General features: G+C 39.6%; 1 protein-coding gene across 1 annotated transcript; it reads left to right on the forward strand.

Moving 5' to 3' along the window:
• Positions 1–34006: 34006 nt before the first annotated feature.
• SLC39A8 (solute carrier family 39 member 8) lies at positions 34007–106016 on the forward strand. The gene is made up of 9 exons (XM_059664442.1): positions 34007–34145; positions 34396–34865; positions 60724–60886; positions 66968–67137; positions 70241–70363; positions 70849–71016; positions 101694–101901; positions 102086–102270; positions 104510–106016. The coding sequence occupies exons 2-9, from the start codon at positions 34647–34649 to the stop codon at positions 104657–104659; spliced, it is 1386 nt and encodes a 461-aa protein (XP_059520425.1). The 5' UTR covers positions 34007–34145; positions 34396–34646; the 3' UTR covers positions 104660–106016.
• The last annotated feature ends 9662 nt before the right edge of the window (positions 106017–115678 follow it).

A 115678-nucleotide genomic window follows, 5' to 3' on the forward strand; every position in this document is an offset into this window, starting at 1 on the left:
GGAGGTTCTCTCTGCTGGCACTGCTAAACCAGTAGGAGGTAAACATGGCACTGCAGGGGCCAAATGCCCCCGGAGATGGCCTTTCTTACAGTTTAGGAAAAGGCCGCCTATTCATGTAGTCAAGAGATGAAGAGAGCTTCCTGATGACATCCTTAGGCCCCAGGTCAATTTTTGCTTGAAATCATGTTTCATCCCTGATCTTCATCATTGTTTGATCCATTACATTCTTTTGTTCGCTTAAGACAATTTGAATTGGGCTTTTGCTCCTCGAAACCAAACGAGTAGTTTGGTCCCAGTTAAAATCTCTATCTCTAAAACTGTCAGTAAAAGCTGAGTTGACGTTGAGAAGCATTTGTTGAAAGCCTGATCTATCAAGAAGAAAAGCAAGCCTTTTTTTTTTTTTTTTTAAATTAAATAACCCTGATTTCACTTATGTGAAGTTTCTAAGTGGTGAAGATCATTATTTAACAAGCTAGATCTTCCATGGTTAACCACATCATTTTTTTAAAAAAAATTATATTTATTGGGGGGAAACATTGGTTTCTTCTTTGAATTGCCTGTTCATAACTTAAGCCTTGTCTTCTTTTTGTTTTTGAAAGAACCCTTGTTCATTCCAGATGTTAAAGCCTTGTAAATTTTACATTTTTCTCTCAGGCTGCCTCTCATTTGCTTACTCTATCAACACTGTCATTCGCTGGAAAGACATCTTTATTTTTGATTTAATAAAATTTTATTTTATGGTTTGTACTATTAGAATTTTACTTAAGAATTCCTTTTGTTTGTTAGTGAAGAAACACTCTTCTACAAGCCTTTCTAAAGCGCATCATTTTATTATTCACTTTTGGGCCTTTAATTCATCTATAATTTCATGTGCATGTGGTGTTAGACCTTCTTTCCACAGTGACTCACTTTCCCACAGGTACCACTGCAATAATTCTTCTTGTCCCCTTAATTTGTGGTGTTTTATTTATATACTAAATTCCCAGGTAAGTAATGATATGTTACTGAGTTTTCTGTTCTGATACATTGTTCTACTTTCTATTCTTGCACAATAGTGTATTTTCTTCTATGACAATACATGTTAATAACTGGCAAGAAGATCCTCCCCTTAGCTCTTTCTTTTCAAAGTTGTTTTAATTATTTTGGGGCATTTATTCTTTCCATATAAATTTTAGAGTTACTTCACACAGTCTCTAATAAAATCTGGTTGGCATTGTTATTGGCATAATTTTGACACCATAGATTAATTTGATGAAAATTGACAACTTTACAAAATTAGGTTGTCTCATCCAACAGCATAAAATATTGCTTCATTTATTCAGATCTTTTAAAATGTTTTCTCATAGAGTCTGAAAATTATTTTTCTAGGGAAATAATTTCTCAACTGCAATTCTTATTTTCTCTCTTTCTGGGATTGTATTTTCAAAATGTTGGTATTTCTACTTCTGTTCCTGTGTTTCTTAGATTTGTTTTTATTCCCTTAAACCTTTTTGATACTTTCTAGAAGAGGTTCCTTCAAGTTATCTTCCAGTTTATTGATTTAGTCTTCAGTAGTATCCAACCTATTTATCCAATTTATTGTATCTTAATTCAATTATATTCAATTCAAAGATTTCTTTCCCCCATTCATATTATTAATATCCTCTGTATGTCATTGAAGAAATGTATTATGATTACTTTAAAATTCTCTTCATGTGGTAGATTATTTTCATTTTGATTTTTTTCTTTTATGCTGGTTGTATTTTTTATGTGATTAGTTGTGTAGGCAATTAGCTAGTATTTCTCTGGGTGTATCAGCTATTTGTCTGGAAAGAACATTAGATCTTAGGCAGTTCCCAATGAATAAATAATTTTAGTGAAGGCAAATGGTATGCAAAAAATAAACCAGGCTGATGCGGTAGTGTGAATACAGGAATGTTTGGTATGTTAGCATCAACTGGTTCAGTGGAGGGGAGAGTAAACTAAGAAAGGGCAGCAATGAGCAGATCTGGAAGATGAGGACATATGTGCTTGGTATATACTTGAAGAATAGGCAGAAGGCCAAGGTCGTTGGAGCCGGATGACGGAGTGCTGGAGTGATATTGGGTGAGAACAGAGAGATAGGTAGAGCCCAGATTATACAGGGTCTTATAAACTATGCATTAGGAGTTTGTCTTTTATTCTGAATGAGCTGGTAATCTTCCTTAGGTTTCTAAATAAGGAATGCAATGATCTCATTTGCTCCCCCCGACCAATATTTTATTATGATAATTTTAAACATACAACAAAGTTGGAAGAATTTTACAGTAAACACCTCTATGGCCACAAATCAATTCTACTCTTATCATTTTATCAAACTTGTTTTATCATATCCCCTATTCACCTATCCATCCATTAATCTATCAGATTTTTATGTGTTTCATGATTTAGAGACCCCAGTACATTTACCTCTAATTAATCCAGTTATATATATTGTTACCTAGTATTTTGGGTGGTTCTTTTTATTTTGATGAAAAATTTACATAACAATGTATAAACTGATGACATTATATAAATATTTCCACCTGTGGGAAACAAACCCTATTGAAATATAGACCGTTACCATCACACTAGAAACTTTGTGCTTTTTCCCAGTTAATAATAATCACTGCCCTAGAAGCAACTACTATACTCATTTATCCCCACCATAGATTAATGAAGCCTGTTGTAAAACTTCCTATAAATATACTGTTCATATAGTGTGTGCTCTTTTATGTAAAGTGTCTTTCACTCAAGACATTCCTTGTGAAATTCACCCATGTGTTGAATAAGTCATCCATAATTTATTCCTTTTTGTTGTGGAGTAGTATTCCATTATATAAATGTATCACAGTTTACCATTTTACCATGAACATCTTGGCTGTTTGCAGTGTGTGGCAATTACAATTAAAGCTGCAATTAGAATTGTTGCCCAAATCTTTTAGTAACGTATACTTTTTGTTTCTCTTAGGCAAATCCCTGGAGTAGAATTAATGCGTCATAAAGTAGGTGAGTTTTGTTTTACAGGAAGCTAGCTGACTTTTCCTAAAGTACCTGTACTATCTTTACTTAGTGTTTGAAAACAATCATTCTGGTTGTTATCTGAAGATTGTTAAGGGGACAGGAATAATAAGGAAGCCAGGAAGCCAGTATATTGTCATAGCCTATAGCCAGAATCTATGTGTTTGTTATATCTCCGTAAACATACAACAAAGTTGTATGATTTACTGTGATCATACCAAGTTAAAATCATATGATTTTTAATTGCTGGTAAAGCTGATGTCTGACTCAGAATGCGATAACCACAGGTTGGCTGCAGCTGTGTACTTTGGAGATACGGGAGAGGTTAAAACCCAAGTTCTGCTTACAGGAAAGAGGTTTTCATTTTAGAGAAGGTAATCCCTGTAAATCATGCAGGAAAAATGCTCCCGTGAGCCTCGGTGGCATATTCCATGTGAATGATGAGGTATCAAGCAAAGCTGTATTAAGTTTCCTTTTTTTTTTTTTTTAAATCATGAGGCTTGTAGATTTTTTCTTTTTTATTAAAAAATAAAACACAGATTTAGAAAAGCCACATGAAAGAGTTGTATAACTTCTAATTATTATGAGATGAATGCTCTCTTTGCTATCACCCGGGCCAAAGTATAAAGTTTTGCCAGCCATTGGAGAAGCCCCTCCAGGCGACCTGTCCCAACCAGAGCATTCCCTCCCTCCAAAGGTAAACACTGCCCTGACTTTATTTGTAACCACTTCCTTCTTATTATTTTATCGCTTGAGTATATACTTTATTAGATACTATAGTGGATTTTATCTATTTAAAAATTTGATATGGCATCCTCCATGCCATTCTTTTTAAAAAATGTTTAATTCATTAATTACAGTTTATATTCAATATTATTATGTATTAATTTTAGGTGTATAGCATAATGGTTAGAGAATCATCTACTTTACAAAGTGGTTCCTACCAAATTTTTAGTACCCACCTGGAACCATACATAATCCTATATAATAAAAGCCTAATATGCTAAGTGTCATCCGTTCAACCAATCAAAGCATAATATGCTAATGATGTGCTGAGGCAGCGGTTCTCAACCTGTGGGTCGCGACCCCTTTGGGGGTTGAACGAACCTTTCACAGGGGTTGCCTAAGACCATCGGAAAACACATATATAATTACATATTGTTTTTGTGATTAATCACTATGCTTTAATTATGTTCAATTTGTAACAATGAAAATACATCCTGCATATCAGATATTTACATTATGATTCATAACAGTAGCAAAATTACAGTTATGAAGCAGCAACGAAAATAATTTTATGGATGGGGGTCACCACAACATGAGGAACTGTATTAAAGGGTTTCGGCATTAGGAAGGTTGAGAACCACGTGCTAAGGCCACTCAACCAGTACCTATGATGTGCACTGACTCCCAGGGGTAGACAGTCGACTGGTTGACCAGTCGCTATGACATGCACTGACCACCAGGAGGCAGACGCTCTGACCGGTAGGTTAACTTACTGCTGGGATACGGCCTATTGGGACTGAGTGAAACGGGCTGGACATGCCCTGGAGCCCTCCTGTGGTTCCTCCCCAACTGGCCAACCTCCCGCATCCCTTCCTGGCCCCAATCATGCACTGGTGGGGTTCCTCATCCTGGCCTGCACCCTCTTGCAATCTGGGACCCCTTGGGGGATGTTGGAGAGCCAGTTTCGGCCCGATTCTGCAGGCCAGGCCAAGGGACCCCACTGGTGCATGAATTTGTGCACTGGGCCACTAGTATATGTATAACAGAATTGAAAAGTGTAAGAAACAATATTTACTTTTATTCTGATTGTTCTATTTCCTTCATTTCTATTTTATTTCAAAATAACCCAGTGTAACCCACTAAGTGAGTTATCCCCTATTTGAATGCTATGTCCTAAGGAATATGATTTAAGACAGATCACAAAGGTATCACTTCCCAATTCCCTTTACTGATGTTGCATTTCTAGCATTGGAAATCAAGATTTTGGTTCTCTGTTAAAGCAAATGTCTTTGGAAAGGGGCTCAGCTTTGCTAATATTATGCCTTAAAGTAAATGATTTGTTAATTTTTCTGGAAAGCCAGTGTGTTGAAGGGGAGAATAGAGAAATGCAGGAGCTTGAAATGTGTGCCTGAAATGGAACAATGGTGAGAAAGGTGCTGAGAGAGAAGTGTTATCTTTACCATTTTACCTGAAGGTTATTATAGCTGGCCCAAAAGAAAATGAATATTTACTGCTAGAAAAGACTTTAGCATCTGGCCAGCATGACTCAGTAGTTGAATGTGGACCTATGAACCAGGAGGTCATCGTTTAATTCCCGGTCAGGGCACATGCCCAGGTTTTGGGCTTGACCCTGAGGAGGGGGTGTGCAGGAGGCAGCAGATCAATAATTCTCTCTCATCGTTAATGTTTCTATCTCTCTCTCTCTCTCTTCCTCTCTGAAATTAATAAAATAAATATATATGTATATATACATATATACAGATAGCTAGCTAGCTAGCTAGCTAGATAGATAGATAGATAAAGAAGAAAAAGAAAAGAACTTAGCAGTTCATTCTCTGAATGAGAAGGAAAGAATCCAGAAGAAGGTTAAACCAGGATTGGGAAACAGGGCAATCATGCATCATTTGTTAACTCTGCAGATAAGGTATTAACCAGTGCAGCTGGAAGATGGAAGACAGGGAAGGGAGTGGTCTGGAATTACCCAGAAAGGAGGGGAGTGTGGTGTGATTATCTCTTTTAAGCAAGAGATGTCAATGGACCATAATAAACTGGTTCTCAGGTTTAGGCAAATTGCCTAGTCTGACTCCTTACCTTTTGTTGCCAAAACTCAATCCCACTAGAGTAGTCTGTCCAAACAAATCAATACACAAATTAAGAAACTGCTTCAAAGGTCACCAATGGTATTATCAGGAAGTCAGTTTTCTCCTACTGGGTCTATAGATCGAAAAAAAAAAAAGCATATGGGAAAAAGAGCACATGCCAAAATGTGTGTGTGTGTGTGTGTATGTGTGTGTGTGTGTGTGTGTAAGGTCTTTCTCCTTTTTTGAGAGCATCCCACGTGGCCAACTTGAATTTCATCACCATGTTGGTATATTCTGGGCCTCCATGATTTTGTCTGGGTGGAGGTGTCGCTTACCAACACTGCAGGGTTATTTGTACCAGGTCTGTATGCAGACTATGACAATTTCACCCTCAAACTTGAGGTATGAATGTAACACAAACAGCACTCAGTGTATGAAGTAAAGAAAATTTAAATGCACCACAATGTATATATTACATTGACCTCTCATCAGTTGCATAAAACTGCTTTTCTCTGGAAGGACCAATACCCTTAGAAGAAAGATCAGTTTTCTCTTATTTAATCTGTAGAGGCATTACACATTATTTGCAATTTGATCCTCAAAAATTGTACTTAAAACTTTTCCTTTGTTTGGAATTCTGTGGGGCCGGAATAACCAGAGGAGTTCACCCATTTTCTCTTTGTCAATTTGCAGAGAAGGAGTCAGATGAAAATATGACCACACTGCTTTCTTCCAAAAACAATAATCACTCAAGTGCTTGAGGAGAAGCCCAGCACAAAGTTCAAAGTATTTCTAATATCAGAGAGAGAGAGAGAGAGAGAGAGAGAGAGAGAGAGAGAGAGAGAGAAAGAAAGAGAATGTGGATCTGTTCTTACCTGCCTGAGACTGAAGAAGAGACGTGTGTGTGTGACTCCCTCCCACCTCCAGTGACTTTGCCATTAGAGCCCTGCATTAGTGCAGGAGTCCCCACGTGTCTTACACTCAAAGAGAATTTAGTTGGGCTGTAGGATCAGGAATGCCCCTGAATATTATGCCCTAAGGAAAACTTAGCCATGTCCAATCATCATGTAAAATAAGGCATGACTAATAGATGGCTAATAGTGACCCCTGCCCCTCAACACAGAGGCTCCTCACTCCAATCCGCTCAGAGCAGAGGTAAATGCTATGTAAGCCACACCTGGCAAGGCTGCGGGCCTGGAGCAGAGACCAGGGCCTGCAGAGGAAGCAATGGACCGCAGTGCTGGATCTGGAAGTTCTGAGCTGCTTCCAGGTGAGGGGCATGAGATACCCATTTGAAATCCTTGGTGAGTAACAACACCCACCCTCTTTCAGTACTCGATCATCACCGGATTGATTCTGCAGTGAACCATGCTCTAAGGTTTTACCAGGGGATCTGCTCTGTGAACATACACTTCCAATTCTGTTCCACTGGAACAGGTGTGAGAGCTACAGGATACAAGAAAACAAAATGACCACCTTAAGTGCTACACAATGGTAGCATTTTCATATAATTTCACAATAACCTATCTATCTATCTATCTATCTATCTATCTATCATCTATCTATCTATCTATCTATAAAAAGAGGTAATATGCAAATTAGCCAGGATGCTGTAACAGTCGCAACCGGCTCAGGAGGAGGCTGTGCGCGCAGATGGGTAGGAGGGGACTATGTGAGTAATGAGGCAAGCCACGGATGGCACAGGCCCGGAGCAGACACACACTCACGCAGGCCTGGAGCAGACACACACACAGAGGGGCCTGCCCCAGTCGCCGTGGTGTGGCTGGAGCAGGCCCGGAGTGGACACCCTGTGGTGCGCCAGCAGTTCCACCTCTGTGTGTGAGCTGCAGAGGAAACACCTTTTCCGACTGCTCATTGGCTAAGCTCCCTGTACGCCACTTGCGGTGTTCTTGGTAACTTGGGTAATAAGAATCCAAAAAGGTGATCTAGGGTTTTTCCACATCACTCCTGGAGGAAAAAACGAAAGTCTGCTGCTGGAGAGCCTAAGAAATGTCATATCCTGCCCTAGCCAGTTTTGCTCAGGGGATAGAGCCTTGTCCTATGGACCGCAGAGTCTGGGTTTGATTCTGATCAAGGGCATGTACCTAGCTTGCAGGATCCTCCCTGGCCGGGGCCCAGGTCAGGACTCATGCAGGAGGCAACCAATCGAAGTGTTCCTCTCACATTGATGTTTCTCTCTGTCTTACCCTCTCTCTTCCACGCTCTCTAAAAATCAATGGAAAAATATCCTCAGGTGAGGATTAAAAAAAAAAAAAGAAAAGAAAGAAATGTCATAGCCTATGAAAGAGACATCTAAAGAAAGTTGTCATTTTTTCGTGGTGAAGGAACTGGAATCCCTGTTGATAAAAACTCCTTAGCAGCTGCAGCAGATGGCAGTGGCAGCAGCAGTGGGGTGAAGGGTGTGGTGCCTTCCCCTGATCAGCCTAGTCGCCTCCCATAGAGGGAGGCCAGACTGAGGCTTAGGCCATCAGCAGGACATCCCCTGAGGGCTCCTGGACTGTGAGAGGGGGCAGGCTGGGCTGAGGGAACCCGCTCCCCACCCCAGTGCACAAATTTCATGCACCAGGCCTCTAGTGATAAGTAATAAAGAAGAGTGTGGAACATGCAACCAGCCAACTGCTCAAGAATGGCTGACCTCTGGAGTTTGCCTCTCTAACCTGTGTGAGGTCAGGCTGAAGAGTCCTGGCTTTTGGAACACATCCTTCTCATTCCTGGGCTGCAGCTGGCTAAAATACTGGGCCACGTGCCTGTGACTCACCCCACAAGTCCAGGTGTTCACAGGGCACAGTGAAACGAGTAAAGTCACAAATTGGGGTAGGTTTTTCGTAAGGCCAAGTGTATTGCCTTTAAAGGAATTTTTCTTATTCTAAGATTATGCTTTTACATTTTAGGTGATACAATGCCCTTCCTTTTTAAAACAATGCCGTGGAGAGAGTAAGTGGGTATATGTGTGTGTTTGTGTGTGTACACATGTGTGTATTTAATGTACTTACTCTACAAAGGAAAAGGAAAAGACACTGTATTTTTCTGACTCTGTGGAAAATTTACTGGTCCCTGAAGTTTCAAGATCAGGGAGCCACTATTTTGTATAGTGGTTTGGATCCTATACCACCAGAGGGTCAAAAAAATAGAGTTCATCTTAGCCTATTTATTATAAAAATAAACTTATTTTAGAACAGCTTTAGGTTTACAGGAAAACCATTGGAAAGTACAGAAAATTTCCATGAACTCCCTCTTATTTCCCATTTTCACTATTATTAATGTCTTGCCTTCGTGTGTGCTATAATGTTACAATTGATGGGCCAACATTGATATGTTATTATGAACTAACGCCCATAGTTTACATTAGGGTTCACTCTTTGTGTTGGGCATTCTATGGGTTTTGACAATATATAATAACATGTACCCACCATCAGAGTATCACCCGGTATGATTTATTGCTCTAAAAATCCTCCCTGTTCTGCCTATTCCTCCTTTCCTCTGCCCAAAACTCTGACAACCACTGTTTCCATAGTTTTATCCTTTCCAGAATATCATATAGTTGAAGTCATATAATATGTAGCCTTTTCACATTGGCTTTTTTCACTTATTAATATGTACTTAAGTTTCTTCCATGTCTTTTGTGGCTTGATAGTTCCTTTCTTTTAAATCACTGAATAGTATTTCATTGTCAGTTTGTTTACCTATCATAGGACCTCTTGGATGCCTCCAACTTTTGGCAGTTATGAATAAAGTTTCATCTTACCCTTCTTTTTACAGTTAAAAATACACAACGTAGTATTCTTCTGCTACTCTTGAAAGGTTACTTATTATAAAATTTTAGAAAGTACAAGAAACATAAAAAAGAAAAGAAATATTATTAGCAATCTCACTTCAAAAATAACACTAGTAATTGTGAATGTGTATCTATAATTTCTTTCCCCTCCCTAAACTTATATCTAGTTATATCAGTCTGGAAGCTATATCTATGTGTACATATGCTTCAATTTATTTTTATAAATTTGTAAATCATACATATATAGTTATATTATACTTATATATCCTGTATATGTAAAATATAGTATTTTATATCCTAGTTTTCCCACACTTAACATTGTGTACATATTTTCAAATATTTAAATTTAATTATTTTGGAAAGGTGACATTTAAAAATTATACAGTGATTCATTGTATAATGTTTTAAAAAATGCACTGTACGTGTTTTTTCATTCTACTACTACTGAAATACAATCTCTAAGAAGGCATGGATATTAGTCTGTTTTGATCACTGATGATCCTTTAGGACATAGAAGAGTGCCTGGCAGGCACATAACAAGCTCTCCAAAAACATTTATTGAATAAATGACAAAGTTGTATTTTTGAAATATATATGATTTCCTTAGCTACTCCTTAGAATCAACACAGAACTTATGTGTGGTGAAAGTTATTGCCTGCTAACTTGAGGATCAATGTGCAGTCTTCAAATGCAGTGCTTTTTTTTTTTTTTTAATCTTCATTCAAGGATATTTTTCCATTGATTTTTAGAGGAAGTGGAAGAGGGCAGGAAAGACAGAGAGAAACATCGATGTGAGAGAAAACATATCAATTGGTTGCCTCCTACACATGCCTGACCAGGGCTGGGGTCGGGGAGGAGCATGCAACTGAGATATGTCCCCTTGACTGGAATCCAACTCAGGCCTAAGGTCTATCCACTGAGCCAAACCGGCTGCAATGGTCGGCAAACTGCGGCTCGCGAGCCACATGTGGCTCTTTGGCCCCTTGAATGTGGCTCTTCCACAAAATACCACATGCGGGTGCGCACATACAGTACAATTGAAACTTCGTGGCCCATGTGCAGAAGTCGGTATTTTGCCGACCACTGGGCTAGGGCAAATGCAGTGCTTTTAAGGAACAGGTTACTGCAGCGGCTTTCTCACAGCGCCAGTGATGAGAACAGCTCTACCACTCAAGGGTTTTGTAGTGACATGCTGCCTCTCCGGCTCCTCTTGAGAATGATGGCTAAGAGGCTGGTGAGGATTACTAGTAAAGCTTTGTCTTGGGCAGAGCAACACTATCTGGATTACACTGGAAACAAGTTTAGCTGTGGCAGTGACATCCTGATGATAGGGTCCCTGCTAGGAAGAACTTCTTCAGGATTCCTGGATGGGAACCACTTAGCCAGAGCAACTGGTGTGATTCTTCAAGGCTGTGCCTCCACACAGTCTCTGTAGGTGGCACAGCAATCCACCTCTTTCTCAACCTTAGCTGACACGAAGTTTCCAATTGTGCACTCAAGTGCTGGCATTTGTTTGTGTCCAACCAAGTGGTACATGAGGAGTGGCAGTGACTACATGCTGCTTCTATGGCTGGTAGCTGGGAAGGTCAATTCCCCATGGCAGTGGGCTGACATAGGAAGCCTTGGACTTTAGAGCAAGCACCTGGGGTGGAGGCAGGGAGAGGGGAAAGAGCACTTTCGGAATGAGAAATTATGGAGTTAAAGGCCTGGAACAGATTTTACTTATAGCTCAGTCTTACTCAAGGGTTAATCCTGGTCAGCATCTTATTCCATTGAATGAGGTAAAAATTTGAGTCATTTCATTAAAATGTTACTTAAGAAATTTGCTAACTTATGGTATTGACTTGATTTTCCACTTAAAAATGCCTTCTTTGGGAACACTTGTGCACTGCTGGTGGGAATGCAGACTGGTGTAGCCACTATGGAAGACAGTATGGAGTTTCCTTAAAAAACTGAAAATGGAACTCCCATTTGACCCTGTGATCCCACTTCTAGGAATATATCCCAAGAAACCAGAAACACCAATCAGAAAGGATATATGCACTCCTATGTTCATAGCAGCACAATTCACCATAGCTAAGATCTGGAAACAGCCTAAGTGCCCATCAGTAGATGAATGGATTAGAAAACTGTGGTACATCTACACGATGGAATACTATGCTGCTGTAAAAAGGAAGGAACTCTTACCATTTGCAACGTCATGGATGGAACTGGAGAGCATTATGCTAAGTGAAATAAGCCAGTCAATAAAGGAAAAATACCACATGATCTCACTCATTCGTGGACAATAGAGACCATTATAAACTTTTGAACAATAATAGATACAGAGGCAGAGCTGCCTCAAACAGATTGTCAAACTGCAGCGGGAAGGCCGGGGAGGGTTGGGGGGCAGGAGGTAGGGGGGTAAGAGATCAACTAAAGGACTTGTATGCATGCATATAAGCATAACCAATGGACATAAGACACTGGGTGATAGGGGAGGCTAGGGGACTGTCTAGGGCGGGGGGATAAAATGGATACATATGTAATACCCTTTGTAATACTTTAAGCAATAAAAAAAAAATGCCTTCTTTGTATTACAAACTTTAAAAAAATTGCTTTTTTATTTAAAAAAATATATTTCATTGATTTTTTACAGAGAGGAAGGGAGAGGGATAGAGAGTTAGAGACATCGATGAGAGAGAAACATCGATCAACTGCCTCCTGCACTCTCCCTACTGTGGATGTGCCCGCAACCCAGGTACATGCCCTTGACCGGAATCAAACCCTGGGACCCTTCAGTCCGCAGGCCAATGCTCTATCCAGTGAGCCAAACCAATTAGGGAAAAAATTGCTTTCTAAATAATGGATTTTTAAAATATTTGAGTAGGTATGCAGCCATGGTTACCACATAATGGTATCAAAGATTTCTGAAGATAGAATTTTTGTCCTCGATTTTTGTAGAGTTTCCATTTATTAATCTTTCTTCTGTTTTGCTTCAACACTTTCTATAGGATTTGAAAACTTGTTTGGCACTTTTTTGTTGTTAAAAATTTTTAGTAACATTATTAGCAATTTTTATGTTATTTATTAATTTGGACAAAGACCCTAAGGTAAGAGATTGTGTGGCTGAAAGTAGCTTAGTATGACTAGTCTATCAAGTAAGAAGAAAGAGATAACAATTGGGAGGAAAACTATGTCTGAAAGACCTTGCAAATCATGTGAAGGAAATTGTACCTAAAACAATGAGGAATATTTGAAGGTTTTTATGAGTGAATAAGTAAGATCAGACAGTTCATTTATAAAGCACACACTGACTTCCCCGTGGAGAATAATTTGGTGAGGGGCAATTTACAAGGCAAGCAGATCAGTTAGATTCTAACAGTAGCATTGTCCAAGTCAGAGTTGATGGTGGCCTAAATCTGGGATAGAAACAGTGAGCTTGGAGAGAGTAGATTAATTTGAAAGCCATGGTGGAATAATAAATGGCCAGGTAAAATGGATAAAGGATAGAGAGAATGACATTCACTATCTGAGTCTGGGTTCCTCCTAAGGGCAAGGCTGAGACAAGGACTGTGGTTCAGGAGCTTTGTTTTAGAGGTGACCCCAGGAAGTAAGAATGAGGAAATGAAGGGAGTCAAGAAAGGAGGAAAGCCAGTTTAAGGAAGAAGAAAATCCAATCAGTGTGCATTGCTGAGCTGTTTATTGCTGTACAAAACTTGGGCACAATCTTGTGAGAGATCAGCTGAGGAAGCATGTTGCAAGGCCCCCAGAAGTGACCCTTGGAAGACTAGAGACTAGGCTTTCATGCCCAGATTAGTCTCTCTTTGGCTTGTGGTTGCCTCTGGAACGTAAACTACTCTGCTCTTGAGAGCTGCTGAGCAAGTTCTTAGACCTTTGGAGAAAACCCTGAAGTGGAAAATCTGAGAGAACTACTTGAGGTGAAACTGGAGTTAGAGGTGGGCTGAAGGGGTTTGACATGGGCACAAGTAGGCTCTACTGCAGTGACCATGTTTCTGGCTCAGGCAACTGGACCTGTGGCAAATGCTGAATTCTTGAAATATTTTTGAAGCACCCATGTGCTGAGAGCTGGTAGATAAAGCTGAGTTTAGGGGTCACAGCCTAATTAAAGGTTGTGCATTAGTTTGTGAGGCTGCCATAGCAAAGTTCCACATATTGATGGCTGCAACAATAAAATTTTATTTCTCATAGTTCCGAAGGCCAGAGACCCAAGACCAAGGTGTCAACAGGAATGATTTATTGTGAGGTCCCTCTCCTTGTCCATCATCTCCCTGTGTCTCCACATGGACTATCCTCTGTGTCTGTCTGTGCCACAATGTCGTCTTCTTATGAGGACATTAGTTGCATTGGATTAGGCCCACCCATAGCACCTCACTTTAACTTAATTACCTCTTTAAAGATTTTATCTCCAAAGACAGCCACATTCTGAGGTACTTCAACTTATGAATTTTGAACACAGTCATAGAGTTATGGACACAGTCAGCCCATCACAAGTAGTAATTGACACAAAAGGCATAAGCTTGTTCAAGAAATACCTGTAGAATTTGGACAAGAGAGCCTAGAACAGGGTTTGGAGAGACACAAACATTTAACAGGACTAACATCTAAACTAACAAAAAAGACTGAAAAGGAGCATAGAAAAATATAAAGAAAGCCAGGAGAGGGTGGCTTCATGGAAGACAAAGGCAGGGCTGTTTCAACAAGGAGAGAGTGGTCAGCCGACACTAAATGCTGCTGAGCCACCTAGCAGAGAGGGCAGACATGAGATTAATAAGCCTGGAGATTGATCATAGTAAACAGGGCACAGACTTTGGCTGTGGAGAACCTTTCAACTCCCTCCCCTTGACTTTTTTGTTCTGCTTAATGTCTCCCTCCTTATAAAAACCTGTCTGCACTGAGATGTTGAGATGGACTTTGCGACAAGAGTCCCCATCTTTCAGGCATCTGGCACTTGGAGAAACCACTTTTCCTTTTCACCAGCATCTGTCTCATGAGTTTGGTTTTTGGGGTGACAGGCAGGCAAACTTGGGTTCCAGTTACAAACTGAGTCACACTTCCCAGGGCAGATCAAAGGAACTTTGAAGAGAAAATGTTTTCTGCTCATGGGAATAATGTAGTACAAAGTGAAATAATTTACTAGTTTCCTAGGGCTGACATAACAAAGTGCCACACTTGGTGGCTTAGAACAACAGAAATATGCTGTCTCACACACAATTCTGGAGGCTAGAAGTCTGAAATCAAGTTGTTGGTGGGGTCATACTTCCTCTGGAACCTACAGGGGAGTCCTGCCTTGCATCTTCCTAGTTTCTGGTGGTTTGCCAGCAATCTTTGGTATTCCTTGGCTTAAGCTGCATAGCTCCAATTTCTGTTGCATGATGTTCTTCCTGTGTGTCTCTGTCTCCACAAGTCCTTTTTTTCTGTAAGAACACTCGTCACCTTGGATCAGAAGCCCATCCTATGATCTCATCCTAACTAATTCAATCTGTAACAACTTTATTTCCAAACCAGGTCACATTCTGAGTTACTGAGGGCTAAAACTCCAACATATAGTCTTTTTAGGGACACAATTCATTCCATAACATATACAATGATAGCTTGAGAGATGTGTAGAGTGATAGGAACTTGTAAGTCTAACAGATAATGTTTTCTGCTCGTGGGAATGATCTAGGGCAAAGGGGAAAACTGATGATATAGTGAGAGAGAAAAGGTATAATCTTGGGAACAAAAACCTTGGATGAACAAAAGAAATGCATTATACCAGTGGTCTTAGAAAAAAAGCTTGAAAAGTTTATTTGCAATAACAGGAGAGAAGGCAGGGTTTAAGAGTTTAGATAAGGGTGGGCTGTAGATTTGATGGTGGAAAAAATAATTTCTCTTCTGAGTGTTTATATTTTCTCAGTGAAAAAAGAAACAAATGTTTCTGATTTGAAATTCAGATCAATGCTATTATCACAATTAATGTTGTTTTAGGGAATTGTGGTACATATTGGAAAAAGAAGGAATATATGAAAGTATATTTGAAACACACATAAACCTTTATACAAGACATTTTGAGTATATTACTTACTTTAATCTTTATAACATTTGACACAGGTATTTTTGGGTGAAAGGACCTATTTCTCTGCATACCATAACGGTTGGATTAAGTATTAAATATGTTCACATAGTAGTCCAGAGGTTTAGCTAATAGCACATTGCCTTGTCAGTGGATCCTTTTGTTGAAGGCAGTTAGACAGACCTGAGCAGACCAAGGAGGATGGGCCAGGCACAGACAGTCACCAGTGCAGAGAGCCCCAGGTGACTAACAATGGGAAAAACAGAAAACAAGGACCTTGCCCCCAGGGTAACCTTTCCTCCCCTAGCATATTGCTGGTCCTGGGGTTCAGACTTCCTGACTTTTCATATCACTGGTCATGTGGCTTGGACCCTCCCCTGACCTTTCCCCCCTGGCATGTTGTTAGTCATGCAGTGGATCCCCTTGGAGGAGGAACAAGGGGCTGTAGAGTGGCTTCATGTGACTACCATGGGGCCCTTGCATGACCACTCCCTTAAACGTTAAACCCTAGAGATAACATGAGGCCTCAGTTGTGTTTCAGCTCCAGGCCCAGAAAAGCAGCAAAACCAGACAAGCGATGCCTTGGCTGACCTCAGGACCAGCTACATTGAGTAATGACTCCCCGCCCTGGCTACAACCATCAGTGGAGCCCAGGACCCTGCAAGAGCACACGTAGAAAAGTGATGACTATTCTGCTGAAACCCTTCCCTGAGACCTTCATGTAAACAACCTGAAGCCAGAGCACCCTGGGCAGTTCCCCCTCTCAGGAGCACACCGGAGCCTTCTCCTTTCTCCTCTTTTTCCTCCCAGGTGTGTGACCTTTACCGTTCTCTCTCCTAAGCTCCAAGGGCCCTTCTTTTGCCTCGGTAACTTGTTTCTGAGCCTATTTCTCCTACAGTTTACTACCTCTCCCTCTTACCTTCTAAATAAACTTCCTCTTGTAGTGTGAGTCTTGTATTGGGGTATATTTTCACTATTTTGTGCTTTGAACTGACAAACTTTTTGTTTACCCTGCCTTTTATGAAATTGTTATTTTTAAAATCATTTTTCTTTTTCTTCCTATTGGTTTCAAAGTTATACATTTGTCTATCACTCTTTAGTGGTTATCTTAAAAGTCTTTAAACATACATATTAATACATATTTCAGTTTATACTGAAAGATAAAAGAAAAAAAGAGTCTTGCCCAGCCAGCGTGGCTCAGTGCTTGAGCATCGACCTATGAACCAGGAGGTCACAGTTCAAATCCCCATCAAGGCACATGCCCAGTGTAGGGTGTGAAGGAGACAGCCATTCAATGACTCAATCTCATTATTGATGTTTCTCTCTCCCTCTGCCTCTCCATTTCTCTCTGAAATCAATAAAATATATTAAAAAAAAATAAGAAGAGTCTTGATTCTGAATTCTTTCTTAACCATGACTCAAGTACTGAGGTTGCTGAACCAAGGTCAGGTCTGACTTCACTGGCCTAACACCTGGTCCCATTCTCACCGCCAACACTTTGAACTTTGTAATTAGTCAGTACAAAGCGGAGAAGAATAGAGTTTAAAAATATATTTTTAAAGAAATATTTAAGGTATAGATTAAAAATCAATTAGTAACTATTTACCAAGAAACAAATCATCTTATTAATATCACTGCTTATCAATATGAGTCATGTGCTGTAAAAGAAAGAAACCAAGAAGCTAAAACAACAAAACAAAAAATCTCTTGTCATTTAAACCTTTTGGGACCTCCATATTATTTTTTTTATCATGTATTTTGGATAATAATTACTTGTTAGAAGAATTGAGGCCAAGCAAAGAAATGCTACCCCTTCTCCCCCCCAAAAAAACCCACCCCCAAACAAAACCCATTTAGAAAGCTGTAAAAGGGCTGCAAGGAGAAATGCACCGTGACTAGCACTTTTGGGTTTGCAGTGACAGACTTTACCAGCTGATCAAACACCAATGGCCCTTTGTACTTACCCAGGCTTCTTTGCTCACAGCCCCCTCAGAAAGCATTGTCTCTTTGTTTTTACTTCTCAAGTGCAGCTCAGTTTGTGAGCGGAGGTCTTTTCCATGCTTATCCATCTTTCTATCAACAGAAGTTTAGGAATTTGAAATGTATACTGCTCTTTATTGTTGGTCTTCGTTCTAAATGAGTCAACATTTAAAACCAATTTACTTTTCTGTATTTTGGCTACCTTTGACTTAACTTCACTCCTAACATTTAAGAATATAAATTATATGTGAAGCGTTCTTGTCTGGTTAAGGCAATGAGTTAATTTTCCAAATATTCATACACTAGAATTTAAATGTCAGTTAATAATTCAAGCAAAGGTTGTATGACAAAAATAACACCGGTAAGGAGATGATGACATTTAGCCAAGTACATGTGAATCTGGATGATACAGTGAAAACACTGTTATCTTCATCGTAGGCTTCGATCAGACCCGCCCCATAGACCAAATTGTCCCAGATTATGTCTTCATACTAACTATAGATTAGAGAGCATAGATATATTATTTTTGTTGATGGAATTAGAGCTATAGTCATAAACATTGAATTCTATAATATTAGCAGGAGCATAGATGAATAAAAAATGACAGGAATCTAAATATTCTCTAATTATATTAAAAGTCAGGCATCTCTGGCCCTGGCCGGTGTGGCTCAGTAGGTTGAGGGTCATCCCACGCCCAGAGAGGTCACAGGTTCAATTCCTGGTCAGGGTATATGCCTGGGTTTCAGTTTGATTCCCAGTAGGGGGTGTGCAGGAGGTAGCTGATGGATGTTTTTCTCTCTCCCTCTCCCTTTCTCTTTCTCTCTAAAAATTGTTGTGCCCAGATTTCAAGATCCCCAAGAAAACCACACCAGGGAGCCAGCCAGTCCGATGCAAAAGCAGAGGGTCCTTTATTGAGCTAGCTCGAATCCCCCTCCTGGCCGATGTAGTGACCGGAAGCAGAGTGAGTCCACAGTGGGAAAAACAGGGTTTTAATAGGGGGTGGAGTGAGGGGAGGGGAGCTGACTGTGGGCCCTGCCGATTGGCCAGGTGCAAGTCGGGTCTTCTTACACAGGATGTGGTCATCTCTATGGCGCGCACGTCTCTTGATTGTCATTGGTTAGTTTAAAGAAATCCCGGGCATGGCCAGCAGGGGCCTGGGCTTCCGGGAAGAAGGTACTCTCCTGAGCACATGGCAGCTGCCCCAACATGGAGGGTACGGGGCAAGTGGAGGGCATAGCCCTCGCCTTTTCAAAAATCAATAGAAAACATATTTTAAAATAAATAAATAAAAGTCAGGTATCTCTATACCCACTCTACAAAAGGTTTTGATATGACTTGGTCTCTGAGGGCACCCAGTCTTTGGTGCTATATCTACAGCAGAGCCCATGCACAGTGCATGCAGACACTAATGCTATGCATACCTCTTCCTCGTCTGATCCCAGTCATTTTGCTAATCTTACTCTCCATCCAGCCTTGGCCAAGATGGAGCATTAAGAGCCTTTTTCAAGATAAAGAGCATAAAGGACAGTAAAGCTTATGAGCTTTAATTTTCTTTCTACATTATCTGGATGACCCATTTATTTTGGCTCCCAGTTTATTCCAAGATTTTTCTGAGTTCTTTAAAAATTCAAAGCCTAGAATTAAAAAAATGATGAAGAATAAAATAGGCAGTGATCTAATAGAGATGACTTTGCATCATAAAGATGGAAAACTTGAATATAATATTGGTAAAAATTTGCTTTGAGTTGACTTTTAATAGATTAAGTAGGAAGAAACAACTTAGAGAAGTTACACTTATTTTGAATAAAATATTTTAGATTATTCTATTTTAGATTAAAGTTTTAGTTTTACTTAGGTGTTTTAATGTTTAGATATTATATTTTACATGAAAACCCTCTGAAGTAATTATTATTCCTATCCAATATTTTAGATCAAAGCTTACAAAGTGGTAGCTACCTGGAATTTATTGGCCCCTCTATTGTATTTTAATCATTTGGATTTTAAGGTTTCAGTCTGTCTTTTCCTTTACATGTAGGAGGGTACAGTTGCAGTTGGAAAGCCTTATGAGGCATAAAATTCTGGCCTCGGGGTAGTTTTCCTTGCTAAATGTTATTTGAAGACTCAGTCCTTGTTCTTAATGTGAATCTGTAATTAACCCCGTAGACAGGAGAAAGCAGGGTTCTTTCCTCAAATTAAAGAAAATCGCACAGGCATGAAATCCAGAACGGGAAAGTTTCTCCATTCTCTTAACTGGCTTTTCAACAAAAAGGTGTTTATTCTACTTAACTCTCTAACATTTTTATTTCATTGTTGTTGCTATTTTGAAATTAATACTAAAAACTTAATTGTGAAATCATTTTTTCAGAAGTCTTAGAAAATATAAAAAAAAATCAGAGAAAATGTTTACATTTCCACCATTCAGATTTGATCAGCGTTGATGATTTTGTGCAGTCAATTCTTTTTCTCTAAGCACATTTCATACAAAAATGAATTCAAGCACATTTAAAGAATTGAGATTATGTCAGCAACACTTTCCTATGACATTTAAAATAATGAAAACTGTATTGAAAGAAGAACTGTAGTAGTAGGGTGAGAGCTCAAATAGATGATAAACCCTAACATTAGTTTGAAAGTAAAACAATGTGAAAATTACAGTTTGGAGATTCAATTCCATTTTAAAGAATAAAACTGATTGAGAAATATGAAATGAAATAAACACTTAACATATGAAACTCCCTGAAATAGGAATTTTTAGGGGTGAAATAGGCAGTTATAGGGAATTTTTAGAATTGGAGGTTCATGGGAAAACAACAACAGGGCTACAGAGTTTCAAAAGGGTACATTTCCATAAGACAAGGGAGGCCGAAGTTACATTTCCATAAGATAAAGGAACTTGGAGTAGCCAAAGGTCTATATTTACAAAATAAAGGAGGGCCTCACATGTTCTATGTGAGGTTTGACCTTTGAGCTCAGGAGTTGCTATAGTGACCAAATCAAAGGGGAATAGTGGCCAATCAGAGGGGATATCAAGGCACAAAAACTGCAGCCTTTATAAACTGTGGAAAAAGGAACTCGGTGGGACTCTTTCCCCCTCTCCACGTGGGAGTCTGTACTTGTTCTTCAATAAATTTCCACCTTTGCTATACCATCTTCCATCCGTGGCTTCATTCTTCAACTCCAAGGGACAAAGAATCCGGGGAAGCCATCCTGCCCAGGGGAACACTGTGTGTTCCAGTCCAAAAATCCCGTCTCATCACGTTATCAAAACCATGCCATTATACACCATTTACTTCTCCCGTCCTTCGTCCTTTCTCTTCCCCTCAAGGTCACAAATGATAGATAATAAAAGATTGAAAACGAATCCATCTGTATTCAGTATTTTTCCGAATTAATTTTATTATAGCAATTTTTTTCTCCTTTTAGAAATCTAGGTGATAGTTATGGGACTTTGGAATAAAGCATTTACTTTTTTTTGCTTGTATTAACCTTGAAAAAACCCATGGTGCTTTTGTTTGCATAAATATTTGGGCTTCTTTTAACATGAAATTTTTTTCATATAGAATTTAGTTCCCAAGCTGCAATGAAAAATATATTTTCACTTGCAAAACAGAACAAACATGTTTTAGGTAATTTGAATTGAGAACTACGTTGTGGGGTTCCCAGATGACACCTAAAGCTCATCCATTGTCCACAAACTTGGAGAAATACACATCTACCAGATGAGGCATTTCTAGAAATTGTGCTTGGAACATGAAATATCCTGGACATTTGTAAATCTGTTATTTTCTCAGTGTCACCAGACTTTATGTCTAAGGAATCTTTCCTCTATCACAAATACACATTGAACTCTTTCCTACAGTCCTTAGGGTATTAGGATATGTTATTTGGTGAAGTAAGTTTCCTGTGTATTCAAATCATTGTCTTTCCCTGTAATATTGTAAAATAGGGGCAGAAATAGAATATTGAGGACTAGCTATAATTATGGAAAATATTAATCATGCTCTTTTAACAGTGACTTTTTTTCCTTATTAAAAAAAAGCACATTCTGCCGAAGCCGGTTTGGCTCAGTGGATGGAGCGTTGGCCTGCGGACTGAAGGGTCCCAGATTCGATTCCGGTCAAGGGCATGTACCTGGGTTGTGGGCACATCCCCAGTGGGAGATGTGCAGGAGGCAGCTAATCGATGTTTCTCTCTCATCGATGTTTCTAACTCTCTATCTCTCTCCCTTCCTCTCTGTAAAAAATCAATAAAATATATTTAAAAAAAAAAAAAAAGCACATTTTAACCTCGCTAGGAGTTGTACAAGGGACCTGGGAGCTCACCTGGAAATGCAGCCCATCCTCCTCATCAGGGAGTTGCCTATTAACATGGAAAAATTAACAACCTTGTTTCTGAAACCAGAGGCACCAGCCCTTTGCAAACCCCAAGTCCCCATTGCCTGTAAGTTGTAAGCAGGATACCCATTTTTATTTCTTTTTGCCTGCTTCCCCATGCTTGCATACCCATTTTTATTTTGCATACCCATTCTTATTCCTTCTGCCTACTTCTCCATGTAATCTTTGTCCTTATACCCCATATAAGCAGCTGGTTTATGGGAAACGGTAGAGCAGATTTTAGTGGGTGACCTGCTGCTCTCCCATACTGCTAGCATTATTGGAATAAATACTCATATATGATTCAACCCTGTCTCTGCTTAATTGGGTCAAGTAGTGACAGGCAGCACAGACCCCTTGGTTGTCTGGTTTCAATATCTATCCTGCTTTTGTATTATTTTTATGTATGTCATATTTTACTCTGTAGAGAGCACCTGGGAAAGGCCCCTGAGCTGATTGCCATCTGAATCCAGTGGTGTCCAGCAGAGCCATGCCCTGGAAACACACCTTGACAGAGGCAGGTGTGTTGTCAGCCTGACCTTCAGCTCAGGTGCTAGGAGGTGGGTTTCATTATCTAAATCCAGCTAAGCACCAGGAACAAACATGATTATCTGGGCCCACCCAGAAGTGACCATTACAAAAAAGCCACAAGAATGCACATAATCTTAGTCTTGGGCTTTAGTAAAACTTCCTGGTACTTTGCTGTATAAGATAGATGCACTGTATTGGCTCTGGGTCACTGTCTCTCCATCAGAGGACAGCTGTCCCACCCGGCCCCAGCTTTTACCTTCTATCTCTGTGTCTGTCTCTTTCTTTCATTTTCTCAATCCCCAGCCGCCCCTACCCAGGAACTGGACTGCTCTCTAGTCTCACTGGTCTTGGAAAAGAGAGAAATATTTATATTACTCCAAGTACATTTATCTACATTAAGACCTTCCCATTAGAACAGATCATATTTATGTGTAAAGGCACAGGTACTGAAGTTTGGTTTTTCATGTGTGTGTGCCAAGAGTAATTTTCCTTCTTCTGAGACATACCCAACAAAGGCATCCAAACAGGAAACATAACCAGAAAGTGTCACAGTTTCCATAAAATTACAAATCCCATCCAAATTTAAAAAAGAAGAAGAAGAAAGAAAGAAAGCAGCATTTTCTAAAGTGGGCTCTCTGGACTAGGTTCAGCCCAACAGAGAAGTCAGTTTCTGGTCCAGAAATGGCTACCTCACCTGTTTGATGTTCTGTGTGCCTGACAGACAAGTAGTGTTACAATGCGTAAACCATGCTCAAAACGACATCTCGATCTGGTTTGACTAGTTTGAAGTTTTAGTTTTCCTTGGCTTTGCAGTTTATGAAATACTTTAATTTGTGTTGTCTCATTGACCTCTCAGAACAACCCCATGAGATACATGGAAAAGCTAAGGGATTGAAATTATAAAGATGATGAAACTGTTTACATGGCTTCAGTTAGAAGGAGAACTCGGGTCTTCTGATGCCTATTCCATTGTTCTTTCCTCAGTACTGTGCTGCCAGGAGGCTTGGGTTGGAGTTGTCAGTCTAGGGTGAGTTCCTTAGAGATCTGGCAGCTCTTTAAAACAGGGCTTCCTGACTTCCCAGGAGTCACGGGTGAGCCCCTCTCATCACAGGGGGAGTACTTCTGCCTCAAGCATATGGTGTGAATGAAAAGAACTAGAAGTGAAGCTGGTCAAGAAAATTCATACGGAGATTTAAACTCCTAATCCTGCAGGCACTGAAGAGAAAACACTTGCTCTGTTTGCTTTTTAACTGTCAGTAATGAAAAAAGTAAAAACTGGAAGGGAAGGCAAGGGAAGCGATGTGGGTCCCAAGTACTGAGGAGGTGAGAACCCTGAAAAGAACTTCTTGTCATATTTTCATTCCACTCATTTGTCTAAGGCTAGGCTTTGTGCTAAGCTCTTACCCTGAAAACAAAATTCTTAATTGTTCTCACATTTTATATGTCCCAGCTGGTAAATTTCACTCAAGCACTGGGACCAGGGGTTCTCAACCTTGCACATTAGAATCACCTGGGAATCTTGTTATGGGGTGAGGCCACAACATTAGTAACAAAGAAACAGAATTTCCAGAGGATGAGGCTCAGAAATCAGGAGTTTAAAAAGATTCCCAGGTGATTCTAATGTGCAGCCAAGGTTGAGAACCACTGGTCTATGGGGACCACTTGGCTCTTACAAAGCTTTCCGATACAGAATCATGGCAGACACACCAGATTCTCATCACTGGGCACATAAAGACACACTGAGCGGTTCTAACTCCCCATTTTACTAGTAGAGCTGCCCAGACCTCTACATTTTGATAAGTTTTTATTCCTTTAATTATAAAAGTAGGACACTCCTTTTGTAAAATTCAAATGCCAAATAAATGTGTAAAGAAAAATATACATTTCCTTAGGAGGAAAACAGTGTAAATAGCTTGGTGCATATTCCCCCATTAAAATTTGTTAATGTTAAGTGCGTGCATATGGGTGCACACACGCTGTTTATGTAGTCTTACAACATATTCTGCTGTTTCTTTTTTCATTAGTTTATTTAACATCTTCCCATATTAGACATATAAATTTTACAAAAGCTCTAAGAATATGTTAAAAAATGTATGGAATTATGAAGCACAGAAACCATGGTAAGGTCGTGCTGGGTGTGCTGAGCTGAATGGGAGCAAAAGACCTGGTATATGGGTGCATTAGAAAAGTGTGAACGAGAAAGGAGGAAAAAGCCCTCAGAAGAACATGGCTAATGTAGTTTCCAGTTTGATTTACTCAATCCAATGAAAGCCACACACTATTATTCTCAAAACATTGACCGGGTATTATTTTTGGTGGTACAATGGAAAGAGGCAGGTCCACGCCTATGTTCCAGTCTAAATGTGTTCTTTACCATGTACTTCACTGTGTACCACATGTGTACTTCACTAAACTCCCTGAGCTTTCCTTTCCTTACTAAAAATGACTAGATTAGACTCGACAGTATCTTCAGTTCTTTCCATGTCTGCTTTAATTTCTTGGAAAACAACCTCAAGAATGTTGTTAGGCATAAAGTAGTCTTTGTCCCAGCGTATTCTTGGTTGTTCTTGTCATTGCTCAATGACAGTTCACTACGCTGATTACACAGGTCACATTACCCTACCATTTTAGCTTATAATACTGCCCTTCTGTTTTCCAGGTTATAAAGAGTTTTCACACACCTTATCACAACTGATTTTCAGTTTTTCAGTGATGTAGATTGAGCAGATATTACTTTAATCCCCATTTTATAGATTAGGGATTAAGTTCAGTGTGGACTTGCACAAATGTGATTCCTACCTACATCATCTGTAGCATTGATGGCTGAATAGACATATATGATTTGGATAGAGTCACCACTTTGCTCTGATTTGAGAGTTTTATGTGTGGCATGTTTGTAATAATAAGGAATGAATATTAGTTGGTATTTGTAATACAGGAAAAAGGTGGTTTAAATTCACCAAGGAGATTTTTAGCACAGATGAACATAAAGAATCTTCTGGAACATCACTAGATAAAAATATTTTTGATCCAGTGGAACTGTTAGGGGCAGAAATAGAATATTGGGGACCAGCTACAATTATAAGAAATATTAATCATGCTCTGTTAACCATGATGGTTCTGTTCTGATTAGAGAAAGCACATTCTAACCTGGCTGGGAGTTGTACGCCCTGGGACATGGGAGCTAACATCGGAATGCAGTCTGTCCTCCTTTCCCAAGAACTGCCTATCATTGTGGAAACATTTACAACCTCATGGCTGAAAAAATCTAGTCCCAGAGGCACCTGCCCTTTGCAACCTCCAGCTTCTATTGCCTGTAGCCATTATCCCCTGCCTACTTCCCCATGCTGGTAATTCCTACTTTCCCACATAATCTTTGCCCTCTACTCAGTATAAGCAACTGGCTTATGGGGAGGGGCAGAGCAGATTTTCCTGGGTGACTTGCTGCTCTCCCATACTGCCGGTATTATTGGAATGAGCACTCATATATGATTCAACCCTGTCTCTGCTTAATTGGCTCAAGTAGTGACATGCAGCACAGACCTCTTGGTTGTCCAGTTAGAGACCTTTGAGATTTTTTGTTTTTAAATACATATTTTTATTGATTTTTTACAGAGAGGAAGGGTGAGGGATAGAGAGTTAGAAACATCATTGAGAGAGAAACATCAATCAGCTGCCTCCTGCACACCCCCATTGGGGATGTGCCTGCAACCAAGGTATATGCCCTTGACTTGAATCGAACCTGGGATTCTTCAATCAGCAGGCCGACGCTCTATCCACTGAGCCAAACTGGCTGGATGCTGCCTATCTGTTCCAGACCCTCCAGTCCCAAAGACCCCGTTGTAGTTCTCACTCTTTCAGGTCTCCCAGGATTTTTTTTATTTTTGCATTTCTTCATCCTGGAATGTGCTTCCACTGCCCTGTCTTTCTGTCAAACTCCTAGTTATCCTTCAAGCTCAAGGGTTAGCTCCTCTGTCAATTAATTTCTAAGCATCTTCTGCAGACATAGGTGCTCCTAATCTCTCACTGCAACCTTTAAGATCTTCATTATAGCAAGCATCCCACTTCTGTATAACCTCAACTACAAGCTTCTTAAGGGTAAAATGAAATCCATCTTCTCACATGAGTATTCCCTGACAGCATGGACTGTGATCCAAAAGTTAAAAATAGTTTGAAATCTTAGCAAAATTTTATTTTTTAATTTCTATGTAATTTGTTGCCAGAACTTTCTCTTTTATTAAAACTCAATGTTTGTTTTGTTTTTTTTTAAATTCGAAGCAATTACAAACTTACAGAAGTGATGCACAGAACAAAGACCTTTCCTTTGAACCATTTGAGGATAAGTTGCTGCTCTGATGCCCCATTATCTTGGAATATTTTAATATGTATTCCCTTCATTCTTTGATCACCTTCTTGCTTTCAGGCGTAAGAGTTTCTGGGTTCATGCTATTCTTTGTTCAGTCCTGGGATCAACCCTTTCTCTAAGGAGCCCTGGTTCTTAGTGGAGAATAGTTTTTGGAAGCCAAACTCAGGGCCTTTCGTGTGCTCATTGCTGTTAGGGTCTCGCTGTTCCCTGGAGCTCCCAGTGGACAGTGCTGGGATTATTTATAGCTATATCTATTTTTATCAGTTTATATGCAGAAAACCATGAACTTACACTGACATCACCAATTCCCACCTAACACCATGAGTTCATTCTAGTTTTCTAGTTCGTTTCTAGTTTTCTCCCTCTCCATGTTTGCAACAACCTTCCCAGACTGTGAGAAAACTGACTACTATTATCTAGAATATATTTATGTATTTAATGAACCCGCTGTGTATATAACACATCTTCTAGTTTTGATGGCATTTCCTTCTGCCTCAGTTCCTTCTTTCTCCTTCTTGGCTGCTGATACTCAATTTTTTCTGCACCCAGATTTCAATATGCAGGGCGGTTTCCACATGCATAAGGCAAGTCTCATACGCCAGCTGGGGGTCCTGCAGTTGAATGCGGTTCTGACACTGCCCGTCTGGAGGCAGCATCAGATGCCAGTTTAAGGGTTCAGGCCACAAGAAAGGCTGCCTTTCCCTTCAAACGCCAGTCACAAGGTCCAGGTTGTCACTTATGCTTCGGACTGGTTGATTATAGATGGGAGACTGCAACGATGCACAGAGCCAAGAGAAACACTTTACTTACTAGTACATTAGACCTCTGGTTTATTGTACAAGGATGTGACTGAGGAATAGCCAGATGGAGGAGGTGCCCAGGACAAGGTATGGGGAAAGGGCACGGAGCTTCCATGGTTTCTCTGACTGCTCTCCGTGAACCTCCGCAGGTCTCCATTGGGTGTTCATGGAGGCTTTGTTACGCGGGTGGGCGTGGCTGGTTGGAACATTTGCCATTAGCGAGTATGTTAACCTCCAGCCCCTCTTTCACTCCAGAGGCCAGGGTGGGAGAATGGGACTGACATTTCCAACCCTCTAATTACGTGGTTGGTTTTCCTGCTCCCATCCTCTGATCAGTCCAAAAGTCACCTCACTAACATGACAAGAGAAAACCTTTTACCTCCTTTTTCACTTAGGAAATTCCAAGGGTGTTAGCTGTGTGCCAGCAACTGAATGATGACCAAATGTCCATTTCCTATTTAAATCTCGCTATCACACCCTCCCCTGTACAGATGCCCTCCTCCCTGTGCAGACTCTGGTACCTCAGCAGGGTCTTCCTCCTCACCCTTGTCTATTTTGTGCAGAGTCACCAGCTCGCAGGGATGCCTGACTTTCACACCAGACTGTCTCTCTTCACTCTGGACTCATGGACGCCCTCTAGTCTTTGCTCCACATCAAGGCTTTGCTTTGCAAGGACTCCTTCTTCCTCCAGCTCGAGCTCCAATGAACCAGGTGGGGAAGTGTGCTCCCCTGGTCACATGTGGGTGCTGACATTCTGTGCTGGAGTGTATGCACAACGTCTTACCTCATTAGGAATGTAGGGGTGATTTTCCACGTTCCCTCCCACAATCTGGACACCTTTGTCACCCTGCTTGGTCTATAACTGCCCAGACTAAGTTTCCCCTCTTACTTAGATACCCTTCTTCCCTGGTTCAGAATCCAACACCCTGCATTGGGCCACTCTGATGCCCTCTGCACAGATATATTTGTTGTGCTATGCCCCACCTAAGGGCTTTAGGACTGGAAGGGAGAAAAAGGAAAGGAAGGAGAAGAAGGTAAGGGACATGCCATCTCTTAGATTTACTTATTAGTCCTTCCACAGGAATTGAATGCATGGGAAAGTTTAAGAGGCCAATTTGCTTCGTATTTGCTATAGTAGCAAAAGATTTAGACTGGGAAACATTGGAAGCTATTAGAAAAAGTAACATTTGAGATTAAATGCCCTTTCCATTTGAGGAGATAGAAAAAGAGGGCCAGGCAGTCAATGACAAGGACCAGTCAGTCCAGGACAGGGACCAAGGGGAGTGGGGCAGAGGAGAAGGGAAGTAGACGTGGAGACAAATAGAGGACCTAGAACCAGTCCCAGTTAGGCAGGAACCTGGGAACTTGAGCTTTGAAATAATTGGATATTGCCAGAATTCTTTGAAGGGACCAATCAGAAGCTAGCAGGGTATATGAATATCCCTAAACAAAGAGCTTAAGTGGTAACCTCGTTGGGCCCCCTTCCTGCTGGCCTCTTGTGGCAAGAAGTCTGTATTTCCCTCAAAAACTATGTGTCTGCCAACCATTCGTAGGTTTTGTGAGACAAAGATCTTGAACCCAACTGCTGCATTTTGGTTTCACATTGGTGAATTGAATTTTCATTTCTTTTCTGGGTGCTTCGTGTTTTGTTCTGATTGATTACTGCCAATGTCTATTTCTGTTCTGATTGATTACGGCCAATGTCTATTTCATGTTTTGTTCTGATTGATTACTGCCAATGTTTATTAGTACCCTATACTAATAAAAGGGTAATAAAAGGGTAATATGCTAATTACACCAGGTTGACCGGCCATCTTCTGGATGTCCAACTTACTTCTGGACAAAGCCATGGTGGTAGGGGCTTAGGCAGAGGCAGTTAGGAGCGATCAGGGGAGGGCAGTTGGGGGCAAGATCAGGCCAGCAGAGGTTTAGGGGCAATCAGGTCAGCAGGGAAGGGCAGTTGGGAGCGAGATCAGGCTGGCAGGGGAGGGCAGTTGGGGGCAACATCAGGCCGGCAGGGAAGGGCAGTTAGGGGTGATCAGGCAGGCAGGCAGAGGGGTTAGGGGCAATCAGGCAGGCAGGCAGGTGAGCGGTTAGGAGCCAGTGGTCCCAGATTGCAAGAGGGATTTTCAACTTCTGGTTGCCGGACATCCCCCAAGGGGTCCCCGATTAGATAGGGTTCAGGCTGGGCTGAGGTAGCCCCTCCCCCCCCATCCCTGTGCATGAATTTCATGCACTGGGCCACTAGTTTAGAAATAAAAAGCCTGGGGTATTTGTTCTTCTCACCCAGTTTTCTTCTTTCATAGTTAAGAGAATGGCATTCTGGTTAGGTCAAATGACTTTCCCAGGTTTCCCAGGTGACATAGCAGAAAAAGATGGCTATCTTTCAACATCCTGGCCAGTGAACTTTTCATTATTATCGTTTAAAACCATTTGATCTTTAAGATGAATTTCTGAGAAAACGTGTAGCATATACAGTTACACCTTATACTTTAAATTGGAAGTCTTTTTCTTCAGTAATGACATTGCTGATAGAATGCCATATTTTGGGCCCTACATTATCTGACTAGTACTTTGGTGTTCATATTTCATTAGAGTAGATTACCTAGAAATTAGCCTTACCAATTTGGTAGTTAGTAACAACAGTAATTTAGTAATTAGTGTGGATGAAAAAAGAGTTCCATGGAAGACCTTAAATTCCTAACTAGACAGGTTGGTGTGTAGTCACGTACTCAGGCCTATAACTTCCTATATAATAAAAGGCTAATATGCAAATCGACCAAATGGCAGAATGTCCAGTTGTTATAATGTGCACTGACCACCAGGGGGCAGACTTCCAATGCAGGTGCTGTCCCCTGGTAGTCAGTATGCTCCCACAGAAGGAGTGTTGCTCAGCCAGAAGCTGGGCTCATGGCTGGTGAACACAGCGGCAGTGCTAAGGAAGTCTGACTGCTGGCTTAGGCCTGCTTCCTGTAGTCGGACATCCCCTGATGGCTCCCGGACTGCAAGAAGGCGCAGGCTGAGCTGAGGGATGCCCTCCACCCCCCCAGTGCATGAATTTCGTGCACTGGGCCTCTAGTCTTTAATAAAAAGCTTATTTGCCTTAAGCAAGCCCTGTTCATTGTTTCTGTGTATCTAGATTAACACACTTTTGAGCTGCCTCTTTTTTTAGATGCCTCCTTCTAAAGCAGTGGTTCTCAACCTTCCTAATGCCATGACCCTTTAATACAGTTCCTCATGTTGTGGTGACCCCCAATTTCATTGTTACAAATTGAACATAATTAAAGCATAACGATGAATCACAAAAACAATATGTAATTATATATGTGTTTTCCGGTGGTCTTAGGCGACCCCTGTGAAAGGGTCGTTCGACCCCCCAAAAGGGTCGTGACCCACAGGTTGAGAACCGCTGTTCTAAAGCATGACCACCCTCAAGGGAGGGCATAATTCTAACTATTCTGGAATCCCATTCCCACCTTGCTTTCTCCCACCTCCATGTAATCTTCCTTAACATTCCTCCTTAATTTCAAATGCATAAAATAAATTGCCAACTGTTATTTCCTAACAATTGAGATCTTGCTTCCTGAGAATTGTTGTCAGTTTTGGCTCAAAAACGCTCCCCAAAATCCTATTATAAACATTATTGATTTGGAGATTTCTTACATCACATTAGTAGTTAAGGTTTTGAATACTCCCTCTTAATTGCATCTTACATTATGTTAACTATTTGATAAGGTATTCAAGTAAGTTGATTCTTATCTATTTTCCTATTTATTGTCTTATGGAGGGTTGGCAAAAGTGAATACACAGACAGTACATAGATGCAAATGACTGATAAATAAAATTTTATTTTAAAAACTCCATGATTGCCCTAACCGGTTTGGCTCAGTGGATAGAGCGTCGGCCTGCGGACTCAAGGGTCCCAGGTTCGATTCTGGTCAAGGGCATGTGCCTTGGTTGCGGGCACATCCCCAGTGGGGGGTGTGCAGGAGGCAGCTGATCGATGTTTCTCTCTCATCGATGTTTCTAACTCTCTGTCCCTCTCCCTTCCTCTCTGTAAAAAAATCAATAAAATATATCTTTAAAAAAAAATAAAAACTCCATGATGTAAAATTTGTATAATTTAAAGTCCATTTATATTTGTGGAAAATCCAACACATTATCAATGTTGCTGTTCATGCTTGGAGGTAACAACTTGTTGGGTGTAGATTTACCATTTAGAGTTTTCATTAATTTCCAAGAAACACCTTGAGTCACTGAAAGCAAAAGAAAAAATAGACAACAAACTATATTTAAGAATCCAGCAAAAATTTTTTTTTGAAAATCAATAAGCAGTTTACTATTCAGTTATATAAACTCATATTTTAAAATGAACTATAAATACATAAATAAATGTCAAAACCTCCTCACTGAGAAACAGATAAGAATACTGTATATTCAGTCATAATCTAATTTCATTTCTTTTGTTCATGTTTCACAAATCCTCTTTTGGATGCTTCTGATTCCATACAACAGGCACTGAATGGTGCATTTTCTCATGTCAAAGCCCTCACTACCCTTGTTATTGTTTTGAATTTGTGATTTCTCTTTGTTCATGGTGATACTGAACATTCTCTTAGCGCTCTGCCTCCAGCATCATGTTGCCAAAGAAGTTCTGCCCTCACCAGTTTGCTCAGCAAACATCTGATCTTCTGGCTTGATTCCTGAAAACAAAAATTTGAAATCCTGAATTAAAGAAAGAAAAGGAGATTTTATTGTTGAAGGAGGTCTCAGAGTTCTTAATATGCTACTTGTGCTTTGAGCATAGCTAAGTGAGCAATGCAATGCACCTCTTTCCATTTTTCTTTTTACAAATTATTTGAAAAATCATCTTTATTATTATTTTTCAGTTACAGTTTACATTCAATATTATTTTGTATAAGTTTGAGGTGTATAGCATAGTGGTTAGACAATTATATACTTTACAAAGTGGTCCCCGCATTATTTAAAGTACACACCTGGCACCATACATATTTATTACAATATTTCCAATAAAAATCGTGTAGAGTCCCATTAGCTGTGTAATTTAAGAGCTTAATGGTGACATGAACTTACTTCTGGCCCTTGAGTGAAATAATTGCCCTTTTTGCACCAATGTAATCCTGTAAATTAACAAATATACAGATTTTATCACTGGAAGGGACACATCATCAAGATCATTTTGCTGTTCTCCCTCCGGGGCAGGAATCCTTCTACCACATACCCCTGGATTTGAATCCCCTTCAGTCTTGGGAAATCACTACTTCCCAAAGCAGTTGTGCTTTACACTGCAGAAACTTTCCTCTTGCTACTTTACCCTGTTACTGCTGCCTTCTGCAATTAGAATGCAATTAAACCCTCTCCATATGACAGCCCTTCAGTTATGTCCACCTAGATCCTCATCCTTCTCGAATCTTCTCTCCATGTCTCTTTCTTCCAGAGTTATACCTAAGTTCTCCTGGGAGATGAGGTTCTTTCTCCTGCCCCATCTCCTTGCCCTTGTTTGGATTTAGTATCTTTTTTGGAAATGTGCTGCTTTAGAAAGCGGTGAATTTAACCCATGAAAGGCGAGAACACTTTGAATTCTTATTGTTCTTGCATCATGGTTTCACTTTATTTCTAGACAATTATATCCACGAGACACAACCTTTGTCCCCAAACACCGCATTCACTTGGCACAAACTTGTTGACCTCATACGTAAGTCAGCTTTTCTTGAACCCTCATCTGAACAAACATTTATTTTAATCTGCGGATATCCCGTGCGGCGTCAGGAAGGGCCGGCTTGCGCAGTGCTGGCTCAGAGAGTTTGCCACCACGCTCCAGATTTCGCTTCCTTTTTCTGCTCTGGGTTTAAGAAGTAAGACAAAAAAGTAATTCCTGCTAGCATCTGAGACAATGCAAGGGGCTCCAGACTCTATTCCAGGAAGCCGGCTTCCAGGTAACAAAGAGACCGCGGAGAGCAGAAAGCAAGCCGGGGAACATCGGCACGGAGGTGTCACTAAGGTAACCTCACGCGGCGAGAGTGCGGAGCCGGCGGGGCTGAGGCTGGGAACCCGCAAAACCAGAGGCCAGCCCAGTGGCCCGGCGCCCTCGCGCGGATGCGCGCGGGACTCCGGGCTGGGGGAGTGTGCCCCCACGTGCTGCAGAGGCGGGGACAGGGGCATCCGCCTCTTATCTGAAAGGGTGCCGGGCGGGACGGCAACCAACGGGCAGACAGGCGAGGCGAGGCGAGAGGTTAGCAGGTTAACCCAGTCCTTCCTACTGGCTTGCCAAGGGCAGCGACCTGGGAGAGGGAGGGTCCCGTGGAGGCGCTCAAACCCCAGGACGCCGAAAGGGACGGCACGGCCCATCCCTTTCGAGTCTGCTCCGTGGGCCTTGGGCCGAAGGACAGGAAGGGGAGGTGGGGTCCCGCCGCGATGCGGGTTCAGTCCTTCTTAAGAACTGTGGGTGGTGTGTGCTCGGTCTCCGGGAGGAGCCTGTGTCACCGCACTGTAAGCAAATCCCGGGCCGATTGCAAACCTGGCTCCGGGGCAGTTGGCCCCCTGCCCGGCCGAGCGTCCGAGGGCTCCAGCCACACAGTGTCCCCGGGGCCGGCCGGCGGGTGGCCGGTGGCCTTTATCTCTGCTCCCCCTTTGTCCTCTTTATCTCAGGCTCTCCAGGAGGACCGGGGCCGCTCTGCCTATCGCTCCCCACCCCCCGCACCGCCACTTCAATGCCCCGCAGGTCGCCGGCTGCTCTTCTTCCGAAGGCGGCGGAGGACGACGGGCGCCCGGTGCCACCGCGGACTCGGATCGGCGCCGACGCCTGACTCGCACGCCCTTGGGCATCTTTGCCGGCGCGCCCCGCGGGTCCCCGTGCGCCCCCGCCCGCTTCGGGTCGGCGAGGAGCAGTCCCGGCCAGGATGGCCCCCGGCCGGGCGGTGGCCGGGCTCCTGCTCCTGGCGGCAGCGGGGCTCGGAGGGGCGGCGGCGGGGCCCGGGCTCGCCTTCAGCGAGGATGTGCTGAGCGTGTTCGGCGCGAACGGGAGCCTGTCGGCGGCGCAGCTCGGGCGCCTGCTGCAGCGGCTGGGAGCCGGCCCGGCGGAGGGCGCCCCGCAGCCCGCGCCGCTGCACTTCAACCAGGTAGGCGCCGGCCCGCGCTCCGCGCTGCCCCTGCGCGGCCCTTGCACACCCCGGCGCTATTCCTGCGGGACCCTGCGGGGCCCTGCGGGAGGACGAGTTTCCGGACCTGTTTCAAGTGCGAAGCGGCGGCTGGTGGTACTTGATTTCCACCAGACCAGCTCCTTCGCTGGGGTTCATGGGCTGGCGGGAGGGAGGGAGCCAGACACTGCAGCCGATGAGCTGAGTATTCAGGCGCTTGTGAATATAGGATTTTATAGAAAAGTTTATAAAGTAGTTTAAGGCGGGAAGTACCTTAAGAGATGCTTTTTAAAATTTTTTATTTATTTTTATTTTTTATTTAAGCATAGAAACGGCGTACTTAAATCCTCCCAGCAAAGATAGGGGCTCACATGCTTCCCTGGCTAACTGTTGCGTGGCAGGTAACCACTGCCAAGGAGATATAATGTAGTTCCGCCTTTTCTGTGCAGGTTTACACGAGGCCTTTAGTTTACCTGAGGAGACTCATGGTACAGAGAGCAATGAAGATTATAGCTGTTAATAAATTTCAACACGCTGATAGTAAAGATGGTTATTTACAGAATGCATGTTCTATGATAATTTCTTAAAATTGTGAAGGAAGCACAGTGTGGTTTCTGCATCCTCCCCATATTTTTTTTTTTTTTAAAGTGTTAACTCAGTGCCTTGATTTTTTTTTCTCCTTCTGCTCTTGTTCCTGGGAGAATGGACGAGGAATAGTAGTATGCAGTCTTTTCCATATTATTTGTCACTTCTAGCCCATGTTTGTGCTACAAACTGTCTGTGGTCCAAGATGTATGGGGAATGCTGCACACTATACTCCACTCTTGGAAATTTAACATTTTCTAATGTACCTGACCTTAGATCAGAGTTGGAGAAACTTTAATCAGGTGAACTCCTTGCTAAGAACATTATGGAGAGGAAGACATCCTTTGTGTAGGAAATATCTTGCCGCAATTAAAACAGACACTGCTCAAGAAGAACTTTGTGATGCCACGTGTATCAGAGGGTGACCTCCCTCTGAACTAGAAGGGTTTTGTGGTTCACTTATGCATGTTTTCGAATAAACTGTAGTTCTGGCTCTGGCATGGCTTAATTAAACATTTGATTTAATGTCTAAGACATATGTTAGCAAAACTGAAATTCCCACATATTATATTAATATTTGGAAAAGAAAGCAAAGCAAACAACTTCCAAAGTGTTTTCTGCCTAGTTGCAGTCTCTTCAAGTAGGGGAAACAACTGAGCTGACTAAAGGATTTCTAGGTAGCAGCAGGAGTGGTCACATGCTTGGGCAGAAGCTTGGGGCCTTGCAGCTGCCTATCTGTAGCCCACACATTGTTTTGACTTAAATTATCTCCTTGTCTCGCAGTGTGTGGAGGTGTTGACGAATCATAAAGAGACAAAGGACCTCTGAGCCACCTCTTGGCAAAGACTGGAAAATAGGTCTAAATTATTTTTAAAAGTTGGTTAAGTTCATTAGTAGTATGATTCCCAGGTTGCGAGTTAGTAGGATACCTCAATAGATAAATCGTATGCATGCTGACACCTTGTTTCTCATTCTCACCTTTGCCATCATTATGGCCTCTTTGGGCAACAATAAGGAACAGGAAGAAGCCCGTAATCTGGAAACAAAGGGAAGCCAAAGAAAATGTATCACTTACTCAGGCCTGACAAATAAAAATTCGAGGTTCTAAAAGGTCCTGATGAAAACAACAATCACCAAACAAAATGCCGACAAATGAAAGATTCCAGAAGAATCTATTAGTTTGTTCACATTCTTATTTGTTCCAGCAGGAAACCATCCAATTTGGAGCAAAATTTAGACTCATTAATTTAGACAGCATACCTGAAAGAATGCAACTCCAGTCTTCTCACCTGTGACGAAGTAGAATAAATAATGTATGGGCCTATTGTGAGAAACTTGATTTTCTGACTTTGAAACAAGGTTGAAAAAAAAATAGAATTTATTTCTGTGGGTCAGGGATTTATTGACTCTTCTATGGGACCTGTTCACAAATGACATTGTTCCTTTGGATGAGGGCTGTGGTATTTCTTAGGTGAGCTTAACTCAGGTTATAGACTCTTGTACTCTGGAGATTTGTTAGACAATTTGGAAGGTTTTCTAATATATTTTTTTCAGTATTCCTAAGTACTATTAAATTGACTTGTTGCTTTGGGAGATCAAAGTGATTTAAGTTCAAACTGGTGACAATAGAACTATTGAGTTTATTGTTTTGCTTCATGGCCACTGAGGGTCCAAAGATCAGGTAGAAGAGGCGGCCCAAACAGTGAGAGCAGGTGGCTCTTTTAGTTCAGTGGGAGGTGATGGGGTATAAATCATCTAAGTCAGGGATTTCCTAGAATACACAGAGAAGCCCCAACTGAATGCATTCTTTGGGTGATGAATTTAGGGGGTTAAAATGGCCTCAGGACTTGTTTATGCAGATGTTCCTTTCTCACTCTCCAACTGCTCTTTTCTCTTCATCTCCTCTTCCAAACACTTCACCTCCAAGTTCTTGTAGACACTGGTTAACTAGACTGATAAAAACGAAGATCCTCATCCTCCAAGTTATCACACTAAACTGATTTTAATAAATCAGTCTCCCAGGGAGGGTTATTGGGGTGCTGGAGAAGTGGGCCTGGGTGTGGTAGGTTGGTCTGTGAGGCAAACTGTTTCACACCATCACTCAACCGCATCCTTTGCTTCTCTCTCTTAAGTTTCTATTTTCGTTTGATACATAATTTGCAGCATATCTCCTGCACCTTTTTTCCCCTTTTGACATTCCTGCCACCTGCTTGCTTGAACATTGTTTGTGAAAACTTTCAATTCACATTCCATCCTCCTGAGGCAATACTTGGAGTACTCCTATCTTCTTTCATCTTGAGCCTGGCATTCAAGGCCTTTCACCTCAAGGTTGACCCTGAAAAGTCTACCTGCCTCTCCAGACCTAGACCTCACTAAAAAACTATTTACTCTTCTATGAATTCACCAACCATTTCCTAGCTTATTATCTTCCTTACACCCTTTCTGTTTCCAACTGGAATATCCTTTTTCCCCTTGAATTGCCCTATCAAAATCCTATATGTTTAATCTCCCAGGTACACCTTGCCACTCCTCCTCCATAAAACCTTTCCAGGGTATAATAGTCAGCACTGATATGCTGTTTTCTCTCTCTTTTTGAATAACTGAAATGTTTTTTACTATGGTAATGACACTTAACTAGTCATGTGTTCAACAAGTATTTTGAATGACTACTGTACTCTAATTAGAGTGGTCATTTTAAAGTACAAATCTGATCATATCACTCATCTTAGTAAAACAATTAAATTCCTTCAAGATAAACTTCAAACACTTTAATGTGGCTTAAGCCCTTGTATGATCTAGTCCCTGTATATTTCTCAAGCCTTATCCTTTGCCACGACTGCAGTCTTAGTGGACTGCCTGTAGTTCCTGGTTTCCCATATACATCTGCTTCTGCTTTAGGTATTGGTTTATACATAACTTTTTCTGAGTTGCCTTTCTTGGTCTACTCAAGGGTTTAGTTGCAATTATATTATAATATGTAAATAATTTAGTATGTATTATAATTTTCTGTTTATATGGCTACACCCTTCCAACTTCCTTACCATCCCACAGTTTTAAACAAATCAAACGGAATGAGGAATGACCTAACTTTTCTGTCTGGAGCAGTGGTTCTCAACCTTCCTAATGCCGCGATCCTTTAATACAGTTCCTCATGTTGTGGTGACCCCCAATTTCATTGTTACAAATTGAACATCATTAAAGCATAGTGATTAATCACAAAAACAATATGTAATTATATATGTGTTTTCCGATGGTCTTAGGCGACCCCTGTGAAAGGGTCGTTCGACCCCCAAAGGGGTCACAACCCACAGGTTGAGAACCGCTGAGTTTAGTGTAGTACCTGGTACATAACATGTATTCATGATGTATTTTTTGAATGAATAAGTGAAGATTGCTTAATATGAGTAAGATTATTTGGACCCTCACATGAGTTTAATGTTCACTGGGGGAGGTATGGTACCTGCACACATAACTATAATGCATGCTAGGATGATATGTCTAATTAAAGAATTACAAAAGAAAGTGGAATGGGATCAGACTTGTGTTTTCAGAAAATTCATTTGCATGAGCAAGTAGAAAGGGCTGGAGTGGGTCAGGATGGGAGCTAAGGAGGAAACTGCAGTGGTTTGCATGAGATGTAATGATTGTTTGAACCTGGAGATAGGCAGTAGGACGCACAAAGGCTCTGCCTTTTTCTGGAAGAGCCGGCATGGCTGAAGAGTAGGCAGAGAGCCCCAAGATAAATACTTTCTCCTTCAGTCTTTTGCCTGCAGTGGTCATTTAACTATTATTAGATCTTTTTCTTCATTCGCTTCTGGCTTGAGGACTTCAAGGGGGAGAGGCAGCGAGGTAACCCTTGGTGCCTTTCTTTTTTTCTTTTTTTTTAAATGATTTATTTATCAATAATTTAAAAGCTATTTTTGTATCTGTTAACATAATATTACAACTAACATGGTCTGGAAGCGAGAGTTTTAAATGTCATACAAATCAGAGTGGCCTTAACCTATTTGTGGCCACTTTTTAAAGGCCTGCTGTACACCTTTGGAGAAGTTCATCATTAAGGCTAGAGGCTGTCAAACCATACTTCGAGTGCTCTTCTTCATCCCTGTTGCCTTTTTTGTCCATCACTGAGCCATCTGTAATTAGCTCAAGGTGACTTTTACCTTGTAATGTGGCTGATAAAGGGCTTGTGCTAGGTATGGGAGAAATGCAAGATCAGATATGTAGAGGGAACAGAGAGGAAGGGAGTTTAGCTCTGCTGAGAGGGGCGGGGTAAGGGAAGGTTTTCTTTGTGAAGTGATGCATTCCAGGCAGAGGGAACATCCTGGAACAGCATGAGCCAAGATCCAAAGGCTTTAAGTAGCAGGTAGCTTCAGAGAAGCACCCTTTGTTCAGTGTTGCTGAACGTAAAGATGGTAAAAGTGGTCTTAAGGGCTTTTTTAAAAGTGGGGGGTGGCTGTTGAGTTGTTAAGGAAACAAACAAACTAACCTGAGTTATGAGGCTTCTGTCCACAAGCACACCTGCTCTTACACATGGATATAGTAATCTTGGGCTCAGATCCTTGCCTTCCCTTCTGGCCTGTAGAGTTTCTGATGAGAAATCAGGTGTCAGCCTTATGGGAACTCCTTTGTAGGTAACAGTTTTCTTTTCTCTTGCTGCCTTTAAGATTCTCTCTTTGTCTTTAATTTTTTGGCATTTTAATTATGATGTGTCTGGGCATGGGCCTGTTGGGTTCTTCTTGCCTGGGGTTCTCCGTACCTTCTGAACTTGTGTGACTTTTTTCTTTACCAGGTTAGGGACATTTTCTGCCGTTATTTCTTCAAACTCATTCTCTATTCCTTTCTCCCTTTCTGCCTCTTCTGGCACACCTGCTATTCTAATATTGTTACATTTCACATCATCCCACAGATCCCTTAAACTGTCCTCCTGTTTTTTTAAATTTTTTTTTTTCCTTTTGGTTCTTTGATTGAGTGATATTTTCAACTCTGTCTTCTGATTCGCTGATTTGATCCTCAGCTTCCCCAGTCTGCCTTCTGAGCTCTATCCCCCGAGTCCCCAGTCCTGGCTTCTGCTCTCACAGCTCTAGTCCACTTCACCCTCTCTCTGCCAGAGCATAAGGTGGGTGGCTCCACAGGGAATTTTGTGTGTTGGCCCTTTAAGTGGGTGCCGGAACTTTCAGCTGCCACTCCCTGGCTGACAGCACCCCACTGCTTTTCACAGCTAGTTGTTATGTGGGTACCCTCCTCAGTTTGGTGCTCTCTGCTGGGGAGCCCAGCTTCAGCTTCGGGATTAGATCCCAGAGTTCTCAGTGGCAACCCCTTCCCCCCACAGTTGAGAGATCTCTCTGAGACTTCAGTTGCTGTCTGTGGGCACCCGGCCAGCCCTTTCTCACCTCTGCTCCTCCTACCAGTCTCTATGCGGTCTCCACTTTTGAACCTCGGGTATCAGGGTTCTCTCCTGACAGTTTTCCGGTGATTATTCAGGAAGCCTTTCCGTATTTTAGTTGTAATTTCATTTTGTTCCTAGGAGCATGTCTGTGCAGCATCCACTTACTCTGCTGCCATTTTTTAAAAAAATATATTTTATTGAAATTTTACAGAAAGGAAGGGAGAGGGATAGAGAGTTAGAAACATTGATGAGAGAGAAACATCAATCAGCTGCCTCCTGCACACCCCCCATTGGAGATGTGCCCGCAACCAAGGTACATGCCCTTGACCGGAATCAAACCTGGGACCTTTCAGTCCGCAGGCTGACGCTCTATCCACTGAGCCAAAACGGTTAGGGCTCTGCTGCCATTTTTAATCCCCCACTCTTGGTTTATTTCAATGGATGGCCAGGCTAAATACATCTACATTTGCTGCATGACATTTGCTACATGACATTTGCTACATAATGGTATGTAGCAAACAGAAGATGTGTGTGTGCGTGTGTGTGTGTGTGTGTGTGTGTGTGTGTGTGTGTTGGGGGTCATTACATGTACATTGTGTGCATAGCTGGTTGTCATCTACTGTGGATTTTCCTGGAGTGGGGTAATGGTGGGTTAGATGAAGGGGGTTCATGGACAAAGCAGAGAAAGAGCACCTGGTCTTGTATAGTCTATATTCTGAGAAATGGTGGGGTAAGCCTTTTAGGGATGCCTTCCAAACCTCTTGTTCAGGTGAGAAACTGGAAGGGTGGGGCAGAACGGTGGGGCGTGAAGGCAAGGTTGCACTTGGGTCTCTGGTCATTTTTTCTTCAAGACCATGGACCTATTCGGATCTGTTATATCCTCTCATTTAAATTGACTGTGTACAGTGCCATCATTGTTTTCAAGAGGTTTTGAGAAAATGAGGGGTATTCGTAAATCATTTGACGATGATGCTGTCTGCTGGCGGGGCAAAGGTGTAATGGCCAATTGTAAGGAGACAGAATCTTTGGACAAAAAAAAAAAATGAAGCAGGCATACTTGACAGAATATAACAATTTATTAGACAGCAGTTTACTTAGGGGAAGATTGGGTTGGAATGGAAAAGACGACCCAACAGTCTGCACAGATTATTCCTCACCTACAGACCCCTGCTGTAGTACTGTAGTTTTTATAGTATAACTCAGGTTCTAATGCTTGACAAGGTAAAGGGACAAAGAATGCTGTAGCTCCAGGGGCCATACCTCCTGGGGATCTTATGATAGATGGTTTCATATAATCGATACTATTACTGACTGGATACTTATGTCAGTTGTCATGCCAGTCCAGCTATACTAACAAAAATATTTATAGTTACATTTTAAGGAACACAGAACATCAACTAGAAGGCTTTGATGTACTTGCTAAGGATGGTGAGGTTGGTCAGAGGTCACTGCATGGAATTTAAAAATGAAATAAAGCCCAGGACCCAGAGATAGAGTTGGTTTTGTCTCAATCTACATCTATATAGATTCGGGGAGTTCAGTTTGCCTCCAGGTCAGGTATGCTTGGAATCTATGGGAAAATGGCCTTCATTCTTTCCATACCTAACTCCCAAGCTTGCACCTTTGCCCAATACCTAGGAGTCACATGGACTCTTCCTACATAACATAGCGAGGGATTATCAGCCTTTTTCTATGTGACATAACTTTTGTACCCAGTTTATTTGTATTATCATATTTCATACTTACCATATAACAATCCTATGATAAATGTACCATTATCTTCTTCATTTTATACATGAGAAAAATGAGGTATAGAGAGGTTCAGTAACTGGACCAATGTTACACAACAAGTGGTAGAACCTCAGGCAATCCTAAACATGTGCTGTAGTGGATTTTTTGAATTATAGGCTAGAAAAGTACACTCTCTGTAGCTGGGACAAATGTTACCTCAGATTTTGAACTATGGGTAGAAGTTACTAATCATCAACCGCTTATCTAACTCTACTGCTTAGTCACATTGAGAGAACAGTGCTGACTACAGAAACTCCCCTAATGATGATGGGTCCTTGTGCTCAGAGAGCTTATAACTTAATTAAGAAGTAAGATAGAAACTTGAAAAAGGTATACCAGGCAAAACTGCAGTAAGTAAGTGATCACTGAAACACATATAAGACATCTCACAAGGCTGTATGTGATTGATGGTTCAATGTTGCAGCAGGTGTTACTAGTTTAGAAGGGCAAAGGATCCTTTTGGGAGATGTCTCATGGAAGAGTTACAAATCAGTCAGTTATCCTTTTGGAGAATTCTGCTTATCTGGTGTGATTTGTAATATATTCATTTATTGAATATCTGCCTGTACCAAATGTATTTCTACCTTTACTCACAAGATAGATTTTCCTGTGAGTTACATGAACTTTTTAATAGAATGACGTCTTCTTTTATTCTTTCTCATATGAGGAATTTTTTTTTCTCAGAGAAAATATATTGGCAGCAATAGTTTTCCTAATTTTGAGTTCCTAAAGTTTTCCTAGACAAAGCCATATTAACTAGATTTCTTCTATGAATAGACTTCAGATATGAGAGAAACACTTATGTCTAGTGTTAAAACATTCAGTCCTGCCTACCAGTGTGGTTTAGCAGTTGAGTCTCGACCCAGGCACCAAGTGGTCACCGGTTTGATTCCCAGTCAGGACACATGCAGGGGTTGTGGGCTCGATCCCCAATGGGGGCTTGCAGGAGGCAGCTGATAGATGATGTTCCTCTCTCATCGATGTTTCTATCTCCCTCCCTTCCTCTTTCTCTAAAAATCAATAAAACCATATTTTTAAAATAAAAAGCAAAGAAAAAAACTATTCAGTCCTGTTCTCAATCTTATTGTAGAAGGATTCTGCCAATGAACTCACTCTCTCTTCTGCAGCGTAGAGTGTAAAGCCTCCTTTATCATGCTGAGAAGCAACTGCTTCGCTGACGGGGTGACACTGAAGAAAGTGGCCTGTGCCTGGGTGGTAGCAATAAGGGAAGAGTAGGTGAGTGGAGTACTCTAATGGAGTTACTAACTAGCTGTACGCAGGTCATTGCTGCTAGTCTGAGCTCTCTCACACGATTACTGTAAAGGGAGAGGTAATTTTTTCTCCTTAATTGGGTTAGGTCTTTGTGTCTCTCTAGGGATGTTCAAAGTAGAGTAGCTGGGTGGGAGACTTGCAGTTTTTTTGCTTTCCATGGTTTACCCCCTACTCCTGTTTCCTGATGACACCCATTGGGGATGGTGAAGGACGGGGCTTCGTTCCCCTGTCCTAAAACCCATTACTCTTTTTTAAAGGTATTTTTTCTTCAAATTTAATGTACATTTAAATACCCTGTTATCAATTTCTTATCAATATCAGTAGGAGTTGGGGGAGAAAAATAGGAATATAGATAGGAACAGAAAATAAAGCTTGAAGTTGAGAAGGACTGACATTCCTCAGGGAAAGGAAAAGAAAAGCAGCCCATAATGAAGGCAGCTTGTTGTTGTTGGGAATAAGAGTTTGTGAGTTACTTGTATACAAAGCGGCATTACCTCAAGGAACTGTCCATATTTCTTACTAAGTGCAAACAGTTAATATTAAGACCATTCACAATGCAACTTACTAAAAAAAGAGGAATGTTACTAAACTCTAGACAACCCCAGAATCTATGTTGTTTTCAGAGTTTTCCCATTTTAAACTCCAGATAATGGTAGATTCTTATTTGTAATTGAAACTAATTAATTTATTCTCAGACTATTCCCAGTTGTCTGTTTCTGGAGCCAAATGGGGTCATTGAGTCTTGACATTTATTTCATCAAGAGATGAAACTATTATTGAATTACTTTTGTGATGATGGGGCTTAAGAGCATAGAAAAATCTTCAGAATGGAGCCTTGTGAAATTGGTTTCTGTCTCCTTCCAAAGATCCTCTGTTGTGTTTCTTGGTCTGAAGTTTAAGGAGAACAAAAACAAAACTCTGTGAATCCAGATCAATGGTGTTAACCTGAAAAGTAGCATTATGTCTTCCAAGCCCAAATATTGAATATCTTGACTTCTTCATAACTGACCGAATAAAAGAAAACAACACAAACACACATACAGTGAGCCCTAAGGGTTTAGCTCTATGAATCTAATTAAAAAAATAACCCAGTTATTATCAATTTATTTGGTGAGCTTCTTAGATCTCTAACTAGAGAATACAACATAATGGTTAGCAATTTGGCTTCTGGAATCAAACAGATCTGGGTAGAAATTCCAAACCTGCCACTTATAGCTGGGGAATCACAGGCACGTGACAACCCCTTGATCCTTAATTTTTACATCTGTGAATTGAAAAAATGAACCTTACTCATAGGATGGTTGCTTAAATTAAAAGTGAGAACAATAATAACATGTACTGAGTATTCACTATATTTCAGGCACTTATAAATTTAGTGCGTTACATATAGTAACTCAGACAAATAAGATATATTTTTTTTCATTAACCACATTAATTCAAGTGATAAATAATAAATAAAAAAGACAATATATGTAAAATTCTTAGCTTCATGCCTGGCTCACGTTATATGCTCAACGCATTTTTATTATTATTATAATACTGTGTTCCTTGATATAGCTATACTACCCTTAACAAAATTGCCCAAGACTTGAGTACTTTAGGGTCAGTCAACGTGTAGAGGAAAGCACTGCTATAAAAAGACAGCTGAGGTTAATGAAATAAAAAGTTCAGTGAGAAATACATCAGGTTCAGTGACTTTGTTTTCAGTGTTAGTTTCCATGACGATTCTCACCTTGAGAAAGGCTTTTATGATTTGCCTCTACTTCCCTTTCATCAAATAATAGTAATGAATATTTGAAAATGTAAACCTCAGATGTAGAAACCAATGAAATAATTTGAATATTTCAATATGTGTTGAAATTATGAACATTCCCTCTCTTCCAACAGGACTTCCGAAGCTGCGTTTAGGAATTGGCTCCAAAATTTATATCACTACTGAAATGTGAATGGCTGAGAGTCCATATTATAGTTCTAGAGATCAGTATCATTGTGGTTTTGAATTTAGATTTACATCAGGACCTCTGCATGGGTTTTGCAAGCTGAAAGAATCCAGTGCACTCCATGTTCAGCTGACCTTGTGAGCTGGTAGAGCAGAGAAGAGAACAGGAGCCACTTCGGTCTCCCTGGGAGAAGTGAGATGCGTCTCTTCAGGGAAAGAGAAAATTAGCCTGTGTGTTAGATGAAAGGGGGCAGTAAAATCAATAGGCCGATTCTGAGTTGGGTAACAGATCCTGCTATATATGTATATTGAACACGTGTGCTAGAAAACACACAGACCTATTTGTGAATGGGTGCCTGTAACTGATACCAGGTAACAGTTTGTATATCAAATCATGTTGCATTGCAGTTTTCGTTAGGAATAGGCATCTCAGAATCTATTCTGCACTTATACATATTCATGAGAAAAGCTAGACACTGACTCTATTTCTAATCTTGGGATGAATGGCATTTAAGTAAGTGTCTGGGTAGGGCCTTCAGGCTAGCAGAGGAAGCAGGTCCTGCCCTAACAGGTATGAATTCCGATTCCATTTCCTCACCTTCCAGTCACTCTTGAACATATTATGGTGTGGCTCCGTCCCTTGAAATTATTCACAGGACTTCACACTAAACCTTCTTATTGCTAAATTTTTATAGCGTTGAACACTCCTACTTGAAACTCACCCTTTTCTTGCCTGTAACTTGTCTACCTCATTTTTTTTTTTTTTACCTTTGCTCATCATTCAAATATTGGTGTGTTTTAGGGTTCTATCTCAAACCCTCTTGTACACTCTCTCTGTACAACCCTGGTCACCCCTGTGCCTACAGTTATCACCTCTCTGTAGATGTTTTCTAAATAGATTGGCTTGGTTCAGATTTCTCTCATGAGGTTTACTTTGCACATCCTATTGACTATTGATGTCTAAGTTTCTATTTTCCCCAACTCAATGGGTCTAAACCTGCCCCAAATGGAACTCATCAACTTCATGCTTTTCCCATCAAAACCTGGTAGGTACTCTTGTCTGAGGCTTTGTTAAAGGTTCAGGAAGAAATAAAAAGGAATATGCCTATCCTCTCTAGATGTTCATGATCTTACCATTTTTATGAGCAGATGATAATGCATGAAAGCATAGAATAAGTGCTAAACAAATAAATATGTTGGTGTAGGAGTCTGGAGAGGGAGGGGGAGCATTGCAATAGGAAGGAGAGGAGATGTGGGCCCATGTAGGACAGATAGCAGCTGGAAACTTTGAGAGGAGGCATATCAGAACTCCAGGTGGGGGACATGGGCCGTGCAAAGTCACAATGACTGTAAAATACAAGACATTGGAACTGTTAGGTTAAGATAGAGTTCAAGTATGCTTTGGAGGACAGTACTAGTAAAGGGAGTGGAAGACTGAATGAAGACAGATAGTTAAGGTTCTTCAGTGTTAGGACCTTATACTCTTGGTAGAAAGAAAGCTGTGTGTGTGTGTGTGTGTGTTGTGTGTGTGTGTGTGTGTGTCGGGGATGCAATGTGAGAAGAAGAGTGACAATGGCAGTGTTTCTGTAGAAACAATCTTGTGGGAATGTAGACTAACCTGGATGAGACGTGTATTGGATAAGATTGACTGGAAGCTCCTGACTCTCCAGTTAGGTGGTATATAAGGGCCTGTTTGTATGTCATTCTTGTGTGTCTTACCAAACCTTTGGGATTCAGGACCCTTGCGTACTTACTCTTAAAAGTTGAGGACACCAAACAGCTTTTGTATATGTGGTTTATATTTACTGATATTTACAATGATAGAAATTAATGTTGAGAAAATTTAAAAATATTTATTTATTAAAAATAGCATTAATAAACCCATACCATGTTAACATTTTTAAAATGAAAACTAAGTATTTTCCATGACACAGTAATTAATGAGAAGAATGGCATTGCTTTACATTCTTGCAAATCTCTAATGTCTGGCTTAGTAGAAAACAATCTCATATATGCTTCTGCATGCAATCTATTGTGACATATGTCATGTAGCCTTTGGAAAAAGGAAAATGCAGTCTTAGTATTATTATGAAGACAGTTTTGACCTTGCATATTTTCTAGGGAACACACTTTGAGAACCACTGTGCTAAAGGATTGTTACATAGGTGGGCCTGTGATGGACAAGGCCTTTCCTTGCAGAGATGAGATGGCTCTAGAGCAGCAGTTCTCAACCTGTGGGTCGCCACCCCTTTGGGGGTTGAATGACCCTTTCACAGGGGTCGCCTAAGACCATCGGAAAACACATATATAATTACATATTGTTTACAGTAGTAAAATTACAGTTATGAAGTAGCAACGAAAATAATTTTATGGTTGGGGGTCACCACAACATGAGGAACTGTATTAAAGGGTCGCGGCATTAGGAAGGTTGAGAACCACTGCTCTAAAGGATGAGCTCACTCCTTGTGGCATTCGCCCCAGCCCTGAGTTGAAGAGGCATGCCTTCCACACCTTAACCCAGAGGCACTGAGTGGGAGGCCCTTTGGTCCTGACAACCAACAGAAGGCCTGTGGAGCTATATCACAGCTGACAGTAAGTAGGGTGGCCCTTGCCCCCTGGGGCAGGGCAGGGGCAGGAAGTCAAGAATGCAGACTGAGGATCCGTGCTCTGACGCTAGGCCATGCTTTATGGTGAGGGGGCCTTGAGAAACTGACTGTGGAATGGAATAAGGCTGAGGAACTTGTCAATAGCTGTGGTAAACTCAGAAAACTTTGTAAATCTTTTTAAAAAAGTATGTAATCGCTTTTACAATTTTGTTTTCTTTAGTAAAATTAAAAAATAATTCTAACCTGTCTTGATTGTATTTGGAGGAACACGATAAGAGTGTTAACCCTCCTACCCCCATGCTTTAACTTAATTTTTTTCTAATTGAAATAAGAACACATGCATATTGTCTAAAACTTTGGCAAATCCAGAGGAGCAGGAAGGAAAAAATAAAAATCACCCATAATTTCACCACCCAGAGATAAAACTGTTAACATTTTGAAGAATGTATCTGTAGATTTTAGTTAACCTTGTTTATAGTATGGTGTCATTCTATACATATTGTTTCATAATAATTCTTTTTCCCTTAAGAATGCATCCCCAAACATGACATCTTTCCCTTTTGAATAGTATATTTAGGAAAGGTATTTTTTGCTTCCTCGTAAGGAAGAGTTTTGAGAGCGAATGTGAGTGTACAAATGTGTGTGCATGTGTGTATGTATTATGGGTAAGAATGCACCCACACTGTAGTGGCTTCAGTAAGCAGGGTTAGAAATCTGAAGGAATAATGGAAAAAATGCATCTTGGGAAACAGAGGTGGGAGCACTTGATTAAGAGGGAAAAAGTTCAAGAGAAGTTGGTAGAGGGTAATTCAGTACATAGATACTAGTATGCTGAGCAATATCGAGGAGATTTGGGAGTGGTACTCTAGTTCCCTGTTGGGTGGTTTCATTTTGTGTCAGTAACAATCCTAGGAGTGATGTCCTCAGGCACTCCTGCTTTGAGTACTCCTGTTGCCAGTGGCCCAGCTGGGATTCCGGGATCCACTGAAGTATTTATTTATTTATTAATATATTTTTATTGATTTCGGAGAGGAAGGGAGAGGGAGAGAGAGAAATAGAAGCATCAATGATGAGAGAGAATCATTGATCACCTACCTCCTGCACACACCCTACTGGAGATTGAGTCCATAACCGGAGCATGTGCCCTTGACCAAAATCGAAGCTGGGGCCCTTCAGTCCACAGGCCAACCCTCTATCTGCTGAGCCAAACCAGCCAGGGTCCAGTGTGAAGCATTTAAATCACCAGTTTCATGAAATTGTTCACTACCTCTGAAGAGATAAAAGGGACTACTCACTTGTTTCAAGATCAGAAGTGGCCTCCCAATTGTTAAACTCAAACTACCCTTTTAAAATGGGAATATTTAAATTGTTCTGTTGTGATCTTTGTCCAGTTCCATATTTAAATCACTCTTATGTGTAAGTAATTCACTTTTTGCGCTTAACTGCTTTGGCTTTTTCCTAGTTTTGTTTAAGTTACTACTATGAACTTAAACTGGTTTTGCAATTGATTTTGCAAAATACTTTCAAGACAAGTGAGGGATTCACTCATGCATTTACTCATTCATTCATTTAACAAGTATTTACTGAGTTACTGTGTGCCAGGCACATGGTATTATTAGTATTAGCAGTAGTAAATTCTAAGGTAAGTATGATCTCCAGGATTCTAGAGGCTTCCTCTCCATTAAATAATTATTTTGGATCTTTACCTTTTCATCCTCTAATACATTCCTAGCAATCTATGGCTAGTCGTACTGGTCTCATAGTCGTATGGTTATGTGATGGTAGCTCAGGTGGATGAATCAACAATCTGACTTTTCTGCTTAAGCAAAAACACTGGCTTTAAAACAGTAATAGGAAAGCAAAACATTCAAGATATGGCACACACCCAGACATTCTAGGTTTGATGATCCTGTTACAGGATACCTCCTAGCAATGTCGGCAGCCTTGGGCATGTGGCAGAGGGTGTTGTGCAAGTTTGTGCCAGGCTGTCTGCTGCTTGACTGTGGTTATTGTGTCTGCCCAATATTCTGTTTGGGTGATGGACAGAAAGGCTTATTGGGGCAAAAAATCAGAACCATCTTGCATTTCTTTAAATCTCACCATGATGAGAAAACTTGGCTGATAATTTGAATTGTTGGAGTTGACTGATGGTTGCTTGTTTTTGCAGTTACTCTTTGGGTGGGATGCTAAATATGGTCTAAGCGTAATTTAACGGTATGACTCAAGTCACTATCAAGGGCAACAAATACATTCCTTGCCAGGGTCTAAATGGTTCTCTCTGTCACTATCTGTGTTCTTCTCATTGTTCAACTCATCAACATATAAGAGTACAGCAGCAAGAGTATTGGCTTAGAAGTCAGCTGACATATGAAGATATTGATTTGAATTCTGCCTTTAATAAGTTATTTAATCTTTGAACAATTGATCTTTCTAATACATGATTTCTTCATCCCAGATATTTCCTAAAATCTATTTTGGTAGCTGATGTAGGGATTAAAAGAGATTATATATGTTTAACGTATAATTTTTATGTGCTTCCCAGACTCTTATAATAACTATTGTTTCTAAAATTCATTTGTCAACTAATTGTATGCTTATTGCATTACTGATTTCTGCCTTAGGTTTTTGTGGTTCATGTCTTATCTCTCTAGCCATCAGAAGCACCGAACTAACATTTTAAACTCAGCACACATACCTCCTCTCCAGGAAGCCTTCCCTGACTGTCCCCTCTCACAACACTTTTGCACAAATCTTTATTATTTTACTTATCGTTTTGTATTATAGTTAGCTGGTTTATGTCTTTATGTTTTATCTACTGAATGATGAGCTTATTAAAGATAGAACCATATCTTAGTCTCAGCACCTACCAGAGACTAATACCTATCCCCGAGATTATGTGAGCAATCTGTGTTTGATGAATGAATAAATGAATGAGTGAGGGAGAAGAGAAATTGGCTCTATAACAGCAAAATAGATGAAGACTTTGGATGAATTCTTCTTCAATGAATGGAAGGCCCATCATTCACTGGGGTATGGAGAAGATGGCAAATTCCAGAAGGTAGCTGTAGTTCTTGCTGAAAGCAACAGCTGTGACAGAGCCTGGTAGAGAATTCAGTAAAGAAAAGAGGGTAGATGGGGCTCTTTCAGACTTGTATTCTAACCCCATTTCTGCCTCTGGCTAGAAGCTTTGTAATACAATTTAAAGTGTGTAGTTCAGTTACTTGATAACCTAGAAAGCTGACTGGACTTAGTGTTTTATTCCAGCTTTGATTGCCTTATGATGTACATTTTCTTCTCACCTTTACCTCCACTAAAGAAAACACAGCCACACCAGCAGGGTCCTCATTGGGAATGTGAATGAGCTTCCACAGAAGCACAGTACATGGCAAAACAAAATCTGAAACCACCTCTGGGTGACTTTTGAATGGGGTGATATTTCATTTATGGTGTGAAGGAGTCGGGACAATGGGCTGAGGAGCAGAGGGCCCTACTGGTTTGTATTATTTATGGGTGCCATTTGACAAGACAGCCAAGTAGAGAAAACAACCCATGTGTTGAGAAAAGGAAGAAGAATGGAGAAGGTTTAAACATTAGAAAAACTTATCTTTTTGTTTTTCCATAGGTTCTGGGTGTTGCATTCATTTGTTAGCCTTAAAAATGTCTTTTAGCTCAGCCAGTATGGCTCAGTGGTTGAGCATAGATCTATAAACCAGGAGGTTCCTGGTCAGGGCACATGCCAAAGTTGCGGGCTCGATCCCCAGTGTGGGGCTTGCAGGAGGCAGCTGATCAATGATTCTTTCTCATCATTTATGTTTTTATCTCTTTCTTCCTCTCCTTCCTCTCTGAAATCAATAAAATTTTTTAAAGTATTTTAAATAATTACTTTATATATCAGTCAGGACTCTTTCATTTGAATGTGAAATGACTTTAATTAGCTTAAGTCAAAAAGGGAATTCATTGGCTCAATAACTAACAGAAGACTTAAGGGCAGACCAGCTTTAGGCAATACCTGTGTGTCCCACAGGTATTGCAACTTAAAATGTCTAACACCAAACTGACCACCATCCTTCTTGTTTCTCTTCCTGGGTTCCTTAAGCACACCAGTAACAACATCCTCTTGCCATTTTCCCAGAGTTTTAACCTCAGAGTGGTTTTTGACTATTTCCTCTGCATGTTATTTCATCTTTTTATGAGCCCTCATAGTTCTTTACCATTAGGCTTCTTGTGAATTTATCACCTTCTCTCCAGTTGTATAGGTATTGTTGTATATGATTTATTTCTGCCACAATTATGTAGGGTTCTTGATGACAAGTGTTATGACTTAACTACCTTTGTACTGCAGTAGTCCCACCTGATCTGCAGTGTCAGTTACCCACGGGCAACTGCGGTTCAAAAATATTAAGTGGAAAAGTCCAGAAATAAACAATTTGTAAGTTTTATATTGTGCACCATCTTGAGTAGCGTGGTGAAATCTCTGTCCTGCCCAGGAAACGAAGCATCCCATTTGTGAGGGCTTAAAGAAGTGCTTTTACTTCCACCTTTGAAGCTTGTCTTGCTGGGCTAATTCAAACAACATTCTCAGATTAATAGATGAAAATAATTTTTTAAAAAAATATATTTTATTGATTTTTTTACAGAGAGGTAGAAACATCAATTAGAGAGAAACATCTATCAGCTGCATGCTGCACACTCCCTACTGGGTATGTGCCCACAACCAAGGTACATGCCCTTGCCTGGAATCGAACCTGGGACCCTTAAGTCCAAAGGCCGACGCTCTATCCACTGAGCCAAACCTGTTAGGGCGAAAATAAATTTTTAATACATACACATGGGGAATTCATATAGCATAAAATTGCAGAGATAGTGAGGAAAAATTGAGTATGTCATTTTGGACAAAGAGAAAAGGGGGAACTAGATCTTAGATTTTAAAAGTGAAAGTTATTGCTTTACAGGTAATTGAGGAAGAACGGAACACACATGGTAGGCAAATTCCTGCCAGGCAACCCAGAAACAATGGACAGGGGCTGATCCGGCCATCAGGCCCTTAGCCGGAGCCCTCCCCAGCACCATACTCAACTCAAGTGAGGCAGAGGCGAACATCCTGAGGTTTTCTCCTGGAGCAGGCCTTTCTGTCTGACTCTCTGTGGTAGGAAAAGGGGAAGGTCAAAGATTCTTTCTAAGTCTTTTGTTTCTTAGGAACCAGCTTAAAATCAGTGTGCCAAAAGGCACAGTTGTTGGGGTGGCAAAACTTTGGTTTTCTTCCTTTTGTCCGGCATATCTGTGCTGTATATGCTCCTTGTTCAGTAGGTACGTAGTAGCCTTCTCAGTTATCAGATCAACTGCCCTGGTATCAAAGTGCCTGTATTCACGAAACTTCTATTTTCTTCAATGCCCCTGAAGTGCAAGAGTCGTGATGCTGGCAGGACAGATATGCGAAGAGAAGCTGCAAAGTGATTTGTTTAAATGAAAAAGTAAAAGTTTTCGACTTAGATAAGAAAAGAACTGTATGCTGAGGTTGCTAACTTGTCTGGTAGGAAGGAATCTTCTATCTGTGAAATTGTGAAGAAGGAAAAAGAAATTGTGCTAGTTTGCTGAGAGGGACCACGTTCCCATAACTTTTATTGCAGTATACTGTTATAAATTGTTCTATTTTATTATCAGCTGTTGTTAATCTCTTACTGTGCCTAATTTATAAATTAAGCTTTATCATAGGTGTGTATGCATGGGAAAAATCATAGTATATCTATAAGGTTTGGTAGTATCGGAGGTTTCAGGCATCCACTGGGGTCTTGGAACGTATCCCCTGTGGAAAAGGGAGGACCACTGTATTTCTTTCTTGGGGTTCATCCTCCAGCTCCCCCCACTTCCCACTTCTCCCATCAATATTCTACCCAGATTTTTATGATTCAATAAATATTTGTTGAGAGAAGGGAAGAATTCACGTGCTACGTAGTATAATTGCATGGTTATTATACTTGGTATTGTTGAGGAAAACCAGTAGTGAGGGCCATAAAAAGAAATTTTATTTAAGAACGATTGCAGCAAGGGGAAAACGGCCTCAGGATAGAGCTGTGCTCAGTTCTGAGTACAACCCAGAGCAGGGTGGGGGAGTGCGTGGAGCACTACCGAGACCGAGCATCAGAGGTGGGGAATTTGGTTAAACAGACCCAACAGGATATTTGCTGAAGGCAGGCCTGATCAGATGTCAGAGATGGGTGGGGGATGCTTTCTAAACTGACTTAGCAGGATTCTTGCTAAAATTGGGCAATGCAGGCCCCACAGGGACAGACATGAGGCTGAAGCTGAGAGAGCCTGACTAAAGTTTAGTTAAGCAGAGAGTCTGTGTCATTATCTAAGCTATGTAATTTTAAACCTTGCCTAACGCCTTGGCATTTATTATGATAAGCAGACTTAAACTGTGTAAAAACGTTGAGTGAGGAACTTGCAGTAATCATTCAACTATCACCTTTCCCTCCCCTCCTTGTACCAGCCTCCTTCATTCCCAGTAAAATATGTCTGGAAAGAAGGTAAAAAAACAAAAACAAATCCCAGCCCCCCAAACTGTTGACTAGTTAGAACAGGTGAGGAAGAAGGAGTAGGGAAAGCGGCAGAAGAAAGGTGTGGAACTATTTGGGAAAATGATTTTGAATATAATTTGAGATCTCGTTTATGATAGGCTTCTACTACTTTCCTCTGGTTTGTTGTTTATATAAGGCCCATTTGAGATCACCTTACGGTGACAAGAGACTAATGAATGTCTTTAGGAAAAAGTCAACCCACTGAACATTAGGGCATCAAGGGAGTTTGCCTCTGATAGCACAAGGTTCAAGAGGCTAGAGCAAGCATCAAGCACACTCTTGAGAACAGCAGTATTGTAAAAACACATAGAAGAAAAGCTCAGTATGTCAATTGGAAGATGTTGAAAGCTTATGAAGTTTCTTTTAAGGCACATACTATTCTGGCTAATCACCCTGAGCTGTTTCCTGAGTACTGTGAATCCCACAGTTTAAAAATATATTCATTGTTTGTTTTGGAGGTGAATGGGGTGTATTTGAGAGGATGTTTGAACTTCCTTAGTGGTTCTACTGGTTTTATTGCTCTCACAACTTTGGCTGTCATCCTGTTTGTACCTGCTCTGGGGAACACTGCCCCCATTTATTTTTAGAGAGAGGATGGAGGGGAAGGAGAAGGTGGGGAGAGAGAGAGATATATGGATTGGTTGCCTCCTGTTCACACCCTGTCCGGGGCCAAGGGTCGAACATGCAACCAAGGTATGTACCCTTGATCAGGAATTGAACCGGCGACCGACCCTTTGGACCACAGGCCGACCACTGAGCCAAACCGGTCAGGGCAACACTGCCCTTTCTTAGACAACCGCTTTCTTTGTTTCAAGTTCAACTTGGTTAAATCAAAGCATAATAAAAATCAATACACAAAATCTGTTGCATTTCTGCACACTAATAACAAACTATCAAAGAGAGAAATTAAGATAATAATTCTATTTACAATTGCATTAAAAAGAATAAAATACTTAGGGATAAATTTAATAAAAGAGGGGAAAGACCTATATATTTAAAACTAAAAGACATTAATGAAAGAAATTGAAGAAAACACAAATAAATGCAAGATATCCTGTGCTTATGGATTGGAAGAATCAATATTGTTAAAATGTTCTTCCTACCCAAAGCAATCTATAGATTCAATACACTTCCTATTAAAATGCTAATGTCATTTTTACAAAAATATAAATCTAATCCTAAAATTTGTAGAGAACCACAAAATAAACCCCTGAACAGCCAAAACAATTTTGAGAAAGAACAAAACTGGAGGCATCACGTTCCTGTCTGTAGACTATATGACAAAGCTGTAGTAATTAAATACAGTGTGGCATTGGCATAAAGACAGACACAGAGGTCAATGGAACAGAATAGAAAGCCCATAAATGAAACCATGCATATATGGTCAACTAATTTATAATAATGGAGCCAAGAATATACAATGGGGAAAGGACACTCTCTTTAATAAATGGTGTTGGAAAACTGCTCAGCTACATGCAAAAGAATGAAACTTGACCACTATCTTACACCATACCCCTAAATTAACTCAGAATGGATTAAATATTTGAATGCTAAGAGCGGAAACCATAAAACTCCTAGAAGAAAACCTAGGTAGTAAGCTCCTTGACATAGGTCTTGGCAACAATTTTTGAATCTGACACTAAAAGCAAAAGTAACAATAGAAAAAAAGGGGACACATCAAACCCAAAAGCTTCTGCACAGCAAAGGAAACCACCAAACAGTTTGATTAAAAAATGTGCAGAAGACGTGACTAGACATTTTCGGAAGAAGACACACAGATGGCTAACAGGCACAAGAAAAGTTGTTCACATCATTAATCATCAGGAAATGCAAATCAAAACCACAATGAGATATCACCTCACATAGTGGCTATTATCAGAAAGACAAGAAATAAGAAATGTTGGTGAGGATGTGGAGTAAAGGAACCCTGTGCACTGTTGGTGGGAATGTAAATTGGTGCAGCCACTATGGAAAGAGTATGAAGTTTCCTCAAAAAATAAAAAATAGAACTACCATATATTCAGCAATTCTATTTCTGGATATTTATCCGAAGAAAACAAAAACACTAACTCACAAAGATATATGTGCCCTCATGTTCATTACAGCATTATTTACTAGTACAATTGCCAAGACAGGGAAGCAACCTGAGTGTCCACTGATGGATGAATGGAGAAAAATGAGGTGGTACATATATACAGTGGAATATTACTCAGCCATAAAGAAGACAGAAATCATACCATTTGTGATAACATGGGTAGATCTTGACTACATTATGCTAAGTGAAATAAGTCAGGAAAAGACAAATACCATATGATCTCTCCTATATGTAGAATATAAAACAAACAAAACAAAACCAAGCTCACAGATATAGAGAGCAGATCTGTGTTGGCAGAGGTGGGAGGTAGAGAGTGGGAGAAATAGGTAAAGGGAGTCAAAAGAATAAAATAAATAAAAAAGAAATAAAATCAAAGTTATTTAAAGCCAAATTAGGCTGCTGTATAAAATTATTTGTATTTTACTTGCTGGTATATGGCTATTTTGAATAAATCAGGGCTGCATTATTTTTATTTTGCCATACTGATAATATCCCTTAATATTCTATTCTCATTCTCATAACATAAGGGAAGATCTAATGTTCTGTCATCTGTCCACCTACTTACTCTTTTTTGAGATTGAGCATTTGCCACTGTCAGTGTTATTATTTATGAGTGCCTGCCAACCAAAATATCCACTCAGATGCTGCACAGATCATCAAGACTCTAAGCTAACTTACAGTATTATTTACTAGAGGCCCGATGCATGAAGATTTGTGCAAGAATGGGCCTTCCTTTCCCTGGCTACCGGCACCACCTTTGCTCTGGCCAGAGCCACCTTTCCACCTTCCCACGCTGCCCAGAGGCCCAGTGTGGCTGGGGTGGTGCAAAATGCCTTTGTTGTTGCCATGGTAACGATGCAAGCATCCTGCCCCACCCCTGGCTGCTCAGTGCCTGTGTATGCAAATTAACCCGGCATCTTTGTTGGGTTAATTTACCTATTCACTCCTGATTGGCTGGTGGGTGTCACGAAGGTATGGTCAATTTGCATCTTTCTCTTTTATTAGTGTAGTGTAGTTAATTATCTTTTATTCTAACTGTATGTAGGAGAGTGTGTTTAAAGATGTACAACAGGCAATTTGAGAATCCTTAAGGGCAGTGTTTTTCAAACATTTGACTGCCCTTATAGTAAAAATGATTTTTTTAAATTAAAAGAATTAAAAAAGATTTTCACTTACAGTTGACATTCAATAGTTTATTAATTTCAGGTGTACAGTAAAGTGGTTAGAGATTTACATAACTTACAAAGTGATCCCCCTAATAAGTCTAGTACTCCCCTAACACAGTATGTAGCTATGACAATATCATTGACTATACTCCCTGTGTTGTACTTTACATCCTAATGACTAATGACTATTTTGTAACTGCCAATTTGTACTTCTTAATCCCTTTACCCTTTTCACACAGCTGGTAGAAAATAAATTTGGCATGTGCTCTCATGTACAGGTGCATGGTATGTATAATGTATAGCTGAAGTAAAATTTGATCCAGCAACACTTATCCTAGTTATGTGTGGTACACTCTATAGTTTCTATTATATTGTTTTTTTTACTTCCTTATAAGATGCTGACTGTAAGTGAACTTCCTGACCCACTAACAGGTCACAATAGGAGTCTGAAAAGAACTGGTTAACAGTCATTAAGTTTTAGGACACCTTAGAATATTAATTCCGAGAAGGCTTTGGAAATGACCTATTGGCAGCTTCCCTTTTTCCTCTTATTTTATAGTTGGAGGAACCTGAAGTCCAGGTAGGTGAAGACTTCCTTGCAGGGACACAGTGCTGCTTTGTGTTTGCCCTACTTCACCTATTTATTCCTGGAATCATGCAGTGGGCAGTTGGAACTCATGGACTCTGTAATTTTTGAGCCTAGCAATTATAGTTCTGTGTAGTTTCATGGTAATGAATAGACTATACTCACTTTCCCCTCCCCAGTTGGCTATCAAGCTATTTTCTCCCTTCATTAGTTTATTATCTCCCATTCTCACCGAAGGGAAGACTGTTAACAAAGCGGTGAGTGTACTGTCCCCTCTTCTAGGGATGGCACACAGCTATCATTGTCATGAACCCAAAGGAGAGCACGAGTTGAATAAGAAACAGCTGTAGGCATATACTTAGACATTAAAAAAAGAGAGGTCTAAATGTATATTTTCTTTAAGGCAATTGTACTCTTAGCTTTTGACAACTCCAAACATCTTGGTGTATTTGATGTTTTTCATCTTTCCTTCAAAATCAGTAGTGATCTCCTATAATAAAAATTTTACAGTTTTAGTTTCGTTGTTCCTTCTGTGAATAGAGTTACAGCACTTATGGTCAAACACTTAACAAAGACTTTTGAGTTCTCAATATCAATCATAGTGTATTAGTCAGCATAGGTTGCTATAACAAAATACTATCAACTGGGTGGCTTAAATAACAGAAGTTTATTTTCTCACAGTTCTGGAGACTATTAGAGGTGACAGAGGATTGGTTTCTGTTTAGAGCTCTCTCCTTGGATCGTAGACGACTACTTTCTTGCTACATCCTCTCTCTGTGACTTTATATAAGTCTACTAAACTGATTGGAGCAGGGCCTCACCCTCATGACTTTAGCTAACCCTAATTACCTCCAAAAATCTCCACATTGGAGGATAGGACTTCATTATATGAAATCTAGGAGGAATCAATCCAGTCTATTTTACAAAGTTAAGATGTCAGCAGGGTTTAAATATTGGCTGAAATATGCAAAGAAATGCTCTCAGTTGCACTTATTAAAAACAGACTCTTCTATTTGAGTGAATAGATGTTTTCACACTCTATAATTCTTATAACACTAACAATAGTAACACATTTAATTTCTTTTATATTCTTCTTAATAATGTGAGTATATGGAAAATAGTTTACAGTTAAATTTTGCCCTAAGGTAAAATGATACCTTTAAAAAGTTATTATTTTTTTGCAGAGAATTCTTTTCTAATGAAGATTCTATTTCTCATTAATAATTAATGAATTTCTAAACAGCACATCACTATTTCAAAACTTTACATAAAATAAAAAAGCTATCCACCATCATTGAGCAAAATACATGGTTTAGCAAACAACCATTTGTGCTAAAGACATATTTTAAAACAACTTTTATATGATGGGGGCTATTATTGCTATTTAGGAGGATGGATACTCTTTTAATTGTGAAACGGTAAGTAAGCCTGGTGTTTGTCTACAGGAAATGTTATAGAGAGCCACTCCAATAGCTCACACAAAATACGCATTCAAGCTGAAGATGAACCGAGAGGGAACATTGAGAATATTGAATCATCTTAAAGCCCTTTTGTCTTAAAGCACTTGGAAACCTCCAAACCAGTTCTCGCCTTTTAGGCTTCTATAGGTAGACTGTTGATCAAGAAGGTTTTTGCTATTTTTATGGTTTCTAGGTTAAAAGTAGTATGGGCTATTTTACAATTTTAGGGGTCTATACATTTCTGGAGTGGGCTTTTATATAAAGAGTTAGTGCTATGTGTCTAGAAGAAATATTCTGTCTCTTCATAGTGTCTTTGCATGAGTGCTTTTACTGTATTAACATGTATATGTTTACTTTGTTTCTTCTATTTCAGTGTTTGTCAGCTGAAGAGATCTTTTCCCTTCATGGCTTTTCAAATGCTACGCAGATCACCAGCTCAAACTTCTCTGTCATCTGTCCAGCAGTCCTACAGCAACTGAACTTTCATCCCTGTGATGAGCGGCCCAAACACGATTCAAAACCAAGTCTTTCTGAAGGTATGTTGGAAACTTGTCCTCCCATTTGTTTGAAAGGTTTATGGGTTGTATGAAATGACATTAACATGTTTCCCTTTTCTGCTTTTATTACTCTACATAGAGTCCCCTGGTAAGGTACGTATATTCTGGAAGTATGTAGAATAAGAATAATTAGAGCTCATTTAAACTTCTTAAGTTATACTCTTCTATTTGTGGAGTTAAAATTATACGTGGTACCATGTAAAAACTTTATAAAACCCAGTGCTTTATTTTAAACATATGTTTTATACTGTACACATTGGATTATATATTAACTACCTAGCTCAACATTGATCAGTTAATTTCCATCAAATTGTGCTTTTAAATAGTATTAAAAACCCTGTCAATTTATCTATATGTGTCAGTAAAGAGATAAGATAACTAGTGTGTCTCTAGATTAAATCTAAAAGTACTGAATTATTACCACTACTAGAGGCCCTGTGCACAGATTTGTGCATCGGTGGGGTCCTTCATCCTGGCCTGCATCCTTTCGCAATCTGGGACCCCTTGGGGGATATAGGACTGCCAGTTCAGCCCAGTCCCTGCAGGCCAGGCCGAGGGACCCCACTGGTGCATGAATCGGTGCACCAGGCCTCTAGTATGCATATAAGATTTTTTGATTAATCTTTTCCCACCCTCCCCCTTTCCCCCTTCCCTCTGAGATTCATCAGTCTGTTCCATATTTCCATGCCTGTGCATTGAGCATCTGTCCCCTGGTGGTCAGTGCACATTATAGCTACCAGTCGAATGGTTGAATAGTCCAACGGTCGCTTAGGCGCGCATATATATATACATATACATATATATATAATTTATATATAATTTTCATAAATGAAAGAAAATACCAGCGGCTGTTTTAAGTGCTTATAATGGTATTGTCACAGAGACAGCATTTTAAAAGAATTATCTGCTCCAAACAAATTTTAAAATATAAGAAAACAGGTGCTTGTTTACTATATAATATAGTTCACACACTTAAGTATGAAGGGTTCTTTCACAAATGAGATAAACCAATTGTTCAGGGGGGTCTATTTATTAACTGTGTGCCATTTCTTGGTATTCCCAAATTGTTGCCCTGTCCTGCATGGATATTTTAATTCTCATTGTTTTGTTTATTTGTTCATTCAATAAGTGTTTATTGATTGACATGACACACACTGTTCTGTGTATCGAGGATTCAGTCATAAGCAAGAAGAAAAAAATCCTGCCCTCTTAGGGCTTATAATGTAGTAGAGAATAAACATAATAAACATTTACACAAATAATCAGATAAATAATATGATTTCAGAGGGATAAATGCTTTGAAGAAAATAAAGTAGGTCACAATAGAAGGAGATGGTGGGTGCGTGTGAATTTAGATGAAAAAAGGGAGGCATTTCTGATGAGATGACATTTGAACTGAATCCCGACTAAGGTCGGAGGAGAGGGCCATGGCAAGATCTTCTTTGGGGAAAGAGAGAGCAAGGTCAAGGGAACAGTGAGCATAAGCTTGGGAATGTGCTTGGCATGTGTAAGGATCAGCAAGAATGTCTGTGCGTCTGGAGCATAGTGAGCAGGAGGGAGGACAGAAGGAGGGGGAACCATGGGCTTTGCAGTGTACAGTAAGTTGATTGGATTTTATTCTGAATGTGCTATGAAGACACTGTAGGGTTCTAAGCAGGAGAGGGATATGATTTCATTTGGATTTGTAAAAGATGGTTCTACCTGCACTTTGGGGAGAGCCGGTCATGGGGCAAGAGTAGAAGCATGGAGACTGATTGGGCTGTTGCCAGGGGTTGGTATTCAGGATGATGGGGTCTGGGGCTAAGGTGGGAGAAGCAGGAGTGAGGAGAAGTGAGGAGATTCAGGGTGGATTTCAGAGACTGTGCTAAAATGGTTTGGATGTGGAGGAGGGAATGATAAATCAAAGTTTAAGTCCTTGAAAGTGGATAGATGGCTGTGCCATTTCCCAGGATGAAGACTGGGGTGGAGTAGTTTGTTATAAAGGAAGCCAGTGGTGAGAATCAAGAGGATGGTTTTAAACATGGTCAGTTTGAGGCATTGATGTCGACCAACAAGGAGAGATATCCAGTAGGCAATGGCATGCATACATGTAGAGCTCAGAGAATAGGTTGAGGCTGGAGATATGTCATTTTATTTTTATTGATTTCAGAGAGGAAGGGAGAGGGAAAGAGAGATAGAAACATCAATGATGAGAGAGAATCCTTGATCGGCTGCCTCCTGCACAAGCCCTACTGGGGATTGAGCCCATAATCTGGGTATGTACCTTGACCAGGAGTTGAACTGTGACCTCCTGGTTCACAGGTGACGTTCAACCACTGAGTCACACCAGCTGGGTCCACATTGTCTTTTATTTTCTATGTTTACATATATAAGGAATAGAAATCACTAAGTATACTTTGTCAATACAATTATCATATTTGTGAATAACAATAATTTTAGAGCTAATGGTTCAAATACATATTTTTAATGGAATATATACTAAATGGGAGTATGTTTGTATTCCCATAAATCTGTTTAATTTCAGTACAGATTGTACAGCATAGTAAAGGCATAGATTCTGAAGTCAGCCCATCTGAGGTCAAATCCCAGCTCTGTAATTTTCTAACTTAATATTGGCAAAGCATTTAGAATGTTATCTGGCATGTGGTTAGGCACTATATATATGTCTGCTAAATAAAATATGTATAACAGACATAATTGTGAGTACAGGAGGTGAAGCTTTAGTAAAAGCAAATCCTCTACTCTGTGAAGGTTAATTTCTGATGTTCAAAAGTGTTTGTAACCTCAATTCTCAGGTTTACTCTATCTTAGGAACCAGGAGGTAGGAATAGGCAGTGGGGACACGAAGTGAGAGAATTCTAAGGACAACACTTCAAAGTCATAAAATGGATGAGTGCAACAAATGGATGGTAAATTAAATTCTCTAGGTGATATAAATTTTAACAATCATTTAATGGCCCAAAATTGTCTAACTTTTTGATGAAGTTATATAACGCTATTTAATTTAAATAATAGATAATAATAATAATGGAATTTACTTGTAGTATCCCTGGAGATCACATAGTCCAGAACTGCATAGTGCAACCCGATGACATAAGTCTCAAGCTCCAGAGAGATTAAAGGCTTTCTTTAGGGACAGTACCTGAGGAAGGATGCAAGTCCAGGGCTCCTAACTCCTAGTCTGTGGTTCTTCCACTGTACAACAGTGAGCTAATGGAACTAAAATTTATATGCTGGTCTACTTACTATTTTTTTAAAAATAATGATAACATTTATTGAAGACTTGACTGTATTCCAGGGGCTATGTGTAACTGGCTTTATGTTATTCCTGTAAAAAATAATCTATTAAATAGAAAAATTAAAAAAAATAGGTAAAGTTTTTAGAAGAATTTTCACACATATTGGCATTTGATAAATAACTATTGTCACTAATATTCCCTGGAAATGTATTAAAATTTTTCCACATTCACTAAGAATCAGAAAGTCTGAAACAGATCATTAGAGGAAGTCCTATTTGTATATGGAGAGATCCAAAGAGTATTTTTATACTAATTCATTCTTTGATGCCCTAGTTGAGTGGATGATGGATTTCCCTCCCCCTGCCCCCCAACAATGTCCTAACAATGAAAGGAGGAGAATCTAAGTAGTGTGCCTAAAAGAGTGGTGATTCACACTCCCAAAGTTCCCCAAGTGGTTCTGATAAACATGCACAATATTAAGGAGAGTTAGGAAGATTAAATAAGCAGATGAATTGATATTTTTTGACAGAGTTCTGGGCTGCATTTTAAAGTATGGGTTTCATGAATTCATTTTTCAAGGAATTTGTGTTATTTGCTAAGCACTGAAGGTGAATATAACATAGCCCCCTCCTTGAAAATCTCATAATTTATATGATATAGACAAATATGTAAATGATAAAATCACTATTGCACACAAGAAATGGTAAGTGGCCCAATTATCTTCAAAGAGCTATAGGAAGCTTGACAAGCAAGGCACTGATGCCTGGAGGAGATAGGGAAGCTTTATAGAGGAGGTCTTTGATTAGCTTGGAGAACCATGTGTGAGTTTCTCACACAATGAAGATAAAAACATATTTCCAGATAGAGAGCCACAAGTAAAGGTAATTCTGGATTTGGAAAACATTGTGTCTGCATAAAGGCATGTTGATAAAAGTGTAAATAACACCAGTGAGGCTCTATGGGATTCAGTTGATGAAGGGCAGTGTCAAATAGGGATATGAAGTGATCAGAGTTGTGTTTTAGAATAATGAGTCGGGTGGTCATGTCAAGTAGGGGAGGAAGGGCAGACAGAAAACTGTCATAATGCATTAGATGAAGGAGTTAGAGATGGTGAGGGCCTGAACTCAAGGTATTGGTAATGAAGATGGAGAAGCTGGAGTGAGAGATCTCAAGCAGAATTGATAGAGTTTGATCACCAATCATGTATGGAATTGAGTGGTGGAGTGAGCAATTGAAATTGACCCCAACATTTCTGCTATTTAAAGAGGTGGTGAACAAGGGTGGGGAGCAGGGTTTCTCAGGGGCAGATGATGAGTTTAATATGTGTATGTGGCTTTGCCTCTATTTGTTACTCAAAAACATCTCTGCATTTTAATTTTAGTTTCAATAGGTATGCATCGTGTCTACCCAATGAGATTATAAATATTGATTGAATGAGTGAATGAATGTAGGCTAGTGATGAGATAGAAAGCTATTCATATGAAGGGAAACTACACATAGATATATCATGGAGGAGGATGTGGGATTGAGAACTTTCTCTATGTGGGAAGTCTGAGGAGAGTAGATATTGCTGTCTGAGGTGATAAGATAGTAAATGGGAATGAGGTGGACCTTTGTAGGTCCAATGAGATGACTTTGAAGGGCATGGTCGGGAGTCTTGAACTGATAGGAAAGTGGAGAAGATAAAGTCATGGTTAGTGCTGTGATGATTCTTGTGATGACATAGTAACATTTATTACCTGTTACTTGGTACTCAGCACAGGCTACCTTATATTGCTTTGCGCATGGGTGTTTCTTCACATTTCTCAGCTCCCCAAGCAAAAAATCCAAGCTGCTTGTTGGCAGGAATCATGGTTTGCATCCTAGGCTCCATAAACATTTGCTAAGATTGCTTATTTATAGATAGGCTCGCTTGAACCAGAATAATGGTGGAAAGTCTTACATTCATAAAGCATATTATAAAATGTTTAGTTCTGTTGAGCCCCATGGGCTTCTTAAAAATTAAATCACCGCCACAGGAATAATGAAACAGATTGCAAAAAAAAAAAAAAATGTGGGCCCTGGAGACAAACTGTCTGGGTTTGAAATCTGCAGGATTTTCGATCTGCATGACTTGGGCAGCTCATTTGAACTCCATATGCTTTGGTTTCAACTGTATGGAAGAGATAATAGTACTTACCTCATAGGGTTTTGTGAGGATCAAATGAATTAATACATGTTAGTCGCCCAGCACAGTGCCTGGCACATGGTGAACACTCACTAAGCATTAAGTGTTACTATGCTACTCAACTGATAGTGTCCATGAGAAAAGTGGCCCATGGTTTAAAAATTCTGGACAAAGAAGTGGCAATGTAGAGGCAGCTTTCTAATCTTTCACATTGTCTCTGCACAGTGTGTGTGGGCCACAGGCAAAACTACCATACCTTTCCTCTAAAACTCACATGACCTCTATATTCATCTGAAAGGCTGAGTTTTAACTAGGCCATGAACCAATAGATAAAAGTAGGTGGCTTGGAGCCTGTGAACCTCAGATGGTCACTATTCTAGGTCTTATACAAATTCTCTGCAAGCTATATAATTCTTTGATCCCGTAATGATGACTTAAGACTGATGTAAGCATAGGCAGTGTTTCTATTAATATTTATTATGCTATGTGGTCTCAATTTTCTGTATAATTTTCATTGAGATGATTTTGTTCTTTGCAAGAAGAAATTGGTCTCAAGCTTTTAAAGGAGAAATGTGTTTCAGGTTTAATGGAGAGTAAGTCTTCATTTGGCTCCTTTGCTCTGATTAATTGCTCCTCTTTCCCTCTTATTCACAGTATGGGGATATGGATTCCTGTCAGTGACAATCATTAATCTGGCATCTCTCCTCGGATTGGTTTTGACTCCGTTGATAAAGAAATCTTATTTCCCCAAGATTTTGACCTATTTTGTGGGGCTGGCTATTGGGACTCTATTTTCAAATGCAATTTTCCAACTTATTCCAGAGGTAAGGGTGTTAGCTACCTGTTTCTGTGAATAATTGTTTCTTTAAAATGTTTTAGCACTTTGTACATTTTAAACCTCCATGATTCTCACAGAATTTTATGGTCTGGTTTATGGTGTTTTGAATAAAAGAGCGGAATCACAGCAAATGAAAAAAGCGTGTCTGAAGCTTCAGGGAATGTCAGTGTCAGAGATAAAATTAATATTCCTGGAGACCAGCCACCAGGATGCGCTCAGATAGGGCCTTAACATTTTATTCTATCCTGCATTTGGAAAATTTAATTTCTCTAATACTTCAGTTATTTATTTATTTATTTATTTATTTATTTATTTATTTATTTATTTATCTATCTATCTAAAGAGCATGCAATGTCAAATTTACTGAAGATATACCATAAAATTTTCTTATATATTTACTACAGTTACTGAAGACCAGAGGATCAATAAGAGTGTGGTTGACAAACCTTTTAATTTTCTTTTGACTGTGGAAAAAAAATCAATTGAGGTCAATGAATAAACAGCAGCTTATTTTTTCCTTTTCATAAGATGTATTATTGATCTGACATTGACAATAGTGCATTATTCAGTTAATCAACACATAACATATATGTTTTATTTTATATCTATATTATGGCCAGCCAGTATAAGGAAGAAAGAGGAAGGAAAATAATTGAGAGGGAAGAGAGGGGAAAGAGAAAGAGACATTAGTAGAAGGAAGGGGAGCTAGGGAAATATATACACACTAGAGGCCTGGTGCATGGATTCGTGCATTGGTGGGGTCCCTCAGCCTGGCCTGTGCCCTCTCACAGTCCAGGATCCCTTGGAGAATACTGGACTGCTGGTTTTGGCCCGCAGGGATCAGGCCAAAACTGGCAGTCTGATATCCCCTGAGGGATGTAGTAGTGCGTGAAGCAGCAGGCGACCGGGGAGGAGCCCTAGCCCGGGCTGGGCACCGGCTGCTCCTGCTCAATCCGGCCCCGCTGCTCCTGCTGCCACCACCCGGTAGCACTGCCACGGAGGCGGGAGAGGTGGAGAGGCTCGCCTCACCAGCTATGAGCCAGGAGTCGCCCATCAGTCAGCTGAGTGCCGCTCCCACTGTGGGAACGCACTGACCACCAGAGGGCAGCTCCTGCGTTGAGCATCTTCCCCCTGGTGGTCAATGTGTGTCATAGTGACCAGCCAAATGGTCGACCAGTTAAATGGTGGACCAGTCGCTTAGGGTTTTATATACATAGATGGACTGTATCTCCTCCACCCCCAATGCACACACAAAGATGGGTGGGCGAGTCCTGAGCAATGAGAATAATAGTAGTTCAGGGTATTATTCTCATCGCATAATTTTTAGAAAATTATAACTAAAGCTTCTTTTAATTTTCACAGCTATATATGAAATTGGGGATTTTCTTACAGTCACAGACTTATGATTGTTGTTATTGTTATCATTATATCTAGAAAGGAACTAGAAAGGTCATTTCAACTAGAGATACAATCAGCTAGTAACAAAACTAGTATGACAATACAGATTTTCTAATTAATAATTTTATATGTAACATTATACATGCAATATATTTAACGCAATATAATATTATATGTGTATATATTAACTTATCTGAAATTTGGATCAAATTAAATTTAAAAACTGATATTGTGTATGGACTGGGGATTCCACATTTATGATTTTGAGGTTTTCTATTTTATTGAAAATGTAGTAATACATAAGAAATGTCTTAGGAAAATAAGAAACTCCTTCAACAGCATTTGTGGATGTCCTTTTGCCTGTAGGTGATAATTAAGTAACTATGGCTGTAAAAAGAAAATTATATAAGCACTAGATAATCTGTCTTTGTAATATTACCTCAATTTTCCATAGATAGTTATTTCTACTTTTGGCAAAATTCTTTCCCTTTCTTTACTTCATTTGGTTTTCATAACCTCTGTGTTACATATGTAGAGTAGGTGTCTTTGTGCCAGTTTTGCACTGTATAAATAAGCACAGAGAAGTCAATCTAATGAAGATGTGGCTGTGAGCTCTTCCCAGAGGCAGGCGTAGAACAAGAACCAAGGCATCCTCTATTCTGGTTGCTCTTCAGAGGGAAGATTTACAATGTCTGGAATGGTGTCAAGCTTTCTCTTATTTTATTTATTTTAAGCTTGTGTTTCTTGTCTGTTAGAAATATCTCTACTCTTTATAATTTCAAACTCCAATTCTTGTCTTATGTTCTTTAAACAATAAATTCTCATACTCGTCTGTGTGTGTGTGTGTGTGTGTGTGTGTGTGTGCATGTGCTTATCTGGTATCTTAAATCTTTTCTTCTTTATTCTTGGGCTCAATTCTTAATTTATTGAATTTCATTGGGTCTTATTGGGATCCTCTAGGTTCAAGAGGATCTCCTGTGGGAAAACAGTAATCCAAGTGGCTTGCCATATTGCTTTAAAAATTTGACTTTGGCCCTAGCTGGTTTGGCTCAGTGGATAGAGCGTCAGCCTGCAGACTGAAGCATCCCAGGTTCGATTCCGGTGAAGGGCACATGCCTGGGTTGTGGGCTCAATCCCCAGTGGGGGGACATGCAGGAGGCAGCCAATCGATGATTTCTCTCATCATTGATGTTTCTATCTCTCTTTCCCTCTCCTTTCCTCTCTGAAATCAATTAAAAAATATAAAAATATTTGACTCTGGATACGATAGACAAATATATTTTTTTTAGAGAAAGCAAATAATGTTTCATTTACTGGTATCCTTATTACCTAGATCTAATGCTGCCTTACAGATGTGGGATTTAGTGCTGCTTCTTTACCACTAAAGTTCCCTCTTTCAAGGCACTTATTACTGCAGGTGTTGGAGCTAGGAGACAAGATACTCAGGTTTTGTTTACTGGAGCATCCGCTGGTCATGAGGTTTCTAAAACATCTCTTACAGTTTTCTTACTTGAATTTTTGTTTTGTGATTTTGGCAGGTAAGTTCTCAATATTAGCTGGATGTGAAGATGGGCATAGAACTACAGTGAAAATTGAATACTGAGAAATTTTGGTATTATTTGCTAGAAATCAAGTAATATTACTTGGTTTTACCTGATTTGCCCCCCCACCCCTTTCTTTTTCCTCCCCAGGCATTTGGATTCAATCCTAAAACTGACAACTATGTTGAGAAGGCTGTTGCTGTATTTGGTGGCTTTTATTTACTTTTCTTTTTTGAAAGAATGCTTAAGATGTTATTAAAGACATATGGTCAGGTAAATGGACTTTATTTAAAACTTTTGCTATTATACATAACAAAGCTACTTTATAAAGGTGAATAAAGGAAGGAATTTTATTCTTAGAATTTTATGAACTGTTCATGTATTAGATTTGTGAATGTGAGGACAAAGAAAAGAGTTAATATATTGATAAGTATAAGAGACACACTTGGTTTATATTGTAGAATTTGAAGTTAGTACTAATAATTTAATGTTGAATAACAGATGTATTCTATTCATATTCAACAGAATAAGAAGGCATATATGCTCTAACATGAGAAAACAGACACAACAGACTAATAAATGAGGATATTTTTAAAGGTAGAGAAATCTTAAAAATCTAAAAAGGTTAGGGTACACACAGAATAGACATAACAATGCTCTCTTGTGGATAAAAAGCACTGACCTCTATTTTCTTGTTTATATGAGCCATCTTTTTTCTTCTTATAACCCCTTTTTACTTTTTTAATTTTTCAATGTAGAATGATCATGCCCACTTTAGAAATGATGACTTTGGCCCTTCTCCAGAAAAAACTCATCAACCTAAAACATTACCTGCCATCAATGGTGTGACATGCTATGCAAACCCAGCTGTCACAGAGCCTAATGGACACATCCATTTTGATAATGTCAGTGTGGTATCTCTACAGGTATGGGAATTTCATTTTCTTTTTACTCACTGATCCTTTACACTATGTGATGATTGTTGTGAATACAACCGTGTCAGTATTTTGTACGTTTAAATCAGTCAGACTTAGTCCTGTATGTGTGTGATAATTAAAGTTATGGCTGCATTATTTTCCCTTTTCCTTCCCTATGTTTACTCTAAGCAAGTGAGTTAAGCAAGACATTGAGGCTTCACTATTCTCTAAGATTGTTTAGCTATATAAAAATCACTTAGACTTATACAATCATATGTAGCAACATGAATCAAAGCATTTCTCTTATTTTGTTATTCTTTCCGTATTTGAAATCAAGTAATACCTTTGAGTGATTTTGAAACTGTAAGAAGAAAGAAGATGTGTAAGCTATTAAAATTATTTTCAGTAATTAAATTGACTTAGAATTTGTATTCCCATCTTCTAAATAATGTCAATAGGTATTATTGCTTGAACAAATATTATATGCCAGGTTACATGCTAGGCACTTACATATTTTATCTCATTTACTTTCTATAATACCTATTCAAAATAGTGTTTGTTTTCTTTATATTAGGAATATTTCAGTTTCAAGTGATGAGAATCAAATCCTAATTATGTAACATGCCAAAAGGAGAATTTATTGGAAAGATAGCGGGATGTCTAATGGAATAGCCCAACTATAGGAAAAGCAAGAACCTAGGGACCATGAGAACTATCATGACCCCCTCTTCTTCTCCTCTTTGCATGCTCTTCTTCACTATGTACCAACTCCCAAATAAGTGTGAAGCACAGACACTAGCAACTCCTGAGATTTATGTCTTACAGTTTCAGCTACAAAAGGAAATTGACCTGACTCTTTCAGTCTTAAATACAGAATTCCTGGCAAGGGTCTTCTTGATCCATTTGCATTAGGTGTCTACTACTAGACTCATCCACGTGCTTAGAGGGTTGGGCCCCATATATGGCCCCCAGGGAATATGGATGCTGTAGAGGAGTGAGTATTGAAAAGGACGCTGGGGTGATAGTGTCATTGGTGTCCACAACAATTCTCATTTGACAGACTAAGAAAGTGAAGCTCTAGATGTTAAATAACCTCTCCAGCGTCATTCAGCTCGTAAATGACAGATTCATAAGCTACAAAGTTAAAAGCAATACAAAAGATCACAATTTAAAAAATCAAATCAAAAGAAAGCCAGCCAAGGGAGAAAAAGGTAGAAAAAAGATATCTGAAAAGGTCATTATGGAAAATGACCTGAATTTCCTTCTGGAAAGACAACATGGTTAGTCATGTACTTCTCCAACTGCTTAAGGAAAATCTCAAGTGCATTTGAAGAGGCAGTTTGTGAGAGAAAATAATTTCATGCAATGTAATGAAGGATGCTTTCAGCCAAGATTTTGCAAAGAATATGGAAATGTTCAAATAGATGATTTCTTATAATAATTACAACTAACATTTATTAAGTGCTCAAGGACCACACCTAAATTTTAGGTGAATGCTATCATTTGATCCTCACAATAGCCAAGGAGACAAGTAGTGTTATAACTAGGAGACTATAGCTTAGAGAGTTTAAATAACAAATGCGAGAACACACAGATCCTAAATGGCCAAGCTTGGATTAGGACTGAGGTCCTCTGATGTTGAAGGCTGTATTCTTACCTACCATGCCGAATTGTATTCTTCATGTCACTGCTCTACTGAAACCAAGATAACATTGACTCTTAATTTCATAAATATTAATTTTTTGTAGGGGAAAGAAAATAATTTGGCCCCAGAGAATTGCTGTCTGAGGCCAAAAAAAATTTGAATTGTTCAAAAGTTTAATTTTATTTTTTTTAATCTTTTAAAAAATTTTTCTCCCCCCCTCCAATTTTATTTTGTATTGGTTTCAGGTCTATTTCTTATGGTTAGACCATCATATACTTTAGATAGTGTCCCCTCGATATTTCCAGCATGATTTTAGTTTTAAGTTTTAGGGCTCCTGGTTTATAATTCACTATGGCCAGAAGACATGTTTGCAGTAAATGTGACAAAGTTGGGGTCCTAGACATGATCCTGTTTTACGTAATTTAGGAATGTTAATCAAAAGGCCACTCTTACTCTACTTCTGTTTGTAGTGCTAGTTTACAGGCTTTCATTCATTGATTCAGTAAACATTTATTAATATCTCCTCACTATCCTAGGCATTGGGGATTGAGAAGTGAACAAATTCTTGTGGAGCTTATAGTTTACTCAGCTGAAAAAAAATACAGTATAGAAAAGTGCAAAACAAGAATATATTAGTTAGCAATAAATACTTGGATGAAAATAAAACTTGGTGATGAGGGAGTGACATGTGGGAGCTTGTTTGATTGCCTGATCAAAAAAGGTCTCTTGAGCCCAGCCAATGTGGCTCAGTGCTAAAGTGTTGTCTTATGAACCCGACAATCAGTTCTATTCCAATCAGGGCATGTGCCCGGGTTTCAGGTTCGATTCCCAGTGTGGGGTGTGCAGGAGGCAGCAAATTAGTGATTCTCTCTCATTATTGATGTTTCTCTCTCTCCCTTCCTCTCTGAAATCCATAAAAACATATTAAGAAAGAAAGAAAGGTCCCTTAAGAGGTCAGTGGAAAACTGGATAATGAAAAAGCCAGCCATTTCTGGGAAAAGAATATTCTAAAAGTTTTGAGAATAATCAAACAGGTCACATATGAGTGATCTGGAAGCTAAATTGTACTTCCTGACATCAATGCGAGAGGCCAGTGACACAATTTCTTTAATATTCTGAATAGAAACAACTGTGGAATTGTATACATAGGTAAACTACCAATCTATTGAGAGAAAGGAATGAAGCTTGGGTTCTGGAAATATACTTACAGGAATAAGTCAAACTGAAGGCAGAGAAGGTGGGTACCAGAATGACGACCATGTACTAGGCCCAAGATGAGCCATTTAGTAGTCCTGACACTAATTTCCTATGGGGATTATCTTCCAGCCATTTTGGTTGAAGATACAGTCTTAAATGAAGAGAGATTTAAACAAATTGAGCAAAATACAATTTTCAGTTTTCTCATTATATTGCATTAAAAAATTCAAAGAAATAGAAATTAAATACCACAAGGGTCTAAATATGACTTTAAGAGACAGTAGGTATTGTGCTATAAGTGATTTTAATGAAAAAAATAAAATATTTTTTTATATTTTAGATTATATAAATAATTTAACCCAGGTGACCCCATTACAGTGATCAATCATGGGATGTAAAATTTATGGATCATTTCTGAGTCCACGTATTGCCTTAATATTTTCGTTGATGATTCCTTGTAGCTACTGCTTCCACACAAGGAATTTTTTTTCAAATTGCAAAGAGTAAGAACCTATCTAAGAGTGAGTTATGAAAAGTCATTTAACTTGACATTACTATTAATAGAACACAAATTATGTGACAATCTAGATGATATCAGCATGATTCATGATTTTGCTAGAGCGTAGGAAGAACAATGAATTGTTACAGAATAATTAAAATGCATGACTTAGGGATGTCTCTATTGATATTCATCCAAACAATTCTGGTCCATCCCAGAATACTCAGATGTACAATAATATTGACGTTTAGTTGCCTGTGGAATTTTGTTTATATCTGGTCATATAAAAATTATACCTTTACACAAAGTTTTAAAAATTGTATTGCCATAGGAGCATATTTATCACACTAGGAGGGTAGAAGATATTTTACTTAACAGTTTGTTAGCTTGATTGTAATGTCCAAATATTTATACCAATGATGTGACGCTTCCTTAGTACCTTGCTCTGGACCCAGTGCATGCGAGGCACTGCAGTCCCTGTGGGATATGGTGCACACACACAGGAACATGTGCATTTTCAGGAAAGGTGGGGGAACTAGGGAGATCATAAGAAGGCAGCTATGAGGGAAGAAGGGAGCAGAGGATTCCATTGCGCCAGTTCCTCAGTTGTTGCCATGAGGCAATGTGTCACACCTCGCCCTGCGACACTCGCTGCTTTGTTCTTTTCTCTCTAGTTACTGTGCAGTCTTGTGGAGAAGTCATGTCAGTATCTGTGCAGCCAGGTGTGTTTTTCCCGGAATCTACAGCTTTGGAACGACTGTGTTTACTAGTTGTTTAAAAAAATATTTTTTTCAATCGCAGTTGACATTCAATATTATTTTATATTAGTTTCAGGTGTTCAGCATAGTGGTTAGGCAGTTATATACTTTATAAAGTCCCTTGATATTTCAAGCACCCACCTGGCACCAAACACAGTTATTACAATATTAATAACTATATTTCCTATGCTGTACTTTACAGCCCTGTGACTATTTTGTAATGACCAATCGGTACTTTTTAATCCCTTCTCCTTTTTCACCAAGCTCCCCAACCGTATCTATGAGTCTGTTTCTATTTTGTTTGTTCATTAGTTTTGTTCTTTATATTCCACGTATTAGTATTTATTAATTGTGGATTCCTTAGGAATGCTAGGTATTTTGGAAAGTATTAGCTCTTCAAGGCCACTAGAGGGCCCATCTAACGCATTTCTCCTGGACTGTAATCAGTTTCATTTTCTAAATGAAAACCTCTTGTGCTTTCATTTATGAATAGACGCTAATAAATATAAAGTGACATGAACCACCTATTTTCCCTTATAGAAGAAAATTAATATCATCCATTTTTAGAAATTGACTATTTCAAATTTTGTGTTTGAAATCGAGGTGCAATGAAGAGGACTTGAGCTGCAAAGTAAGGTGATGTCCAGGAGACACACTGTCAATACCAGCAGGAAGTGATACTCTACAAATAGAAAGATAACCTATTTGATGTTCTTGGGTCTCTATGAGAGTCTAACAGATTTTAAAAACACTCAGTTCATTCATCAAATATTTACTGAGAACTAATGTGTACTTGGTGCTGTTCTAAGAGCTGGGAATGCATTAATGGGACAGAATGCATTAATGGGACAGAAAGAACTTCCAGAATATAACCGAAATATTATATAATATTATACTGAAGAGTGGAAAGCACTTTTGTTAAAGTATCAGATACAAAAACTGATCAGACACCCTGTGTATATGTGTGAGGCTTGCCTATGAGTTTTCTTTCCTGGGTGTTTGGTTTTCTTCTCTTCTTGCCTGGAGATGGGAAGGGCTATGGATGTTCACGACTGTCCACGTGGGGATGAAGTGGGGGAGGAGAAGGGGTCTGGATGGCGGTGAATATCTGACGTAGGTACTTTACTTCACTCTAGGCTTCAAGTGTGCTTTCCGTTCTTGAATTTACCCAAAGGATAAATCTCTAGTTACTTGGGGGTGGTTGCCTTGCTGCATTGGCTTGGGAGCAGGATCTGGGGTTCTAATTGCTTACAACTAATTTTCACTCTTTACCTACCATGTTCAGAGGTACTTGGCACCTTCAGTCCCTCAATGTGTCTGAGGTTGGGGGCCTGGCTTCACTTTGTTTTTTTTGTTGAGTTTTCTCCTCCGTGAAATCAGTTAGAACTCACCCACCTCTTTTTAGCTCCCAAAATAACTATCTCGGTGCTATCATGTCACCTTTCATTCTTTCTGACCCTGTGACCGTATGGCTTTCTTATTCTTTTATTTCAAGGAGTCTCAGTTTGCCATATTTCACCAAAAACTTATTTTCTATTTTAAATCACATAGATTTTTGTTGTTGTTGTTAATCCTCACCTGAGGATATTTTTCCATTGATTTTTTAGAAAGAATGGAAGGGAGGGAAAGAGAGATAGAGATAGAGATAGAGAGAGAGAGAGAGAAGTATTGATATGAGAGAGACACATTGATTGGTTGCCTCCCACATGCACCCCAACCAAGGCCAGGGATCAAGCCTGCTACTGAGCATGCTCTTGATAGGAATTGAACTCAGGACCCTCAGTCCACGGGCCGACGCTTTATCCACTGAGCCCAGCTGGCAAGGGCCACATAGATTGTTAATGTCAAAAGATTTAAAAACAGAAATCAGTTACTTTTCTGTATGTGCTTATATTAACAGTTAGTTAAAATTGAAAACTAGGTAATAAAATTATATAAGAAGTGGTTTTCATTGTCTGGCGCTTAATAGAAAAGCCTGTTTAAGTAGAGGCGGATGATGTCCGTAGACCAGTGGCTCTCAACCTTCCTAAAGCCGCGACCCTTTAATACAGTTCCTCATGTTGTGGTGACCCCCAACCATAAAGTTATTTTCGTTGCTACTTCATAACTGTAATTTTGCTACTGTTAGGAATCGTAATGTCAATATCTGATATGCAGGATATATTTAGGCGACCCATGTGAAAGGGTCGTTCGACCCCAAAGGGGTCGCGACCCACAGGTTGAGAACCGCTGCCCTAGACAATCAGGAGGAGGAATTCTGGGTGTGCTTGGTTAGTGGTGAAATTTGCTCTCACCAGATCCATCTCTGTGCCTCGTTGCCCATGCCAGGCCATTTTATCTGGCGATAGTTAATGTGTTGTGAAAGTCATAAAAATTGGTGCCTGAATCCACTTGAATTGGCCCACACATCACTGATATTAACAGCGCTTTTATTCATCATTAGTGACTACCTTTTCATATTTTCAAGGATAATTTTTCTAAAACACTTTTTTTCATGACTCCCTAAAATTCTCACTTCTACCTTTTCTTCCTCTAGTGGAGGGACTGAGACCAGTATTTGGACTTTGCGTGTCATCTCATCTGTTATTTCCTGAAACACTGCTGTCTCCTGTTCTGTTCTCTACCTTCCCTTTTGTGTCAGAGCTTGCGTCCTTCCTCTTTTTAAGGCTGGTTCTCCCCGATGTACTCATCTTCCTGTTTTCATTTACCTTTCCCGAATCTCTCCTTCTCCCATGTCTACAAACATGCTCTCGTCTTTTCCACCTTCCTCTTTGTTTTCCCCTTGACTCTGCTACTGCCCAAGATTTCTCACACTCCCTATGTCCTTACGCCGGTCACTGTTCAACTTCTTGAAAGACCAGCTAATCCTGAAATGACTATGTGTCAGACATTGTCTTCGTTGCTTTACATACATTAACTCATTGGCGCCTAACTAACAACCCTCCGAGGTAAGTGCAACTATTACCTCCATCTTAAAGACATGGGAACGGATGTATAGCGAAGTTAAGTAACTGCGCCAGGGTCACACAAGCACCGAGTTAAGATTTAAACCCGGTCATCCTGGTTCCAAGGTCCATGTGGTTAACCATTACCCTGCAGTGCACTGCCTGCTATTTCCACCTGCTGACCAGTCTTTACGCACCCCCTCCTCTTCTTCATTATATCCTCAAATATTCAATTGTGTACATTTTTAAAAAATCTACCTATTTTCTAAAATTTCTCTTTTGAATGATAGCAGTGATTTTTCTAGGCAGAATGCTATAATCTTAACACTCATTGTCCCCCCTCTCCCCGCCCCAGGCATTCCTGTAGATACTGGAGTGTTTATTATTGACGAAATACTATTGAATATACAGGCAGATTTTTCACTGAAAGCCATTCCCTACCTTTTGAAATTGCTCATTAGTTAGTCGTTTTCTGTGATGTAGTACTATCCTTCTGCTGCTATTTCAGCTTTTGAATCTCTCCTCTCTCTCTCTTCTCTTCTCTCTCTCTCTCATTTTTTTTTCAGACCCAGTAGGTTTAGAGGAGAAAGCAAGGGGTTCACATTTTGCATTTTAGCAATAAAGCGTTTGTTGTGTGACTTGTGGAAAATTAACATCTGTGCATCTGTGTTTGCTCATCTGTTAAATGATAAGGAAACATCTCTAAATTAATGATTTTTTTGTGTGAAAATTAATTTATTATGGGTCAACTTTGTAACAATGTGTCTGACACATGGTATGTGTATGATAACTATACATTTCCCTTCTTCTGTTCACCAACTTTTTTCTTTTCTTTTCTTACTTTTTAATCGTAGTAATCCATCAAATCCCATCACTTTAACTTTCATTACTCTGGGAATAACTTCAAAATCTATATACTTAATTACTTACAGATCATCATTTAGAAGAGGACTTTTTGTACTAAATCATAAAGGCTTTTGACTCTATTTGTATTTTTCTTCTGGAACAGAGAAACACAACGAGAGGATAAAGTATACACAGTTCTATGCATTCTCATCTCTGTTATTTATCTTTTTTTACAATTTGAGTACTTCCCTAGGTTTGATGTTTAAAACTTGAAGGCCATTTGGTAATAAAGATAACCGTCTGAATGTAAATGCTTGCAGGCCTGCCATTGACCTCTGTCACACAGTCTAAGAGAACTTGAAACATTTACTCCCACTTAATGGAATAAAACTTTAAGTCCAATTTAACCTGCCACTTGAATGATATCATCAGCTTTTGCCCCACAGATTCTCTATCAGAGTTGTTCAGCTATGCACTCCGTCACACTCTGATATATTCGGTGCATTTGAAAGGGCATTAAAATAACGACACTTTCATTATGTATGAAATTTATTTGATTGTCATATTATTGAAATAATCGGAGTGCATAAAATCTCTTAACATTGAATTAAGGGTTGTAGTTCATGCTGTTAATTTTTAAATCCGGATATAAAAATTTTATATAGACTAATTACAAAGATGAAAAATTTAGTGATACAAGGGTAAAAATCGTAATTTTTTAAAAGATGAGACAGAGCACTAGTGAATAAAATCACACTGCTAGAGATAGTATTGCGATCTAAATTAAATTAGAACTCAAACAGAAAGGTTTGAAGTAGTCAGAGCAACTGGCCAAAAAGGGAAATCAGTCATTAAGAACTACTTTTGTTTTCTCAGATAGAACCATGTCCCAGGCATGTAAATTTGGCAAATGTATTGTTGATACTCTACGTGAGGAGGGACTTAGGGCCATCTGTTGTAACTCCTTTAATTAGCCAATCACTTGGCCAGCTAGGACATTCCTGATCTCACACAGGGAGATTGATTGCATCACCATTGACAAGGAAATTTTATAAAGAAAAATGTTTTTACTACCAACTACTAGGCTAGCTGGGAGAATAAAATAAGATAATGTATATAAAATTGCTTTGAAAGGTACCCAAATCTGTACTATTTAATCTATTAAGGGTTGCTTAAGAGTCATTCAGGGACTACTATTGTATCTAAATGAAAAGGGAACCTTTTAGTTAATTGTCTGGTAAACATTTAAATGGTTAGTATTTTTGTGGAGTTTCTCATTTCAATTTGTTGATATGTGCTTTCAGGTTCATGCAAAATGTTAAAATGTTATTGAATTTGACTTTGGGCTATAACTTCTAGACTTTTAGGGATTTCTTTTCCCTCTGTATATAGTCCTCTCCCCCTATCTAATTTCTGTTGAATAAAGTAATATTTTGAAGTAAAACTGAAAAAAAGAAAAGGTGTTCAAAGACAAGACTTTCCAAGAGGCATCCTTTCAACTCCCTAGACATTGGAGAGAAATCTTGACTAATTCATAGTCCTACACATTGCTTGCCAAAAACCTTTAAAAATCTACTCAGATTCCTACCCACAGTGGAAAGAAACCTTTTGTGAATTATCAGGATAAGATACCAAAACCTTCTTGGTTTATAACTTGATTTGAGTACTAGTATTTCTATTTAATTTTAGTCATTAATTAATTAATTTATTCATTCATTTCTGGCCATTAGCAATTTCTTTAATTTTATTATCCTTTTAACACTTTAAGTATTCATTTTTAGTTTCATTTTTTGTGTTATGTTGTCTTTATTTATTTCATTTTTTTCTGATATAACACTTACTTTAATATTTATTTTATTTTTATTTCCATCACCATTTATCGCCTCTATGCCCTCTTCCACCTTTCTCCTGTCCCCGCAATCACCACACATTCATTTTAACTGTGTGATTTTACTACTACTTGTTTTTCCATTTCCTCTGATAATGATAATTTCTGTCTTTCCAGCTTTTTGCTGTAGTAATGTTGCTATGTACCATTCTTACCCACATCTCATTGTGTCTGTGTATGAGAGTTTGTCTAGAGCTGAGGTGGGTGATGAAGGCATTTCGAGTAAAACAATTTTGTGTGTGAGAATTTCCTGTACATTGTAGTGTGTTAAGCATTTCTGGTTCCCAGGGTACTATTTGTCAGTAGCAGCACTACAGTCATTAGTGACAACCGAAAAATAGCCCCATTACCTTCACATTTCTAAAAGCCCTAGGGCGGCATTTAGGTAGTTTCAGATTCAGAACCATCGATCTTTTCTCAGCTGGGTTGCTGTGAGACAAGTAAGCCCCATAGAAAACAATTTGTGACTATTTTCTCTTTCCCTGTAAGGATGGCACAAAATGCATAGTGCATTCTACATGCACAAAAGATAAATTAATTTACTACGTATAATGGATACCTTAAGGCATTAACCTTAATTGTCCTGCAGAATTTCTGTGAGAAAGGTGGGGCTACAGAGCTAGGCCTGTAAGAAATGAGTCAGAGTCTGCACATATGGTGATAATACTGAATAACAACAAATTGTTCTCCACCTGCTATGTTTAGTCACACTTTCATCAACAGCAGAAGAGAATTCACATTTTCTCCACATCTTGGACAATACTTGAAAATTTCAGACTTTCAAAAATTTGTTGCCAATTTAATGAGTTTGAAATGGTATCTTTTTGTCATTTGTCTTTGCATATGTCTGATTACTAGCAAACTTGAACATCTCTTTATGTGCTTAATGGTCAAAAGTTCACTTTTGTGTTTCCTGTTCACGTATCTCACATGTTTTTAGTTGTTTGTCTTTTTTACTTGATTTGTGTTAAAGGAGCATTATTCTGACACGCGTTAAAATGGTAAGGGAGACTTTCACCAAGACTGTAACAATATGGGTTGACTCTATAGAAGACAGAGATTGGACTCCATCAGAATATAGCAGTGACTGTTGAGGATTTATAGCTCATAGGCGAGTGAGGAGGTGAGTGGATAGAAAATTACTAAGCGGAGACATCAAGGGCAGGGAGGACTCTTTCTAGTCAACTTAACAGGATTATTGCTGCAGGCAGGCTAGGAAGGTCAGATATCAAGGATAAGGAGATTCTTGCTGAGCTGCCTTATCAGGACTCTTGCTATAACTGGACTCTGCAAAGATGGACAGAGAAGCCCACGCCTGAGACCGAGTGGAGAAGAGTGCTCAGAGGAGCCTGACTGAAGTTCAGTCAAGGAGAGTCTTAGTCATTGGTTAGAGTTTTTCAGATATTCTAGATCCTAATCTTTACTTATTAAATTGGTTAAAAGATGTTCTTAGAGTCTGTGACTTCTCTTTTCACATAGTTTATAATATATATTTTTTAAAAGTTTTAATTTTGACATAGGCAGCATATCAGTACTTTTCTGCTCTACTCTCTGAGAGTTGTTTAAAAAATATTTCCTTTGCCAAAGTAAAGATAATATTCTTCCATTAAAAAATTTAAAGTTTAATTTCCCAAGTGGAATTTTATTTTGTACTAGGGGCCTGGTGCACAAATTTGTGCATGGGTGAGGTCCCTCGGGGTGGCCTGCGGAGATCGGGCCCCAGCTCATGCCCCCAGCCTTGCAACCCCAGCTTCTGTCCCCAGCCTTGCAGCCTGCAGCCCCACAGCCCTGCAGCCCCGCCTGGCGCCCCGCCTTGGACTGGCACTGCCCCCTCACCTGCTCCACCATCTTGCCACGGTCCTGCTCTCGTGGGGCCCATCAGGGCCGGCAGCACCTCCACTGCCCCATGCTGCCAGCACCGTGTTGCTGACTGATGCCTGCCATGTTCTGCACCGCCCCCTGGTGGTCAGTGCACGTCATAGTGAGCGGTCAAATTCCTGGTCGAACTCTTGGTGGAATGACCACCTGAGGGGGCAATTTGCATATTAGGCTTTTATTATATAGGATATGATATAAGAAAAAGATCCAAGATTTTTTTTTCTGTATAGATAAGCAGTTATCCTAGTTTCTTTCATTAGATGGGCCATATATCAAGTTTCTATATATCAATGTGTCTACATTAGGACTTTAAAAAAAAATATATTTTTTTATTGATTTCAGAGAGGAAGGGAGAGGTAGAGAGAGAGATAGAAACATCAATGATGACAGAGAATCATTGATTGGCTGCCTCCTGTGTGCCTCCTACTGGGAATCGAGCCACAACCAAGGCATGTACTCTTGACCAGAATCAAACCCAGGGCCCTTCAGTCTGCAGGCTGATACTCTATTTACTGAGAAAAACTGGCTAGGGCTGCATGAGGGCTTTTTATGCTCTTCTTGCCCTATACCACAACCATTCTTATTCTAAACAACACTACCTTCATTATCCTTTTAGTTAGCCTTGAGCTCCTAAGACAAGGTTCCTAACTTTTTTTTTAATTGAAAAATTATCTTTGTTTTTTCCGTATCTGTATAATTTGGGGGACTTTATTGAAATTATATTGAACTTACAGATAATTGAGAGACAACTGGCATGTTTATAATACTTCAGATTTTCTTTGTTTTGTAATTTTTCATGTAAATTGTTCTGTTGGATTTATTCCTAATTACTTTGTAGCTTTGCAGGTATTCTAAATGATATTTTTTCCTATTATATTTTCTAATTAGTTATTACTAATATGTAGGAGTACATACATTTTAGTATAATGATTTTGTATCCTGCGTTATTGTCAAACTCTCCTACTATTTCTTGTGTTTTATTTGCTTAGTCTTTTGGATTTTCTATATAGACACCAAAGGACAAATAAACACATTTCTTCTCTTTCTCCAATTGCTATAACTCTTATTTTTCCTGTCTCATTAAATTTGCAAGGACTCATGAGATAATGCTGAGTAGAAGTAGTGATAGCTGGCAATTTGTCTTATTTCTGACTTTGATGGGAATGCTTCAAAGTTCAGTAGGTTGCTTGCTTCAGTTGTCTTTCTTAAAAAAAAATAACATCCTTAATTAGATTAAGACAGTTCCATCATTATTCACAATTTACTAAGTGTTTTTCTCAGTTTTAAATTTTATTGGAAATTTGTTCTATACTATTACCAATTATGGATAATCTATACAGAGTTAATTTGTCTACTTTTAGAATTGGAAGTCTTAGAGCAGGGTGAAAGACAAAATAAATAAGTAAGTACATTTTCTCACAAAACTCACTTCATTTCTAAACGACAGTGTTATTTATTAGGTGTGCTAATTGGTTAGTAACATGAAAATTAGAGCAACTTTGCTTTGTCAAAAGAACTTGAGGCATAGGTCTTAGTTTAAATTCTGACTCTGATGACTAATCAGGTGACTTCACTTTCCTAAAACTAATTTATTTTTTGTATTTGTAAATTGGCAAAAATGTATAGCAGTCAGGATTATTACTAGGATTAAATAGAATCTTTCAAAAGTAATGAACAGGCATAGGTATGCAGTAAATAGTAAATTAAATCTTATTCCTACTACCACCACACTACCGAGCATCACCATGGTACTGAGAAGCAGTGGGGATCAAGTGAGAGTAGCAGTGGCCAACACTGTGTTTGGACACAAAGCCACAAGCTCCTTATTTCAATGGCAGCACATTGAGGAGCTCATGCAAGAGTGGGAGGCTAATACCACGCTGTGGGATTATATGTCAGGTTTATAAGCACATGCCAACTAGAAGGAGGGAAGCATTTTATGCAGCGGGTTTTCTATGAAGATATGGTGGGGAATATTTTGAAGATCCAAAAATAGATGGATCACACAGACAACAGTGCAGTGAAGGCCTGGGGAGGGGGCGGAAATGAGGAGGTCAATGGAGGGAAAAGGGGGGGGTGTCCATCTGTAATTCTTTAAACAATAATGATATATTAAAAAAATAGATGGATTACTTCAGCGTAGCAGCAATTTACAGTCAAGAGTTATATTGATGAAGGTTTCCAGACTAAATGAGAACAGGGCTTTCATGGCAGCCTGCAGAGAACAAAACCGAAGAGCAAGTTTGAATACAGGATATGAAGGCAGTTGGATTGAATTTTTATATTGTTTTGCTTTCCCTTCAGAACAAATTTCCCAGTGTCAGGGTTCATTAGAAGAGATTTTTGGAGACCAAGTCCCATGCAATGCCATCTTCAGGAGCATTAGAGAGGAAAAGTCGAAGAAAATGACCAGGGAACGGGGTGGGATGGGGTGGTGCCATGTTTCGAGCTGTGAATAGAAGACACCCGAGGAGCCAAGTATAGAGAGGACTCTCCTTGATTGGATGTCTTTGTTCACATTGCCCCCTACAGAGGAATGAATGAGAATGATAAATCAGCTTATTAGAAAGGCAGATTTCTCAGCCCTAAGCCCAGGTCTGTACTTTCAGGGTGGAAAGGTTGACCTTAGCAGCCTGGATCCCATGGAGTTGAGCACTGCTCTGCACAGATGTGAGGCACAGAGAGCAATACTCCACCTGGGCAGAGTCCCACACTACTGCAGACAGGGACATCCTGCCTGCAAACCTGGGAGGGCTCAGGGAGCCAGGCGGTCGTATATGGAAGGAGCCGGCTCCTGTGTACAGAGTTCCAGAAACGTAATTTCGTGCTACACCTCCGGGAAGGCTGTCTATGCACAGATTTTCTTTTCTCTGGTCTCTGAACCATACTCAGTGCCAGGTACAGGAACCCATTAATATGCATGTCAGATTTCTATTACCTGTCACTTCTGAATAATTAAGAGCAATGATAGTCATGGTGGTAGTTGGTGTGGTGGTGATGGTACCTGTCATGTGCAGAGAATATACTCAGTCCTTTTCAATATTATTCGTGTTCAACCTTGATTGTAGGTGTGATTATCTCCATTTCACAGATGAGAAAAGTGAGAGATTAGGATTTATTTAAACTTAGATCAATCCACTCAAAGTTTTTTTTTAAAATAAAGCTAAGTTGCTTCCTGATTTGTATGCTTCTCATCAATTCATATGGCAACTTTGAATGAAATCCAAATATAAATAGATTTTTTTGTGAGAAAATAATTCTTACCTACTTGACAGGCATCTACCAAGTACTTGGTATTCCTTAAGGGCACTTACAGAAAGGTAAAAGTAGTATATAGAGTTCGTGTGAAGAAGACCTATAGTAGAGGTAGGCACAGTTGCTGGGTTGAGAAAGATGTGCCACACCCTAGGGTTGGAAGAGATGTAGGTGAAATGGACACGGATGCTCTCTTGGGAAGATGACACCTGTACCCATCTTGAAGGATTGCTGGGTAAGCAGGACTGGATGAATGATGAGTAGGTGCAGAGGATATTTCCGATTATTATTTTTAAACATTGGGCCTTTTCTAATTTTGAAAAATTTGGGGACGTTTCCCTGTAGAGCACTGGTTCTTCAACACTCCGCTTAGGAAGTTGTTTGATGATGCTCATTGGCTTTGGCAACAATATACAGACCCACCATTTTTGCCTACAATTTAAAGGGATTCGTGAGCCCACTGAAGCACCTCTCCAGCCTCCCAGCTAACGCTCTCTGACGTAGAGAGCACCCTGAAGAAAGAAAATAAATGCCCAGGGGTAAGAGTAGAGAGCCCTGCGCAGGTGACTTACCACTACTATTATGTGTGATTCCTGCGGCAGCCCGTGGCGTAGGCATTCAGTCTATTTACAGAAGAGTAAATTAAGACTCCATTAAGTTGAGCAACTCACTCGAGCTCACACAGATAATGAATGGCAAAGCTATGATGAGATCCCTTCTGGGGTCTTGAGTGCCAAGCCCATGTTCCTTCCTGTACATAACACTCGCTCCCTAATGGGAACATTGCTCTAATCAGTTCTGATTTCTAACAATTGCATTACAGATGAATTTTTGAAATATAATTTGTACTGAGTTGAGGATTGCCTACATAATGAGACCTTGTTAATTTTGACTCTACTAATCAGTCATAACTGATAAATTACAATTTTTTTATATTTGGCTTAGAGGCCATAGAGTATCTTGGCAGCATCTATAAAATTTGCTTTTGAAGCAAATTGTTGTAAGAGATGCCTGAAGTGTTAAAGTCTTCTAAAGAAACACCAAGTTGCTATTAGATAATTGATATGCTGCTTTCATCGTACCTATGGAAATGTCGCCGGTTTTCTTAAGGACCTTTCCCATACCCCGAGCTGGCTGCGGGAGCCCTTTGTTAGTGGGAGTTCTGAAAAGCAATAACAGTATATTTATCTAAACATGTTCTATGCTAAATTGCTTTCACTAATCAAGCAGGACTTATCTCTATTTAGAAGAATTAGTGAGATTTTACTCAATTAGGTTTGATGTCAAGTTAATTTCCCCCCATTAATATAATGAAGAATTTCTGTGTTGCTCCGTCGTGCTTGCTGATTGATGGGGAAGGAAAGGATAATGAATGCCTACATATTTTTCTTTGATAAATGAGGAAAAATTTATGAGGTTCAAGAAAATTATTCAGGGCATCAGAAAGAGTTGTTCAACTCTATTGTGTAGAAAGCCCAGTTGCAAATCAGCATAAGCAATAGTGAAGTTTAAATACATTTTCTATTGTTGATGTGTCTTTAACATCAGTTTTTGCAAAGTTTTCCCCTTACGGTTGCTTTGTAAAGGATGTCTATGTAATAAAGATTGAACTTGCCAAAATAAGCCTTTTTATTTTGATTTCTGTCATTTGCTCATTTCAAAGTATTTATATGGTGCTATATTTTTTACATGCTACATTTTGCAGTTTTGGGATACTGGATCGAGACCTGGTGAGTAACTTTTACTCAGCGTATTGCATGATGGAACATTGGCCAAAGGATGAAGTGTTTTATTATAGTAAATGAATCGTATGTCCCCAAGAGAAGCCCCGGAGGAGGCAGAATTTATAATTTATTCCATTATTCCGTGTTCTATTTATTCTATAAATTTCAAACTAAGAAAGATCACAAAGCTAAAGCATCTGGCAAATGAAGTGTGGTCTTGCCAAAATGTTTTTTTGAGTTTCACATTACTGTACTATGTAGTAGAGTTTCAACTGATTCACACACACACACACACACACACACACACACACACACACACACACACCTATAGCTATTCAACTGTCTCTATATTCATGTCTATTCAGTTTTATGTCTGAGGCAAATGTCCAGATAAAAAATATCACTTTTATAGTTATTAACACTTTACTGATAACCTTAGTGAATAAAAAAAGTAGTTGAAGGAGTTTGAAGGCCAAATTAAGTGCTCACCCTTAATAAATGTACCATCAGGTTAGAGTCAGGTCATTGGGTGGTGAAATTGGATTTTATGCCTCCTCACTAGATAGGGGATTTCAGACCCTTTCTGAGGATCTCAACCTAATTAAGTTGATGACACCTCATTTATTTTAATTAACTGGTGAATTTTTCCTGTCTTAACTTTGTTCACCATGTTAATCAGTGGCCCGGTTTATTCAAATGTATTGTAAGTTTTGAATTCTTAGCAGAAAAGAGAGAGCCCAATGTGTGAGCCCAATTATTTTTAAAGTGGTGGGATATTATTATTGTACTTTTTCTCTGTTATCAGCTATCAGAGCATTAAAAGTAAAAAAAGAACAAATTTCATTTTATCGATTTTCTATTTAGTAATATCAAGTTGCTTAATGAACATGAGTTTATTAAACCTTTATAGCAACACAGTAAAGGTGGATTAAAGCAAAAAAAAATTCAATAGCTGAGAAGGCACCAATAAAGATTCAATAAACCATGCAGATCTCGGGTCTGATGCTTTCTAATTCGTCTGCTTTTATTACTAGGTTATGAAATACATATTGGAAAAACGGAAGTGAGAGATCATTGTTTTCTAGGCTGCAAAACAAGCACCCAAATCTAGAGGTTGTTCTACATTTGGAAAGTAAAATTGCAAAAATTCTTTCCTGGGGAGGCACCACTTTTGCAGAAATACTTTACATTCTATTTGGGGGTTTTTGTAGCTTTTGTGACTTTGACCAACATTTCAAAGTCATGCAACTTTTATAGTAAAACAGTAATGACAATCTTAAATCGAGCCTTCATTTGTGGTAACATTTCACGTTCTGAATGACATCCTGGTCTATAGCTCCGATCAGTGAAGCTATATTAAAGGGCAGGAGGATGGTAGGCAGTTATTCATCCTGTCATTCATTCACTTGTCATGTATCCTGTTCTATACCCTGGAGATATGGTGGCAAATTAGACAGAAGATGTTTCTGCTCTCTGGAACTTTTTCATTCCAGTGGGACACACAGTTCAACATTATAGGGTTACACATGGCTGTGCAGGGAATGAAAATGTGATGTGATGATGTCCGGTGGCTCCTTTAGTTTGGGTGGTCAGGGACACATCTAAGATAAAACTGAACTGCAAGAAGCAGCTATTCAGGCAAAGAGCAGGGAGAAGAAGGTCCCCGCGGAGGAAAGAGCCGGTGCAGAGTCTTGAGGGAGAGAAAGCGTCCGGTGGGTTTTAGAGTAGAAGAAGGCCAGCATAGGTTGGGCATAATGGATGCTGGTATAAAGTGACATTGGAGAAAACTGTAGATTAGAACTCTTTCTTCAAAGGTAGTGTTGCTGTGTTCTAACATTTAAATAGTATCGATAATCTCAAGGAAGTCTCTGGTTCTAAGGTTACATTTTCTTCAATGTAACAAACTCAGGAAGGGATAGTCAAGAAAGCAACTTCATTTTTCTATCCATACTGTGGTCTGTAAACAACAGGTTATATGGAATAGATCTGAAAGCCCCCAAAATGGTGTTTTTTCCCTCCTCAATAGTTGGAGGTATTAATTTATTTTTTTAATTTAATCTATTGGGGGTGACATTGGTTAATAAAGTTATATAGGTTTCAGGTGTACAATTCTGTAATGCATCATCTGTATATTGAATTATGTGTTCACCACCCTGAGTCAAGTCTCCTTCCATCACCATTTACAACCCACCCCCCCTTACCGTCTTCTACCTCTCCCCACCTCCTTTTCCCTCTGGTAATCACCATACTGTTGTCTGTGTCTATGAGTTTGTGTGTGTGCGGTTTTATTTATTTTTTTCTTAAGCCTTTCAGCTTTTTCACCGAGCCCCTAACCCACTCCCCTCTGAGAGCTGTCAGGTTGTTTTCTGCCTTTATGAGCCTGTTTCTGTTTTGCTTGTGAGTCCATGTTGTTCATTAGTTTTCACATAAGTGAAATCATATGGTACTTGTCTCTCTCTGACGGGCTTATTTCATTTGGCATCATCCTCCCCAGGTCCCCATGCTGTCACCAAGGGTAAGATTTTCTGCTTTTGGCAAACCTCAGAATATCAACTTAGCATGTTCTACTCAAAACGGGGGTGCTTCAGTCACTGGCGCCTTCCAGGATGGAGGCTGGAAACAGCAATAAAATAATCCATTATTCTAGCAATAAACGTCGGAACTCAGAATTTCTTACCTAAAACACTCCGTTCTTTTGTGCAGTCTCTCTGCTTTTTATTGTTGCACGTTGTCTGGGGCTTAGGAGGCACATTGTCTGGGTTCAAGTTCTGGCTTTCCCATTTCTAGCCGTGGTTTTGGTCAGGTCCTTACCCCTGGTGTCCTCATTACTTCACCTGGGATTCTGATGTTGGAAGCACTCATCTCACGGCATGTAGGAGAATACTTTGCAAACAGTAGGCACTCACATTGCCTTTGTTGCTTCTATTCTTATGTTGATGCCCTCTTCCTCCAACAATCTTCTGAAAAATGTGTCAACCTCATAAAGTTAGATGCAAGATGGCTGCTGACAAAAATCTTCTCTCTCTAGTGGTCACTGGGGTGGATGCGTCCTGAGGTCTGTTGACTAACATGCTATTTTGGCATTCCATTTTTTCCATTCAGTTCAACAAAAAAAGCTCCTCATCTCATCACTCATTATACATTTTTTTTTAATTGAACCACCTACTAATGTTAAGCTCTGGGCTGAAATTTAAAAAAATTTTCTTGTGTTCCAGGAACTTTTGATTTGGCTCCACAACTTTTAGTCACAAAGAATTGTCAAGAAAACAAAGAACAGCAAAAACACTTCAGTACTTTTGGGGTGTTTTTAATGTAGAACAACCGATTTGAAATTGATTAAAAATGATCACCTTTCTATGCTCACCCCTCTTATATTGCGTGTAAATGCTCTTCGAAAAGATTAGAATAGATGCTTCACGTGGCAATAATCTGTGAACCTGTCATGAGAGAAAAATGTACTTTTACTCTTACTATACATTCATTTATTCAGACACCAAATCTTCAGAGGGTTTGCAATGCTAGACACTGGGTGAACAGGAGTGAGAAGAAAGAAAATTAAATTCCACATCTTCTAGAGATCACAGGCATAGTTTTTTTTGCATACAGGTTCAAATCCTGGTTATGCTGTTTTCTAGAGGTATGACTTTGGGCAAGTTACTGAAACTCTTTCTACCTCAGTTCCCTCATCTGTAAAATGGAAATCATAACCACATTGGGTTCTTATGAAGATTAAATGACTTGTACAACTAATGAGTTGTACTCCTAATACTATCATTATTACTGCTCTTTGCTCAATGAGAGTACCTTATATCTCTGACACTCAGTTCCTCACTATAGAACTTCTTTTCTCAAGCTGGTCATCAAGTCTCCAGAGCATCACAGTGACATCTTTAAGAGGCAGTGAGGTCCTGGTGCCCTTATCCCCTATGAACATCCACCCCAGCCCTCCACATACAAAGTAGAGATGGCCTCTGCTTTTCTCAACCATTAAAATATAGACCAGGGTGCCCTCTTACAGAGAAGAGCGTTTTAATTTCTAACTCTCTGCTGTTCATTTTCTTCTCTGCTGGCAGACTGCCTATTTCTTAACATCCCATTATGGTCCTAATTGCCTGTTCTGTCACCATGACTGCAGTTAACACTTTATCTCATCCCTCTTGTCATCTATCATTCCTTGCTTTTAGCACTTTTCCCAGGTTTCTTCCCCTAAGAGACTTGCATTTCTAGATCTTCTCTGCCAACCAGAGAGCACTCCCACCCTTATCTCTTGCAAGGCTAGTTAACCAATTGTTTGTAGTGCATTGGGTGGGAGCTTCTACAGTTCTTGTCAAATGGTAAGTACACAACAGGCAGCTGCTGCCTGGGTCCCTTTCATACCCTGCCCTACTCCTGTTTCCTCCTCTGAATCATTCTGGAAGCCCTCATGCTGAGCAAGGTAGATATTCCTGTATTTGGGGACAACACTTCTTTCCAGGAGCTTAGCCAAAAATTTCTGTAATTTACCTTAAAAACGTAACCAATTTTCTGTGCCTCCTGACTCCCTTTAAGAATTCATTAACAATGAGAGTTGTATGGGTTGGGGAGAACATTATGCAGGCTTCTCATAAGAAATGATACCTTACTTCCCAAATGTACCAAACATTAATGCTATCCTCATCTGAAGTGACAATAGGCAATCTTTTGGAGTGATATAAATAGTCCATTGAGATGACTACAAATGCTTAATTAGTATGTACTTTAAATTCCATTGATGGAATAGTAGCATACTTCTTGAAACCCTTCAAATTTCTCCTAAATTATTATTTTTTTTTATCAAGGCAGTAAAATGATAATGCTCCTAAACTGAAAATGAAAGGCAATTATTTCAACTCCTAAAGAACAAAACAATTTACTTATAATCCACAGAAAGGATGGAGGGAAATGAAACAATTTTCAAGGTGACTGGAAGTTATTATTTTCCTGTTAATGGCTTTCTCTTTATCAATATATTTTAAGTTCAGCTTGAGTGAGATTGTGTAGCTGGCTGGTGCTGGCACCGTTCCAGATCCACCCACAGATAAATGGCTGTCGGGAACCCTCACGAAGCCTTGTTGTTTTCAGGGCAAGAGGTCAAGCCTTAAGTTTAGATATCATGAGAGTCTGAATCACCTGCCATTGCAGTCTGTGTCCTTAAGACCGGTGTGGCCCTCATGTTGTATACACAATTTAATAATGGAATGCGGATGTGGACGGTTGGTTTATGGCTTGCTGCATCCGATACCATCTAGTGTGTGTTGAACATGATCTCATGGCCACTTAATGTCTCATGGACACAAGGGAAGTCTCTACAAGGTCCCAGAAACAAGTGAGGGACCACTTTCTAAAAATATATCAGTTACCAGTAATGGCAAAAGAGAACATGGCTTTACCCGAATGTGCGAGGGACCTGCGCTGTGAGTCTCTGTTTGAGGCTTGCAAGAATACTCCTTTCAGCCACAGATCCTTCCACTTCTACTGGGCCTGCTGGGCCATAAAGACCAAGAGGAGAAAAGCTTGTGATGTAGCCTAGACCTTGCAGAGCCCTTTACAATTCTGAGCTTCACTGAAAAATTCAGCCTACCTATGGGTAATCAATTTCCTATTTCTCTCTACTTTGAGTACATGAAAAACTCAATTAAATACCATTTTTTGGGGGTGGTGGTGGGAGGAATCTATTCCTTATGGCCATTTCCACAACAATGATTATATCTGTGAGCATCCTGATAGGGAACAGATGAGACTCTTAAATCAGAATAATTTCAGGAAGGCTTATTTATGGGTGTGAGTGGGGTGTTAGAGGACCCAGGGGTAATGCATAAACCAGGGACCAGTAATGGAAAATTAGTGACCATGCCTGGACCCAAAGGGTGGAACAGAAGGAGCATTTACTAGAAACTGGGAAGGAAATTATCTTGAGAAGAGCCGTGGCCTTCAATTGAGGGTCATGGACAGCTGAGGTGACCATACAAAGGGGTATCAGGGGAATACATCCCATGATTTCTCCCTCCTTTCTACCGCTGAACTCCCGCTAGGGCTCCCCAGTGGTCAATCTCAAATGGAAACCAGAGGACAAGGAGCCTGTAGCGGTGGCCCAGTCCGGACGGTCTCAGGACAGAGAGCAGGGCGGGAGGAGGGGAGTCACGCTGGAAGGGCAGATGAAAGCTGCTTCTCACAGGCTTGACATCTGAGTCCTGGATGTTCCTTTCTGGACTGCGAATTCCAACAAGATATTCCTTTATTTATATTTCTGTCCTCAGTTCTTCCCACAGTTCCTGCCTGCTGTAACATAGGTGCTCAGTCAATAACGGAGTAGCCTAATCCCAACACCTTCTGTGTGACTTTGAGCAAATAATTTATATTCTAGGATTGTCATCTTTCTCATCTCTAAAACTAGAACACCAGTACTATTCTGTTTTACTAGGAATATGTTGTAAGAGTCAAAAGAAAATGAAGACACTAACATGTGGAAGTGCTTTGTAAACTGTGAAGTGCTGAGGATGCATGATATTACTTAACATCTTTACGATTTTTATTCTTCCTATACCCAGTCAACTATATAATTCATATAAACCTATTAACTCAGATTTCATACTTTTTACTTGCTGGCTAATTAATTGCTTGACTCTTTCACACACCTTGAACTTCAGTAGTTGAAAATCAATAGCTTTCTTTAAGAATAAATTTATACTCAAGATCAAGAGACCTAGTTAAAAATTGTCTTTTTCTTTTTAACAAGTCTTTGCACCCTCTTATTTTCCTAAAACTCTTTTTTTGCTGTAGATTTAATTTTCTCCATTTTTCTCCAATAATCTCGATCAGTATGCTCTTGAATATATTCAAGGATCATACATGAGAAATGTTTTGCTTTGCACATTTTTCTCTTAGGCAGTTTTGTTTTGTTTTTCTTCCTTATAATAATCCTGTGTTCATCTGCACTTTGTTAGATAAGATGAGCTATATGATACATAATTATTCACAGAGCTCTTAGTGGTTTATAAACATCTCATTTAATCATCACAGCAATTCTGTGAAGTTGGTAGTATTATTTTCACCACTCTACAGATAAGGAATCTGAAGTCAGATTCCAAGCAACTTTTTTTTTAGAACTTTACTTTTTTGAAGAGCAGTTTTAGGTTCATAGCAAAGTTGAGAAGAAAGCTTTCTCATGTACCTCTGCTCTCACACAGGTATAGCCTCCCCCAGTATCAATGTCCCCTACCAGGTCAGCACATTTGTTATAATTGATAAGCCTACAGTGACACATTATAATTACCCCAAGTCCATAGTTGATAGTTCACTCCGTGTTGAAAATTGGGTGGCTTTGGACAAATTTGTAATGATATGTGTACATCATTATAGTATATTATAGAGTATTTTCACTACTCTAAAAATTCTCTGTGCTCTACCTATCCATCCATTTTCCTCCCCTAAGCCTTGGCAACCAGTGTTCTTTTTACTGTCTCTATAGTTTTGCCTTTTTCAGAATGTCCTGTGGTTGGAATCACTCTGTTTGTTGCCTTTTAGTTTCTTTCACTTAGTAATATGCATTTAAGATTCCTCCATGCATTTTCATGGCTTGATAGCTCTTTTTTTGGGGGGGGGAGGGTATTAATAATATTCCATTACGTGGATATACCACATTTTATTTACCCACTTACCTCCTGAAGGGCATCTTGGTTGCTTCCAAGTTTTGGTAAACAAGAATAAAGTTACTGCAACATCTATGAGCATAAAAATTTTCAACTTCGTTGACTAAACACCAAAGAGCACAATTGTTGAGTCATATGGCAAGAGTACATTTAGTTTTGTAAGAAATTGCCAAACTGTCTTCCAAAGTGACTGTACCATTTTGCATTTCCACCAGCAGCGAATAAGAGTTCCTCTTGCTCTACATCCTCACCAATATTTGATGTTGTCATTGTTCCCGATTTTGGTATATTGTGGTATCATGTTTTAATTTGCATTTCCCTGATGACATATAATGTGGAGAATATTTTCTTATGTTTATTTGCCATCTGATTATCTTTGGTGGGGTGCCTGTTAATGTCTTTGGCCCATTTTTTAAACCAGGCTGTTTGTTTTCTTATTGTTTAGCTTTATGAGCTTTTAGTATATTTTCTTTAACAGTCCTTTATCAGATGTGCATTTTGAAAATATTTTCTCTCAGTCTATGGCTTGTCTTCTCATTCTATTGACACCGTATTTACAAAGCAGAAGTTTTTAATTTTAATGAAGTCCAGGTTATCAATTATTTATTTCATGGATTGTGCCTTTGGCATTGTATCTAAAAAGTTGTAGCCATACCCAAGGTCATCTAGGTTTGCTCCTGTGTTATCATCCTAGAGTTTTATGGTTTTGCATTGCTTCTAGGTCTATGATCCATTTTGAATTAATTTTTCGGGTGGAGGTCTGTGTCTAGATTGTGTGTGTGTGTGTGTGTGTGTGTGTGTGTGTGTATGTATGTGTAGCTGTCCACTAATTATAGCACTGGTTGTTGAAAAGACTATTTGTTCTATTGCCTTTGTTTCTTTGTCAAAGATCAGTTAACCATATCTATATGAGTCTATTTCTGTGATCTCTACTGGGTTCTATTGATCTATTTGTCTATTCTTTCTCCAATACTACACTGTCTTGATTACTGTCGCTGTATAGTAAGTTGACATCAGATAGTGTCAATTCTCCAACTTTGTTCCTTCCCCTCAATGTTGTGTTGGCTATTCTAGATTTTTTGTCTTTCTATAGACACTTTAGAATCACAAAATATCCACAAAATAACTTGCTTGGGTTTTGATTGAGATTTCACTGAATTATAGATCAAATTGGGAAGAACTGACATGCTGACAATATTGAGTCTTCCAATCCATAAGAATGGAATATCTCTCCATTTACTTAGTTTTTCTTTTATCATAGTTTTATGCTTTTCCTTATATAGATTTTGTACATATTTTGTTGGATTTACACCTATGTATTTTGTTTTTGGGGGGAGCTAATATAAACAGTATTTTCAAATTCCACTTGTTAATTGTTGGGATATAGGAAAGCAATTGACTTTTGTATATTTTGTATTCTACAACCTTGCTATAATTGCTTATTAGTTCCAAGATCATCTTTGTCAATTCTTTTGCACTTTCTACATAGGTAGTCTTTGTCAACAAAGGCAATTATATTTCTTCCTTCTCAATGTGTATATACCTTTTATTGCCTTTTCTTATCTTAGTACATTAGCTAGGACCCAAGTAACTTTCGGAAAGACACAGCACTATTAAGTAGCAGAGCCAATACTCAAACTCACACCCATTTGATACCAAGGCACATACATACCCTTTAATCATTAAGCTATCTTGCATTCAGTGCTCCTTTCCTTAAATCTCACCTACCTATCTTTATTTGCAGATTCTTATGATATTATGTTATTTGTACTTATGTTTCATTAGGTTATCCTTCACAGGCATAAATTTTACGGTTTTTTTTTTTTACATATAACTTTCATCTTTTGTTGTCATTTATACTTCCTTTTGCCACCTTCATTGTGTTTTTTGGTGGATGCTACTTTCATTTTTGGCTTGTTTTTCTCTCTCTTTTTTTTTTCAGAGCTCTTACTCGGCAAAATTCTTTCAGCATGGAATATGGAATTGGGAATTTAATATTTACCTGTAATGTTTGTTTGCTTTTATCTTCTTACTGATAAAACTTATAGACAATAAGCCATAAAAACATTTTCATTAATAATGACTCATCTTGCCTCCCCCAATGCAGATGAGGTCTGATTGTGATCGTGCTGAACTTGCAACCATTAACCCTACAGAAAAGTTACATAAGATATCCTCTTTTCAATTCAGATCAAGCCCACAGGCAGCCTGCTTCTCCAGCTTTACCTTGTTTGTTGCTGATAATAACTCCTGAGTCATCACAAATTCATTTTTCCTCTTGCTGATTCTTACCCCATGGCTTTAATGTTTTATGTTCTGAGTATTAAAATAATATATAATAAGTGCAAAAAAATATCCAGGACACCCATAAAATATAAAACCACACACAAACAAGGATTATTCATAGTACTACCTCCCAGGGAGAACCATGCTTAGCATTTTTGTATGCTTCATTCCAAATATTTTTTCCCTGAGACCACTATAAAATTACTAGAGACCCAGTGCACAACATTCATGCACTGGGGGGCAAGGGGTCCCTCAGCCCAGCCTGTGCCCTCTCACAGTCCATGAGCCTAGCTTCTGGCTGAGCAGCGCTCCCCCTGCGGGAGCCCATTGACCACCAGGGGGCGGCTCCTGCATTGAGCGTCTGCCCCCTGGTGGTCAGTGCTCATCATAGTGACCAGTTGTTCCACTGTTTGGTCAATTTGCATATTAGGGTTTTATTATATAGGATAATAATTATTATTTTTACAAAAAGGTACCCAATAGACATGCTGTTTTATAATGTTATTTTACCTTGGCACCGTGTTTTGGCCATCTTTACATGTGGAAATATATAGTTATTCACCATCTCTATTACTCTGCATACTATTTCATTGCAGGTATAAGCCATATTTTTATAAACTATATTCTACTGAAGGATAGCCACGTGCTTTCTTTTTCTTTCCTCATCTTTCTCTCCCTCCTTCTCATTCTTCTCTACCTCCTTCTTTTTATTCTCCTCTTCTTCATCCTTTCTATCGTTCTCCTCCTTCCATTTCTCTTCTGCCTCCTCCCCCACCTCATGCCGCTCTTTCTCTTTTAGATCTTCCTCCTCCTTGCTTCAACTTTAGCTGTTCTGCAGTAAGCCCACTTGTTTTCTTCATTTTGATTTCTTTGTAGTTTTTTTGCTTTTACTTTTTGCTTCTTCCTCCATATTTATGTTGTGTTTCTACTTAGTCTCTCCTCTACTTTTATAATTTCAGTCCATGATATTCTTTCCCTCCCCATTCTGATTATTCTATAATTTGCCTTGACTTTCATTTCCATTAATAACTAAGGTGAGAGATGTTAAGAACTTTGCTGATGATTACACAGTAATTCTCGTCAGAACCAAGCTAGAATTCAGTTCTGGATTTCAGACCTCTGTTTTTTTTTTCATTAGATTGAGTTGTCTCATCATGGCTGAGGATGAACATAGCCTTACATTTAGTGTACAAGTTAAACAAAGAAGCAAGCAAGCAAACAATAACAACAGCAAACAGAAATAAAAAAGAGAAAGAGAAGAATAGTCACTAACTTAATTAGAAGGACTTGAATTTAGTGTTCTCTCTGCTCAGTTATAGGCAAATTAAAAAAGACTTTTTTGTGAATGTTTGCCTACTTTTGTTTATTCCAAAGCTATTAAAAATGTATAACTGTTAACCTACCTAACAGTGCCATTGGAGACCTGAGTTTATAGAGCTAAAAGGGAGTATAATAAATAGATTCAATAATAACTGTACTTAGAGGTAAAATTATCATGTCTAATATATTAATTTAATTTCTTTTTCAGAATTAAAGGAGTTTGTACACAGAGTTTGTATATATTATGTAATATCAGGAATTCAAGACTTGGTCTTGTATTCTTTTTCCTAAACCATTGTAGGTAAATAAAGACATTGAAAACTGTAATTGAAAAATAAAAAAAGAAATAAAATTTTAAAAATCATAAATATTTGATTAGGTAAACCAAGCTGGAAGATTAAAACAACTGTTCTTAGTATGTGTATCTTGGCAGTAAGTTTTTGCAAAGCCAAGGTCTCTTCCTCTATGGTTTTTCTCATGACCGCCTTTGTTTTTCTATTGGCAGTAAGTGCTTCCCACATTTATTCCAAGCCATGTACTAAATCATAATTTTTGTGTGTTTAAGATACATCAATGGTTAAATTAATTAAACCAGCAGGCCATTGACTGAGGTGGCTCTAATACTATGGTGGCCTATGGAAGCAAACTCAAATCTAAGCCTGTAAATGCCTGAAAGGTACAAAATAGAAACCCAAGGGCAATCAGTCACAAACAGCCAGCTGGGTGGAAGCTACAGCCAATCAACAATTTCCTTGCTTTGCTTTGTCTCGTCTCTATAATGGTCTCTCCCTGAGCTCCTGTCAGTGGAATGCTCCTCACCACTTCCTGTTTGACGGGGCCTATTTGAATCGATTTTTGCTCAAAAAAACTCTTTTTAACATTTTTAATTTGCTTCAGTTTGTCTTTTAACACTATAAAATAACAAAAATATATTTTAAGACCAGATGACAATTTTTTATGCTGAGGAGATTTTGCCTTTTAAAACCAAAGGAGACTGAACACGTACCCCAACACTGCTTCAAGGGTTTAGAAGAGGTGCTTGAGAGGAGGGGGTGTTCTCCTGGGGAACTGCCTCCAGATCCTGTTCCAAACAAGAAGTCCCCGCCCCTCAGCCACCAGGCCTTTGGAGTAGTGAAACGGTGACTAAAAAAATAAAATTAAAAAAATCCCACTTACTTCCTTTGTATCCCTGGGTAAGTTAGCTAACCTTTCTGTGCTTTAGTTTCCTCAGCTATAAAATGATGATAACAGTTGTGCTTCATTCATAGACTTGTCCTAAAGGAATTAACTATCTAAGTGCTTAGAACAGTACCTGGCACATAATAAAAAACTATAGGGCTTTGCTATGACTATTTTCAATGCTGTTATGATGACGACTGCTACTACTACCTCTACTATTACTAGTACTAACAATCCTCCCTCCTTCCATGTAAATGTAAGAATGTATAGACTCCAAATGACTTTGGCTGTGTCTATGAACAAAAATCATCCCCCAAAGGTGAATATTTGCCACAGTGAAAAGATATATTGCAAGATCTAAAGTCAATTCTGAAGGCACAGTCCCCAAAGTGTTTTGCGTAATGAAGTGATGTTGGAGTAAATGTAAAAACTCTCAGATGATTGCTCTGAAGGAAGTCTCTCTCAGCCGGATAGGATATAGAGTGCACCTTTTAAAAAGAGTCAGTCAGGTACTTTACGTCGTGTTTCTCCAAGGTAAATACACTTGTTGAAGATAGAAGCTGAATTTTATGCTTCCAAGCATTTCCTGTAACATCCAGCACACTGTTTTCCAAATTGCAGATGTTCAATAAATATGTTGATTAGCTGCTGAAGTAGAGTTGAGGGGAGGGGAATTAGGAATAAAATGTTCTCGAGTTAATTGTAAATTGCTTCCCTACTTAAAAATGTATTTGCATGACATTATCTTTTCTCCCCACCACAATTTCAGGAAAATGCTTTAGTTGGCATTTGACATTTGATTTTATACATTTTGTAAATTTCATGAAAATTTAAATTCTTAAAAAGGGTTCATTGTAAGATTTTCTTTTTTTTATAATTGTTTCAAAATGGAAAGAAGTGTTAGTATAAAGGCAAGCTTGTTCCAATCACACTTTGTGAAATTTGTTAAGGGAATCGTTGAAATTAGATCTGGTAGGACCACGTTATTATAGCCTTGACACCCAGCATGGCACCTAGAAGAGGGTGGAAATTTAGTAAGTCATGGAAAAATAAATGAATCATCTAATACATTCTCCTCCCTTTACAGCTGAAGAAACTGAGGCCCAGATCACTTGCTCACAGTCCCATAGTGGTGCAGGAGTGACTAGAGTAAACGTTCTTTGATGCCATCATGCTTTAAACATGGATTTCACACTTAAATAGTGACATGCAAAAGACTTTAAATTTAGCCTTTAAAAATTTTTTTCCAAAGTATGTGAATAAATCAAATTCATAGATTAATAACTGTTACATTTCAGGAAGGCAGTGGTAGGAATTTGTTCATGTAAATCAAAGGATTGTTTTAAGGGGAAAGTAAAATAAAATGTCTTTTAAGTGGCTTGTTCAAGGCCTGCCAATCTATTCATTTCCCTTTTCCCTACCATAAGTTCTCTTTTCTCTGTTACAAATGATGAGGGGTTCCCATCCACTATGAAAGACTTTCTGTTGTAACCTTTTGTCTCCCTCAAGACATAACATATCTCCTACTTCTCTATATTTCTTACACTTTCAAGAAATGTTTTCTTTTTTCTGCTGATTGATTTTTCTGCCGTTTTACAGGATGAGAAAAAGGAGTCAAGCTCATGCACCTGCTTGAAGGGGCCCAAACTGTCAGAGATAGGGACAATCGCCTGGATGATAACGCTCAGTGACGCCCTCCACAATTTCATCGATGGCCTGGCGATTGGGGCTTCCTGCACCTTATCTCTTCTCCAGGGGCTCAGCACCTCTATAGCAATCCTGTGCGAGGAGTTTCCTCACGAGCTAGGTAAGGGCTCTGCTCAGGCTGGGAAAGTCAGTTCCTTCTTGGTTTTCAGTGGAATGAGACATTTCAGGTGACACACTTAAAAGCCCTGCTGATGGCATCAAAGTAAAGAAGCCCTTGTTAGACATTATCTTTTCTCTCATCCCAAATTGAAAAAAAAACTCTTGATATTTTCTTCTTCTTCTAGGGGACTTTGTGATCCTACTCAATGCAGGAATGAGCACTCGACAAGCCTTGCTATTCAATTTCCTTTCGGCGTGTTCCTGTTATGTTGGGTTAGCTTTTGGCATTTTGGTGGGCAACAACTTTGCTCCAAATATTATATTTGCACTTGCTGGAGGCATGTTCCTGTATATTTCTCTGGCAGACATGGTAAGAAATTTTAAATTTTTATCTTGTTTTAGTTTAAAATTTATGAATAAACATCTGGGTTACAATTTGACTAAGGGTGAAAAGAAACTCTTTTTGTTGTAATTTAAGACATTCCTGGTTTAGCAGATAACTATTTGAATAGTAATTTGAAAGGGATTCTCATTGATTCTTTTTTAAAAATATATTTTTATTGATTTCAGAGAGGAAGAGAGAGGGAGAAGGAGATAGAAACATCAGTGATAAGAGAATCATTGATTGGCTGCCTCTTGCACATCCCACACCCGGGATCAAGCCTGCAACCCGGCCATGTGCCCTTGACCGGGAATTGAACTGTGACCTCCTGGTTCCTAGGTCGATGTGTAATCACTGAGCCATGTTGGCAGGGTGATTCTTTAAGTTATGATCTTATTGATAGAAGAGGAAATGAATTATTCTTGCTGAAGTAGAGATATTTCCCCAAGGTTTTGTCTTGGGGTGGATGAACCTTGTATTCTATTAGTGTATGTCCCTTAGGGTTTTTTCCTTCTCTGTTGTGAGGATCTCACATTGGAAGAGGACTAACTTGTTTTGTAAATAGAATTTTGTTATTTCAAAGTTCTAAACAGCGAGACTTTTGGGTGAAACTGAAACTGGTAAATTAAAAGTAGACAATATGTACTTGGGTCAGTCTCTACTTATATCTATATTTATACCTATGGCTGTGTCTTGTGTATTTATCTGTGTGTGTGTGTGTGTGTGTGTGTGTGTGTGTGTGTGTGTAAGAGAGAGAATATAAATAGTCCTGTGCATTTTCATATGCATCATGTACAGCTTTTTAGAAAATGAAGAGGTGCTAAGTGTATGCAAATCAAGGCTTATTTCCTTTGCATTTGGAACTGAATGTTTTAAATTACAGGCATAATTTAATAATTTAAATTCCTTCATTTGCATTCTTAGCTCCAAATGATCATTGCTGAGCCCTGTTGGTTGTGCTGTTCAGCCCCTAATAAGAGCAAGGATTACATCCTTTAGAGCCACCACTGCATTTACAGTTTTCTTCACGGAATTAGTGTTTCCTATTCTATTGATGCTAGGTCATCACTTCTCCTTTCTCTGATATAAGAACAGACTCTATTAGAGTGGTTAATTTGCAGAAATAATACTGATAAATGATGTTGTATATACTTGCAGCAGTTTCATTCTTTTCAGAATAGTTTCACCCATTTTATCTTCGTACCGATTTTCTTAAATCAGGCACATGACTGACTGAGGGGACCTCTTGGATTCTGGTACAATGCACACACAGCAAGCATTTCGGAATATGTTTTTAGGAGTGGCATTTGCTGATCTCCACATGGAGCCTTTTCAGTGGAAGTTACCTGCTGAGAAAGAGTAGATCTTAAGTACAGAACTTGGGGGTTTAATTGCTTTCACTGTAATGAGACTGTTATAGTCTTCAATCCTAGAGCAGTGCATAATTTATTTAAAAACCTTGTAATTTTGTGAGGGGCAGAGCAAGCAAAAATACACAAATTGAAAAGAACAGGGATTAAATGTATAGTGATTACTAAAAAATGATTTATTCAGCCACCAGGCCTGGAAATTGATAAGCCACTGGGCATGCTGGTGTGAACAAGAGGCACCGTCCCCTCACTCATGGGGCTTCCTGTTTACAAAGAGGAGAAGCTAAAGTTCAACAAAGAAACAAAACCACACACGTGACTAAGTAATTACACATAAAAATATGTGAAATAAAAGATAAAGCAATATATCTGAGAGATGAAAGTAAAGGAACCTAATGTAAGCTAGAAGGGGCTAAGAGAAGCCTTTCTAAGAAAGTATGATTTAAGTTGAAACCTGAAGGATTTAGCTCATTGGAAAACTGGAGGTGGAAAAGCTCAGTAAAAATTTTAGCAGGTGTGAAGATTTGAGGGAGGAAAGAGGCTCCATGTGTTTGAGGCCCTGAAAGAATGCTGTGATGGGGTAGAGAGAGGGAGAGGGAGAGAGAGAGAGAGAGAGAGAGAGAGAGAGAGAGAGAGAGAATTAAATGAGGTAAATCCCATTTCACTGGTTAACTAATTAACTCACTGAGGAACACTATTTTAGTACTTTTATTTATTTTTTGATATTTAATAGAGCTAGATATTCCTAAAACACCAAAACATCTGAAGTAAATGGTTATTTCAGAAGTCTATAAATGACTAGTTGATGTTTTACCACAAGATGGCGACAGTTATCTAACAATATATCTCTCTTCTAGTTTCCAGAGATGAACGACATGCTGAGAGAAAAGGTAACTGGCAGAAAGATTGACTTCACCTTCTTCATGATTCAGAACGCTGGAATGTTAACGGGGTTCACAGCCATCCTGCTCATTACTCTGTATGCAGGAGAAATTGAATTGGGGTAGCAGGAGATGAAAGATGGTGTTGTAATGAAGGCATTTAACAAATAAAAACATCTCCAGAGGGATTTTAAGCTGATCCTCTTTAGTTAAAAGATAATTTTTTTCAACTGTAGGTCAAGAAAACTAGCTATTGCTTTCAGATATGGTAAATAGGCTATTATTTGTTATTAAAAATGTTTCAAAAGATTATAGTCCAGTCTGAAAAGCCTTGAATGCAAGATCTTTGGGGAATACTTTTTCATGTATCATACATATTAGAAAATCATCACAAAGCAAGAAACATGCAGTGTATAGTCACTTAGACACCAAAAACCCAGAGGAGAATACAAGCTAGGTGGTAGAAGCTTTTAAACCTCTGGGTAGGATCAAGAATTCAAGAGGTTTCAGTGTGGTGTTCTTTTAAATTGATTTGTTCGAGTACTTTCACGAGCAAGTGCATAAAAATGTGGAAGGCTATCAAAACGTATGCAACACAGATCCAAATGATTCCCAGGCCTTCCTGAACCCAGGAATGAAGTATTGCTCACAGCTTTTGTTGTGTCATACTTTAGTTAGGCATTCATAGGATTGTTTTGAAAACCATCCAATATAAATTATGAAATCAATAAAGCTTTGCTAGCCTTAGTAAATTTAGACCATATCTGGTACTTATCTCTAAGTGTAAGCTCTACCAGATTTCACAAAAAGTAGGAATTGCTTTGTATGACTTAGGTTGTGGCTGCACCAAACAAAAAGAGTCTTCAAAGCTGGTAACTGATGGCTCAGTTTTCATGTATAATGTCCTTGCTTTATGTTGGTTTTCAGAAAAAAAAAATTGAATGTAATTTTAAGTGATTTTCTTTTAAAGATGAACACAATTATTTAGCAAAGGATGTTTTAAATAAATGCAAAACAACAGCTGGACTGCTGTATGTTGAGGACTGATTATCTGGGAAACATACATCCCTTGTGGGATTGAGATCATTCAGAAAAGCCTTTTTTTTGTGTTCATTCTACATTTTTCCTCTATGGTATATGTTGGGGAAAAATTCTGCACATCATGGTTATTTTTCTACCTTTTATAAAAGATAGAGCCTGTTTTCTCATTTAGTAGGCATAGAAAGTTGGTCTGAAATTGACATCCTGACCCCAATTCACACTCCCAAGTCACTTAAGGAAAGATGATCTAACAGTGAAGAAAATGATTTATAAAAGCCAATAATGACCTCAGGAATTGCGTTTTCCTACCGAGTATAAAATGGTGTCTCATAGCAATAATGCAGGCCTGATGGGTGTTTAACATGTATGTGAATGTACATTTCACTTTATGACTGACAATTAAAAATATTGTTTGACCAAATAGTAAACACCTTTGAAACCATGTATTGTGTCATTCATTATGAATTTTCGTATGTATCTTTTTTGAGTGACTTTCATATACTGGGTGTTATGGGGGAGATAGGTAAATAGGAAGTTGGTGACGTGTTTTTTTCAGGGACATTCAGCAAATAAAAATGATAAAGTTAGTAACTCTTCATTCAAGGCAGTAGGCATAGAATTTATTTTTATCATGTCATCTGTTTACAAAATTTTAAGAAATAATCTTACCTTTTCAAAGCACAGATTGTATATCTGGGTTAAGAAACTATTTACAACATGATATTAAAACAATAGATCATCGTATATATGGACTGTTTGGGTGCTTCATGTTATCTTCTCCATGTGTTGACCTTCTGGCCATTTTCCTCAACTATGAGTTGAACACAGGCAATACAGCATGAAGGGACTAAAAGCAAAAAGAAAATTGCTACTTATTGAAGACTATGTGTGTTGTCTTCAATAGGTAGGAAATGGATAGCCATGATTACATTTATATTATCCAAGATACTTATTTGACAAAGTATAACCCTATCAGTCAACATATCATATATGAAGCATTCAGTTGAACATTCTCTAATCTTTAGACTTTAATGATGCTATGACAAACCAAAAATGATTCCAGTGCATGATATATTGGGTTACACACTTTTTGTTTTGTATTGTTAAATTTTTAAAAATGCCCAGAAATCGCTGGCATTTTTTTGAGTATTATATCATATCCTGTCTTAGTCTGTTCAGGCTGCTATACAAAAATACCAGACTGAGTAGCTTATAAACAACAGATATTCATTTCTCACAGCTGTGAAGGGTGGAAGTTCAAGATCAAGGCACCAGTACATTTGGTGTCTGGTGAGAGCCTGTTTTCCGATTCATAGATAGTGCCTTTTCAATGTATCCTCATGTGGTTGAAGGGGCAAGGGATCTCTCTAGAACCTTTTTGTAAGAGCACCAATCCTACTCATGAGGGCACCACCTAATGACCTAAGCACTTCCCGAAGCCTCCACCTAATACCATCGTCTTTGGGGTTAGAGTTCAACATACGGACCAGGGAGAAGACACATTCATAACAAAGAAGACCCCTTATTACCTGCAGAATTGGAGATTCACACCAGGCTATTCTCATGCTCACAGGTTTGTGGATTGGAGGTCAGCTGATCTAGCCTGGGCTATTGCTGGGTGGCCCAGCTCAGCTTCAGGCTAGGGGTCTTCTAGGCTGGGCTGCTGTAAAAAGAGGTGCAAAGTCATGTGGCAAAGGGCATAGGTGCATAATTCTAGTACGGGGGGAGAATGAGAACAAAAGGATTCAATCTACCTTAACTGGCTTCTATAGGCTATTTAGTATTTCATTTTACCTGGTAGAAAATATATAATATCAATAATAACTCATTAGAAGTTTCCAGAACCATTTCCTTGTTCTAATGCAAGTATTTATTCAGATTCCCTTTTATTAGAACATTATTTCCTTTCCTTTGCTAGTGTACGTTATGTGTGAATAGTCAACAGGTATTTTAACAGAGCTAATTACTGATGGCCTATCTCTCCTCCATCCTCTGATTGGAGTTGTCTTCCTTTGGGCCTTTCTTTGATATTTATCAGTAGGCTATCCTAATTTCCAGGTGCTTTGTTTGGTTAAGCTCCATTACAGTGCAAGAGATTCTTAACCCAATAATACATAAATTCCCTAACACTGATGTTGCTATAGCTACTGTTTCACTGACATGCTGCCTTGCCCCAGCTGTGGGTGGCAAATGTGTTAGATCACATTTCCTTAGCTTCCTTCCTGTGCTGAGTATACACAAAGCATCCTCTCATGGTCATACAACTTCCTATACTGGAGGTCCCCAACTTCTCCATGTCTCATAATCAATGATGTTACTAGTAACATTTCAGGGAAGCTAAGGCGACACGATAAACCGAAAACTCCAAATACCTGCTCTATTCATTCTAAGACAGGCCATTTCCCCCAGATTTTAACATTTCCAAGCGACATGTTACAATCACTAGCAACCAGGTGGCATTGTTGAGGTTGTTATAGTTGTGTGAAAATGAAGAGAATTTGTTGGAATCTGGGAACGCCAAAAAAATGCCAGGATCACTGTGTTTGGGATTTGATGGTGTGTAATAGCAAGCACTTAAACATGTCAGGTTCACTTTCCTTCCTACAGAGGAAGTGTGGCAGAAACAGTGCAGGGCTGGAGGCACTGGGAACCCGGGCTCCTTTGATCTGTCATCTAGGGCTTTTGACTTCAAGATTACTTCATGTTCTAAGATGTTTGCTGGAGGGATCCAGCTGTAGAGTCCAAATTCTAAGTAGTTCAGGAGGGTTGTGTAGAAAAACAAAAAATTCACACCCAGTTCTTCACTCCTCTTAACGGAGCGTTCTCAGAAATAATATACAACATTTCTTGCTCTATTCACCAACCAGAATGAGTCACATGGTCATATAAATTTGCAAAAGAAGCTGGTAAATGTTGCTTTTATTTGGATACACTGCACCAATAAAATCAGGGTTCTGCTACTGAGAAGCAGCAAAGAATGGACATTGTGAAGACTAGTGGCCACCCTGGTACAGACAGGTTTGTGTCTGGTTTACTTGGGGGAATTATTGTTCCAGATGGTTCTGACACGGCCAGTTCAGGAAACTGTTTCTTCTTTTAGGAATTCTCATGACTTCTTTCAGAGTAATTCCATGTCACCTTGACCATTTTAATTATGCTGACCCACATAACCAGTCTTACCAACAGTATTGTTCATACAAGTTGTACTCATCTTTGTACTTTCTGTCTCAGCCTGTTGTGAGTACTACATGTATTTTTATACATCCTGTGGTTTCCAAAGGATGGTCTAAATTTTAAGAAAACAAAAAAACCCACCAAAAAACCCCAAACCTCCTTTTTAATGGACTTTGATCTTTCTGTTTAAAATTCTTCACATGCAAAGCTATAAAACTATCAGCAAACATTGGCAAAAAGAAAATTTAAAAATTATTTATTTACTAGAGGCCCAGTGCATGAAATTTGTGCACTGGGGGGCGGAGGGGGTCCCTCAGCCCAGCCTGCGCCCTCTCGCAGTCTGAGAGGCCTCTGGGGATGTCTGATTGACAGCTTAGGCCCGGTCCCTAAGCCTTCAGTCAGACATCCTTCGCATTGCCTGGGAGGCAGGAGAGGCTTCTGCCAATCCTGCTGCGCTCGCCAGCCCAGCTTCTGGCTGAGCAGCGCTCCCCCTGTGGGAGTGTACTGACCACCAGGGGGCAGACGCTCAATGCAGGAGCTGCCCCCTGGTGGTCAGTGCATGTCTGGCCCGTCTTGCTCAGTAACCGATCAGCCAGACCCCAGCAGCAAGCTAACCTACTGGTTGGAATGTCTGCCCCCTGGTGGTCAGTGTACATCATGGCGAGCGGTTGAGCAGCCATAGCATATCATTAGCATATTAACCTTTGGTTGAACAGATGACCAGACACTTAGCATATTAGGACACTTACCATTTTATTATATAGGATACTCCCCCTGATATGTCATTACAGCTATTTAGCATAAGCAAAATTGGATCAGAAATGTTATTTGTTATCTGGTTTTTGCAGATAATTAAAATGGTGACTACTGGTGACATAAAAATCTCAACATCCTCTAGTTTGAATGTACACAGCAAGATTGCTAAAGAATGATTTCAATGGGTAGGGCTTGCATGTTTTAAACATTATTGTTGAACATAATAGTTGAATTCCTATTTAAGTGATTGTGCATGTTACCCCCACAACTGTATGGAGCAGTCTGTGGTAAAACCCCAGTAAACTAACATAAATTATGTGGATAATTTATGATCATGCTTGTGGTCACCAAAGAGATGTCTGACCAAGGGTTATGGGAATGAAAAATAGAGACGTAAAATTACAAATTGTAGGGGAGTCTCTCAGAGAGCATTGAAATCGGAAATGCTGACCTCCCTCGAAAAGCTGAGCAAGTTCATAAAACCTGTCTCATTTTGATTTTGTGGTGGCACCAGTGGGCCTGCAGAGCGCTCAGTAGGGGCCGCACTGGAGTTAGGATGGACACAGTGGAATGGTGTCTGACTCTCTTCCAGAAAAGTCTAGAGAGACTGAGGGGATGCTGGCAGGTAGCTTTGGAAGGTGAATGAGGAGCGTTGTTGCTGCCTTTGGCTTGACCTTCAGTCCTAGATTTCTTGGGACAAAGGCTACATGAATATTCTTTTGGCCTAGTGTAAGCCACTTGGGGGGTGAGAGAGCTGGGCAGGAACAATTTAAAATCACATGTGAGAGGGATACATCTTGAGGACAGAGAAGGTCAGCACCGAGAAGGCTTCTGGGAAACCAAGGACTGAGTCAGGCGGGATCCGTGGAGAACTAGAATACGCCACTGGGGAGGAACCCCTCTGCGGAATCCTACAGATGTCAGTAAGAGAAAGGATTAGCTTTTTAAAAATTAACATATTTTCCAATTATAGTTGACATACAATATTATATTATATAATTCAGATGTACAACACAGAGTGATTAGACATTTATATACCCTGTGAAGAGAAAGGGTTTGCTTTAAGTACCTGTCAGTGCAGACAGCATGAAGCCATATTTTGACTAAAATGGCCATGTAAGAGCTTTTCTCTGCCTCCGTTACCTCCTCCCTGCGAGCACTCAACCCTGGAGGGCCCATGGTCACAGTTAACAAACGGGGAGAAAGAGGGATGAAAGAGAAAGATTCCTTCCCAGAAGTCTTACATTTGAATAAAGATGGAAGTACTGATCTATATACTGGACTGGATACTTTCAGTAATTGACCTGAGACTATGTGTGTCTTCAGTGATTGTAAGACCTTAGGCCCCCCCCCCCCCCCCCCCCCGGAGTCTGCGTCAGAACAGTCATTGTGTCAGCCAAGCTTTACCCAGAGGTGAAGGCCTGCCCGGTCCCCGTGCCCCAAGCAGGTGAGGAAGTCACCAAAGTTGCTTTGGGCTCACCTTGTAAGAACTGCATGTCCATGTGCTGATTCCATGTGCACTTTAAAACCGGTACTCACGGCGACTGGTGCAATGGGTTCTATCTTTAATGCCAGGCTAGGCTGGAACTGAGAGCTCCCAACGGGCCACATACTCTGGGTGTGTGTCTGGGGCAGAGTGTGACGGAAGTCATCCCTGTTGCACCGCTGACCCCAGGCAGCAGCTGTGAACAGCAGGAGAGCCCCTTCCTCCTGCAGTGTCCCCCAGAGCCCTCTACTGAGAAAGCTCAACAGGGTGTTTGCTGTACAGGAGAGCTGCACACAGGACCTCTGTTCGTTAGGCAGAGCATGTGTGGAAGGGTGAATCTGGAGCTGAGAGGCAATAAAGTGACAAGTGGCACCGGGAGAAGGACCACAATGACATGGTGTGATGATGGGACTTGGTGCACTGGCGATGTTGGGGATGTGAGCTTTTCCGGTTGAACAAAAGGGGACCCACTCTCCACCCTTCTGTTTCCTGCTCTTTGTCCCAGAGAACTGACCTGTGTGGATGTCAAAGGGTTTAGCTAACGGAGAACTTCAACAGGAGATGGGAGAGCGGGGAGGGGCTGTCTTCCCACTGGGCTCCCTGGGGCTGCCTGTTGCACGAGTGAAGGCAACTCCTCGTCAGCAGCCTTTTCCAGGCAGAGCGCTTGCATTACTGCCAGTGAAGGGCCGCGTTATTTTTCTCATTTCCAGTCTGTCGCTGGTTGGTACTTTAGTAGATAGAAGGCACAGGAATTACTGGAAAAATGAAGTAAAAATTAAAATAAAGACATAGATAATCCAAACCATTTTTTATTATTACATACAAGACACACACTTATTCTGTCCAACTGCTACTGGAATTTGTAAATGCTTCCTCTCAGTTGCTGTATGGAGCTCACTGAACAAGCACTAGGTCTGTGAATCCCTCAGCTTTGCTTTTGGCAGGGACGCTCTCTGACCCCTCGCATAGGGGTAGTGACAGTTCAGCTGCAGTTAGCCCTGGGTTCACGCTGTGGTTTCCCAAGTCCCTCTTGCACACCTGTAGTTACAGTCACGTGCCACTTAACCTCCAGGATGTGTTCCGAGAAATGCGACCTGAGGTGATTGTTGTGTGAACATCATAGAGTTCATTTGCACAATCCTAGATGAGATAGCCTACTGCTGTAATTGTGCGCACTAGACTTTTATAGGACTAGCAGCGCAGTATGTTTGTTTACACCAGGATCACCACAAACATATGAGTAATCCTAGTGTAAGCCAGAACAGTTAGCTTTTTTTTTTTTCCTTCTTTTTTTTGAGGGGGTTGGGGGGTGGGGGCAGGCAATGCAGGGCTTGGCTTAAGCTTCGATTGCAATGGCATCCATTTCCGAGAGGCGTCCACTTTAAAGCCAGCTATCTCAGATAAACACATTGCCAGCTTCACACTAGATTAAGAGCCAGGCCCCTCCCCTCACTGAGGGTCCTTTTTTAAAAGAGATTTTTGGTTGATCTTGATAATTGACCTTTTGGGCTGCTTGCATTTTACCACTCCCACACTTTAAATGCTCACTTGTATGTTCTCCATTCACCAAAAAAGAGGGATCTGTGAAACCCTAGGCCTCCACCCTCAACCCCAATAAAAGCAGAACCCTCAGTCCTATACACCTGCTCTCTCTCTCTCTTTACCTGTGACCTTGCTGTGTGGCCCCAGGTAGGGTCCAGGGTTTGAAAGAAATAAAATCTTTTTTTTCTAATGGTTATTGCTAAAGGGCTTTGTCTTCAATTGTAACCTTGGTTCAGAAAGGCAAGAAGTCTGTGGGAAGCTCACCTGGGCCCAGGTATTACCATCCATAGACTGATACCTTCACCAAACAGAAAGGCGGTGCACTACCACGTTACCATGACTACAACATCACTTGGAGAAAGGAATTTTTCAGCTCCATTATAATCTTATGGGACCACTGTCATATATTCGGTCCATTGTTGACCAAAACATTGTTATGCTGCACATGACTGTAGACCCTTTGTAAATAAATAAACTTGACTCACCTTACCCTAGTTTGAGTGGGCCATTTGTTTCCAGTTGCAACTGTGACTGATCAGCAGTAAATGTTTATCCTGGAAAAGAAGGTGACTATATTTGAATTTTGGGGAGAGAGTTAGACACTAATGTAGGTAAAGGGAAGTGGAATGAGTGTGATTTGAAAGCAAACTGAAAGTTGCCAGGGGCTAACGATGGTTAGAAGGTGTTCTTAGGAAGGAAATTTTTTAGATCAGTGATTTTTCAACCTGTGTGCCACAGCACACTGGTATGACGCAAGGATTTTTAAAACAAGCAATACCTGACTATTTAGTCAGAGGCACTGACCTCTTTTCCCTTAGATTGTCAAATGAAAACATGACAACAGCCAACACAACAATAGAGGTAGGTGTGAATGAATCAAAATTATACTTTTTTTTTTTGCCAGAAAAGTAATGTGTATATATATATATATATATATATATATATATATATATGTATATATATATATGTATATATATATATATATATATATATATATATATATATATATATATATATATATATATAGTGGGTGTGCTGCAGAATTTTAGTAATTATTTTATGTGTGCCATGAGATGAAATAGGTTGAACATTGCTGAGATAGATTAATTTGTATGAATAACAATTCAAACAGAGAAGAATATCTAGGATGTGTTGAGAGATCTACCTATCAAGTGTACTTATTGTACTTCTGGCAGGTAAGCATCTTTGGAGCAGATAAAATATTCCAACTATCTGTGAGGCAGCACTTCTTAAACATCACACTTTTAAAATAAAGACATGGATTTCTAGGTGGGGCAGAGTGAATATATTTCTGTAAGTGCTGCTGAATAAACAGTTGGTGTCTTGTGATAATTTTTCCACGTAGAGGTATCACAGTCCTTCAGTTAAAATGCACTTTGACTTTTTATGAGGCATCGCTGAGTGAGAAAACCAGGGGCTCCAGCTTGTGGCTGCAGAGTGAGAGCCTGTTTGCAGTAGACACCTGTGGGCAGACAATGCTTTTCCTTTGGGGTTTTTATATTAGTTGGTCTTAATGTAGTTCTTGAATTCAATGAGGAATTTCTAGGAACTGGGAAATGCTGATTTTAGAAATCTTAGAAACTGTATGCACCTTCCTCCTTTCTCTACCTTTGCTTTCTGTCTTTTGACGCAAGATTGCCGCCCCCATGTGGTCACAAGATGGCTGGCAGGGGAGGGCAGTTAGGGGTGACTGGGCCTGCAGGGGAGGGCATTTAGGGGCGACCAGGCTTGCAGGGGAGGGCATTTAGGGGTGACCAGGCTGGCAGGGGAGGGAAGTTAGAGGCAACCAGGCTGGCAGGGGAGTGGTTAGGGGGTGATCAGGCTGGCAGGCAAGTGAGTGGTTGGGAGTCAGCAGTTGGGATTGTGAGAGGGATCCCAGATTGGAGAGGGTGCAGGCTGGGTTGAGGGATACCCACTGCCCCCAGTACACGAATTTCATGCACCAGGCCTCTAGTGTGAGAATAATCAACTGTCATAGTGATCCCTTAGTGTTTTAAGGTGAGAAAAGTTTAAACAGTTTAGAATAGTGAATATTAGAGGAGAAATTGTATAAGATAGGGGTTATGTGCCCCTATGACTTTGCAATGAAAAACTGATTAGAGTGATATTAAAATCATTGCCAACATGGTTGGAATAATGCACTTCTGATTTTTCTTGCTCATCTTGACTTCCGCCCTTCTTCTTGTAACAGCTTCAGTCTTCCTCTTAGAAACGGGCTGCTCCCGCCTCCAGTGGTCTGGAGGGCCTGTCAATCACAGCACTTGCTCCACCTCTGTGCCTCAAGCAAGACAAGCCACCAGGCTGATCCAATCATAGTCTTTCTCACATTGGAGGCGAGGAGCCAGAGCTTTTGCCTATTGGACATTGCTCCAGAGCTTCTGGTTGGTCACATCTCCGGCAGAGGAGAAATCTGAGGAAATGAGACTGATGCCCAGAGAGAAGACTATGATATGGCTGAAGACTAGGGTAGAGAGGGGCTTACTCAGTTGTCAGTGGTCCTAGTCTCTGACATCCTTGATATGCTTCTGATTTTTCTGCAATTCCTTCAATTTACCCAAGTTATTCTGGAGGTCCTTTCTTCTTTTGATTTAGATGACTTGATTTGAGTTCCTGTTACTTGCAATAAAACTTTCTAACTAATACTGTACAGCAGTTAAGTATTGACATATTTATTTCAAACACAATTTCTAGCTTTGGGCAGATAGAGCAAAATCTCCATTACATTCCACTAATGGCGAACAAGTCTTTTAAAACCTGCAGATAACCTCAGTTCATTTTTTATTTCACTTTGGAACATAGAAACATTGTAGATATTTAATTTTTTTATTTAGCTCTGTTAGTACATCATGAGTGATGGTTGTTTCTAACTGGTGACTTAAGGAGAGGGTGACATTCAACACCACTGAAATACTTTGGCGCTAAAGGGGCCCTCAGTCTGTAATCTAAACAACTTGGGGTTCAGAACAGATAATGGTGTTGGGATAATATTCTATGTATAGACCCCTAGTTTTATAAAATGTTTTTGTTGATTTCAGAGAGGAAGGGAGAGGGAGAGAGAGATAGAAACATCAATGAGAGAGAATCATTGATTGGCTGGCTGCCTCCTGCATGCCCCCTACTGAGGA

This window comes from Myotis daubentonii, chromosome 1, assembly GCF_963259705.1.
Source record: "Myotis daubentonii chromosome 1, mMyoDau2.1, whole genome shotgun sequence".
Lineage (NCBI taxonomy): Eukaryota > Metazoa > Chordata > Mammalia > Chiroptera > Vespertilionidae > Myotis > Myotis daubentonii.

Coding starts and splice junctions, on each gene's coding strand:
- SLC39A8 (XM_059664442.1), top strand. CDS start 34,647: ATGGCCCCCGGCCGGGCGGTGGCCGGGCTCCTGCTCCTGGCGGCAGCG. Junction 34,866..60,723: donor CGCCGCTGCACTTCAACCAG/GTAGGCGCCGGC, acceptor CTTCTATTTCAG/TGTTTGTCAGCTGAAGAGAT. Junction 102,271..104,509: donor ATATTTCTCTGGCAGACATG/GTAAGAAATTTT, acceptor TCTCTCTTCTAG/TTTCCAGAGATGAACGACAT.